The 144179-nt window shown below is 42.1% G+C and overlaps 4 protein-coding genes and 1 long non-coding RNA gene across 9 annotated transcripts; 2 read left to right on the forward strand and 3 right to left on the reverse strand.

The window, feature by feature from the left end:
• Positions 1–10357: 10357 nt before the first annotated feature.
• igf2bp1 (insulin-like growth factor 2 mRNA binding protein 1) lies at positions 10358–61660 on the forward strand. Its single transcript, XM_076080034.1, has 15 exons — positions 10358–10670; positions 11781–11841; positions 45249–45297; positions 49373–49424; positions 51435–51498; positions 52386–52676; positions 53623–53757; positions 57333–57455; positions 58210–58345; positions 58481–58603; positions 59184–59300; positions 59901–59975; positions 60101–60232; positions 60385–60498; positions 61154–61660. The coding sequence occupies exons 1-15, from the start codon at positions 10496–10498 to the stop codon at positions 61307–61309; spliced, it is 1803 nt and encodes a 600-aa protein (XP_075936149.1). The 5' UTR covers positions 10358–10495; the 3' UTR covers positions 61310–61660.
• A 9424-nt stretch (positions 61661–71084) lies between these two features.
• Positions 71085–73282, reverse strand: LOC142939537 (uncharacterized). The gene is made up of 2 exons (XR_012950110.1): positions 72935–73282; positions 71085–72689 (listed from the first exon to the last, which is right to left on the reverse strand). It is a non-coding gene; the product is annotated as an uncharacterized LOC142939537 (long non-coding RNA).
• LOC142939504 (NLR family CARD domain-containing protein 3-like) lies at positions 71341–83251 on the forward strand. Its single transcript, XM_076082650.1, has 11 exons — positions 71341–71400; positions 73363–73511; positions 73612–73728; positions 74755–74836; positions 76242–76470; positions 76747–78553; positions 78635–78808; positions 79341–79511; positions 79892–80065; positions 80154–80194; positions 80662–83251. The coding sequence occupies exons 2-11, from the start codon at positions 73423–73425 to the stop codon at positions 81231–81233; spliced, it is 3456 nt and encodes a 1151-aa protein (XP_075938765.1). The 5' UTR covers positions 71341–71400; positions 73363–73422; the 3' UTR covers positions 81234–83251.
• Positions 83252–84753: 1502 nt separating this feature from the next.
• hspb9 (heat shock protein, alpha-crystallin-related, 9) lies at positions 84754–87927 on the reverse strand. Its single transcript, XM_076082710.1, has 2 exons — positions 85921–87927; positions 84754–85398 (listed from the first exon to the last, which is right to left on the reverse strand). Exons 1-2 carry the CDS (start codon positions 86142–86144, stop codon positions 84954–84956), a joined length of 669 nt encoding a protein of 222 aa, XP_075938825.1. The 5' UTR covers positions 86145–87927; the 3' UTR covers positions 84754–84953.
• Positions 87928–88041: 114 nt separating this feature from the next.
• LOC142939510 (uncharacterized) lies at positions 88042–101636 on the reverse strand. Of its 5 annotated transcripts, XM_076082663.1 has the most exons (9): positions 101445–101632; positions 101191–101226; positions 100772–101086; positions 98307–98621; positions 95463–95765; positions 95032–95325; positions 94183–94506; positions 90428–90562; positions 88042–89999 (listed from the first exon to the last, which is right to left on the reverse strand). In XM_076082663.1, exons 1-9 carry the CDS (start codon positions 101485–101487, stop codon positions 89740–89742), a joined length of 2025 nt encoding a protein of 674 aa, XP_075938778.1. In that variant the 5' UTR covers positions 101488–101632; the 3' UTR covers positions 88042–89739. The 5 variants fall into 5 exon arrangements, with proteins under 5 accessions (XP_075938778.1, XP_075938809.1, XP_075938798.1 ...); XM_076082694.1 differs by lacking the exon at positions 95032–95325 and having other exon boundaries at positions 101445–101636; XM_076082683.1 differs by lacking the exon at positions 90428–90562 and having other exon boundaries at positions 101445–101636.
• Between the last annotated feature and the right edge of the window lie 42543 nt (positions 101637–144179).

Raw genomic sequence — 144179 nt, forward strand, 5'->3', positions numbered from 1 at the left:
CAAGAGCGCAAACCGTTAGACGCATTCATTAAACTCGAAAAAAAGTTCTGCCAGTTTGTCTGAAGCCTCCTCGTGACTCGTTAATATGCTGATGTGAAATATATTATCAAACATTATTTTAAGGTTGACTGATCTGAGTGAGATCCACAACCGGGTGATATCGACTACAAACTCCTGGGTTCTATAAAGTGGAACTTTAGTCTCGTCACGTGTTATTTCATGTGATCCACACTTCATGTTTTCAGTTATTTTTATTTATATATATATTTTTCAATACAGTCCATCGAAGTGCTTGCACGTGGCGGGAACGCGCATCATAATTGAGCTCTTAAAGAAATGAACGAGCCGAAACCGCGTGCCCTTTATCGGATCGATTGAAGGTTCCGAAGTGTTCCGCTGCGCGAGACTCGGGCGTGGATCGCGGTAAATTAATATCCGCTTGCCGGCGCACGCGGCGTTTGTTCGGCGACGACGCCGGTTATCGATTAAAAATCATTTGCCTTTTCGATGGCCGGGGCTCGTCTCGGGGCCTCTGCGGATCCGGACCCGGTGCTTCTAAACCTGGCGGCTTGTTGCGCTAACGCGCCGCAAACCGGCACGCGGAACGGGACTTGTGACGGATCATAATCGATATGCCTACCGCGTGCATTAATTAGTAACAGCTGTGTCGGTGTGCTTGTTGGTCAAAACAAGAACACGCCTTTCTTCACACGAGCAGCACCGAAAGGAGTTTATGGAAGGAAGTTATTTTAGAGGGAAAATGTATGTTTATTTTAATCATATTCATTTTTGATAACATGTAGATAATGAAAAGGGAGAAATTAAAGCCGAGGGTGATTAAGTTACAATTAAGTTTATATCAATTATTGTCATAAGAATTACAAATTAATAAACTGGGTAGGTCTAAATAAAAATAACGTCGGAACACTTTTGCTTCAAACTAAAAAAACTCTTTGTATTTTTTATATTTTATCACGGTTAATTATTCTTGTTGCGCCTCAGCAGGCCTCGTCCCAGCTGAAGGCCCCGGCCTCGTCTCCCCCCCCCCCCCCCCCCACACACACACACACACACACACACACACACGGGGCTGCAGTGGCTCGTCTCGGCCGGTTGGTGGCGGTCGTGGCTCGGACTGGAGGGGACGAGGAGCCCTCAGGCTGGATCATCTCCTCCACATCCTCTCGCCGCAGCCAGAGGAAGCGGCTCGTGTCATTTTAGGAATCATCAACAAAACGTTTTTTTAAAGAAAAGTTGAACACTAAGTGAACGAACAAAAGATATCTCATAGTATTTATGGAAACTTAAACGTTGTTAAATAAGATTTGTAGCCAATTTGTTTCAAATGTAATTGAATCCAATATGTTTTAATGTGTAGTGTGACATATTCGCCTGTCATTTTTTTCTTCTCCACAGCAGAGGACATCCCCCCCTCTCTCCATGTTGTGTGCTTTGTGAGAGCAACACTAGTCTTCTCTCCTTCCGCCACATGGGGGATATCGGACTATTTGTTTTATTCCAGCTCGCGCTCGGTGAGTCCGATTCACAAATGGTTAAACTCCCTGAACTGGTGTGTGTGTGTGTGTGGGGGGGGGGGGGGGTTAATGAAAACATGCGGTGTGATTGGGATCCAGTGACTGCGGGGGTCCTGCTTCAAAATGTGGAAACGAACATTAAGAAACAAAAAGGAGAAATACACACGAGGTGTCTCCTCCCTCGTTATAGAACACATTCGATATTCGACTGATTCGAACTCTCCGTCGACAGCTGACGGTTAATTCATTGTTATCTCGTCAGGTTGGAGCTTCAGTTTCCCTTTCACTTAGCTGGTATTGTGTCTCGCGAGTGTGTTTAATAATTATAATACACGTGTAGCTTTTGTTTCATATGTACTTCTACCTTTACAAGAGTATTTACTTCCACTCCAACAGAAGTCAGAGGCAAACATTGTACTTTTTACTGCACTGTTTATTTTAAGTATATTTAGTTAAATTTTAGTTACTAGTTAGTTAATGGATCCAGATAAATAAAACAAAATACAATCAATAAATAAGGTTTTTTTTTATCTCATGGGAAAATTCACAGGATAAAAATAAAAATGACTCGTCTTTACCAACTGCAACATTGAAGCGATGAACACATAAATGCATCAATAATTGTAATCCGATGACATTATTCTAAATGTCAGCATCTTTATTTCCTTTTTTAATGCTGCTACTTTTGTTTTGAATGCATGACTTTTACTTGTAACCGAGTATTTCTGCGCTCTAGAGCTGCTACTTCTAATCAAGTAAGAGACAGAAGTACTAATTGTGGATACAAAGCTGGAACCTTTAGTTTTTGCTGCTAGTTTCTTCTTCTCCTCCTCTGGAGAAATGGTGCCTCTCTCAGGATCACAGTGCTTCCACTAAAACAAAACATCATTCACAGCAACAGATGTGCAACAGAAAAAAAGAAACCTCTTCAGTGCTCTGAAGTAAATATTTCCATGTACTGTTACTATGAAAGTGATCGCGGTGGAAAGTACCTAGTACATTTACTCCAAAGTTTGTGGTACTTGTACTTTAGTATTTCCATTATATACCACTTTATAGTCCTTCTATTCCACTATAGTTGGGAGAGGAATATTGTAATTATTACAGTCTGACCAGTAGTTACTTTGCACATTAAAATATATGAAGAACTTATGAAATATGACATATTGTTTCAGATTAAACACTGAACCAAATAGTCGGCTAATTAAAATCAAGACACTCGGCTCAACTTTAACCGACGACAGTAAAATACTGTAGACGCAAGTCATCCAGTAATGTGGTAGATGCAGAGCTCACAGGGGCCAATCCTCTGCACTGAGTACTTTGAAGTACATTTATTCAGATAATACTACGGTACTTTTCCTTTCCAATGTAGGACTGATGTATTTTATTTTTACTTAATAGATCAGAATACTTTAGTTTCAGAAAATGCATTCATACACATTCTCTCCTCTGTGGTGGTTTGTGGTCTTTTTCTCTAAACAGATTTCATCCATGAAAGCCTCCTTTCTGCAGGTCTACGCACACACTCACTATCTCGAGTTTTTTTTTATTCCACTTAGTCAAGTTTGTCTCCGGAATATTCTACGGGTCTTTAAAAGCATTTCGTGCACATTCTTTCCCGTCAGTTCAGCCAGACATGTGTATTGTTTTTTGAAAAAACGTGAGATCTTTTAGCAGCATCAAGAAGAAGACAGTGTGATGTGGTTGAAAGCTCGGGGGGGGGGGGGGGGGGAAGCTACCTTAGGGTTGTTTACTGTTTTTTTTAATGTCAGTTTTAGGGGTTTATGTTACTTTAGTATAATTTGTACATCAGCTAAAACGTCCATTACAAAGAAACAGATCATATTTATTCATTTTGGAAAATGACAGCGAACATGAATAAACAATTGTGTCCTTCAGACACAAAGCGTCCAGGTTCCCAGTGGGGAGGGCGTCTCAGTCGGCTGAAGTGACTGTACTGTGATATTTATGTATACAAACACTATCTCTTACAAAGTTTCATTCCCATACAACTAACATTAGAAGGGAGACCTGTGTTCAGCCGGACTACGGTTGTAGTTTTAGTCAGTTTGAAACGCACGGTTAACGTCGATTGAAACAAAACAAAAGAATCGGGACAGAACTTTAGGCATCCAAACTATTTAGTATGATTTAGTAAATGACATCATGGTTTGGTTAAAGCTACTACAAATAGCTGTTTTTAATAGTAAAACAGAAATAACTTTTTTAGTAGAAGTATCAATTTAACAGAAAACTGCTATTTATTTTCAAATAAGCAGTGTGAAAATACATTTTGCTCATGAATCCAGGCTTCAAGTAGCGTCAGCTGTGTGTATCCATGGAAACAGTCCCACAATATAGGAAATGACATGCTTGATTACAGAAAATGGTCCATTTATGATCCAAAAGCACTGCTCTACTGTTTTAGCATAAATAACAGGACGAGGGAGAGACTGAGGCCTCGAATGTTTTTACATGTAAAGCAAATAGCGGTGAGTTCGGGTGAACTTTAACATGCTGCCATAACTCTTAATATTTTTCATACATTTATTTGTCTTTCAACACACATTATTAAAATTCTACAGAAACGTTATTCTTTAGAACACAGGCTGGTGGTTCAGTTGTTATACTTTGTTCTTTCCGATGTTAGACATTTAAAATGATTTATCGAGACACATTCTTTTTGAGCAGTAAAGAGAGAAAAAACACACATTTTTAATTTGTACCTCAAGATCTATTTAGTAGCTTTCCCGGAGCTGTCTGTCACATCACATGATCTTCATCAGCGTATGCCCATTTGTCATTGAAGTGTAGATGTTTGGGTTCCCGTGAAATCGTAATGGTTGTCTCCGTCTCCTGATGAAGATCATGTGAAATGATCAAAAGCTCCAGATCTTGAGGTCGGATTACTATGTTTACAACGTGGAGAGTAGGCTTCCAAATTCTTCATTCTTCATTCAGCCACTTGTTACCAGCCGCCTTTTTCTAAGACGATGAAACGCTTTAAAGTGTTGTATTAACTGACGTATTTAATATCGTAGAACAAAACGTTGGAATCTCTTCAGCTTGCGTTAACCACAGACTTTATTTCACCCTCAAAACGCCTTTCAAAACACCTCATGACTCCGAGATGAGGGAACCGGACGGAGAATATGCTGACTCATTTACGGCTTTTAGGATTAATTCCTGCAGCAGTCTACAGTTTGAGGTCATATTAAAGGGAGAAAAAAGAGGACCGGAACTAACAGTCTGGCTTGTGTATCTCATTGGTCCATTCTGTTCCTCTTCTTCTTCCAGCTAAATACTCGTGGAAAGCTATGTTTTGTGATGTGCTTGATTCACGTCACACGTCATTGACAGAATTATAACGGATGTAGTCTATGAATATAGAGGGTGACACGCATGTCTGAAATCACACAATATCATTTTAAATAGGCTTATGAAATGATGATGGAGAGCTGTGGGCCTGGGACTACAAAATATAATAAAATAAATGTACAAAAATGGAAATTTACAGTCAAATTTGTACACTTATGGAACTTATGGAAAAAAAAACGCTGATCTCATTCATTTGGTTTTGAACAGGCCGTCTAGTGAGGACTGATTCTCACGGACTCTGTAGGAAGGAGGTTTTCTATCCAGAATGCAACAGAGGGGAAATCTGAACACTTTGGACACCATCAGCTCAAGATAATTCTCCACCAACTGACAGACTGCTGTGACTTCTGCCTCATATTGCTCATTTGTCAGGGACTTTAAAATGAAAAGGATAAGGTTGGTGTTACTCTGGATTTTTTCCTTTTTGTTAACAAATCTCATGAAATCTCATGTGTTAGTCCGTATATCCCGATACTCTCTGACTTCCTGTCTGTGGCTCTCAGCTCATTGGCTCACACTGAAGATGTAAATCTTTTACAAGTTTATAGTTCCATTATTTGAAAAGGCTTTGTTATTTCTAACCAGTGGTCGCTGTGGGGGGGGGGGGGGGGGGGGGGGGTGGTGCATTTATTGGGGACTATTTTCAGCGGCGGATTTATCCACATTTGGTGCTCCCGTGAGTATTTGTTCATTTGTGATTGAGTCAAAATAAACTCCAGTTTGTGTTGGTGGTAATAAAGGAATATGTGCAACACGTGAGGCTCACTGATGTGTTCCTAATGGAGCTGTATGGCCCGGAGGACGAAGAGGTATCAGGCTCTGAGGTCAGCTGATAATAAGGAAAACGCAGATTTACACTCTCAAGCGCAGTCTTTATGTAAATGTTTAAATGACGACATGCACTACATTTCCTCTCTCAGAAATGAACGTGTGAATTGATGGTGTTGCTCAGCTGGCGGCTGACTTCCACGCTGTCCCGGCCCCTCTGGCAGGTAAACAGACAGGATTCTGGAGTGGGATTCCATCTTAAAGATCTCGCTGGGTTTACAAAATAGTGGCCAGTGCTTATTGTCTCTGTGACAGAGAGGCTGTCCACTGAGCTGGAAGCGCTGTGAACGCTCTCATATGGTAACAGTGGAAACTAGTTTTTTGTTGTTGTTGGGGCAGTTCCGTTGGTTTGTAGCCCCACAGAATAGAGGAGGGGCTCACCGACAACTTTAATTCTCAATTCAATTTATTTTCTATAGCCCAAAATCACAAATTTGCCTCGGAAGGCTTTACAATCTGTATGCGACATCCTCTGCCGCATACAGACCCTCACATCAAGTTTTAGGCAACCGCTTTTGATTGCTGAAACTGAAAATATGGTTACCATTTTTCTTCTAACCTTTAGTAATTAAGATACTATGCAGGCTTACGTCAGCTTAATAATGAAAAATATGTACAAGTTGCACACGCTTTGTGGTATAGTTTTCCGTCTGTTGTGGTCGAATACTTCGCCTCCCGAGACTTTGTCCCCCAAAGAAAGATGCGTGTGTAGCGTTGTCTAGTTACAGTTTTTAAATACCACTAATGCAACAACATTTTTTACAGTATTTATTCTGGGGTGCATGTTTTGCTGCAACAATTTTTTTATTTTTTTACACGTTGCCAATTTCTCAAAATGGTTGCCGATGGCAACCTGTAAAACCCTAGCTGTCGAGCGCTGGAGGGTGATCATATTTCTCAGAAACAGTCGAGAGAAAAGCATTATTACCTCATCATACGACATTTCACAGAGACAACAAAGTCATATTCAAGTATCTTGAACTACCGCAGCGTATATTATAATGTACAGTACTCCATCCCATGCAGTAATCTCAAGAGGAGGACGAGAGAAGACAGAGTAGAAGAAGAGATGGACCATCAACAGGCCATTTGCATTACCCCAGGAGGGTTCGTCTCCTCCTTCTGCATTCCCGCCCGATTCACCACCCGGTTTCTCCGCAGCCCTTTGACCTATCCACCCCTCCCCCGAAACACACACACACACACGGAGGAAGACTGTTGACAGGCTCTTACATTCTTCCTCTACACACCTTTTTGTACGCTTCCTAAACACCGCCATCGAGCTATGTTTTCATGCTACCTTCTACTTCCACTACATCTCTGAGGGAAATATTGAACTTTTCATTCCAATACATTTCATAACTTACTTTACAGATGGATGTTTTCCAGAAAGGTGTGATGCACTGTTCTAAATCAACCTATAGCTGAGCTGCAGTGATTAGTTGACGGAGTCCTTTTTACATCGACGATCATCAGAACACATTTCATTCTAACTCAACAAAAACTAAATAAAACTCATCAGAACCGTCTCGGTTAGCTCCTTCTGCCGTTCCAACAATCTGCAACTCCGCTTTGGTCAACATACAGCCTTCATTCACTGAGTCGGATATGAAAAAGAAACATCCGTGGTATGATTTACCTGAAGCTACCAGTCTCCACTGACAAAATCAGCGATTTGACCTTGCTTATCACACTGGACAGAAAGTAAATAAAACTCTGTTCCATCGAACGTGACACACCAGAAAGGTCAGTGCAACAACCCGGTGTCCTCACGATGTCAAAGGAGTCCATCACCGGATTTTACAGGTTTTCTCGTGTTTCAAAAACATGCTATACGTGCCGAGTTTGGTGGAAAAAGAGAATCATGAGACTCCATCATACTCAGCCAGGAAAACTTTACATTTGGAACTTAAACTTTCCTTCATTCGTCATTTACAAACAGGTAATCTGCCTTTTTTACATGAAAAGATTCCTGAACGTCTGACAGAAACAGTGTTCTCTGGTCTGAATTCAAGAACACTTTCAAACTTCTTATATTCCCATTCACCCATTATTTGCACCATTTATAGCCTACAAACAATTTCCTGGTTTTAGTTTCCGATCTTAATCCCAGTTTAGCTCGGAAACTGAGAAAAGATCACTCACTGTGCTCTAAGTAATGTTGCATCCTATGTGGATATTTGACCTTTGGAGACCCCTAACCTGTGACCTCACCAGTGTGTGTGTGTGTTTGGAGAAAGAAAGAAAGGGGGGGGGTATGATGGTTCACACCATCTCAGAACAAGGGAAAATAAATTAGTCTGCAGCAGCTTTAAAGCACGGCTGCACTGAATAATTGCTTTTATTGACAGTATAGGCTAATAACAAGAATGTATTCATCCTTTTCCATGAAGGCTGTACAGATCCACCCTGATGACGTGATAATCACAGTGTGCTCCTCTTCTTCTACCCGACAGGCTACTCCGTCTAATAAAGATGTCGCTTACGATGTGTCATGCTTGTGGTATTAACGCTGGATATGATAATGACATTCATTTATGGTTAATTGTATGTTGTAATAGTTTAATCCATTTGTTGATTTTAATCCACTGTGTCCCAAGAATAAATTCATATGCTTTCAGGACAAATAGGCCTGTATGGGCTAATGAAGTTCATTAATCATACATGGAAACTATTATGAGGGAAAAAAACACTAAACCAAGGGGCACTTTACTTGTTGAGCCAAATTAATTTAATTAGATGTTTTTGAATTTGTTTATATATCTATACACACACACAGGATTCTATAATAACATTTCCTCGTTTTTAAAATGTTATTCCTGGTGAGGCTAAGGTTACTGTACAAGCAGTTTGAGGGGTTTGAATCCATTTTGTGCACAGGAGCCATTTTCTAACCAGGCCAGCGCACGAAGAGTGCCACGTTGCCTTCAACGGGCGGGTGCACTTTGGCTACAAAGTCTACACGGCCTCTCGCACAGACGAAGATAAACCTTCGCAAAAGCCAACTCCAGCCTTGTCGCAATGTATAGCCTACCGTGCGTGAGATAGGCGCACGCTGCACGCACAGAGCGCCAAAAGTGAACCACAGCCCAACTCTGCATGCGTGCGTGTGTGTGCGTGTGTGTGTGTGTGTGTGGGGGGGGGGGGGGCAGGCCTGTGAATCAGTAACTGCCTCCATTTTGAAAAAAAGAAGCCTCCATCCACGCAGAGTGGCGCGTGGTGTTGAGTGTGTGGTGCTGTAGCCCAGCAACTGCGCCATACTGCTCGGCGCCCCACACAAGAGAAATATGAAAAAACCCGTCTGAAACCGAAGCTAACGAGCCTGTTTTTTGGGGGGTGGCGCACACTGCTGCGCTTTTTGGGGGGGGGGGGTGCCGCCTGTTGGAAGCCATGGCCTCACTGACGAATAGAACACCACGACCATTTTATTTAAGTGTCTGTAAAAGCCGAGGGGCCGTTATACGGAGATAACCCGCCCGCCTCGCGACAACAGCCTGGTCTCTACAGCCGCCATATCTGATACATTGTTTCAGTTAATGGGGCTCGAGTAACAATGTAGCAGAGTGAGGAGAGGAGTGTTCCGCAGGTTCTAGTAGCGGAGCCCTCGCGGACCCTGAGGCAGAATGGGGCCCTGGACCTTTTGTTCCCCCTCGAGCCCGAGGTTCACCATAGGTCACTTATGTAACATCATGACGGCTAACTTCTTCACCACGCATCATATGCAGAGGGTGGGAGCGTCACGGAGGTGGGGGGCGCTCGGCTATAGAATTAGCAGGCGGTGCATTGTTATTTAAATGTGGACGGCTGTCCCACCCAGGCCCTCAGATATTCAAGTCAGGTCGGAGTGAGTCAAGGCACCGTAACCAGCTTGTAGTTTACACCGCTGTGCCCCGCCCCTCCGTGTAGCCTAATCTTTGCCGCACGCGGCCACGTCGCGTTGCATTAAAATGCGCCCCACACCCAGCACAGCACACAACCTTCACCGCGCGCACGAGTACAGTACGGAATTAAGCGGGGGGGGGGGGGGGGAGGTCTCGGTTTGCGTGCACGTCCGCGCGATACCCCCTAGGATGAGAAGGAGGGGGCCCCCTCCCCTACCTCCTCTCCCTAACCTACTCCAAATAGACCACGTGGTTTCCCCTTTGCAAACAAAAAAAACGCGAATCGAGTCGGCGGAGGGGCGGCATCACCCCTCTGTCGGTAGCAAGCGGATCGCTGAAAGAGGGGAAGGCTAGGAAACGTGAGAGAGAGAGAGAGAGAGAGAGAGAGAGAGAGAGAAGAGAGAGAGAGAGAGAGAGAGAGAGAAATAGAGAGAGAGAGGAAACATTTTTTCCCGACCTGATCCCGCCATAGTTTTTCCCCCACTCATCCACCCATCACCAAATCCACTCAGTACAACCCACCTCCTCCACCGCGCGACAGAGAGGCTGTAGGCTGCTGCTGTATTCGTCTGCTGGGGCCAGCTGCAAGTCTTCTCCTGCTCCACTTCTTCAACTGGATTTACGGCTAAATTCAACGTTATCATCTGTTTTAACACTTTTTTTCTCCTTGTTTGCTGCGGAGAATTAACACTTTTTTTTAGACATCCTTTCCCATCTAGTGCGATTTCCACTCTCAGTTAGTGTGGCAATTTCTTGTTGCGCTTTTAGCAAATTCAGGAGAGAAACTTTTTTTTTTTTGCTGGCTTCAATTTCAGTTATTCCGGGCTTTTGTTTTTTTTCGTTTTTGGACTTGGAAAAACAATTACCACCATGCACAAGCTGTATATTGGGAATCTAGGCGACAGCGTGACTGCTGAAGACTTGGGGAAAACCTTTGACGAACACAAGATCCAGTACTCCGGACAGTTTCTCATGAAAACTGGCTATGCTTTTGTGGATTGTCCGGACGACCAGTGGGCCATGAAGGCTATCGAGACGTTTTCCGGTGAGTAAATGTGGACTACTGACCGCCTTCCACCTTTTCAATTGCATTCATTCTAAAAGGGAGCGGTGCACGCTTCTGCGTACCCACCTTCGGCGGTGCGCTCCGCATTTCACTCTCCGTCCAATACGGAGGCTTCAGTTTGGACACACCGGTTAAAAATAAATACCGTTATTTTATTGACTCTAGCTTAATGGCGTCTGGTGAGCCATAAGCACAGGGGAGCCATTCAACTTTTATGGGGGAGGGAGGGGGGGCACACGTAACGTTAATAAACGTAGCCTAAAGCTAAAGCCTGAACCAACGTAAAGCACTAGCCTACTTCACAATATTGCTATTGTAAAAAAATACGGATAATTCTGTGATGATTGGGGCTCGTGCGTTTCAGACTTGTGTGTGTATGTGAGTGGCATTTTAATGTCTTGCACGCGTAGCATTGGACTGAGTGGCGGAGGGGCTACTCCTGTGATATAGTATGAAGCCTCCCCTCCCCCTTTGCGCCGGCAGTCCACTATGACAAAGATAGAAAAAAAAATATCTTCCCCCGTGCAGGTTCCTCTCTAAAACGGACCCCACACCACCACGAATACAAAGTGGTCGACAAGTGGCACCGTTATTGTGAAAGCCTCAGCATTGAAATCGTGAGATTTACACAGAATGTAACGTGAGGAGGCAAGGTCGCCATGTCAGCTCCTCTACTTCTTTTAGTCTACACGAAAACACTCGAACTCCTCAAGAGAGCACGTTGATACAGCGTGTTGACTTTAAATGAGACAAAGACACAGAATGATTCATATTCGTATGGTTGTCATGCTGCATCTCTCAGGGGTCCAAGTAGCTCATTGTGGGACACGACTGACGTGCCTACACAATTCACTTGTTCCATGACTTTTTTAAGTCGGCCCTTTTGAACCTCTCACCCATTCTTTGTAGCTCTTTGAAAAGCCGCGGTTTTGAAAAAATCAAAGTTAGCTGTTAGCTGCCCCCCTCACAGACTTTAGCTATGTACCCTGAGTGCAGCACATCTTCACAATGGGCCTCCAAGTAGCTGTTAACAGTTAGCATGTCGCCACAGTGTGATTTTGAACTCTCATTTTTTAAATGTTTTTTCAGGTAAAGTGGAACTTCAAGGGAAACGTATTGAGGTCGAGCACTCCGTCCCCAAGAAGCAAAGGTAAACAACATTTAGCATTACCCCCCACAGACAGTGGCCACTGTCATGGGTTGCATCACTTTTGCCCAACTCTTTCTTTCATTAAGTCATAAAGTACAACGTGTGGTACTTTGAAACATTACCATGTCTGCCTGTATTGACAGCCTTTTGGAGGTTGGGTTCGGAGCAATAGTCGGTCTAGCTTCGCTTGTTTGGCTGTGTATTTATTTTTTGTTGGTGTCGTTACTGTGGAGCCTCAACTTTGTCGGCCATTGCTGTGAAACTGAACTGTGACAGCTTTAGCTGCCGTGCTGGGTTGGCTAGCTGGGTTGTGTTGAGTAATGAGTGAAGCCATAGAAGGCCTAGATAGTATTCTTCGTAAAGTCATTACATAAAGCTTTAAGTGCCCCCTTAAAGGCTCAGCCTTTCCTCCAGCTCCACTTTTATTTAACAGGGTTTTAAAATACACAGGGCAATTTAGCCTGCATTTAGGAAATATGTGTCGTGTAGTTTTGTCCAGCAGCATGGAACATATTTTCCATTTAATTGTGCACACATATTGTTTTGTTGCATGTAGTGTTTTTTGGGCCAAATTGGCGAATAATTAGAAAAACGGATGTGAAGTGAACGCAATCTGATAATTACGTTAGTTTTTTGGGGGGGGGGGGGCGCTTTGTCAAATATATCCAGCCCAAATGTAAATAGGTTTTATGCGACTTAACAGAGTCCTAATTGTTTCAATAATGTTGAATAAATAGTGCATACATGTTCTGCTGAATCTCATTCGTTTCTTGCAAAACCGCAGCTGTGTATTTATAATTGTAATATTGTTCAATATTATTTTGAGCTGTTTTTTTGCTTTTGTAGCCAGCTGTGAAGTTAAAACAGGTCAGGGGTGCTGATTTTTGTTCATAAAAAAGCCACTTGATTTCAGTCGTGATTGCAAAGCAAACGGACCTGTAAGCTCAGACCTTCCTCGGTCCGAAGGATAAACTGGGCTCCATTGTGGGTCAGCTGCTCTGTGCTAAGAGCCAGACTTGACCTGCTTTAAACAGTATTATGGAATTCGCCTATAGACCGTCGTCCATGCCGGTAACCTTTGGCACAGATACGAGGTGAGCAGCGAGCACAGTTGTCCATGTTCCGCCATTTGGCCTCACGGGCGCGCGCGCCCGCTTTTGTGTGTGCGTGTATGTCTCATGACAAAAAAAGGCCAGTGAATGTAGATTTAAAATCGTTTTGGTTGATTGTTGTCTCTGAATATATTTTTGGAACAATATATGAATTTGAGCTGGTTATGTATAAAAAATACATTAGCAATAAATGTGGCGACATGGTTGTTGCTCGGTTTTCTTTTGTAACAGTGTGGTCTTTTTCTGTGGACGTGAGGCTGAAATGTCAGTTCTGGTCACAGGCCACTCGCCATGTTTGTGAAACCAACATGGCAGCGGGGCTGTGTTCTCTAATCTCCAGCGGGTGGGTAAATAATTCTGTTTGTGTCCCACATCCTCCTCGGTGGTAACCCTGAAGAGCCATGGTGATAAAGGTGATTTTGTTTTTAGTGTGTGAGAAAAAGGGGGGGGGGGGGGGGGGGCGCCGTGGGCGAACACGTGGTGCATCCACGCAGAGGGGAGTCACTCCACGTCAGGCAGAGAGGGCAAAATGGCGAAGCTCTGAATGAAGCAGACCTGTTGTTTGTAGTTCATCCGGCTGGCCCTGTCCTAACACAGCTGGCCTGGCTCGCGCTCTATAAGTTGTCTCAGTATTTAACCGAATGCGGCACGAGCGGATTGTTAACGTTATAAAGCCTTCTTTTAAAATGGCCGCTCATACGCTCAGCTAGCGAGAGCCAAATTTATGTTTTTTTTTTTTTTAAATGATCGTGTTAAAATGTTTCTGTCAAACTAACTGCTGAGCTTCTTCAGAGTTTGTGTGATGTTTGAGGTGACAAGAAATGTGTAAAATAATTTAGTGAACGTTTTTAGAAGGTCCCAATTGTTAAACAACAGTAGTGGCGCATTAATTAAGGACAGCTTTTTGTTTTAGACGCCATGTTGTTTCTCTTTTATAAAAAATATAGCCCAAGTAACCTAGGTGATGAATGGGGAATTTTTATTTATTTATATATTTCCCCATAAAACTATTACAACATAGCAATCTCTTACATATGTGAATTATTTCCCTTGAATCAAATTCTGATACTCTGCTCTGGTGTGTGTGTGTGTGTGTGTGTGGCCCTCATGAAGTCAGTGCTTTCATGACATCTGTTTAAATGACACCATGATGTAATATCCAGTGTTACCAGATTGCCAGTTGTGTTATCCACCAAAAATATAACCTCTCCAAATCATAACCTTGCCATACACCTGTGTAAAACCCGTCATAAGCACAACAAAGCTTCATATCTGCATCAAATAATTAATATAAAATGTTGGAGAAATAGGTGCAACCATATGATATCATTCCCGTGTCAATAATGACGTCAACATGGCAGCCCCCCTCCTCTCGACGATTGAATTCAACTGGTGTCAAGAAAATATTTCTCAAATTAAATGCGTAGACTCAACTGAATTTAACTGTATTTAACATCAGTGTTCTCGACCATAAAATGACGGCCTGTGTGGTAATATTGTCTGCACAATATTGTCTAAACCTCCTAAATTTCCCCTACCAGCCCCACGTCATCAAAAGCTGGCGGAAACCAGTCGGGCAACTCTGCTGATATCTTAAACGCTATAAAGTTGCTCTGGTGCAGCTTTTCTGACATGGAACCTCCAATGGAGGTGTGTGTGTGTCTGTTTGAGGGAGGAAGAGAGGGAGGAAGGGAAGGGGGCGGGTATTCAGAGGGAACAAACCCTTAATGGGAGGGGGGAGGTGTCAGTCCTGTAACGGGAAGTTGGAGGGTTCAATTCCCTCTTTCCATTCTATAAGTGTTTGTGCTGAACCCCCCCCCCCCCCCCACCCCCCCCCCCACCCCCCCCCCCCCCCCCCCCCCCATAGCCCTATAGGCTGCAAGGGGAGGACGCCCATGCCCCCCCCCCCCCCCCCCCCCCCCCACCCTCAGTGTCGTACACACGCACTATGCATGCATGTCTGCCTGAATCAAAAAATACATAAGATGGAGATGGAGGGGGTTTATTTTTCATTGTAATATTCCTCATGAAGTAGATTGAGATTTTGTGTCAGGCTGAGGTCAGCGAGAGGAGGAGAAAGGAAGAGAGAGAGTGTGTGTGTGGGGGGGGGGGATTGTATATGAGTGTGTGTGTGTGTGTGCGGGGGGGATTGTATGAGTGTGTGTTGGGGGTGGGGGTTGCTCAGAGGGAATGAGCCCTCCTCTCTAGAGGGAACACGTATAGAAAGGCTGTAGAGGAAACCTGCCACGGCAGTAATGCCCACCGACTTCACTGAAACTTGTGATGGATGAGAACGACAGACAGAGCTGCCTGCAAACGGTCCGTTTGAAGCGTGTCTTCAATTTTTTATTTAATAAAAAAAAAATCCCTATGCAGACTGCAAAAACACATACCGTTGCTGCAAAAAGGCACATAACAGCACCATGTATTTATATTTATGTAAGGGTTGGCTATAGTGGGCCAGAAATCACATATTGTTACTGTAAATGCAAACTCTCAGGAATATTACTTATTAGTTTTTGTATTAGAATTATTTATTCATTCATTATTCATATTTTTGCATCAGATTTGATTAAGTTATTATTATTTCTTATTTGAACTGCATAGTATTTTTTATTTACACTACCCGTCCTGAAGACCTTGTGCTGTTTCCAGAGTTGATAGTATGTAAGGAGGGCTTCATGGTGAGCAGGGTGTTTAGGTTTACTGTGGCAAAGTTTGATCTTTGAAGTCAAGTCCACTTATTATCTTACCGTTGCTTCGTGCTAAAATTGGCATATTTGCCCAAATATGGGTTTGGACATCCACGTTCTGTGCAGGACTCCAGAGAGTTGATAAGACGGCTTGTTGTCCATGTTAAATGGGCTCCGTGTTAGAAGGCCGTCCCCTGAGTCCACTCCCTGTTTGCGCTCGTATCTACCAAAGACTGTTGTGTTGACACTGAAGGCTGCAGCTCCACTTTCACTAACAATGCTCTACAACGACACGCTAAGCTTAAAATCAACTTCATAAGCGAGCCTACCTATGCCTGTGCACCCTTTTTAAGGTAAATGGGTCTTTGCCGTAAGGCCGGATTCACAATGGCTCTACCTATGTGCACTCACATGAGCTGAGACGTGTGCTGTTTATCTGGTGCTCACACAGAAATTCACTCTGAAACACAGAGTGATTTGATTTGTATTCTGGTATAGTATTTGAGGTCTAACTAACCCCAAATACAAGTAACCTCCCCAACAAAACCCATGTGAGGGTTCATAAATAGCACATAGATTATAGAAAACATTTCTCAAAATAATTGTTAAAACAAAGAAACTCTAATCATTTATAGAAAAACATTTGTTGGTTATATTATCATTTTTATTTACTTACTTACTACTTATTTATATGTTGACATGCGGCTATGGGGTCTATGCTAAGAATTTTCCTGTTTGATTTCATATTTTCTCATCTCAAAACTGTAGCATCTTAAGCGGCCTTATGCAAACACTTCTCTCGTATTGCTCTTCATGTGTCGTACTTGTAACTGTTTGTAGAATCGGACAAACACACTTAATTTCATAAATCAAAAGTGAATCTAGGGTGCCAGAGAGTCCGAACCTTTCCCTCTCATTCTTTCGATGCTCATTTTTCTTTCCATAAACCCTTTTACTGTACAGATGAAAAGACAGTTATTTTTCTGCCAAGCCCCTCCCACTCCTCCAATCCATCCGCCAATCAAAGTGTACGGCCTCGAGGCAGCCTGGCGTCAGCCCTGCACCTGCACTTCAGCCCTGCACCTGCACATCAGCCCTGCACCTGCACATCAGCCCTGCACCTGCACATCAGCCCTGCACCTGCACTTCAGCCATGCACCTGCACATCAGCCATGCACCTGCACATCAGCCATGCACCTGCACATCAGCCCTGCACCTGCACATCAGCCCTGCACCTACACATCAGACCTGCACCTGCACTTCAGCCCTGCACCTGCACATCAGCCATGCACCTGCACATCAGCCCTGCACCTGCACATCAGACCTGCACCTGCACTTCAGCCCTGCACCTGCACATCAGACCTGCACCTGCACTTCAGCCCTGCACCTGCACATCAGCCATGCACCTGCACATCAGCCATGCACCTGCACATCAGCCCTGCACCTGCACATCAGCCCTGCACCTACACATCAGCCATGCACCTGCACATCAGCCCTGGGAAAAGTGTTCCTTTCATGGCAAGGACAAGTCACGTACTTCCTGTCTGTCGTCACTTTCGCGGTGTGTGTTTTGCACACGTCACAAAAACCACTGCGTTGCCTTTTTCACACCTCGTCTAACTGGTGACCTCACTCACCTGCAGCCTCTGACATAACTGACTGTCATCCCATCATGCAAAAAAAAAAAAGATGATGAAAAGCTGCTGGACAATCAGTGTGTTGCTCAAGGACACTTGAGGACATCCGTACCAAAGCTTGTGAGTCAAACCTCCACGGCCCTTTTGTGGGTCGAAAACCAACAAGCGCGTCCGCCGTTATTGAGATAGAAAACACAAAATAAACGCCCGGGCGACGTCCGCCATCGCCCGACGCCGCCATCTGCGTGGTTTCGTAAACATCATTGTGTCGTATTGTTAACTACTCGGTTGACAAAGAGCTGTTTATTGTCTTTAGGAACAGAGAAAAAAAATCTGATGCATCAGTCAGCAGATCCAAAAATATGTGCGTGTTTTTTTGTTTTTTTTCCTCATACCGTTTGTAATTCCTGTTTCCAGTTTCTGTCCTCTAAATCTCAAAGTCTCATAAATCATTTACTGTGCAGATGTTAGAAATATATTTCCTCCATATTTGTGGCCTTTTTTTTCTCTGCAGCTTCTTTCCCCTTTCTGCGCATTATATGCTAAGTGTGCTGCAACTTTAAATGCATTCCAAATGTATCGTGTGTTTGTGTGTGTGTGTGTGTGTGTGTGTGTGTGAGTGAGTAGCTGGGGCTTACACACACACACACACACACACAACCCTACACACACACTCAGAGAGCAGCAGCAGCACGCCATGGTCTGTCTTACCTCCCCTCTCATGGCCGGCAAGGAGGAGGGGACAGTGGGCGGAGCGAGCTAGGGGGGTGCGACCAATCGCCGGGCGGCAGCACCTGCGAGGGAGGCGGTCGCTCCACGGAGAGGAGCAATGGGTCCTCCCCTTCCTCCCTCTCCCTCTCTCCCTCCCTCCCTCGCTTCTGCGCTCACACAGACACGCTTGCTGTGCTTCAATCTCTCTCTCGCTCTCTCGCTCTCTCTCTCTGGTACAGTACGTCCAGCCCTCTCTGTTGTCGGCGTATTGTCTGCACTGCCCAGCCGAGAACGAGTGACAGCAACACAGAAAGGCAGATGAAGTGATGGAAACATTTGCACGTGTTTCTTAAATTTCTACGCCTCCAGCGTTTGGGCCGATAGCTGAGTTTGTAACGTGATTAGACGGCCTGCTCTACATGTTTGTCCAGCGGCGGCTCCGTGGCCAGCTGAACGTATTCCGCGGTTTCGGTTCGCGTCCCCACTATTTGCATTTAACCATCAGTTAGTTTCCAGAAAAGAGAAGTGGCTGCAGTTGTGAGAATGAATGAATGAATGAATGGAAAAAGAAGATCTTTGTTTGTGGCGTTAACACAGAACTGTAGAGCTGTGGGCCACTGGGCTCTTTGCCTCGAACACAACACAAACACTGTGCAGCGGCCACTGTGGAGCTTTAGGGAAGTCCAGTGGGGTCCTTCGTCCTGTGAGGAGGTTTATATCGGGGATTCTCGACTTGCCTTTTCTCGGGGGGGGGGGGGGGGCTTGATTTGGCTGACTCAGACTTCATCGACCAATCAATTCATTCTGTTATCATTCACAGAGGTTACTTTACGAATAGAAATGCTCATTCAAAACACATTTAATTGATTTTAATGCATTGTAAAAGATGAACACGGTATAAAGTACTGTGTTAATGCAATCATAATAACAATAATAATAATAATGGGTACTATGTGCAGAACCTTTACTGGTATTTCAGATTGTAGTTTTGCTTCGTTTAATTAAGTAAATAATCCGTTTTTTTCTTCTGATTTTGACTGAACTTTAAACTGTCTACACTGAGACTACATCTATTTCTTCCAATATCTCTTCTGATTGATAACCACTTAAGGGGCATGTTGGAGAAGTTGCATTATGGGAAAAATGTAGGCTCCAGTTGTTTTGAAGCTTGACCCATACTAGGCACTAGTGGTCCTGGATATCTCTGCTGCTACATGTCGACTTTTGTTAGTTTTTTTTCTGTCTCTTTTGTGAGTTTCTCAGCTTTAATCAGCGATGGATAGACGGCAATGAAGATGAATTCAGATGCATTGAGTGCAATCTAGTAAGATGTTTCCATTTCTGTTTTTTGAATAACTTAAAATTAACATCAGCATATGCAGTGATGGCCACAAACAAAGAAAGAAAGAAAGAAAGAAAGAAAGAAGCAGATAATCCAACTTAATCAAAGCCAAAGTTGAAGGAAGTTGAAGGAATAACGTAAGGACAAAGGCTCTTTATCCCAGAGCCAAAAAGAAGACAAAGAGAGGGGAGGGAAGAAACTACAACACAGAGGAGAATGTGAAGGAGAGAGGAGACGCACGGAGGCCTCTATGTAGGTGAAGGGGTAAGGGAGTCCTGTCTCTTTAAGAAGCCCCCCCCTCCTCCGCCCCATCTCTGATTGTTTCTTCTCTCTGTTTCAAACCATCTGTCCTCTCTCTATCTCTTACTCTCTCTCTCTCTCTCTCTCTCTCTCTCTCTCTCTCTCAAATTCAAATTCAATTTGCTTTATTGGCATGAACGTTTAGAAACGGTATTGCCAAAGCATCAAAAAATTAAACGTACAATAATATCAATAATATCTTTCTCTTTCTCTCTCTTACTCTCTCTCTCTCTCCATCTCTTACTCTCTCTCTCTCTCTGTGTCTCCTGCTTTCTTTTTTCTGTCCTCCACTCTGGTCGTCTTTTGCTCACTAAAAATAAGATTTGCACAAACACACACATCTGGATACATGGTACCGGGAAACACACACACACACACACACACACACACACACACACACACACACACACACACACACACACACACATACAGAACGATGAGTGGCGAGGGGGGGAAAAGGAAAGAGCCAGAAATGAGGAGGGGAAAGACAGAAAGAGGAGGGGGGTTGTTGTTGGGGCCCAGGGGTCGGGTTTGCGCGGTGGAAGGGGCCCCCCTGTGTGTGTGTGTGTGTGTGTGTGTGTGTGTGTGTGTGTGTGTGTGTGTGTGTTAGGAGAGAGGATGTGTGCATGTACATGGGAGAGAGAGGAAAAGTGTTATTTAGTATTCATCTCCGATCATTTAAAGGGACAGTTCACGCCCGAATCCAAAAATGCATATTTGTTTTCCTCTTTCCTGTAGTGCTGTTGATTGATCTAGAGTTTTGGTGTGAGTAGAGATGATAATGGGACTGTATGGTACAGACAGCAACGTGTCTGTCTAAATCATGAGCCCGTTACTCCACAGACCTGGTTGTGAGCGGTTTCGTGAAGGAGCTATTTTCCTCCATGAAACTGCTCACAACAAGACCTGTGGATACAAACTGTCTGTGTTTTTAAATCAAATATCATTGAGTTTCTGTAGCTATTGAAACCTTTTTATTAAAAAAACAAATATTAACTCCTTGGAGGTAATATTTTAACTTTTTCAGTCCACATCTTTAGTATTCAGAGTTGTACAATTTTGTCTCGAAATGACTAAAAACACAAAAGTTCCTTTTTACCAGTATCATTCTGAAATAATAATTATAGTTACTTTGTCCTTCGTTTCTATTGTTATTGTATATGTGGATATCTGATAATTGCCTAAAAGTCATTGGTCAAATCCTGAAAACAGGATTATGATTTTCATCAATGACAGGAGATGAATTTTTTCTTTGTTGTAATTTGTGTCAGCATTCCTTGTGTCATGCTTGATGGCTTCACCAGTTGCTCAGCAGCTGCCTGATCTCTCCCGACATTTAAACTGAACTGTACAGAAGCCTGACACAGTGAGCTGAAACCAAAAAGAATCTGATCTAAACTTAATCCCCAAGCTCTTTAAGACAATAGTTCAGAACATTTATGCTTTATGAAAATTGTATCTTCACTTTTCATACGATGGGATAAGAAAATGAGCTTTTAGTGCTGTGATGTTGCTTGGGATACTGTTAATAAAAAGGTAAAAAATCTGTTAAAAAGTCCATTTTGTAAAATATATCAATCGCATAAAAACTAACCAGCATCAAAAGTATCTGGTTGTTGCACGTTCGGTCGTCAGGAATCAATATTCCACTCGGATGGGATCAACGACCGCTTCAGAGCAACGGGTGTTTCCGTCTATCGGGTGACCGTGTTAACTGGTGACTTCCAGCCAAATGCGTCCGTGGCTGCTCGCGGTAACTCTCGTGCCTGGTTGGCGTAGATAATGAACACGGATGAGTACGAATTTGAAATCTGTTGAAGGCTTTTACGAGGTGTCACCAGTTAACCCGAAACATGGGCGCTTCCAGTTGAAAATCTCTGAAATTTCCAGAAAGGCCAGAGACCGGCCAGCACTTTTCTATAGAGACGCCCAGTCTTACTGTGCACAAGGGATATTATTGTAAACCAGAACTACAATGAAAATAGGCAGTGACAAAGATTGTCGTGAACTGAAACTTCAATAAAAACTTCAATAAAACTGATATTCTTTAAGAAAAACAAACTAATCTGGACGAATATTGCCTATTTTATAACGTTTGTTTTATAATAAATTAATTTCAGCCTTAATGTATAGCAAACGCACTCTGAGAACTAACTAAAGGAAAAGTGAAATTAATTAAAAAAGCTCAAAGCGATTATGCTCTTAATGTGCATCGTCCGTCAGAAAGGAGCAGGGAGGAATCAGTCAGAAGTGTGAACCAATAGGATATCGGTCAGGAAGAGGAAGCCGTGTGATTGGAGGGGGCGGGATTGTTGTGAAACCAGTGACTGTTTCATTGGCCGGGAGTTTTCATTTCAATCTACAGGAACAGATGCTTTTTAAAACGATGAAGGGATGAGATTTAAATGGAAGTAGCTGTGTTTGAGTCCTTACTTGTCTGTTTGAACGCGTCCTGAATAAGGACGGACTTTAGTCCAGCAGCTAGAGCATGCACATAGCTCACTGAGTGGAAACATGCAAACTAAAAGATACATTTTTTTAGAGAGACAAAGCCGGCTTGTTCGAGAGCCAGATTGTAGAGGAATGAAGAGTGAATGTAACTTTACTCATGTGACTCATGAGTAAAGCAGGACTACACACACAAAGCTCAGCCAGAAGCTTTTATTATGAAGTTTAATCTGCAGTTCATTGGCTAACAAAGTGCAGTTTCATAACATCTAAATATCAACAATCAACGCTATCGAAGATGGAACTGTGTTGGTCAAAGTAGATTTTTGAATTTCTATTAATAAACAGTGGAAACATATTCCTTTGATCCTGCCTCAACATTTAGATTCTTTTTTTTTTTCATTTCTATGAGTTTCATATTTCAGTTTTTTCAGGTAAAACAATAGAATTACTCTTCTTTCCAAATAATCAACACAAGGGAATACACTGCTACGTTTTCCACTTAATGAGAGAATTCCATATTCGTGTTTTCTGCTCTCCATCTTCTGACTTGAACCTTTTTGCTTTTTATTTAAAACTCGGTTTCTTGTATTTCTCTGAAATCCAGAAATGTTTCTGTTGATTGCACAATTTAACACTTCCCCAGTTGATTACTTACACTAATACAATATTGTTTTTGTATTACAAACTTTCTGAAATGTTTAAATATGCAAATGAGCGTGATACAATACAAATATGTTGGTTAGTAGAAAATATAAATGCATAAATGTTATGGAAGCCAACTCTCTGTGGACTGAAGTTTATTCAAACTAGAGAAACGTAGACTGCAGTGGTCCTGATTCCTACTGGTCTCTAAGAATTCAAATTGACAGAAGGCCCCAGACTTTTTATTTTTTTTAAACCACCGTCCCAGATAAATAATTTCCTGAACCGACCTGAAGACAGTGTTTTTACTTTGTTATTGTCAACTATTGTGCTTATTTGTATGAAAACACACAATTCAAAATGAGGAAATAAATGATTATATATTTGTTTCTCTAATAGATTAATAAAAGCATTATTAGTCTTAAGGATGTATTATAAGCTGCTAGAGCTCGTGTGAAGAAGTTAAACAGCTCATATTTCATCTCTAATATCTATTTTATGTTGCTGTGAAAACATCTTCAAACTACTGGATATATTTAAGTTTCTTACCAGAAACACAAGATTACATTCTAACACATCATGATAGTGATTTACCTTCGCCCAATACTCTAGTACTATTTTAAGTGAGTAGAGCTTGAACGCATCGTAATGCAAGTCAATGCGACCTCCGTTAACGTTAGCAGTTAGCTCCGTTATGAGAAACTCTGATGTCAGAACTGTCCCAGTGCATTTAATGTGGGTCCTCCATGGCTTCCTGTCTTCTCTCGCTCTGAACAAGAGATGTCGAGTTGTGTGTGTGTGACGCGTTACTGTCTGTGCTGTTGTGTGCGCTGGTGGAAATGTGACCGTAGGGGGAAACGTGAAATTTATCGGCCAGTTTCAATCTGCAGCATCTCTAATTTAAAGATTTTATGAGGAGTTGTTGCCGATGTAAAGCTCACGATAGCTGCTTAAAACCCCACTCTGCAATAATTATGTTAAATGGAAATTGTTTAAAATTACTGATAATTAAAACGTATTGGTTTAGTTGCTGAAAGATGAGATTTTTTGTAATCAGAATTAAAATGTTGATTTTTGAAGTTGCCCGCTGTGTGTCCTTCTCCTCTTCACCGGTTTCCTTCCTTTCCTTCTTTCTCTTTGTTTTTAATGGCCGTTCACCCTTAACCTTCCCTCTGTCTCAGCACCACAACATGCCCCACACGGGCCGTGTGTGTGTGTGTGTGTGTGTGTGTGTGTGTGAGTGAGAGAGTGTGTGTGTGTGTGAGGGCATTGCACCGTGGACCTAAATTCTTGACATTTTTTCGGCAGTAATGAGAAAGAAACGGGAGATTAAGGAGCCTATAGATAATCCATGCTTTTGATTGGCCGTGAGGCCTGCCACTCTGATTGGCTAGGAGGAGTTCTATAGCTATGTCGTTTAGCGTAGAACTTCCTGCCCTGTCCTTTTCCTGGTTCCTATGTGTGTGTGTGAGACAGAACCTCCCAGCAGTTTGTCTTTGTTTATTATTTGTAGTTTCTTGAGGAAATCAACCGGATAAAAAGACTTTCCTGGAGTTAAAAAAACAAAAAGTGCTTTGAATGCCTCTGAAAGGAACAAAGCTTGTTTTAGTTTGAACAAGCTGTCTTTTTAACTGGAGGTTGTGTAAATAGTAAAACCAGAGTGAAGGCTGAAGGTTTCTCCAGCACTGATACAGCAGAGATGTTGACCCGAGGCCAAGCAGAGGAACCATCAACCTAAAAGGTTGTACTCAGCATGAGGGTGGAGAGGGTCAGTGTTCATGCGTTTCTGTAAAAAACGAATAGCTGTTGGAGTATTAATATTAAGATGTTGGGTTGAATATTTATAGAATATCAGTCATTTGTAGATGGCTTTCTCATTCTGAATGCATTCGTTCAAGGTTGGTTTTAGAATCAGGGGAAGAATTCATTTTTGGGGTTCTTTAAATAAAATAAAACATAAATATATAATTTAATATATAAAATACATACATTACAATATAAATTAGATTATATTGTTCACATGTCAACCCATAACATATACTAATAAATAAAGCCTTAAGTTTCACAAGCCAAATTCTGTTCTTGCCTCTGTGAAGCTGATTGGTTAGAATAACATGATCTCTGTTACCTGTAAAATAAAAAGACATTTAGCTTTGTACTGTCATTATGTTGGGGGGTCTCAGAATATAATAACTGTCCAAATCAAAGCAGCCGAGACGGATACTTAATGACTTAAAGTCCCTAGTGTGGGTCAAGCTGCTAAAAAGCGTTGCCTCCTACAATTCCCATAATGCAACTCAACAGCGTCTTTCGTTAAACCTTCCTCGCCATGTGTACGCCCACGTCTTCCGAATTTCATGTGTTTGCAGAGTTTCTCTTCACGACCCAAAACAAGCTCCACCAATCAGGTGACGGCAGCCTCTATTTAACCCGAGGGGCCAAAAAAAGTCTCTTCATCAAGTGGCAATGTCAAAAACAAATGACGTCGTCTAATCTCACAAATGTGCATCTCAAAGTTGATAAGTGGTCAGATCAGCGACGATCTGAAGAGAAGCAGAAACGTGGGCGCTTGTTGTTGCATCACTTCGAGTGACTGATCACAGAGCTGCTGCGGGACATAAAGACGTCTATTCATCTCTGCCGTTCTCTGGATCACATGTTGTATCTCCTGCCTGGTGGCTGAAATCACTCTACTGGCCTCTTTGTTCAGATCGCACTGCAGGATTGTGTGTTTGAAATTACAGTTGAATAATTGTTTAATTTTATAAATATGCAAAGAATATTATCAATTTATAGAACTAACCCAAGTGGTTTGGTTTAATTGTGTTTTTCATGATGAACACATTTTGACTCCTGTGATCTGTTTGAAATGGTGCGTTCATTGTATAGTTCTTGAGTTAATAGTGTTTTTAATTTTTTTTATCTGAATCTCTGCTCCAAAATGACATTTAGAAAAACAAAGTGTCCAATCTTTGTTGGACTTTTCTTCAGGCTGGCAGCCTGTCTGTAAATAACGCCGTCACTTTATTTAAGGTGTTTAGTTCTATAACTTTGAGTGTCACCACTTCATTGAAGGTGTTTTGTTTAATAATTAAGGAAAATCTGTAAAAAAAAACAAAACATGGGAACAAAAAGTTTCTATGCAGAACTTTTAATGCCGTCACTTTATTGAAAGCGGACCGATCGTAATTAAGAAAATCTGTCAAATAACGTCCCGTCACTTTATTGAAGGTGCTGGGTTGTATAATTCAGGAAAGTATGTAAAAAAATAAAACTGTTTCTCTGCAAACCGTTTAATGCCGTCACTCTATTGAAAGAGGTTTGATCGGAATTATTAACAATAAACCTGTAAAATACAGAACTTTTAGTGCCGTCACTTTATTGAGGGCGCTTGACGTAACGATTTAGGGGAAATCTGTAAAATAACGTTATTTAATTGCAAAACCTTGAATGAACATTTCTGTAAATGGATTGTTTTTGACATATATTTGAATTAGGATATCTTATTTTAACTTCACACTTTATGTTTGGCAGCAGGTGCCAGTCATGTGACGTTTTTCTTTTTTCCCAGTGTGGGGTTGTTGGTTGGAGCTCTGCCTCCTCCTCGCCTCGGGTCAGAGTGTTTTTGAGCAAGGCACTGAGCCCCAAATGGCTCCCTAAATATGCACGTAGGAGAAGGAAATGAGAGTCTCTGGAATGTAGCTCTAGGTTAACTCTGACAGACTGGATGCTCTATATTTAGACACAGAAAGACGTGTTTTATTCCAAAATGAATTCGTAGCGTTTTTGGAGGCCAGTATTCTGAGATGACTCACCGACGGAGTCCGTCTGCTCCGACATGCTTTCACCGTGACTGTCTGTCCGTCTCCGGCACGTTTCCACCGCTGAGAGTCTGCGTGAGCACAAGGTTCAGATTTCCAAGAAGGAAGGAGGAGAGCAGAATGTGTTATCCACCAAGAGAAGAAAAAACATTTTATTCAGCAGGAAGTCCACCCTGAAAGTCTGTTCAGGAGTGAGTGTCTAACTCAAAGAGCCACATTTGGAAATGACCTACAGCAGCCAAAGAGCAGAGAGATCCGCTCTGCAGCTGCAGGTGCAGGAAGCAGTAACACGAGCATTGTACTGTGCATGTATGCAATATTTTGAGAAAGTAGAAGTGGACAAGGATTAGTGTTGCCGTGTAATTACAGCAGGGCTTTCAGGTGGGTTTGGTACAGGTCTCTGTAGACTACATCTCTTCTTTCTGCTCTGGTTGGCCAACATCTTGTCAGGAGTGTGACGGACAGGTCCTTTATTTGGGTCCCTCCTGCTCTTTGTATTACTGCATGTTTTTCTTATATACTTAGTTTTGTTTGTGTCTTTTGTCTGAAAAGGGAATGACTATGACCAGCGTATGGTGGCTAATGTTAACTAGTGTTGGCTAATGTGACGTTATGTGGTGGCTAATGTTAACTAGTGTTGGCTAATGTACGGTTATGGTGGCTAATGTCAGCTGATGTTAGCTTACGGTGGGTAATGTTAGCTAGCATTGGCTTATGTTCGATACATCACTGATGTGTATCTTCTCCACCTACAGTAGTTTAGCATTCAATCTGAGTGCTAAGCTACTGCGTAGCATTTAGCAGTGGCTGCTGAACTGCAGATGTTGCTTAAGCCCCTTTCCCTCTGGACTAACATCTGTCTTTTGTCTTCAGTGGGAAAGGTTTCTATCTGCAATCATTCCTGAGACAATTCTTGGACAATTATTTTCATTTGGACAATTATTATAATGTCTTAACATACAGAACATACAATTAATATGCTCTAATCAAAGCCACTGATTTTACCTCCCTAGTCATCGACACACACCGGGTTGAAACTCGACATGAAACAAAAGGAAACTCATCAAAACTTCTTTGCTAGTTTGTTCCAACAATCACTAACTCTGGTTTGACAGTTTGAAAGAGAGAATAAATAAATAAAAGTTACAAAACATAAAGTCCACGCTGTTCTACTGGCGATGGGTAAAGACTCTATCCCCTATTTCTAGCGGGTTTTCCCGCTTAATAAACCTGCACATATGCGCTGGTTTTGGTGGAAAAGGGGAGACGGTGTTACTTTAAGAGAGAGAGGCTTGAACCCAGCCCACTCTCACACCTCCGCACATCTGGCCAATGTCTGCGTAAAGCAGGGGCCACACACTGAGGCCCTTATTGTATAAAACGTGTTGCAATAGGTGGCATATTTGAGCAACCATGTTTCTATTTTCCCCGCAATCTCAATCGTTTTTGAAGATTTTTCCCTCCATGATGGGCAGTGAAACCCTTTTTAAAATTTCTCTCCACTTTTCCTCCCATGATCCTCTTCTCTCTCTCTCTCTCTCTCTCTCTCTCTCTCTCTCTCTCTCTCTCTCTCTCTCTACACTGGGACTATCAAAGAGTTAAAATGGAGGCGATGCCTGCTGGTCACATGTCGGACACACAGGCATGTGCTGCGGACATGCGCACATACATACACACACATACACACACGCAGACATACATGAGCTGCAGAGGGAGGGAGAGAAGAAGGAGAGAGCGAGAGAGAGGAGTCCCCTCCCCCAGCGCTGTGATGTGTTATACCTCCCTCCCTCCCTCCCTCCCTCCCCGCTCGCCGAAGTGGGTGTGTGCAAGCCGGGGGTGTGCCATATCACAGCCACTGCACTCGCTCACGTGGTCTGGAGGTGTGTGTGTTTGTGTGGAGGGAGGGAAGTGTACTTGTACATTGTGTGTGTGTGTGTTTGTGTGTGTGTAAGAGACAGTTTTGAGACGGAAAAAAATCAAAGGGCTAGTTCTAACAGCGGGATTCAGTGTTTTGGGAGGGAAAGAAACACAACGCCACCTACTCCCCGACAAGATGACTGACAGCTAAAAATGTATTTTTAGGGCCACCGAGTCCCCGACGGACAGAACGGCAGCGTGCTCACTGACTGCAGTCCTCCGTGTTTCAGCAGCATTCCAATAACAAAGCTTAAGAAATGAAACATCTTCAGCCTGCTGAGGGACTCTGAAGGCGACACAATGGCCCAACTTATAGGGGAAAGGTGAATGGTATTCTCAGCTTTAGATGCCCCCCCCCCCTCATCTGGCCTCAGACCCACTTGCTGCTGAAAATAGCACTTCCTGTCACCGGTTTTAAATATCATTGATGAGGTCACTTGTTAGAAACATTTTTTTCTTGTTTGAATTGAATGATGAGATGTTTTTATTTTTTTATCGCCTCTAAAAAAAGATTCATAGCATAGCGTAGCATATAGATGTGAAGTGTGCTCTCTATTCATTCAAATGAATGTATTGATTAATGAAGCAGGGATGTCTATTGATTTTTTCTTTATTTTAATTGTAATTTTTCTACGTATTTGCTCGTTTCAACGTTGACTTAAAACAACTTGTTCGCGTTCTCCTGCCGCTCAAGTTACAGCTGAGATTTTCTACATTAGTAAATGAATAATGTCTCATCATTTCATAACCTGTCAATTTAATGCAGAATGCGGTTTGTGCATCAAATGGGATACAAAGAAAACTATTGTAAATTGAATTTCAACTTTAATTTTGTTCAAGAAAGTGTGTTTTGCTTCTAACCTATTACTTGAATAATAGAGCAGAGAGTGTTCCCTCACATGTCAGATGAACAGCTGCAGGACCAGCTCCTGGTTTAAAGTGGTCGTGGTCCAGCATGCCACCTAAACCAGTATCATGTGAGAATTGACCTTTCCATGAAGACATCTCGTGTCTTATTGAAATGAAAAATATTTGTGTGAGTGAATTTCTTGAGGGATGGAGACGAAGTCTGTTATTTTAAGAATTTTAACTTTAAAATAAATAAAATAATCACACAAAACACTAAATTCTCTTCAAATACAATTTTTTTTATCTGACTTTAAAAAATGTCTGGATGGGATCTTGTATTTTATACATATTATTATTTATTAAATGATACTTGTACATGAAGGAATGCTTAAATAAATACAGGTTTACAGGTGGTAAACGAATGCCAAACCCAACCACAATGCTTTCCACAACTAGTAAGCAAAGTAACACTAGTTAAAAGGGTAAAAAGCTAGCAAGCAGACATTGAGAATAACGTATAATTTCCTTAAGAGACTGTTCTGTAGACGATCACATGACGTGTTTAGAGTGAATGCTGTACGGTCCATAAAGAGGTCCATAAACGCCTCTCCCTTCTGTATGACATCAGAAAACAGGGACTTAGTTCTAGTAACAGAATTCCTATGAAGTTGGAAAATGTTTCATTTTCACAGTCGAACAAGGTTGAATTTTATAACACTTTTTTGAAAAAATGCCTGATTGATTTTGAACATAGTCTGGAGTTTCATCTAATCAATCAGGCGTTAAAAGACGATCTCTTTTTTAATATTTAACATGGAACGATCCCACCAGACCGGAGCGACCACCACCCGAAACTCATGTGCATTCCTTCCATAACTGGCCTCTGAGGTCCATATCAGCAAAATAATCTTTTCCATTCATAACATATTGGTGTTAAAATATATTTTTCTCTCTCCTTTTTGTATTTTAGTAGCCCCCCCATCCTGTTTTCTTTTATCACACAATGTTCTTATTCTTTAAGACCATAAATAAATCCTTCTCAACTAGAACTTCACCAGAGACGTATTGCGGTGCGTTCACTGACACTCGTCTACCTGAACCCTGAAAGACAAATATAAATATGTTAACATCATAACTTCCAGGATAATCTGATCGTTTTGTTGTTTGAACAAATACAGATATTGATGTAATCACTACGATATGCAACTTTTAAATAAAAGAAACAATTTAAAGGCTGTCAGTTTGACACCATAGAAGTTCTTTTGAAGTGTTGATCTCTTACTCTGGAAATGAGACGGCACTGAGCAATACTGATCGAAACATGATATCAAAGTTAATATGAACAGCTGGTCAGATAAACAAAGTGACAGTATTCATCAATAATACGATAACGGCTTCCAGAGTGGAAGTTTTTGGTTAAGGAACCTTTTTAAGGTACTTGAATTTGACTCTTTCAAAGGCTGTAGGAACTCTTTAAACTGTTCTGTTGCTTTCTGTTAACTTAATATCACTGCAGTAGTAGTAGTAGTGTTGCAGTATTTTGCTGAATTTTTTGAAGCTATTTGTACCCTTTTTGAATCATTATTTTAGGTAAATGAACTGAAGAAGACTTTTCCTTAGGATGAGAATGTCAGTATTAACGTCAACATGTCCCCAGTAATATTGCGACGGTAAAGTCGGAGCAGCAGAGTGACTCAGTCGGCCCTCTGCTGTTCGGAGCAGCAAACCAGGGGATGAAACTCAAGGAGGGAGGCAGTGTGAGCGGAGACGGGCCCCTTTCCTTGCTGCTTCCTCATAGGCTGCTGTAGGTCCCACCCTGTTCCTGCCGATTTCAAAACAAATTTGAGGTTGACGTCACACACACACACACACACACACACACACACACACACACACACACACACACACACACACACACACACACTCTCTCTCTCTCAATTAGACAAAGCAGGAACTCCTCCCCTCCCCGTCGTCCTCCTTCTCCCCCATTTTGTTTAAAGAGGGGAGCTCGGAGGCCCTCTCCGGCGTCCGGTCCAGGAACTCAACCTCTGTATTTACTGTTGTGACACGAGCACAGATGACAGTGTTGTGCTGTCGAGGAGTGAATGACACCAGTGTGTGTGTTTCTACTTTCTAATAATCTACAAATCTTTGCCCCATTCTTTTTATTCAGGAACAGGAAGTCTGTAAAGAGTTACTTCAATAAATCCTCACACTGCCTCACTAAGTTATTGGACCGGGCTTAAATGAAGGGCCGTTGAAATGATGTAAAACATCATCAAATCAAACTTTTCTTTCTCTTTTCAAACGACAAAAAAAAAAAGCATACGTAAAAAATAATAACGAAGATGAATAGGGTTTGGATTTTTCCGAGACTCTCTTTAGCTTTTTACCAGATCCAATATGAGGTCTAGAACTCAAATATTTATTTCTAAAAAACGACTTGTATCCGTCAAAATGAGTGTGTTACATTAATATATCGAACGCATATGATTACTCTTGTTAAGTTATCAATGTTCACTTCATAAAAGGTCCCGTCTTTGTTTTCTTTTTATTCCCACAAATTTGTCTGAGAGCTTGTCAAAAAAATAAAATTAATCTTTAATGAAACTTAGTTAACTTGGGAAAAAAAGATGAATTTAATTTGGGGAATATTTGTGAATGATTCTATTTTCCGATGCTCCTCATGAATGCCTTAAAATGCCTTTAATATGACTTATGTGTCACCTAAAAATAATGATGATAAACATATCTCACAAATTATGTTAACTTCCTTTCATTACTTAAAACATGTGATCATTTTTTGTATTGAAAAAAAAATGGTTCATGATTACATTTGAATGGTGTTCTGATATTTGGGGTAATTCTGTTCAAACTGCACTCAGACTGACAGGAGCTGTAATTATACTTTTAGTTTTACTCCTTGAGCAAGGTTGCTCTTGGTGTTTCTTTATCAGTTGTCTTGCATCACATTTCCATCTTTTATTTTTATTTTTTTTAAATATATTTATTATTTACTTTGTTCTAAATACTGCATCACAGGGACATGTTCTTTATTTCCTCCACATCACACAGTAGAAGGCCAGACATACATAATGAGACTTTAAATATTTGGCATGTCATTCGCAAGAGACTATTATTATTTCATTTTATTTAAAAAATATGTCCAGCATGGGGTCATAGTCTTACTTTAGTATTTCATTGATATTTTCCATCATGATAGTAATAGTTCCAGCCTGTCTGAATGACTGCTCACCTTGTTGCTTTCATTTAGAAAGTAGTGAGGGTTTATTTTGTATGTTACTGCATCACTTTTAAACGAATCTTCCCCTCATAATGGACACCCAATGATAAGCTGCTCTGACGTTGTTTATTACGTTTATTACAAATGTAACATGGACGGCTGTTTCTCCTCCGCCGCCATGCTGCAGTCGTTTTCCGGTTGGGGTTTCATGTTCTCTTTGTCACTAGAACGTCTTTGGAAACATTTCAAAGACAAAAGAAATACACATAATTAGCCTCCACATTTGACCAGAGAACGTGGCACTATATTGTTTTAAACAGACACCCGTTTCATGTTTTTTCCTGCCGCATCACTGCCTGTAAATTGGAACCAAATGTATGCTACTCTAACGGAATCGGGTTTAATTCAACAGCCCGTCGTGTTCTGTTTAAATGTTCATATAGGAACCTCTTTTATCCGTTTTTATTCCACAACCTCAGTTTATCCTCGGCCTAGTGCGGGAGGCAGCGCGGGGATTTAAGCGGTGCTCCCGTCGCTAAAAGAACAGCCCGATTTACAACACTGAAACCGGGAGAGGAAACGCTACGTGCTTCGCTCCTCGCTGCCATAGTACAGCACCAAACCCCCATGCTGTATAACATGGCACACATTCTATAGTATAACGCCCCCCCTCCTCCTTCCCCCCTCCTCCTCCTCCTCCTCCTTCCCCCTCTCTCCCCTTGCGCAGAGCTGTGCGGCACGGCCAGCCCCTCCCATCCCTCGCGCTGCTGTAGTAACTGCCGAGTAGTCTTTACGCACTTTGTGAATGGAGCGCGTTCCCTCGCTCAGCTCTCCTCCATGCTACACGTGCACGCGCGGAGAGGGATTAGCAGGAGGTCTCCGTGTCCAGATGATTGAAGAGAAAATTGGATCGGTTGTAATACAAGAAGCGCTTGCGTCTCTCTTTTCCACATTGTTTCTACTTGGGAGTGTCTTAAATGACGCGCGTGCACATGTAGGGGGTGTGCCTGTTTTTGTACCGGCGTGCCTTTATTTGTGTTGGCGGACTTGATACATGGAGGAGAGAATACAGCTGCGATTTATATATTATATCGAGCAAGTGTGAAGCCCACATCAGTCCCTTTATCTATTTATCGACAGGCTATATCTCAGGTGTCCCTGCCAAACAGCTGGGAGATAAAACAGCTGGCTCGGATGAAGGCATTATTGTGCCGTTGCAAGACGCCCCCCTACCCAACACCCCTTTCTCTGTTCTGCTGGATCCTCCGCTGTCACGTGACTGCACACTCATAATGTAGTAAATGGGCGTTGGTCAAGATGGCCGCCCACTGGCTCTCACATGTATGAGTGCTTGGAGAGAAGGGGGAGAGGCACGTCGAACCAGATAATGTGGCTTCGCACGCGGTTGTGTCTATGCGGAGAACAGTGGTCACATATGGAGACTAACATATAGCCGAATAGGTCTTTCTTTGACCCCCGAAGTCAAACTTTCCGTCCACCGCATGGGCGCTTTGTCACTTTGTTACGACCACCATGAGAGAAAATCTCGATCACGAGGACATACAGACACGTAATGGACGGCCTCGGTAACTGGCTCGTGGCCTACTGAGGGGCAGTGGCGGCTGGTCAATAGAGGGCAATGGGGCCTGGCCCCACCTTAAGCCACACACAAAAAAATATATATATAATAATCATAAATTATACAAATTGTCAATATTTGTCTTTTTGAACTATGGAATGTACCCAGTAATATGTGTCAAATATGATATCTGCGCAAAATATATGCTTTTCCTGCTCGTCCTCTCCGCCTGCATACCTGCAAACTTGTCGCTTTTCGGCGAAATTCGCCGTTTTGAATCAAAATATATCATCCACGTGAATCGTGTAGATCCGTAGAGTTTTCGGGGGGGTCAACCGGCCAGCCAGCGTTTCTCAGATTGGAGTCATACGAGGAGAAAAGGTGATGTCGTGATCTTCGCAATAGAGCATCTTTGACGTGTCGAGTCTTGGCCAATCGGCGTTCAGATGTCTACAGCGTCTTAATTTCCCTCCGTTACAGTTTAAGTTACGTCATGTTCCGTTACCGTTCAGACTTGCTGGGTTAAGTTAACGTCCACTGCATGCGGAACTTTATCGACTGTTAACGTTCGTCATTATCACGATTTAGAAGTTAAAAACGTAACGTGATGAAACATGCAGCCCCCCCGTGTTCCGGTTCAGTTCACGCGGTCACTCGTTAACGTTAAACCCGAACACGGCGCATCTGGTGGCAGGTTTTTTTTTTTTTAACTCAAAGTAGAATGAGGCGATTTCGTGGTCAGAATAACTTTTATGACCACGATGATGAGGCCCAGATGCTGATGAGATGATGAGGTCAAAGAGCTTCAGGGAGAGGAGGCTGGTTGTGTAGCGCAGCTTGACGCAGGGCTGAGATGTGAGTGGAGCTGGGCCTGGATAAAGGTGGAGCTGGACCTGGATGAAGGTGGAGGTCTAAACAGACGTGAGTACAGCTTCCTGCTGTCACAGTATTTTAAATACATTGATAAGGCAGGGTATGCTGAATGCAGCCTCTGCTCCAAGGAGATGAACTACAGCAACAAGGGCTCACGTGCCCTCTCATCACACTGTTCACTGTAATGACCACAGCCTGTGTACTAACAGTCCCACGTTGCTCTCAAGAACCCTGAAGTAATGAGAGGGTTAAGGTGCCTGTACCTTCATTTCAGCAGGTTGCTAATGCAGAGGTGTGTATAGATCACAGCTATTATTTTACTCTTGATAAACTACTTTAGTCAGAGTAGATTATCATTTTCATTTAAATAATTTAACTGGATTGAATGCATATTAATTGCAAATAGAAGATAGGCCACAATTCTAACAGATTTACAGTAACAGTGGAAGTTAATATTAATATTAATATTATCAATGAAAACTAATCACTTTATTTGTACAGGCGATGGTTCTCGCTACTCTTGCTGTCTTTGTTTTTATTTGACCAAAACTTTTGAAAGTGAGACCTCGGTCTCAATGGATTGTGTCTAAATAAAGGTTAATAATAATAGAGCTGGAAATAGTGATTAATAACTGAATAGTAAATTTGTTTTAAAGTAAATGTCTTATCACTTAATTTTCTTCTCAGAGTACACCAGAATGCTACATTTTAAAGCTCATATTTAAAATACAATTCTTGGAGGCGAGCGATTTGGCTCCCCCCAGCTGCGCGTTCTCGTCAGGAGAAGTCTCTACAGGCGAGCGCCAGCGCGAGCACTACTCCTCCAAGACCTGTTTGAGAGGAGAACTTTGGCGGAGATTCTGCAGCCAAAGAGCTGATATCAGATCAGCCTGACCTCACAATCAGACAGCAGACTAGCGGGAAAGGGAAGCAGTACATGCGAAGCTTCTGTACTGTACACCAGACAGGTTTGGCTAGTTGGATGACGTCATGCTAATAACTTATTTCGCTTTTTTTAAACAACGGGGACAGATCCAGCACGGACAGTTAGGGAGTGAGGGATGAGGAGGTAAGGAAACATGAGAACACCAGGACACACATGGAGAACTCTGTCAAGCTACATATTAGGCAAAGTGAACATCTTTTCTTCTACATAGTTGTCCTCAGTCTCATCTGCTTAACTTGGTCATGGAGGCATCAACATGTAATAGAGATGGTAAATTAACAGTGAAAACTCATCATAGCTTAATTTAACATCAGTATTCATAATTACACTTCATGTTTACTTCTCCTGATCTTTACCTCTTATAACAAGGTCCATAGGGGCATCTCAATAAATAAACATGTTATATTATATTATATAATATAAGTGTTATTTACTGCTTTTTGTTCGTGTTGGAATAAATGTTAAATATTTAACTGCAAAGTAGTAATGCGTGTTTGATACTTTAATTTTTTTGCATTAAATCATTCTGGGATGTTTGCTGAAATTGATAGGATGGACCTACCTAGAAAATTTTCCACCAGCCGCCACTGCTGAGGGGATTCACTCTTCTATCACCCACTCCGCAACAATGTCGAGAGAGGCTCTACGTTATTGTTTTTGTCGTCGACGGGCACACCCGCAGCAGCGAAATCAAACGCGTTCGGCTGCAGCCTGTACGATGAAGGCCGAACGCAGTTCGACATTCACGTTAAAAGCAAATGTTTCACTCACAATGTCCTCTAAAGTACAAAAAAACCCAAAACAACATGAAGCATCTCAGTCATTGAGTTGTAAACACACGAACGTGACATTTAAGTGCAAGTTCCTTTCATGAATGTCAACCATGTAGAACAAGCACACCCCGCCCAGCAACGGGGGTCCCTCACGTGAAATGGCTATAGGCATCACAAAATGGCGAGTAGAGCTGGGAGGGGGAGGTGGCGCAACACAGCCGAGGAAAAGCTGGTGAAGACTCTGTGAACAGGCTCCAGTTGGTCGGGAGATTACGTAGCCTGTCCAGGAAATACAACTCATTTCATACTTTATTAAAAAGTGTCATGTAGGGTCCGGTATCAACACAGGCCTCTGAGCTGCCCCCCCCTCCGCTGAATAACATATGAATACTTCTCTTAATGTAACGTTACGCTATATCAGCGGGCGGGTCTTCTCGCGGTAATAACGTCACAAAACGGACAGTGAGGTGGAAGCCGAGTATGTTTAATTTATTTAAAAAAAATAAAAATAAAGGAAAAAAGTCCCCGTAGTTACATAACGGCCGAGGCTGACTCTCTTCCATCTCCTCAAAATGGAGATCTCGCCGCTGCAAAATGGAGGAATACCGCACAAGCTGCAGGCGCGGTCAGAGTAGAACAGAGCCTGAACTTTGACCCATACTGTTGCACCCCCCCTCCCCCTCTTTTACCATAAATTAATTCCAGACCTGAGGCCCCCCCCCCCTCCCTTGCTCTCTAACATGTCATGTTAAATCTTGAAAAAAAATCTCCCTTTCTTTCGTACAGCTTTAGGCTAAACGTACATCTTTTTCTATGATAACGTCTCATTAAAGAGGGACAAAACTTTCTATTCTGTATGCATGTCTGTCATATTCTACACATGCACAAGGTGTATGTTGCTGAAACAGTCTGTAAATCCACAAGCAGCATCCATCCATATCATCAGGTGTTTTTAAATTATTATTTTTTTAATTTTAAGAAACTGTAAATGAAAGAATCATGTAATGTAAAGCAGTAACAATAAGTTAGTGGAAGTACAGAAAATATAAGGGAAGGTTATTCATGGTTCCCACACACACACACACACACACACACACATATATATATATATAAATATTGCATAATTATGTGAGTGCCTTTGCACATAGCATCCAAGCTGTCAGGCCGCTCCGCAGTGCTCACGGTAGCATCGTTATTAAATTTTGATTGGACAAGATTCACCCTTAAGTAGGGTTTAGTGGACCAATGAGACCACAGCGAGTGAGGGAGACGACCTTTCCCCTATAAATCTGGGCCAATCAGGGAGTGCTGACAGCTATCATGGGAGCACCGCTCCCTCTCGCCTCTCTTACCTCTGCTCTGCTGTGCCACCGAAAAGGCTGCAACACAACACACACTTGTGTTGGGAGGTGTGGATTGTCTCTTGTTTTTAAGGAGAAGGTGCAGGAGCTGAATGAAATGGAAGCAACGTAGCGGGGCCCTGATTGGCTGATAGTGGCGTAAGGTAGTTACAACGGGCCCCAGTGCATGCTAGTTACAAGTTATGAAGCACGCGCACACACACACACACACACCCACACACACACACACACACACACACACACACACACATGTGTTACTCAGGCTTTTGGACCGGGAAAGTAAAGAGGTCAAAGAGAAAAGCTTTCTGGACTAGTTACCATATACTGTATTGTTTCGTCGCATGATCAAATAGAGACTTGACATTGGACAGCATCAACATGCATATTACCCAGCAGTCCTCATTGCTTATCTGTATAGGACACGAATACCAAAGAAAACATTCATTTAATTGAACAGTTAAAAAAAAAAAAAAGTTAACTATATTTTATTTGGAGAATAAGTATATCAGTTTTGTTGGAGACTTTACTTATTATTTTTAAAGTGAATGCAAGGAAATGTGTATTAAATTATCAACAACATGACAGGAAGTGGTCGGGTTTCACAGGGGAAAGAGACAGAGGGATGTATGGCTGGATGCGCTGTAACCTCGTCTTTTTACTCCACATCTACTGGCTGTGACATTGGCTGTCAGACGTCACTAATTCGCCACTTCCTCGCACTGTGCGATTGAAAAAAACACACTTGCCATTTTCCCTAAGAGTTGTTTGTCACACTCGTGCATTTCCACATATATTTTACAGCTGGCAGTACGCTCTCTCTCTCCGCCGCACAGGTCAGCCATCATGGAATCTGTCTCTGTCTCTTCACCACCACGGTCATGGCGGTGGTGATGGTTGGAAGGAGTCAGCGGGGGGAGCTGTGGAGGTATTTTAGCTGATGGGCAGGACCGGTAGCTGGGATTAGACGATAGGAGGATTTGGTGCGCTCGCTGGCTGAAGGTCCCCACTTGTTCCTTTCATGCTGGCTAGGTAGCTCTTATGAAATATTTAACCCCCCCTCCTGCACTTTTGTGCTCTTCCGGCGTGCAGCCAGCGTTGGCTCCGGGTTTGTAACGGCAGCAGGTGATGGCTATATTGTACACGTGTGTTTCATGTGCCTCGCTAAACAGTAGTTACAGATGTGGACAGAGCAGTAAAAAAATCCCCATCATTTACTTTTAACTGCCTCTTAAATGGACAGTTTTCCACCATGTCCGGTTTTAAAAAGGACGTTTCGGTGTTTTTGGGAAACATGCGTTCTTACCACGGTTGGACAAGATAAGAAGACTGATGACGTTGTAATCAGTAGGAACCGTTTGTATGCACTTGGTTCTGTTTTTGCTCGGTGTCAGAGGGTCAGGATTCTGACCTCCTTTAAATCACGGAGGAGTAAAGGGATTCTTAAACATTGTACAAATTCTCCGCTACTCAAGCTCATCTGCGTTTTCAAAGTATCTAACTATGTACGCACGTGTACTTGACTCAGCGCGGGAAAATAGCAGTTAATACCTGCCATCTGGGCTGCAAGCGCTCTGCTGGGAAAGGAGTCAGTCAAACATGCCTTTTTTTTATGGCATTGAAAATTCCCAGTGGGAGTAAAATACTGCCCACACACACACGTAATCCCTCAATCTGTCTCCGTCCTTAAAGCAGATTAACTAGTAACTGATAGAGATCGCCATGAAACTTCCCCAGTTGATTACTTGCATGAAGACAATTATCTTTTGTATTACAAGTTTTTTTCTGAAATGTTATTTTAAATATGCAAACTAGGCATAATCTTATTAGATATGTGCCAATTTACTTACATTGAGGTGAGGTTATGAATGATGAATGAACAAACACCTCTGTAAAAACCTTCAGAATATCGAGAGGAATGAAACTGTAAAGTTTGGTGTCTGTAAGAGCTGCTGAAGAGAGTTCTGGATAACAAGTGTTCTGAAAAGTTATGTTTGAATATGCAAATGATGCATTATCTAATGAGAAATTTTAGTGAATTTAGGAGAAATCCTCACACATGCCTGAAGTGTGGATGAATGGAGATGTTTATCGGAGAGTCAGTAAACGACAGCAGACGGTAGGGCTAGGCGGTATGACCAAAAATGCATATCACGGTATTTTGTAAGATTCCGGCGGTTTCACGGTATGTCACGGTATTTTTTTTTGCGCGTTAAAGCATTAATTAATTAACGCCGAAAAGAACCTGCCGGTCAACCGGCCAACGAGTGGTGAACAGCTGTTTGTGTGGAGTGTCTTCCGCTCCGTCACTTCCTGTTTCCTTCACCTACATTCCCCTGGGTCCTAAGTCCCTCCCCGTCCAGCTTCTTATCACCCTCTATGTACCAACGTACATTTATAACAAATACCACACATATTACGGTAATCAGCGTTGCATATGTGTCTGACCAAAATACCTTTTGTTGTTCAGTCTTTATTCATCCTGCATCGCTCTTTTCTGTTCTTTAATGTAACGTTACTGGCGCAATAGAGCCTCTCCCAGCTGGATTAGTCCCACAGTAGCACCCAGACTGGAAGTGTAATTAGCAATTAGCTCCACATCTCCGGTGTCGCTGTAGTAATGAGTGTGTGGTGTATCCCTCTGCTCATCATTAGGTAGAGGAGGAGTCTCTTTCATAGGGAACCTGTTGGTGTGACCCGACGGTGGCCGTGACTTAACCTAGAAGGACACGTATATTCTAGTTTTTGAAGTATGAAGAGCTGAACATTTTAGCTATGGAAGTGTAAAGTGAAACCCCCTCACACACACACAATGACATGCCTCGCTGTGTTCCCAGGGCTCCTTCTGTCTGGTCTGAAGAGCTCTAACCCGTGGCCTTTGACCCCTCCTCGAGGCAAAGCCTTTCTCTCCTCCTCCTCCTCCTCTGAAGACCTCACTCTTTTCATTCTCTTGGCTTCTTTTCTGTCTTCCCCTCATTCTCTCCACTCCCTTTGTTTGGCTGGAGGCCAGAGTGGAGCATGGATTTAATACCTTCACAGCTGAGGAAACATCAACAGCTCCAGCTTTTTTTTTTTTTTAAACGGTTGCCTTTTTAAACTGTTTTCAAGCTTCTCTGACGACTCGTTTCCATCTTTGCACACAATGAGTCGGGGATGAGGGGTCTAGATTCTTAGATAGATTTCAAATGGAACATGTTGACAATCAAACTCTCCCAATTGTACTCAGCTTTGTTGTCATGTTAGGATTATGTACAATTAATCCATGGAGTCCATTCAACGGTGCAATAATAAGTGTCTGTTTAACATTTAGCTCAGGGTGACAGATGGTGGGAGACCCAACGAGGCGGGTCGCCACCATGTTCAATGCCACCAAAGATGTTCAAAATGATAAAAAAAAAAAAAGACGACAGATGAGTGAAGGAGCACGTAAGCAAATGCGAAGCATGTTGTCCATCCGCCTGTCCATTCTTCATCTCCGCCCGCCCATTCCTGACCTGTTGCCATGGTTTCAGCCAATGGGAGGGGCCGTGGGGTGGCAGGCGGCGGCGGTAGGGGTCAAGCTAGTTCACTATTGGTTGCTTGATGGGGGTGGGGGGCACTAGAGAGGATAATGGGTGGTGGGTAAGGTGGGATGATGACTGTTTTCTTGTGTTGGGTAGAAGTTATCAGGTGTGGAAAACAAGTCTGTTTGGCAGGTTGGGTGGAGCTAGTGATGATAGAAAAGCATTGATCACTGATCAAAAGACATTTCTTTTGGGGGGGGGGGGGGGGTGTCAGGTATTTTGGACGCACAAAAGACTATTCATCTGTGTCGGAGCCTCCTGGGGGGTTTTGGGGGCAGGGTTTTAGCCTGGGAGGTGGAGATGGGGGGGGGGGGGTTGCTTGTTGTTTGGGTTTTGGGCCCATTGATGCTCAGCTGGGTGGGGTGCGGGGGTCGGATAAAGGGCAGTAAAGATGGAGTGCTGCACTGATGCGAGCAGCGTCGGGAAGAGGGCCACGGGTCAAAGGTGCAGCAGTGATGCAACAGATGGAGAAACAAAATAGTCCCTATGTAGGGATGGGTGTTAAGATCTGTTACACAGTCTGATTCTGGAGAATCCACTCGTTTCTAAGCATTTTATGTGAAAATAGTCATGCTTACATTTCACATGCACTACCTTCAGTCAGACAACTTAGTTTTGCCAAAGATTAAGGCCAACGATTATTGAAAAGGCAGAATCAATAATAAAACCACAAGTGATAAAAATCCCTTTGTCACCGAGCAATACCCAAGCATGAGAGTCCTCGTGGGGGAGGAGGGTCATCGCTGTGGACAAGGGCTTTAAGGAACAGTGAAGGACGAGATTTCTGTGGAATAACCAAACCAGCTCACACACGGAAACAAAAACCGATGCAAGCGATGATTCCTAGCAAAAGTACAGGATTAAGATTCCCTCGCACACATGCACGACCGCCCGCCTTCCACTCGGCGGGCTACCCTTCCCCCACCGAGTGCGTGGGTGGTTGCACAGGATGCTGTCCCGCTACTCGCTGTTGGTTCACTGGTTTTTCTCCAACAACTGGAGCTCAAGCCCCATAATGGCGGACTATAGCAGTTGGGGGCGGGTGAGGGGGCGTTGGTTGAAGTAGACGGGGAAACCCCGTTGGCCCCGCCACCCACTTACCTGCGACACGTTTAAGTTGTCACGTGAGAATTGGAATCCGTACAGGCAGCCAAGAACAGGATGTGTTCGAGTGGTTGATCTGGGATCAGAGAGATGGCGGTACAGATGGTGGAGGGATATCAGGATCCTCATGGGCGACGCGGCGGGGTGATACAAGAGGTGTGTGTATATATATATATATATATATATATATATATGTATGTATGTATGTATGTATGTATGTATGTATGTATGTATGTGTGTGTGTGTGTGTGTGTGTGTGTGTGTGTGTGTGTGTGTGTGTGTGTATGTGTATATATATATATATATAATTATTATTCTCAGTTTTCAAATTTAACTGGATGGATTATAAATAATACATAGAAATACATAAATAAATTTCAAGTACAATAAGGGCTGGATTAAAGAATAACTGACATAACAGAAAGCTTTTCAAAAATGTGCATCTTTAAAATAAAGTAATTCATTTTAGAAACATTTATTTCACTGAATTGTCCTGCAGCTTTAAATTCAGTTCATTCAGGTGTGAAGTGAAATATTTTTGTCATCTAAAAAGAGAAATCAGTGAGCATGGACTTGATGTGTGGTTATTAAACCACTTGTTTCAGCTCTATTCTCTCTATTAACATCATTGTTGAACAGTGAACTAATGTGTTAGGATTCTGATCATTTTGGGCTCTTAGGTTTATTTTCTGTGTCTTCATTTCAGATGTGAGTGGATACGTTTATTCAAAAGAGTTGTGCTTTGCCTCGTAGTGCGCTTCATTTGCCGCTTTTATCAATAGTTACGGTTATGAGACATGCTGGTTTTAACTGCCTGTGGGAAGAATTAACATATAAGATTCTGTTCATTTTTGCTTATAAATTATATTCTCTCTGAACACGTTTCTCTTTTTGGAGAACGTCATGTGAGATAACTTCTCTGATCGGCGCAATTTTCCTGCTCTTCATTCTATTTCCTTGTCTCAGCCCAGTGTGACATGGTGTGTGTAAATCTCACTCGAGTCAGGAAACGTGTCAGAATGCCCATATTTGATTGGCTGAGCTGCATCACATGATGTGATTTACAACGCATTGGTCGGTGTGTTTCCTGCACCGCTGAACAAGTGCTGTAACGGCTGAATAAGATGCGCCGGTTAAAGTATAAACTCGCTTTCAAGTATGTATATTTCCAAATGATCTATCGGTTTGAGATTCTGGGTCCGGATGCAACTGCGTTTGGGTCCGGATCCGGACTGCGGTCCGCCAGTTGGGGACCCCTGGTGTAGAGGAACAAACCAACAGTGATGTTTACATTCACAGTAATATTCCACTATTACTTCAATATATTCCGACGGAACCGCAGATTCCGCTTCGCTATTCCAATTCAGGCCCTATTCTGAATGGGGCGTTGTCTGATTAAGGAACATTTCTTCAGACTTGCATACAGCACATTCAGAACAGGCGTCTCGGTTGGTATTCTAACGGCAGTTCATGGTCAGCTCTTTGGGTTGTACTCAAACCAACTAGACGACAGTTTGCAGAGATGCATGGCCAAAAGGAAAGCACACATTTCTGATCAGGAAGGAGACACACACCTACGTCTAATGAAAGACTACCAACACGTTTTTGTAATGTGTCCCTTTTACAAGAAGGTGGTTGAAGGATTGAAAAAAAAAAAAGGCTATGGCTGCTCGGTTGAACAAGTCCGCCACGGCAGACGATATAATGTGAGTGTACACGGCTGCATGTCAACGTGAATATTGGTGGAATATGAGTTTCCATTAGCCATGTAAACGGCTCAGTAGGGATATCGTCTGCACCTTTACAAAATGGGGCCAGCAAACCCTGGCCGACCCTGACCGTGGATGTGTTGATGTGTAAGTTTATTAGCTGGAAACCCTGATCACTGAAGTGCTGCACTCCTTTTTAGTCACCATCGATGCCAGGATGCAGTGAGTACGACGTCCCGCTTCGCCCAAGGTGTCTGCCTCAAGACTGAGAATTGTGTTTTCTGATGTTTTGTGAGTTTACCGTGTGTACGTGGTGGTCAAAGGTCAAAGTCACTGTGGCCTCACGGCGTGCCGTCCTCATGATGTCTCGGGAACGCCTTGATCCTTGGACGTCCACTTGGATTCGGAAGGACTTGGATAAACTGATTTAGAATCTGGTCGTCAAAGGTCACTGTGACTTGACGAAACACTTTTTTTGGCAATGGTAATTCTAGTTGCTGGTGGAACTTTCTGCATCTTTGTACCAGAAATAAGTGTATAGTTTCAGTTGCTAAAGGAAAAGGCATAAGTGGATGTATCCCATCAGATTGAAACAGTACGTAACCAGGGATGGTCCAGTCTGGTGTGAAAATGCCGTACAATTGTTGCTTTTCTGGACCGCTAACATGTATCGCTTGTATCATTTTCCTAACAAACAAAGATAACCCCCCCCAAAAAAGACCCCAAAATTGGACTTGTGTTCAGTGCCCCTGTATCACTTTTAACTCCTTCTTCTCTCCACAGGACCAGGAAACTGCAGATCAGAAACATTCCACCTCACCTGCAGTGGGAGGTTAGTTCCTATTTCCTCTTTCTTTCCTTTTTTTTTTTTCTTGCTGTGGATCATCTAGTCTGTTACTGTGACTTCACACTGCCAGCAACCGCATCACGTTCCAGCCTGGGCTCGTTCCCAGGGCGCCTAGAATACAGAGGTTTTGTCCCGGATCCTCGGCATCCGATACCGACTCATAGGCCTCATACGCATCCAGGCCTTCAACTAACTCTAATGTGAACCTAATGTACTGTATTAGAGGCTCGGAGCCACGGATGTAGTACAAAGACGAGCGGGATGCATAACACAGGACTTTCATCCAGGAGACCGTCATTTGTGTTTCGTGTGAAACCAAAAATCAACGTTGGCGTAACCCTCTGAGCCCCATCTAATCTTCAGGTTTTCATCTTTCCGACGGTTATCGAACACATCACGTGTGACGAACGCTTCCGTCAGAAAATGCGACCGAAACTAAGCTTACAATTGTGAGATTTCATCAAAAAGATTTTATTCTACATGTCTCATTTACAATTCCGCCCCAAATAGACTGTTGACTCTAAACGGATCCTGTAAAAACAACATCACATTCTGAGCTGCTCAGTGCAACGAGGAAGCAATGGTTGACTCGGCTGAGACCAACAGTCACGTGACAACAATTCTGTGAAACTTTGACTGAACTGCAGTCAGAGCTCAGAGGGTTCATCTGAATCAGAGTGGAATTCAGACTTTTGGTTTGTTTTCTACTCAGTCTGGTTCAGTTTTACAATGCCCACATTTATAGTTGACCAAATTAAAACCAATCATGCGCTGAGTGAGCCTATTCATCTTTTTTTATCGTCCAGTTTCTCACTATTTTTGTGGACTTTTCTCAGAATATTCTGTATGTTTTCTTTAGGCCCAGAGCAACCCAAACCACCCTTTACTAACCTCAACCAAGTATATCTCGTTGCCTTAAACCCAAGTGCAACTGTGTACCTAGTGCGCTAACACCAAGAGGTCCTGACCCAACGTCCGTGTGACAAGTTGGGAATTCCTACCCAACAATTAGTGAAATGAGTTACGTTTGTGTACCAGCTCTAAAAAAAGAAACTAAAGAAAGTTTGAAAGCTGACCTCACTGTAAATATTTGCACCACTTGAGGCGTGTGTTTGTATGCATGCGGGTCATATTTGCCTCGACTGTGAATCTTTCATCACATTTGATGGCTCACACCAAATAAAACTAAAAATCGCAGCTCAGCATGGGAACGAAGCTGCAGGTCGATTGTAATAGAATCCCAGCGATTCAGAATTGAACGTGAACTAATAGTCATGTATTGATCGACTCGTGGCTAACCGTTTTAATCTCCGGCCTATTGATCTTTGAGTAATTGCTGCCGTTATGTTCTCTAGGTAATACCAACTATAGTCATATTTAACCAGGAAGCTGATCACCAAAGGGTTCACATTGCAGGACACAAAATCACATGAATCCAGTGTAAAGGGCCTTACATCAGGGGCTCTGAACCTGCACTTCTTCTGATTGTTAAAGAAAATATCCGAGGACCCCCTTCCCAAATAAATGAGTGAAAAAAAATGACATAACATGACCAAAAAAAAGGAGAGTAAATAACCTGGGCTGTGATTATTGACCAATAGCAAATATTACCCTCACCATCACTACCTGCCACCATGAGCCCAGATTAAATGTATTCAGGGTCGTATTTTATCACCGCACACATCAGAGCTTTTGACCACGCAGGTTGGTCTCCCACACCTTATTCATAAAGTGGGAAAAAGAATAAAAAGATCAACTTTCAGCTAACAGAGGCAAAACAGCTGATCATGAGATGACGTGTCGTGATATTCAATCGTAAATGGCCATTAAGATTATACTTTGTTTGAATTCATGTTTATTTATTTAAATTCTCGTGCACATTTAGATATAAAAATAACTAGCTTTGGAAAGTACCAAAAGAAATATTTTTTAGAGTTTAATCCAATCATTTGGCAGTCGGTGGCACACACACACACACACACACACACACACACACACACACACACACACACACACACACATACACACACACTAATAAAGCATTCCACTGAAAGGACAAGCTGAACGCCTGAGCTTGCAAACGTGCACAGCAGCTACAGCAGCATTATGCACAGCGCTGTAGATATGGAAGCAACGACGCATTTAAATGCTTCAATATTTGACGTTGAATAGCATCTCTCCCGGCTGATGTTCCAAACCAAAATTCATCTCATTTACCCGGAATAAAGCTGTGAGACACCCGGTGTTCAGAACAGCACGACTCCTCGTTGTTTCCCTCCCACTGTTAATCTGTTGACTCGTCAAACACGACTGAATGCAGAAGATGGGAATGTGGGCCGATCAATAAGCTCCATGTGTGTGTGTGTGTGTGTGTGTGTGTGTGTGTGTGTGTGTGTGTGTGTGTGTGTGTGTGTGTGTGTGTGTGTGTGTGTGTGTGTGTGTGTGTGTGTGTGTGCGTGTGCGCGTGCGCGTGCGTGTCTTATTGTTTTGTGAGGATGTCGCACGCGGCCTGCCTCCTCTGGCAAGCGAGTGTGTGTGTGTGTGTCAGACTGCCTCCCTCTCCTCCTCCGTCTCTCCGCTGCTCTGATCCCATCGCTAGTGTCCACACGAGGGCGACGTCTCTCCGCAAAGCTGACAGAAACATGTCACTTCCATGCTGCTGAACCTTTAATGAGGGCCAGAGGTCACAGCAGTGTGTGTATATATATATATATATATATATATATATATAGTTTTTTTAAAACTTTATTTCAAATTGTCAGCAAACATTGTATGAAAAGTAAGCATTAGATGATGCATTGCAAACTCCCCCAAAGAAAATCTACACAGAAGAGCAGTACCAAAGACGATACAAATGCAACGTAAAATAAAGTAGAAACTAACACGCGAGCGTACAACGTTCTTTCAAGATATCGCATACAGTCATTATTTTTATAGCTTTTTTTTGTTCCTTCATAAATACAAAGAATTTAAGCTTTTTTTTCTCACAGCAGAAAGGAGGGACACTAGAAACATTTTTACTTCAAAATAAAAGCATGGCCGATTTAAGTAGCGCAGGCAAAGGTTGAAATCTGATTCAGAATCAAATTTTAAAACACAAAAAAACAAAAAATAAAAGGTTAGTCTGTTGCTGGAGACATTTAGGATTCCACACAATGAAAATGATTATTATGTAAATTATGTAAATAATAATCACATGTACGTATCACTAAATAACAGACGCAGGTTAGTTCCACTGTCCCATCACCGTGACGAGAACGAACAACCTTCCCAGATATTACATGTGCTTCATTCTATCATTGGAATTTCTCATGACTTTTTCAATCAATCACTTTGTCCCTAATGACTTCAAATCCTTGTTTTGTGTTTTAATTGGTGCTTTTCAAAAATACCAAATGTATTGGGATCGTGTCAAAATATCCTGTGCAGTGTGAATAGATGAAACTATTTCTGGAGTTGTTTGCCATGGGTCCTAGTTCAAAGTATTGGGCAGACGTACACACTGGAAAACGTCAACCTTTTATTTTGACAGGGGCCCACACTGAGACCAAGGTCTCTGCTTTTGCATTGAAAGACAAATGAACTGGTTTGAATGAATGAGGGTTTAGAAATACAACGAATGACTGAACACTACATCAAAGGCTGGTAAATACGCTGTTGAGCACTAATGTGGATTGAATTTAGGATAAAATCTGCAACTTGTATCAAATGAAAAGTATTGATTGTAATGTTTCATAATCGGCAAATTAACGAACAATAATAATAATCAGTTTGTTTCTTTTTTCAGATGACATTAATTGAATAACGAATAATGTTTTTAGAGTAAATAAGCACAAATGTTTCTCTGAGGATACAGAAGTTGATTCAGTCGGTAGTCCTTCAGAAATAATAACATCAAGATCAACAGATCAAACTGGACCTCGTGTGTTGCAGGTGCTCCTTTCACATCAGACGATGAACTAAACTGTGGTTCCACCTTTATGTGTCCTTTGGGCTCAGGTGTGTTCTGACACTCCTGGTTTAATCTCTCTTCTTCTTCTTCTCTCTCTCTGTGTTCCAGGTGCTGGACGGTCTGTTGGCTCAGTGTGGAACCGTAGAGAACTGTGAACAAGGTGAGACTCCTGAGCTTTACTCGGGTCTGTGAACGCCTCAGACGGCTGACACACACACGTGGCCCATTTAGACCCGCACAAGCAAGGAAAGACCTTTTAATAAAGAGTTCCCACTCGCGTCACATCGTGGTTCTATATGCGCTGCTTTGCTGCCACCAAGTGGTTTTGTGTCCCAGTGAAGAGGGACTCTGTCCATGTCACAGCCTGCGTTTACTCCTGACTCAGCTGTTTCTCCGTCTCAACTGGTCTACAGCGTGTAAATATAATAACTAGTGCTGGGCAACGATTACAATTTTTAATTGCGATTAATCGCATGATTTTTTTGCGATTAATTGCATTGTTATGCGCAACATTCAATAATGAATTCAAAAGTAGTGTATTGCGCACTTGTATTTTAAAAGTACTGCTATATGAACAAACGTGCAATAACATTTGGTTTGCAAACACTGTAAACAATTAAGGTTATTTTTAACAGCAGTATTCCCTTTACACAGTAGCAGTTATAATACAGTTATAATGATTCTGATAATAGATATTCAGCCAGTGTTTACAACTTTATCTTCATGTGTGTAAGAGATGATATTTAAATATACACCTTGAAAACTGCAAACCTCATCATGTCATGTTTTTTTCTTCTTTTTGTTATGTTTGTTAAATTCTCAGTAGCGATAACTAAATGATATGCTTATTATACATATTCCAAAACAAAAATACTTTAAAAAGTCTTAAAAAATAATATAAATGAATCATTTCTTTTTTTGGTATTTTGGTCAGACACATATGCAACGCTGATTACCGTAATATGTGTGGTATTTGTTATAAATGTACGTTGGTACATAGAGCGTGATAAGAAGCTGTACATGGAGGGACTTAGGACCCAGGGGAATGTAGGTGAAGGAGACGGAAGAGACGCCACACAAACAGCTGTTCACCGCTTGCTGCCGGCTGGTTCTTGTGTTAAAAATGTCCGCTTAATTATAAAAAAAAAACGCGTTAACTTGCCCAGCACTAATAATAACACCAAACACCTGCTGCTCCAAAATGGAAGATCTACTTGAAAAAAAACATATTTTTAAAAATGAGTTTATTAAAACATTAGCACATATGTCGACCTGATTTTCCCTAAATGAGCCAAGATGAACTTGGAAGAGAAAAACAACTGTTTATTTTAGTCATCGATTAATTCGCTGAATGAATCGTTTGGTGCGTTAAATGTCAGAGTAAAGGGAAAAAGGCCCGTCACTGTTTTCTATAGCTCAAGCTGATGTCATCAAATGTTAAGACAAAGAAAAGCAGCAAGGGGTCCTAATTTAGAAGCTGGAACTGAAGAATGACTTAAACCATTAATTGATGGTCAAAATACTTGCAGAATATTTTTCTGTAGATTGACTAATCAATCAATCTGAGTCAGAATCCGATTCATAGGCAAGTAGGTTTTTTGTTTACATACAAGGACTTTACTTTGGTGTATTATTGCATTAAATACACAAAGACAGAGAAATTACAATTAAAAATATAAGCAAGTATTGCTGAAATCAAGAAAAATTAATATAGAATATTAGGAAAACACAATCTAAAAAAAAATACTATAACAATATGTTCAATGGCTTTTATTTTTATTTTATTTACTGGACTTACATTGCTTCGTCAGAAGACCAAGAAATGATTGCTCTTTCGTACAACGTCACACTCCTAATTGATTTTAACGGTTGTGTTTTCAAGCTTTATTTTTCGCAATTGCGTTTAAAGTCAGAATCAAAATGTGACGATTCAGGCTTTGAGTTTAGGTAGGTTTAGGTTGAAAGAGCTCTGATTTGAGTTGATGGATCAATACCTGTGCAGAGGTCAAGTATGGGGAAATCGGCCTCAGCGTTGATGTGAGGATGCAACCTTGTTTCTCCAGCAGTCCACTCTGTGCTTTTACTTTGAAACAACTCCTAATGTATGTACCGGAGCTAGAAGAAGTCCGAGCAACCATCAATGAACTAACTCATGCTGTCTGTCTCTCAGTGAACACAGACAGTGAGACTGCAGTGGTTAACGTCACGTATGCATCCAGGGAGCACGCCAGGCAGTAAGTTTCTCTCTTCCTCTTTAACATCCTCTTGAAAGGTTTTCCATCGGTTTTTTAAATTCTGCATGCACTTGGTGCCATTTTAAAAAATGTAAACAAACATTTTACAAAATACTGCGTTACAAAAAGAACTGTGTTCAGTTTAAATGTATTCATGAATGTTACATCATAGCCTTTTTTCTTTTTTCTGGTGCCAGTTTGACCCTACCTGAGATCTGTGCAGACACTCTAACTAAAGAACCACTTCTAAAATGTTCTAATCACAAAAATAACGTTCCAATCTAAAAATAAGAAAAAAAAGATGCCTCAAATTGTAATTTATTTATTTTAATTAAGTATAAGTCAATAAAACAGAATTGAGATGTTCAGCAAGTTGTATGTTCTACGCTCCACTTGTGACATCTAGTGGTCATTTGAAGGAACTACACCTTTATAATTCAGAAGCATTGCGATCTCTCTGTAGGTGTAGTATTACTACACTATGAAATGACATTCAAGTAACATTTAACATTCTACAAAAGTATTAACAGCAAGATAAAGTGAAGTTTGTATGTTCTGCAAAGTTCTAAGCACAAAATGTACCAAAAATACTGGCAATGAGGAATATCTTGCATAGACAATAATGAGAATAAATATGAAACGAACCTTAAATCATACCCTCTAAACTAGAAATAAATCTGGTTTGAATTTAAACACTATTTCTAAGCTTGTTTACAAGATATTAGGTGGAGTACAGTTCATCCTCCCCATTTCACTTCTATTCGATGCAGGCTCTAAATTTATTCTGTTATTATCATTGCTGCTACTGTTAGCTTGATGCTAATAATTACCAAACCTGTAAGCTATGCTTAGAAATCCATAATGCTCATGTTCTGTGTCCCTCTCAGAGCCATCCAGAAGCTGAACTTGTACCAGTTTGAAAACAACGCCCTGCGCGTCTGCTACATTCCCGACGAGAACTCCGAGCAGGAGGGGAGCCAGCGGGGGCCCGACAATGGCCGGCGTGGCTACGGGCCCCGGGGTGGGCCCCGCGGCGGCTCCCCGAACTCGGGCATGCCCCCAAAGCCGCCACACGCCGACATCCCCCTGCGGCTGCTGGTGCCCACGCAGTACGTCGGAGCCATCATCGGCAAGGAGGGCGCCACCATCCGCAACATCACCAAGCAGACGCAGAGCAAGTGAGTGAGCCCGTCTGTGAGGACCCGCGCGTGTTCAGCGGTGAAGCGTTGTTACAGAGGAAAATAGTGCGTCTGTGACTCAGCTGCATGCCGCAAAAACAACAACAAACTGAACCGCTTCTATCCTACGTTTGTAACCGACAAACCATGTATCCCTTTCTGCCCTTGTCTACCAGAACATCAAAATAACACGCAAACAGAAATAAATGGCTTTACTCAGTCAACCGAAAAACAAAGCCTGAATTCCATGATTGTTCACGGCTCAAACTCGCGCCATCGGCCCATCATCCAAAATACTAATCGAGTTAAATCTGTTCAGAACCAAATAACCAAATACATTGAAGGTGTATTTCTACTCTAAATGCGCCTATAAATCACGAGCAATGAAAAAACAGACAAAACCCACAATAATGATTCTTTACTGATAGCAAGAGGCTATTTAGCTTCCATACCACGTCTTCTGTCAGACTAGCGGAAAGAAAACATCAAAATACACATTTAGGTCTTTATTTTACTACTTTGTTTATTTGCATATTCGGGCTGGCCAGACAATTTCATGGTGATATCTTTTAGTTACATTTTTTTTTTTACCCTTTTCACCTGTGGTGTCCTCAAAATATCATTTTACAAAACATGTCTTTAAAATGAGAATTGTGAACTTGGCTTTATCCAATGTTCACATTTCTGTTCTGAAAATGTATGCAAATGAGCACATATTTAATAAGATAATGCCTAGTTAGGGTATTTAAACATAACATTTCAGAAAAACGTATGAAGTAATTGTCTTATTGTAAATAATCAACTGGGGAAGCTTCATGGCGATATGGATTGGGTCAAATGTTTTCCCTCTACACCTGTAGTGTCTTCCCCTAATAAGCACCTTTAACTGAACTCAGGAGGTACTGGACCCGGGGACTTAACAAAGTGGTTCTGGTCTTTCCCGCAGGATCGACGTGCACCGCAAGGAGAATGCAGGCGCTGCTGAGAAGCCGATCAGCATCCACTCAACACCCGAGGGCTGCTCCTCTGCCTGTCGCATGATCATGGACATCATGCAGCAGGAAGCCAAAGACACCAAGACGTATGTCCTCTCATGTCCTCACTCAGGAAAAAAGACTTCTTTTCCTTTGGGGCAATCACTTTTTTAACAGACCCCAGTGTCTTTTTAATTAACTTAATTTAATGAACTGTTGAGCCGTAGCTTCATGGTGAAAGTACAATATAAAGCCTGTATTGTTATGCTAGTATAATGCTAGTATACCAATATAAGTCAATTTGTTACTATGACATTAGTATTGTTACCAGTACGAACATTACTCCCAAGAATTTATTCTAGATATTTACAGTAAGCTTGAAAACATCTCAGAAACAATGAAAAATCATACTGATATATTTACAGTGCCTTGCATAAGTATTCACCCCCCTTGGATGTTTTCCCCTTTTGTTGCTTTTATACATGAAATCATGGTCAGTATAATTTGGCTTTTTTGTCAAGAATTTGCAAAAAAAGCTTCTTTCATGTCAAAGCAAAAACAGATTTTTACAAAATAATGTCAATTAATTAAAAATATATAGTGTAAAATAAGTGTTTGCATAAATATTCACCCCCTTTAAAGTGATTGACCTAATTCAACAGAAGTCCAGCTAGTTGATGCCAGCAGTGTCACAAGTAGTGAAATGGAAATCACCTGAGTGCAGTTGATGTGTGTCAAGTGATTATAGTATAAACACACCTGTGTCTGGGAGGTCCAGTCTCTGGTTCGTCAGTATTCCTGCTACAATTGCAACATGAAGACAAAATAACACTCCAAGCAACTCAGAGAAAAGATCATTGAAAAGTACAAGTCAGGAGATGGCTACAAAACGATTTCCAACTCACTGGACATCCCACAGAGTTCAGTTCAGTCCATCATTAAGAAATGGAAGGAGGATGGCACTTGTTTAAATCTCCTAGATGCTGGCCGTCCTCACAAACTGAGTGACCGGGCAAGAAGAGGACTGATGATGAGGGAGGCCACCAAGACACCTACGACCACTCTGAAGGAGTTCAAAGCTTCAGTGGCTCAGATGGGAGAGACTGTACATACAGCAACTGTTGCCCGGGTTCTTCACCAGTCGAAGCTGTATGGGAGAGTGGCAAAGAGAAAGACACTGTAGAAAGAATTCACCCAAAGGCATGTGGGAGACTCCAAGGTCAATTGGAAGAAGGTTCTTTGGTCTGATGAGACAAAAATGTAGCTTTTTGGCCATCAGACTAGACCAGGGGTGCCCAATACGTCGAGGAGGTAGTGCGGGTAGATCGTATGCCATTCACAAAAAATGAGATGTCCTCATGGCATTTGCCACATGATTTTGTAACACACGGGTCACCACGTATGCGCAGTCAACCGCGCGAGCTACTGCAAAACTCCGGCGAGCTAATTAGTTAGCCTTCCAATTTATTTCTACTAAAGAAGCTAAAGCTGTAGCGCCATGATTTGGGAAACTTCCAAAACCTCGCGTCAGACCTGGAGACTCAACGGAAGGCGTGTGCGTAACTTGACTGTGCGCGCTACACAGAGCAGATTGACAAGTGTCTGTCAGAGTTTGACAAACGCTTTCGAGACTTTGCTTTACTCGAGCCAGTCGCTACACTTATGTGCTGCACATTTGGGGAAGATATTGAGGTTGATTCACTCGCATCAAACATTGCAACGCTGTTTCACCTGAACCCGTCTGGAGTGGAGGATGAGATTTTGACACTGCAAGCTGACATTCAGCTGAAGTCCAGGGCTCATGGACAGTTTTCTCACAGAGGAAAAGTACCCAAACATGAGGACATGTGATCCCTTCTTGACTGCATTATTCGGCTCTACTCATTTATGTGAGTCAGCCTTTTCACACATGAAGAACATTAAGTCCATACACCGTTCCACCATGACTGATGATCATTTGAAGTCTGCTTGAGGCGGGCTACCAGCAGCTACTGTCCGGACTATGCAACTCTGGCCAATTCCATTCAGTGCAAGTCATCAGAGTAAGGTAATGACCAAACATGTACAGAATTGTATTGTGCCATAAGGGTTCATGCAGTTATGCAAGGTACGCCAACATATATTGTAAACATAAAGTATACTCAATATGTGTATATATATATATCTATATAGATATAGATATATCTATCTATATCTATCTATCTATCTAGATATAGATATTCAGCATTTTTAATGTAGGTATTTGGTCATTTTAAAAGTAGCTCGCAAGCCGAAAAAGTGTGGGCACCCCTGGACTAGATGCTATGTTTGGTGAACACCAAACACTGTACATCACCACAAACACACCATCTCCACCGTGAAGCATGGTGGTGGCAGCATCATGCTCTGGGGATGCTTCTCAGCAGCAGGCCCTGGAAGGCTTGTAAAGGTAGAGGGGAACATGAATGCAGAAAAATATTGCCAAATCCTGGAGGATGATCTGACTCAGTCTGCAAGAGAACTACGACTTGGGAGAAGATGTATTCTCCAGCAAAACAACGACCCCAAGCATACAGCAAAAGCTACAGAGAATGGTTCAAAGACCACAAGCTGAATGTTCTGGAGTGGCCAAGTCAAAGCCCAGACCTCAATCCAATCGAGAATTTGTGGCTGGACTTGAGAAGAGCTGTTCACGCCCGATCCCTGAGCAACCTGACAGAGCTTGAGCTGTTTTGAAGAAGAATAGAGAAACATCTTAGTGTCCAGATGTGCCAGCCTGAGTGAGACACATCCACACACACTCAGTGCTGTGATTGCAGCCAAAGGTGCATTTACTAAATACTGACCTGAAGGGGGTGAATACTTATGCAATCTTTACTTTACCTTATATATTTTTAATTAATTGACATTATTTTGTAGAAATCTGTTTTCACTTTGATATTAAAGAGGTTTTTTTGGCAAATTCTTGTCAAAAAAGCCAAATTATATTGACCATGATTTCATGTATAGAAGCAACAAAAGGATGAAACATCCAATGGGGTGAATACTTACGCAAGGCACTGTGTGTATATATATATATATATATATATATATAGTATCTTTATTTTCAGCAAATATATAATAGAATACCATTAAATAAATGATATTGACAGTGATTTAGTTATTTCATAGAAATGGACAGTTTAGCATCATAGCATCACGACCTTTGTCACTAAATGAGAATTCAACCGTTTGGTCGAGCATGTTTTTAGACAGTAAAAAAATCATACAAGAAACATCATAAAAAAACATTCAATGCATCATATAAACAAAAATGAAAGCTTAGATTTGTTTTTCAATTTCTTTGCAAATATTGCATTTTAATAATATTGTTGTCTTTACTACCTTTAACATGAAAATACAATCAAACCGTTTGGTAGAGCATGTTTTAAGAAAATTAATTAATAACTCGTCTGGAAGACTTAAATTACAGATTTTGATGACACATCTCCAGTCGAGCTATCGAATGTCAAATATAAGTGGCTGTCACTTATACTTTTTAGGGATCTAAAGATATCTTACATTTATTTTTGACCAGTATAATCAAAGTTGTAGATATTTAGAATTTCTACCTGTAAGTTTTAGTGAAGGCTCTCTATCTCGCACAGATGGGCACAGAGATGAAAATGTTCCTCCCACATGACCGCTGCTTTTCTGTTTGCAGTGCTGATGAGGTTCCTCTGAAGATTCTGGCTCACAACAACTTTGTCGGACGCCTGATCGGGAAGGAAGGACGCAACCTGAAAAAAGTCGAACAGGACACGGACACCAAGATCACCATCTCCCCGTAAGACTCACATGACACACACACACACACACGCTGGGTTTCATAGACCTTATTGACCCTTCACTAAGTCCCACCCTCTCGAACGCAGACTGGCCAATCGTAGCGTAGCGTAGCATCGGCCGGCTCCGACCGGGGTCCGACAACTATTATCAGAGAGGATGGAAGAAGATACGGGTTCCTAAAACGTTACGTTTCTGCGTAAAACCTGTGTAGCTAACATTAGCAGAGTACGTTAGCATATCATTAACTTGCCTTACCGCTTCTGTGCTACGCTAGCTACTAAAGGTATACTTAATGTATACACATGCTGCTTTTTGATGATTGTTACAGTGAATAAAGACCTGCCCGGCTTTAAAGGAACAGTGTTGTCCTTTAATTTCATTGTCTTCTGTCTGGATCTCCAGGTGATGTGGAGGTTCATGTTTACTCTGAATCAGTTTCAATCATGATCATCTCCTTCAAACTCATATTGTAGACCTTTCTGTCTGAAATCACTTTTTCGTTTTTACAAAAATTAGATATTCTTTCGTGGACTGCAGTTAGTGACAGTGTGGGCTCTGTGGTAGTGGCTGCGGGCAGGGCGGGGCTTAGCAAAAGATCACTTTCACCTAATTTTTTTGGGATAATAAGGTAATTTATTGGATGGAAAAATATATACAACACATACACGTTCATCAAGTTACTGAGAGACGCTTTACAGCAACTGGTCACTTTGAAATAAACTGATGCGCTCCCTCTTCTGTAATGTGTGCAGTCTTCAGGACCTGACGCTGTACAATCCAGAGAGGACCATCACAGTCAAAGGCTCTATCGAAGCCTGCGCCAACGCCGAGGGGGAGGTCATGAAGAAGGTCAGAGAGGCCTACGAGAACGACATCGCCGCCATGAATGTGAGTCTGCTCGCTCCATTATTACGTATTTATTCGTTTGATATTAAACACTTTCGGGCTCCATGCTATGTTTAGTGCACACACAGACTTGTAAAGCTTGAGATGAATTCTAACCTGCAGCCTCCTTCTCTTCAGCAACAGACCCACCTGATCCCTGGGCTCAACCTGGGTGCTCTGGGCCTCTTCCCTTCCTCCTCCAATATGCCTCCACCCCCGCCTGGAAACGCGTCCGGCAGCGCCCCCTACGGTTGCTTCGGTGTAAGAACTGCAAATTCATTCATGCATTTATTTACACAGTTCTGTTAAAGAAAAAAAAAAAACTTCATCGCAATAAAGTCATGAATCAGTATGGTCAGTATTTACATGCATTTCAAATTATTATTATTTTTTTTTTTAATGCTTTATACACGATGTGAGCAAACGAGAAAGAAAAGAGGAAAACGATACTTTGTATTCATCCATATATACACTTACAGATACACACATGTATGAACACAAATATTTATATGTGCATGTATACATCGATGCATGCATCCAGATATACACCATCCATAAATATACATTAACTAAAAAGGTTATAAGCTAAAGATAACCAGACAATCAAACTGGAGAGCGGAAAAAAAGTTTAAAAAACAAATCTCTCAAAGATCTTGATTGAGTACTGATTATTTTGTCCCTCAATGCTGGAGTCATCCCCCTCTAGTCACTTAGACACCAAAACGTGGGACAATAGGATCCAGGTTGAAAACACAGGAGTTCCCCGTGAAGTCCCAATAACAACATATCGCTTCTGTAACAGATTTATTTGTGATGACATTTCTGCTTTGTGTGTGTTCAGGCTCCGGAGCAGGAGACGGTCCACGTTTACATCCCAGCCCAGGCAGTGGGAGCCATCATCGGGAAGAAGGGACAGCACATCAAGCAGCTGAGCCGCTTCGCCGGGGCCTCCATCAAGGTCAGTGACGGGGCCCGACACGCTCCACCAAACACGCCGCAGTACCACGAGGGGTCTCGCTTAAGTTTCCGCTTATCCTCAAACTACTATAATCTAGGTTCATGAAATGCTTGTATGACGATTATGGTTTCCCTAAATCATTACTATGTGTTTTGTAATTTTTTTGTGAATGCCATTTTCTGAACACATAAAGACGACACTAGCCTTTTGTGCTGTTTTTGCCGGTTACACTGGTTGTCTTTTTGATTCCTCACAGTTCATTTTGTTGCGTTGTGGCATTTCGGAGAACAATGCAACGAACAGCGCGTCAAGCGTGAACGCCCCCGTTCACGCTTGGAGCTTGCACGCCACCTGCAGTGGCTCGTGTTACGGCGGCAAGCGCGACTACAAACTGGGCTTTAGACCACCGTTATTATGGAAGGCACATGTCAACCGACGTCGCAAGTGTTTTGTGAAAAGAGACCGCGTGCATGTAACAAGCAGAAATTGACACGCCGCCCCTGACACGTCCAGAACGGATGCTAGAGGGGTACCTAGAGCGTCATAGCTTGAAGTGTAGGGGGTGACAAAGTGTCTATAAGTGATGTGTTTCTCCTCCAGATCGCCCCAGCTGAAGCTCCAGACTCCAAAATGCGGATGGTGGTTGTGACAGGACCCCCAGAGGCTCAGTTTAAGGTAAGACATTCCCTGCTGATTAATATTCATCCCATTTATTTTGTGTCGATGTGGGCGTAGCAAACTGCTGTTATGATCCAGCGATATCAAAAAGGATCATTAACCTCTTCCTCTCCCTCTTGCAGGCTCAGGGCAGAATCTACGGCAAACTGAAGGAGGAGAACTTCTTCGGGCCGAAGGAGGAGGTCAAACTGGAGACCCACATCAAGATGGCCGCCGCTGCAGCAGGAAGGGTCATCGGCAAGGGGGGCAAGACGGTAAGCCACCCGAACCTCTCGCTTCAGCCCCCTCTCGCATATGGTTGCCACAACGAGAATCCTGCCCCACTGAAGTGTCTTCAACACTACAAGGTTCTGTCATCAGGTTGTTACTTCCTCTTAAAGTAAAAAACAACAACTTGTGTCTTCAGGTGAATGAGCTTCAGAACCTGACAGCGGCTGAGGTGGTGGTCCCCAGGGAACAGACACCTGATGAAAATGACCAGGTCATTGTGAAGATCAATGGACATTTCTACGCCAGCCAGGTACTCCCACTACTCCATCGCCTCCGTCATTAAGCTTTGACTCGTCACTTATTCATTCATTTGTAACAGAACAGCATACTGATATCCTGTGCATCAGACCGGCAACGCATCGGAATTCCAATGCAAACGTCAAATGCAGTGACATCTTTAGGATCTTTGCATTTCCATCCCTGAAAAAGGGTACAAGTATAATCTAGTAACAAACCTATGAATTCATGTTATTGTCAGATGACTCTTGCCACAGCTGTCGTTGACATATTAGCAAATTACATCATTGACAGCTAATTTAACTTAATGGTTAATCAGTAGCACGTTGCACAGTTAACACTGCAGCCAGTTGCTATAACATATTAAATACAACTCTGTAAAAGTAATGTAAAATACAGTTGAACAATCACCTTTAAAGTTGATTAGCAAATTGGTTTTGAGACCTGTTTCTTGCCACCTGACAAATACAAGTCCGGTTATCCGTCTCCCTGATGCTCTGGTTTGATCTTAACCACCTCCTGATGGAAATATCTGTCTCTTTAGCTGCTAAATGCTCCACTATGTTCACCAGCTAGTCGCCATCTTTGTATATTTATTCCCACAGATCCTTACCAAGTGTAGCTTTCAATTTGCCACAAACCATTCTCATCTGTCCTCTGTCCTCCAGTTGGCTCAGAGGAAGATCCGGGACATCCTGACCCAGGTCAAACAGCCACAGAAAGGCGGGATGGGCTCGGGCCCCAGCCCTAACCCCCAGGGCTTCACAGAGATGGGCAGCCCCACGCAGGGAGTGACTCAGGACCACCAGCCGCGCAGGAAGTGAGGATCCCCCTGCCATCCTCCTCACATGCCGTGGGGCCCCCCACCGCCTGACAGAGAGACAGACAGACAGACAGAAAGACAGACAGACAGACAGACAGACAGACGCACGGATTGACAGACGGATAGACGGATACAGGAGAGCGACACATGGACCCAGCGATAGACAGGGAGAGACATAAAGAGGGAGGGAGTACGCCCGATAGCCGGAGAGAAAGATGTTTAAAATCAGAAAATGAAATGAATAAAAAAAAAAATTAAGATTATTAAGATAAAATGTAACGCGAGAACAGAAACCAGATGCCAGGCCAGAAGAGAGACTGAGTGAGGATGGAGGGATGAAGGAAAGGAGGGATGGAGAGAGGGAGGGGGCGCCGTCCTCCTAGTGTGCCTCAGTAGGGCTGCAGCCAGCTCCTCACCCGCTGCAGCTTTCACAGATCCTGCATCGGACGGGTTTAACACTCGTCCGCCTGGGTCCACATGCACTGCGGAGACACACTAGCAGGGGCCCCGTTCGCTCCTCCGCTGTCCCCTACCGACCTCTCCCGCCATCTGCAGTCAGTCCTATATTTTAAGGGTGTTTTTTTTAAACATAGAGATATATATATAGAAATGTTTTATTCAGAGCTATTATCGATAGAATGCAGTGAGGCGGAAGAGGGAGCGGGGAAACCGACCGCAGCAGCACATTGGGGGGGGGGTCTGGCGCCAGCCCAACTCGCCCTCTAACCTCGCCAGCCAATGAAAGTCTAGAAGGGGGGCCGCAGATGTTAACACTGCTCTTTAAAAAAAAAAGACCTCTCCGAATAGCGGAGAGTTTAGAAGAAAATATGAGGTTGTAAATATATAATCTTCATGTAAATGTTAAGAAATGCTGCGTCTGGCCGCCTTGCCTTTTTAAAAAAAGAAAAAAGGGGTCTTCTGTACTTTTCCCAGTCCCTCGTCTATGATATGTAGCATAATATAGCCTACAACGGGGCTGTGGGCTGGGGAGGCACCGAGGGCCCCCTTTCCACAATTCGCCGTGTGGCGGAAGGCGCAGCAGGAGACAGTAAGGGGAGCGGCGGTCGCGGCTGGTCCTGCAGTTCTATTGCAGCGGCTCAGCTCACGCACACGTGAAACCGTTATACAACAGCTTCGGGAAAAGACACAGCCTTTTCCCTAGCTGGCTAGCGGCCCCGCACCTTAAACGGCATATTTTATATATATTATATATATATGATATGTGAGTTAGCCCGGCCCCTCGGGTGAATGTATCGAAGGCAGCGAGTCAGGTGTGAGGTTTCTCCGGACGAGGCGCGTCTTGAGACTTTCCGCTCATTGCCTTCTTCCGGCGCTGGACACTCGAGGCCGGTCTTGGACAGGATGGCGTACTCCTCAGAGGAGCTGGGGTCCTTGAGACAACCCTGCATTAAAGGTATCTTTGTTCATTCGGACAAACAAGGCCTCTAATGCTTGTATTATTATTATTATTATTATTATTATAAAAAGAATGATCGGCCTCGGTTCAGCGCGGAACCAAAAAGCGAAGTCATCCAAAGCTTTTTGCCTTGAGCTCAGAAAAAGTAAAATCAGACCGAAGTGTGTGTGTGTGTGGGGGGTGGGGCTTCCTCGTTCTCTCTCCCAATCTGCCAAAGGCCTGTGGGCGGAGCCTCCAGACCCTGCCCACGTATGATAATGAGGGGCGGGGTCTAAACCTGGGTGCTCTCGCCAAGATTAGAACAGATTAGAGAAAGAAATGAAAAGAAAGAAACCTACCTCAGGGTAAAGTTACCTCACTATTCCTAACTTTTTTTTTTTTTTTGCTTGCTGGTGTTTTATATGAGATGAAAAAAAGAAAGAGCTGAATAATCCTGAATATTGTTTATTTTTTTAAAAGAAAAGTATTTTTTTTTAGGTATTGTCTTGTTGCTTTGGTTATATTTTTTCTGTTTGTTTTTTTTGGCGTGTGTGAGATGATGGGTGAATGTGCTCAGGATGACGAGGAGGCTGCGTGTTTTTCTCCAAAGCAGAGATTGATAAACTGCTGGTCTACAGAGGAAATGGGTCGAGTGCCATTTTGCCTTTTTTTCTTTCTTTTTGTTTTTTTGTAAATCGAGGGAAACATGCTCTCTGTCTTCCTGAGGTGTGATTGGAGCAGCTGAAATATTGGCCAATGGGGAGCGGTGTTAACTCGAGAGGGGGGGTCCTGAAGTGCACACGGTGGCCTTTTTAAACAGAGCTCAAGTCCTCACAGAGGAGGTTACACTCTCTTCCTCGGGGTCGCGTCTTCCCGTGGCTACTGGCCGCCTGCCCCGAAAGGACCTCCCTCTCCCGCCTTATTGTGATGACATCATCACGAAGCGCCAAACATTACGAGAGGGCTCCAATTGATCAAGAGGTTAAGGTTTCTCACCCTCAAAGGAGACGTGTGAGAGGGAGCTTTAAAAGACAATTTCCTTCACCTCTCACCTGGTTTTGGAACTCGTCAGATCAGAGCAGTCCGCCTACAGCGTGACTGTACGCGGAGGTAGAAGAGGGCATTCTAGCTACACACACACACCCCTGAACTAGCTCTGACTTCTCTGAATGTGAATATTTATTACCTGTGCACTGACCGCGACACCTCAGATGCTCCCCGTTGGCTATGTGTGTGTGTGTGTGTGTGTGTGTGTGTGTGTGAAAGCGAATGCTGGTGTACGTGTTCACTGGTTTTAAATGTTCATTTCTGTCAGGGGATGTTGGTCAGGTGAAACTTTAGAAGAAGAAAAAGCAGAAAAAAGTAGGACGAGAACCTATGGGGCCCTCCGTCTGTGTTCCAACTGACCGAGGAGAGAGAGAACCTTTTGAAATAACTAAAAGTGGGAGCAGAAAAAAAAGGAAAAGCGAGAGTTTAAAACAACATGAACACAGCTGTGAAATTGATTCAAACCTGTACATAAGATTTTTAGGTGATCGCGATACTTTTGTATTTTTGGAGTAAAAAAATAAGAAATCGGAACGGGGAAAAGCCGTAGAGAGAGAAGGAAAGATTGCGCCAAGTCGCTGAAGGACACTGCCAGATAACTCACAATCTTTTCGACGTCCATCACGTCCGCTCGGCGACGTCCACCGCCAGCCTTCATCGGCTACACCCAACCGGCTCACCGTCAAAACAGGGAAAAGTCTATTCCATCGTGTCTATGCTTCCATTTTTGCCCGGAGGCGGTAAACTTCGCAGTTCGACACGGGTCGCCCTGCGTGAAGTTTCCGCCTCTTCCCACCTGAAACCATAGAGCTCTGTTCACAACCACCAAGACACGCTATTTAGGATTCATTATTCAGCCCGCAGCCATTTTGGATCGGTTAGGATTCTTCCTTTTTTTTTTCTTTTTTTTTCAACGATCTAGCAAGCTTTATTTTGGACATGACATCTGGGGGACGTACTGTTGCACTAATTGATGAAATATGTCGACAACATCACACTGCGGAAAAAATGACTGATAACCTCCCGTGACGCCTGATGCAATTCTTTTTAAAAGGTGGAGAGTGAAGGGAAGAGGAGAGGAAGGATGGGAGCAGGGGAGGAGGGAATGGGCTGAATTCCACAGTCTCCTTTCTCTTTGTTCCCCCCCTCTGTCCTTCCACAAAACAAAGTGAATTATTTCTCCTTAAATTTGTTGCCCTCTGAACTCCGGGAGAAGAGTGAGATGTTTTTATTTCCTTTTTATTTAGAAACAAAAAAAAATCATTTCATTTTTCGGAGCGGGCGCGATCGTCAGGGTCCCTCGCCCTCTCTTGCGCTGGTCTCCATCGTGTTCGTTATGCCTCACTTCTGTTTAAGACCTTTCATTTCAAACTTTTTTTTTTATTTCATTTTTTTAGATTAACCACCTTTTTTTTTAACTATTGAAGTTCTGACTCTTTTTTTGGGGGGGGGGGATGAAAAATGTATCTTTTATTGTTTTTCTTTTGAATTTCACAAATCTAACAAAACGGCTACTAAATACGACAAACTACTAACACTTCGCTCAGTACATGACAGTAACTGTGCCAAACACACAGGAAGGGGATCAGTTCAAAATGCAGCGTGGAGCCATTTTGAGCAAATAACCTGAAATACAGAACTCAGAGAAAAGGTCTGAAGATAACTTCCGTAGTGTTTCAGATTGCTGCATTCAAATGGCGATATCTCGTCTTAGAACTGACCTCTTCTCATCCGGTTTTTGTATGTACAGTAGAGACAATACATTTTTGGGTCGCTGTGTCTCCGCTACACAACAAAAAAAAGAGAGTGAGACACACCGTGCTATGTACCGCTTCTACGGCTCACACGAATATTAAGCCTGCGTCCTGACCGGGACATGAAATGTTAGACCGAGGAAATCTGCATCATTTCTGGGCCCAAATGTCAACCCTCTGTCCTTTTATGTTTATGCAAGTTGAGTGATATATTGATAAGTTGTATCAGCTGGAACAGAGTTTGGCAGTGTGAGGTGCCACAAACTGGGGGGAAAAAGTAAAGAGTTGCCCCACAATAAAATTCAAGCATGAAACTTCAATTATTTTGTTGTGTATTCCAAGACTGTTAAAAGGACCATACCAGGTCATGTTTTATCCCATTTACTATAAACTGCTATGTAATATTACTGTCGACCATTTAAAAAAATATACATTTTTACCCAAACGCACCATATTTAGGATTTGTGAATCCAATAATTTTACTATAATAAGAAGACAAGCTTTGACAGGACATGTTGGATCAACACGTTTCAACATGGCCAGATTAACCCGTTAGGAGGCCCTGGGCATGAATTTGCTGTAAGGAACCCCACCGGGCCCCCACTCTCCGTAAAAACCTGCTGTGGGTTTAGTGTACATTACGTAACATATTATCACATTGGAAGTTGCTTGATATGACAAACTTGTTTGTAAACCGTTGCCTTTATACGCATCGATTAGATACAGAGCGACATTAGCATTCATTTGGAGTCGTGTTTTGGAGTTTTTCTAAACTATTTGGCTAATAGCAGCTAAATGCCCCGCCAAGTTCCCCAGCAGGCGGTGTACAGTGGGCTTTTGTAGCTGTTTCACCGAAAACGGCTGCCCTCTGTAGCTGAAAGTGACGATATGAGCTAATGAACACCAAAACCAATTGGCTAAAAGACGCAAAAATGCTCTGTCGAGTTTAGGGGGAATAATTCTCTGTGGGTTCCCCACATGGGTGACCCCTTCCCACACAAACATTGCTTAGCCCATGAATCTAAAATGTTACGCTATGCTTTAGAAAATGGTCCGCACTAATGCAGTAAATGGGTTAAAAACAACTGGCGTTGTCTTTTTAAGTTAAAGATCGGAAGCTTGGAAACGCGTAGTTGTGGGTGAAACCATCTCACCCAGCTTCTGGTTTGTGGCAGCAGTACACCGCTTTGCTTTAGACCTTCCAGCATGTAGCTCAACCCTGAAGGACGATAGAGGGCAGACAGACAGACGCTAAGCTGGTGATCAAGCAGTACAAACGTCTTTGTCGTGTCCCCCCCCCCCCCGTCCCTCAGTAGAGACGGGCGCCGAGTCTCCACAAATGAAAACGGAGACCCGGCGGAGGGACACGCCGCCGAGACGAAACAAACAAACCTCTTGACACATAACTAGAAACGCTACCTCAAAACATAAGCAAACTCAGCTAGAAGATTGTTTCTTTTTATTTTATTTTCATTTTTTTAAAATTGGAAACAGACAAGAGCAAACAGACATGCAGACAGAAAGCACCGACAGTCTGTTAGTTTTGTTATTTTTCTTCACTCTTCGACTTTAATTTATATTTTGGGTCTTTTGAAATTGTCCTTCTCCAGCTTAGAGGTGGGACTGTAAAAAATAAATTACTAAATAAGAAAAAAAAAGACAAAAAAACACCCAATAAGGACACATTTTGGGACGGTGTGGTGTGGGCAGCCGGGACGGACTTGTTGTTTTGTTCTTCACGCGTGTAGAATGTTCAGTAACCTGTTTGGCCAAATCATAACGAATTGAACGGCTTCTGTTTTACAACGTGAAAGCTGATTCAGTCACCTCACTTTGAATCACAACTTCAACAACACCGTTTTTTTCTTTTGTTTCTTTTTGACCGTATTCGGACCGCTAACATTACCCACAATCCTCCTTCAGCTCCGCCCTGCTGCTCCACTCCCCCCTCCCTGTGATCTCACCTCCTGAATCAAGGGGCACGACACCTGTAACCATGTAATTGTTTTGTTGATCTACCTCTTGGGAAAAAAAATAGGTAAATGGTAATTCTTTTTTTCTTTTTTGAAAAATGACACAAAAATGATAAAACAAAAAAAAAGTTGCTCGAAAGAAATATAGGTAAATGAATAATGGGTAGCGGCATCTCCATATACTGTAGTGGATAGTCTATTAAAGGAAAACAAAACTTTTACTTCTTCCAAAGATAATTTTCTTTTCTTTCTCCATTCTCAGTTGTTTATCAAAGGATTATGAATTCATAATCTGAAAGGGGAAGACAAAAACTTGCCACCTGTTTTTTTTTTTTCTCTTTAAAAAAACCCAACATAAATGAGATTATTTCTCTTCCCAATTTGCATTTTCTTTTGTTCATTTCGTTAAACTTACACTTTTTAACTTCAAAATATTTTTGGTTGATTTATAATTATTTTTTTTATTTTTTATGACAGCAGATTGTATCTCTTGTGTTTGGGTGCATTTAGTATTTTCTTTCTCTCTGTGAAAAAGCCTACATGAGTTAGAGCGCCCTGTGAGGACCTTCTCCACTGATCGATGATCGATTTTCTCTTCTCATGAGTCGTTTGAAAAAGCAAAAGGACCTGTTGTTTTAGCTGACCGGGTAGCTGCAGGTGGAGGGAGGGAGGCCGCGTACCATTTCTGTCCTTCTCGTGCTGCTCTGTGCTCCGCCCCCATGTACTTGGATACGTGCGGTCGCAACAAGACGCAGCGTGAGGCGGAGCGAGTCTTCCTCCTTCTGCCAGACAGCGACTCTGGTCTTTACAGTATATGGACTTTCACCCTCTGCCTGCCTGATTCCTTTAGTCCTCATCAACACTTGTTTTAAACTCCTTGTAAACAAAACAGAGCATAGATATGAATGTGTTATTAAAAGATGAGAAAACGGATCCTGTCGCCTCCTTGTGGTCTTTGTGTGTGTGTGTGTGTGTGTGTGTGTGTGTGTGTGTGTGTCTTTGTATAGAATTCACAATAGATCAAAAATATATAAATATAAAAATAAAGTGCTTTTAACAGATAAAGATGAAAACAAGATGGATCTACCTATAGATTGATCTAGATAGTGTGGTAGGAAAATGTATGTGTGTATTGAATGTAACCATGAATTCACACCAATAATCTGATATGTTTTTACTGTACGAATGGTTTATCCCAGTGGTTCCCAAAGTGGGGGTCGCGACCCCTAGGGGGGGCGCGGTGGTACTACAGGGGGGTCGCGGCTTCATCACCAACCCACACACACAGACGCACACATACACCGGTAAAACAATATAAAATAACCGACGTGACATGCACTGTGTTCCAACCACGCCACCAGAGCGGCTCATGTCACAGACCGACTGTGGCAAAACCAGCGAGAGCGAGAGAGCGAGCGAGAGAGCGAGCGCGCGCCCGAGCGAGAGAGCGCGAACGAGCGAGGGAGAGAGAGAGTGAGGGAGCGCGAACGAGAGAGAGACACACAGCGACACAGAGCGAGAAAGATACGGAGCGACAGAGAAAGATAAAGATAAGAGAAGGAAGTATGTACAAAGATGGACAGATTTGTGACTGGTCTAAAGCGCAAATCCGATGGAACTTCTGTTACAGCCGCAACAGGCGACGCGACCACCTCGACAACGCCTCAAACTAAGGTACCTCAGTACCACAGAGGAAGAGCAGTACATTGACATGACATCTGACTCAACAAGGAGACTACAGTTCACATCCAATTCACTGGCTGTGTTTTGGATTGGAGTGGAGAAAGACTACCCACTACTAGGCCAAAGAGCTATGGGCATACTGTTGCCTTTTGCCACATCCTATTTATGTGAAACAGGGTTTTCTGCAGTTGCTGCAATGAAGACCAAATACAGATCAAAGTTGAACATTGAGAATGAACTGAGAGTAGCTATCTCCAACCAGCAACCCCGCTTTGACAAAATCTGTAAAGCAAAGCAAGCCCACACCAGTCACTGATTGATATATATGAATAGGAATATACATAGGAATATGATCACAAAATAATATGGTCCATGTAGACCTGCACACCTTGTTCATAATTGTGTTATTTTATTGTTTGAGAAAACCTGCTGTTCAATGTGAGGAAATACAGTATATGTTGTTTGCACTTTGTTTGAAATTAAGTTAATTGTATTTACAAATTATTTTATATATTTTTTATTTTATATATATTTTATTATTGCTATTTTTTTTCCCAGTTAAACAAACTGAAGAATAAACTGTGAAGTGATATGTACTTATTTTAGAAAGAAATAAAAATATTTTATACAGTTCATGCATTATAATGCAATTCATTAAAAACCAAGAAAAATTTGGGGTCGGGTTGCGGGGGGGGGGGGGGGGGGGGGCGTCCAATGTTCCTATATCATCAAAGGGGGTCTTGACAGAAAAAGTTTGGGAACCACTGGTTTATCCAATCACCTATTCTAAGTATATGCACACTTATGAATCATTGTATCCTTTAAATCACAGGTATAGAAAAGTTCGCTCTTTGTAGAGACATCAGCTTGATTGTGAGCATAGAGTGAGCTTGGGATGCCGGGCCAGGTGATGAGGAAGAGGGAGCTGTCAGATGACTATAGTGGAGTCCACTCATGACGTCTTTAGAGTGGACGAGGAAATATAGCACAAAGGAAGGTTTGATGGACGCACAAAAATGGATCATTTAGAAGACGGGAACCCGAGGTTCGTAGCCTGCTCTCATGTACAACTCATCCCAAAATATTACCAAAGAATGCCAGTAATGTGATTTTCTCGCTGTCCCAGTCGTTTGGCTGTGATCGTGGCATAAGGCTGGTCAGCAGAGGTGCACAGTGACCCGGGTCATAGCAGCGGGAGGATACTCAAGGGAATAGAGGGCCAGGAGCAGATGTGTGTGAGTGTAGGGTTGCTAACGGGTGTCATCAGAGAGGCCTCTTCCTCCATGCTCACCACCAAGTCCTGCTCTTCTCCAAACTCAATGAAGTCCATCAACAATCACTGCAGTAATCAGATCATTTGAGTCTACAAGAATGACCTTAAAACAGATTCCTTAATCTGTGGGATTTGACACTTTTCTCATTTTAATTATTTGTAGTGCAGTTTGCCAGCAGCTATTTGTTTTTATTAGTTTAAATGAGGAGTGCTAACAGGGATCAAGTAGCTGATGGACATGTTTAAACTCTAATATAATGTGCAGAGATCAAATTAAAGAAGCATCCATTTGAAAATAAACACAAAAGAAAACCTTGCTGTGTGTCATCTAACAGATATAAACATGCTATTATCTCCATTCCCACCTATGACTGCTGCATTTTGTGCTTCATGAAGTCAATACAAAGAGTTTAGTCCCTTTCAGCATACGGCCACCACTCCATTGACTCATGACAGCTGTTGCCATTGCGACACCCAAACACAACTTCCTTCTCTCAAAGCTTTTGCTGATGAAGCTCAATGTGATTTTGTGGTGTTGAGGACGTGTGATGCTCGATGATCTAATCCAGCATGGTTCCGTTATTTGACACAAGAGAAAATGGCTGCCACTAATGGCTGAACGCTTTAGAAAAGAGAGAAAGTAAAAAGAATGAATGTTAAATGGACTTTTACTGCATGATGAATCCTTTTACAATTGAACACATGCTGCTGATAATACTTATTTCTGCTTTTATTTTCAAACCCTGGTAATCGAGTACTTTTGCGTTCGGGAATATAATAAAACGTCTGTTTATGGTGTTAAATTGGAATATTTAATTTCGCCCCTGCATGTCTTTGTGGCCAGTTTTGCTGACGTAGAGGAAATGAAACTGGCAGCACTTGTTGACACTTCTTTAATTTTTTCATGAGGGAAGTTCCTGTCAGACACCAGATGAGAAGAAACTCAGAGAAACTCAGGCTGACGACGTAAGTCTCATGTGGATTTGATGCTTTCCTCTTATATTAACTCTGTTTTAACTTCTTATTTCATTTAACTTTCTGGTTTTGCCAATGTTGAATTTATTTAGTTTCTTTTATCCATTTAACCTGTCATATGTCATGTTTGTAGTGTTGTCTCCTCTTTTTGCTTACTTTTATTTACTTTATGTATCTAACACTTTGTTGCTGTAACTGTTGGTACGCCCCATGTCTATAATGCATTACAAACATACTTATAACAATATAGATATTGTGCTTATAGCACTGTGTAATTATAGTTATAAGAACTCATGTATATGACTTATAAGGTCAAGTATCATAATACTTCATAATTGCTTGTCTCTGACTCACTTTTCAAGGATCATAGTGTGTTATAATTCTCTAGTCGTCATACATTATGATCATTTCATAATGCATTATGATGTGGTTGTGTTTACTCTTGGGTGAAGAAATGAGGTATCGGCGGACATGATGCATTACAAGCTGCTTATAAGTCACTATGGACGTTGTTTCATATCAATAAATCTATACGAGAACGACACACAAAACGTTGTAAAACTAATGATGCTGTATGTAGTAAAACAATTATGAAGTATTATGACCTTATAAGTCATTAAAGTGCTTTATAATTTTTTGTGATTATTGCATTAAGAGTTATGAATATTTATGACTCATGACTATCATTATACAGAGCAATTAGCAGATAATAACACACTACTAGTATGTTTATAATGCATTATTGACGTGGGTGTCATTAACAGTGTTAACCAACTGAAAAAATAAAGGTCCTCTAGTGGATGAAAATATGGATATGCTCACATATTTGTTGGTGTTTATGGGCTCAGTTTAGTTAACAGTTATGCTCCAATTCTGAATTTGAGAGCAATACAAATTGCTCCGCCTCTATGCAGTACATTTCTCTGTGTTGGGGGCCGTGGCTGAGTTCACTGTAAGTCAATGCGCACCACCTAGCAGACACTTGGTAGAACCCACAGACTGGCCAATCACCCGACGACACGCTGCTTTAAGCGTCACTCAGGTAAAATATATGAATGAACCCAACAATAAGCAGAGTATGCACATTTTTACTTCTCTCACAACAGATGTGTAGTAACTCTGTCATGTTGTTCATTCTGTACACATGACATCTATTGTCACGTCTGTCCATCCTGATAGAGGATCCCTCCTCTGTTGCTCTCTCCAAGGTTCCTTCCTCTTGCTTCTCCCCGTTAGAGGGTTTCTTTTGGGGGAGTTTTTCCTGAACCGATGTGAGGGTCCTGGGAAGGAAGGTGTTGTATGTGAGCAGGTTTACTTCTATGAGAGAGAAATTTACAGTACTTTATATTCCAAGACAAAACCTTGGGACAGTTGGAACCAGTTTCCTTAAACAAAAGTAATGAAGACAGATCTCACCAAAGCAGCAGAAAGCACCATGATTAAAGGACCAGTGTGTAGCATTTCGGGGGGAACTATTAGCAGACATGTAATATCATATTTTCATTAGTTTATAATCTGCACTCACCGGCTCACGTTACCGCAGTCTTGGAAAGGGAGGGGTGAACTGAGGGGTGTTCAGTTGGTTGCAATCTGCAACTGCACCGCTAGAAGCCACCAAATCCTACGCACTGTCCCTTTAACTCAGTTGCCGATACAGTAGGTGGTTTCTGAGCTGGTAACCTAATGAACCATGCGTATAGGCCTAGTTTTGTACTGAACTGAACGGAACAGCTCGAACTACAAAGAGACTGAACTGAACTGAAGACAGTTGTAAGCAGCACCTACATACTGCTATTGCTTATTGATGTAGTGCATTTGAATGCTTATTTAAACTAGAATTACCGCCTTGCAGTTGTATGCGTCCACCAACAAAGTCATGTTGCAGTTTACAAAATGTCATATCCTGTACGCTGCAACTCACAATGCAGACTGTGTTTTGCATTTCACTCACAGGAAATCCCCTTCCTGTACTGAATCAGGCCAGTGTGCTGCTGTGAAAAGGGTACACCCAATATGAATCTGTGTGAGGAGGGAGAGGAGGATGTCCCGCCTTCTAAAGTCTCTCTCTCTGTGGAAAATGTCAGCCAGACCAAAGCTAAGAGGTAAGATGAGGCTGTTATGCATTTCAAGAGCTGAGATGTGAAAGCATTTAAACCTCACCATCAATCAGAATAACAAGAAAATCTGTGTTTTCAACTGAAGGCCAGTTCAGCAGGAGAGACCAGACTCCCCTGAGCCCAGCGGTGTGTCGATGACGAGCGAGCGCTCCATTACTGAACCCTTAGCCTTCAGAGATGGAAGTCACTCTACAGAGCAGAGGTGAAAATGTCTTCAATTTAAAAAACACTTGGTGAGCCCAATGAGAACAACGCAACAATGGCGACGCTTTCTGTATTTCTATTAGAGTCCAGCAGGAGACACCAGATGTGTCTTTTAAAAGTGATCACTCATTCCAGTGATTAAGAGTAGTGACCTCATCAAAGGAAATGAATCGGGTTTTTTAATTGTTTTTAGAAGGATCTTTACACATCCGTCCGTACACCTAGCACTGAAGAAGTGGAGCCATGTTTCTAGCGAGCAGAAAGGAGATATTGATGCTCTGAAAACAGAAGAAGAGATTCGACAACGTCTGACACTGACGCATGTAGTATGAAGAGCGAATGAGTCCACACAGCACAGGCCAAAACTGGCAAAGTCACCTGGTCTGGATGACTTCCTCAATGAATATTATAAGAAATATATTGATATCCTGGCTCCCATTTTACATGGTCTGTATTTGGAGCGATTTGAAACAAGCTCTCTAATTGATACATTTAATGATGCTTTAATTTCTCTTATCCCTAAAAAGGAGCGAGATACTGCAGACTCATCTAATTCCAGACTCATTCTGACTCAGACAAAGACACCGGCGTCACGTTTAGAGAAAGTACTACCAGACATCATAGATGGTGATCAAGTTTAATTATAGTTTAAACAGGTCTTCACTTGATAACATGCTCTGGCTTATACATCTTACATCTATAGGATCGCTCTAGTCCGATAGCGGTGGAGGCCTTCTTGCTTGATTTTGGATTATTTAGTTTTAAATAAATAAAAAACTTTAAAAACAGAACAGTGAGCGCTCTATGAAGCCACCTCTCCTTCAAACACAGGCACCGCTCTACCGTACAAAGGTAAGACTTTACACTAGAGGAGTTTGTTTAATTTGGCAGCTAACTCTTACGAAACCTCAAATTCAAATCTCATTTGAACTTGACTAGAACTGCATACAGTTTTATTAGGTAAATGATAGGAGTGTGTGTGTTGATATCTGTGGATCATTTACAATTGATGTTTTCTCCACAGAGTCCACCAGGAGAGGTCCGAGGTTACCATCACTCACTCTGACAGTGAACACAATGAGGCAGATCTGGCCTCCATATTCATGGTGTGTACATTGTCTAACTACTAGACAAATAATCATTGTATTTTCAGTTCATTACAGACTGACATTAAGTCTTATTTCACACTGGTTTAACCACTTCTCTGCTCTGAAGATCTGACTCATGGCCAATGAGTCAGATCTTTACAAATGAAGCACACTCAAATGGCAAATTACTCCAATATTACAACATATGACAACATAATATTGACAAATCACAGTTAAATCCCAAATCACCCTTAAACCATTGTGTAGACTGCAAAAGGCCCAAAGAAAAATGGCTACCCAAAATATGTGGGGCCCAAATGCAAGTACCGTTGTGGTTCAATAATGATGATAATGGAGTATTCTACAGTATTCTACCCTGGCATGTAACATTGTGGGGACATTGACTAAATGTAAGTTTTAATCATTTAATTCTTCTTGTTTTGGGGCCAAAACTATTTCAAATGTCAATGCTATTTTTGGTGTCTGAATTATTGTCTTTTTGTCTCTGGTAAAATAGTATTTTGAAGGAAAGAAGAAAAACACCAATAAAACAGGTGACCGCGGACTTTTGAGCGGCAGAGTATAATGAATTTATAGGAAGGTATCTTTTTTTATCACCTTTCCAAAACCAAAGCTCAGGAAATGACTCAGAGCTCCACAACAAGCTATAAATTATACATGTGATACATACGTCAGAAATATTATGGCGTTTTAAAGTTAGTATGACTGATGTGTCATCAAACTCATGTATACACATCCAGCTGACTCAGACCGACCTCAGCATTAATTCATTAGTGTTTCTGGCAGCCTGACAAATATGAGTCTCTTCCAGATGAATTGCTCTTAATTAGAAAATGACCCTACTTCCTACTACCTCAGTAAACATCATAAACATGAGTTTATTATCTCAATCACTACTTTCAAGTCTTCTTCCGCACAGCATGATCATTGAGTAAATTATGGTCCCATTTAGAATAAATAGACCAGCAGGGTGTGTTCAGTTTGTGAAAGTTAATTGTAACCTTTTTGGTCACCTAAAAAAGGCCTTGTTTAGCTTTTGGTTGTACTTAGCTCCACCCTCTCCTGTGGTGACGACCAAAAGCTAAGATGGCGATGGCCAAACTCCAGGCTTCAAAACAGCAGTCCACAAACCAATGAGTGACATCTCTGTCATCATCTTCTTATATACCATCAATGGTCCCTTCTTGCTCTGCAAACACCTGGGTTTTTAATTCGCTATATGTTCCATATGTTCACCAGTTAAAAGCCAATGGGATACAGTCAGGCGGTGGCTATGACCATAGGCTTTTCACCCAGCCTTTGAAAACTGCCTCAGAATAAGCACCTTGCTACATTGCTTGTTTGAACCTTGATCTGTCCCATTAATTCCACATGAAAGATCATATTTTACATATTATTACAGCTTCTGGAGGAGAATGTCATCACTTTTGTGAAGACTGAGCTGAAGAAGTTCCAGGGAGTTCTTGGTCCAGATTACCCAGAGTGCTTAGAGAGGCAGAAGAAGGATGAGGAGGTGGTGGATGGTGAAGAGGAAGAACAGAGGAAAAGCAGCAGAGGGGCACTTTTAAAGATCGCACTGCACTTCTTGAGGACAATGAAGCAGGAGGAGCTGGCTGACTCTCTACACAGCAGTAAGTGTTTCTACAGAAAGAATGGGGAAATGGTTGAAAATGCTGGCGATTCCCACAAATTTGGTCATGGTCTTTTTTAAATATTTAAATAATAAGTAATGAGCACAATCTCAATGGATAATTTGGAACATGGAAAATGTTTGAGCACAATGGTTTGCATTAAGAGTGAAGAAAACAGCCCCTCTTGCTTATGCAACCACTACAGGTGAGCAGAGTCCCAGAGTCAATGAATGCTGTATTTGCCTCTAAATAACTGTATTGCTCTTTTTTGTGTAGGAACTCTTGCTGCAGAGCCCCAAAATAAACTCAAAATAAACCTGAAACAGAAGTTCCAGTGTATGTTTGAGGGAATTGCTAAAGCAGGAAACCCCACACTCCTGAATGACATCTACACAGAGCTCTACATCACAGAGGGAGGAAGTGGAGAGGTCAATGATGGACATGAGATCTGGCAGATTGAAACAGCAGCCAGGAAATCATCAAGGCCGGAAATTCTGATTGCATGTGAAGACATCTTCCAACCATTACCCGGCAGGGATCATCAACCAATCAGAACAGTGCTGACAAAGGGAGTGGCTGGCATTGGGAAAACAGTTCTAACACACAAGTTCGCTCTGGACTGGGCTGAAGGTAAAGCCAACCACAACATTCAGTTCACGTTCCCATTCACTTTCAGAGAGCTGAATGTGCTGAAAGAGAAACAGTACAGCCTGGTGGAGCTTGTACATCACTTCTTTACTGAAATCAAAGAAGCAGGGCTCTGCAGGTTTGAAGAGTTCCTGGTTCTGTTCATCTTTGACGGTCTGGATGAGTGTCGACTTCCTCTCGACTTCCGCAACAATGAGATCCTGACTGATGTTACAGAGTCCACCTCAGTGGATGTGCTACTGACAAACCTCATCCAGGGGAAACTGCTTCCCTCTGCTCGCCTCTGGATAACCACACGACCTGCAGCAGCCAATCAGATTCCTCCTGAGTGTGTAGGCATGGTGACAGAGGTGAGAGGGTTCAATGACCCACAGAAGGAGGAGTACTTCAGGAAGAGATTCAGAGATGAGGAGCAGGCCAGCAGAATCATCTCCCACATCAAAACGTCACAAAGCCTCCACATCATGTGTCACATCCCAATGTTCTGCTGGATCACTGCTTCAGTTCTAGAACATGTGTTGAGAGCAGATGAGAATAGGGAGTTACCCAAGACCCTGACTGAGATGTACATCCACTTCCTGGTAGTTCAGTCCAAAGTAGGGCACGTCAAGTATTGTGGAGGAGCTGAGACAGATCCACTCTGGAATTCCAAGACCAGCAAGATCATCATGTCTCTGGGAAAACTGGCCTTTGAGCAGCTGCAGAAAGGCAACTTGATCTTCTATGAGTCAGATTTAACAGAGTGTGGCATTGATATCAAAGCAGCCTCAGTGTACTCAGGGGTGTTCACACAGATCTTTAAAGAAGAGAGAGGGTTGTACCAGGACAAGGTGTTCTGTTTTGTCCATTTGAGTATTCAGGAGTTTCTGGCTGCTCTTTATGTCTTTGTGACATTCATCAAAGCTGGTGTCAACCTGCTGTCAGAACCACAATCAAGTTCCTGCTGGCCCCAGCTGTCATGGGAGAAATCAAAGATAATTCCGCTGTACAAAAGTGCTGTAGACAAGATCGTGCAGAGTCTAAATGGACATCTGGACTTGTTTCTTCGCTTCGTACTGGGGTTTTCACTGCAGACCAATCAGACCCTTTTGCAAGAACTGCTGACACCATCAGGAGGCAGCTTCCAGAACTATCAGGAAACGGTCAAATACATCAAGAGGATGATCAGGAGGAATCCGTCTCCAGAGAGGTGCATCAACCTGTTCCACTGTCTGAACGAGCTCAATGATCATTCTCTGGTGGAGGAGATCCAACATTACTTGAGTTCAGGAAGCCTCTCCACAGACAAACTTTCTCCTGCTCAGTGGTCAGCTCTGGTCTTCATCTTACTGTCATCAGAAAAAGACATGAATGTGTTTGATTTGAGGAAATACTCTGCTTCAGAGGAAGGTCTCCTGAGGCTGCTGCCAGTGGTTAAATCTTCGAGAATATCCTGGTAGGTACACTGACAAATGGGCAGACATTCTACATTGAATGCAATCTTTTTTCTTGTGATAAAAGTTTTTTTTGCCCTTAGCCTGAGAGACTGTAAGCTGTCAGAGAGAAGCTGTGAAGCTCTGGCCTGTGTTCTTGTATCCAAGTCCTCCAATCTCAGAGAGCTGGACCTGAGTAACAATGACCTGCAGGATTCAGGAGTAAAGCTGCTGTTTGCTGGACTGCAGAGTCCTCTCTGCAGACTACAAACTCTACAGTCAGTAGTCTTGAATGAATTCAATACATGATTAGTAAATCAGATTTTATTTTAGGCATTCATTGTTTTGGAACAGAGGTGTTTGACTCAGCCCAGTATCACTATGAATTAAAATCTGTCAGGGATCAGATTTCTATATTTCATCCCAGATTTTATTTATTTTTAACCGGTGGCCATGATCTTTCCCTAACCAAGTATTTTATTTGCCTAACCTTCACCATACCATAAACTTAGTTTATTTACCATAACAATAATCTTTCTCGAAACATAACCACACCGTGCTTTCCATGCGTAGATATTATAGAAAAAAATAGTTCATAAAATGTAGTTTTGCAGAATGGTTCAATGTTAACATTCTTGTTGGTTGATGCTGGTTGGTTGGTTTGTCTTCATAAAAAAAAAATCATTTTTAGAGAGAATCTTTTTTCTTTTTGCTCAAGTTGATAAATCAAAGTTTGTTTTTTTGTTTCTGCAAGAGACTTTAAAGAGACAATGTATACTTCCTGTGTCTGATTTGTATTTTTCTCGTCAGGTTGAGTGGCTGTAACTTGTCAGAGAAAAACTCTGAAGCTCTGGCCTCAATCGGCTCCCAGCCCTCCAGTCTGAGAGAGCTGGACCTCAGTAACAATGACCTGCAGGATGCAGGAGTGAAGCTGCTTTCTACTGGACTGGCTAAACCACACTGTAGACTGGAAATTCTACGGTCAGTAGTCATAACCCAATTCAATACATGATCAATAAAGCAGATCTTTGGGTCAACTGTATAGGTATCCACAGTTTTGCCTGTTCATAGTTATTTGGTATCATAAGGAATTCAATTCATTCTGGACAATTGCGCAGGTCGCAATTTACATTCTGTGCAATACAGAATGTATTGTGACATGTAGTGATTGGTAAAGCAATGGAGTGGTGGTTTGGGTGGTGGGCATGTAATGACATCCGACTTTGGACGGCATTTGCATTTATGGCAGGAATGCATGGCAGGCATTTATGGCAGGAATACTAATTGAAGATATAGGCAACCAGTTAGAAAGTCTGTTCTGTAACTTAATGTGTTCATGTCTATTACTCATATATGTATAGGTTGTCAGGCTGTCAGGTCACAGAGGAAGGCTGTGCTTCTCTGGCCTCAGCTCTGAGCTCCAACCCCTCCCATCTGAGAGAGCTGGACCTGAGCTACAACCATCCAGGAGACTTGGGGGTCGAGCTGCTCTCTTCTTTACTGGAGGATCCGCATTGGAGACTGGACACTCTCAGGTAAGTGACGTCAGTGTACGGTTTCAGCTTAATTACAAATGTCTGTCTGTGTTTTTTCCCATTATTTCTTGTTTCACTTCTGCTTCAGTGTCGACCATGGTGGACGACATCGCTTGAAACCGTTCATGTGTAAGTTAACATTACTGACGCATTCCTAAAGTCATCAACAACTAATATAGATGTACAACAGCTGCCAAGAGTTCTATAAAGACCATGCTTACCACCCATTATACAAATGCTATACCAAAGTTAGTGAGGTTGGATGACATTTATTAAAGAAGTGATGAAAAAGAAAACTTCAAAAAGATTTTAAAAAATGGATACGGTCAAGATTAAGGTAAAAATGGATCACCTCCATGTCTCACAGCTTTTAAAAACTAAACATTATAAATGGCCACGTAGAAATGTTCAATCTGGATAAGCATCAAAAACTAAACATAGCTTAACTTTCCATCAGATTTGAGTGAAATCAGATAGCATTTTTCTAGATATCTTGCTAAGACGTTGACGTCTTCAACTAATTGAAACGAATCACGAATGAAGCAGAACATGTCGAGCTAAAATCTGTCTGAGTTGTGTCTTATTGTCCCCATCAGATGTCTGTGAACTCACGCTGGACCCAAACACAGCGAACACTCAGCTCTCTCTGTCCGATGACAACAAAAAGGTGACAGAGGTGAAAGAGGAGCAGCCGTACCCCGATCACCCGGAGCGATTCCACCACTGGAAGCAGGTTCTGTGTCGAGATGGTTTGACCGGGTGCTGCTATTGGGAGGCGGAGTGGAGAGGATGGGTCAACATTGGAGTGACGTACAAAGGAATCAAAAGGACAGGGGAGTGTGAAGAGGGTTGTCTTGGTGAGAACAACAAGTCCTGGGGCCTCTTCTGTTCTGCTAATGGTTACTCTGCCTGTCACGATAAGAGGACGACAGACATACGAGGTACCCGCGCCTCCGTCAGCGCTGGCAGAGTAGCAGTGTATCTGGACTGGCCCGCCGGCGTTCTGTCCTTCTACAGAGTCTCCGCCGACACACTGATCCACCTCCACACCTTCCACTGCACATTCACTGAACCCCTCTATCCCGTGCTCAGGTTTCAGTTAAGGTCCTCGTCTGGTTCTTCCGTGTCTCTGTGTAAGATTGAAGGGGAGCAATCAGCTCCAGTGTAGAGAAAGACCCACAGTGCTTCTGAAGCTGAATGCTAAATATCAAGAGGTCAAGGTTATTTAGATGCATTGATGTAGTAGTTACGGATGTTTGAAATCAAATGTGTTTTGCTGATCCTGAGAGATTATAGTTCAATATCCTTTAAGTATGAAATTGGTTTCACTGTGGTTCAAGTCAGGGCCAGAGTTTTGCTTTCAAAGGTGGGGGAGGGACACAGTTATTAGTTCAGGCACAAATCCTCTTTGACATGCAAAGTGTGGTGGAATATTTCTAGGTTAATCGGGAGGAGAGAGTTTATGTTCTCAAATCAATAATGAAGTCATCAGAAGATTCAAAGTTGTCTTTTTCTGTTTATTCTCTTGCAAGAGGGAAGAAAGCACAGCAACTACGTATTCAGTAGACTGCGTGAAACCTTCTTTGACGAAATGCAATATTCAACATCATTTATGCATACAAAGGTTCACGCCTTTACAACTTCAGATAATGCGTCAAAAGGGGAGTAAAAGTATTTCAGACAAAGGATGTCTGTTAGTCAAGGTCTCTCTGTGTCTCCGTCTTACCAACAAAGAAACAGTGTCTCTTCACTTCTCACCCTTGTGGGAAAAGATAACAAGACACTTGGATACAAAACTTAATTAAAATCATCTGCAGAAACTGCTGTTCTGTGTCTGTCTGTGTTGCACACTTTCAGTTGTACATTCTCTAACATTTCACATGATACTATAACATAACCTAACTTATATACGTGGTCAAGATATCTGTATTACGATCTATACTATAACATAATTTCCCATTACAAAAGTTGTCATAGACACATTTCACACAGACACTTACTGTTACTTAAGGTCATTTATGACGGTATGTCGGCACAGTTCAGGCAATCCTATTGATCAAGACATTGTTAGGTGGCACAAGCAAAAGCAAAATGTGAGGAGTAAAATGCTTCATACTAATATGAAACAAAGTATGCAGAAATAAATTGTTCTTATTGCTTGTTTACTTTTGGAGGAATGTCAAAAATATAATTTGAACTAGGAATGGTGTTTCCTTGATTTCATGTCCATGTCATGTTCCTCTGTTCCAGGGCAGAAGTCCAGTTTGCAGCTGTCGTTGGCTAAAACTAAACTATCAAAAAATGTAACTTATCCTCTGAAAAACAATCTGCATTATTCCTTACGCCTGGACTGATACATGTTTCCTACCTGTAGACAAGCAAGTGACAAATTATGCTTCATCACTAATGAGAGACAAAACTCACTACAGCGGCCGGAATTGGTCCAAAATGAATCCAAGAGTGAACTGAATCAAATGGAGCTTGGTTCCTACGATCCTCTGCACTGTTTTAACTACCCGGGCCAGGTCTCTCCGGTTCTCTGCAGTGCAGCTGCTGTACCACACGGTGGCGCAGTGGCAGAGAATTGTCTCTATGGTGCTCCTGTAGAAGTTGACTCGGAGCTGAGAGGGGAGTTTAGCTTTTTTGAGTTTCCTCAAGAAGAAGAGCCTCTGTTGGGCTGTCTTCACCAGGTGGGAGGTGTTAAGGGCCCATGTCAGATCCTTTGTGATGTGGATTCCCAGGAATTTGATTTCACCTACACTCTCCACCTCCTCACCGTTTATGTGGAGAGGGGGAGGTGTGGTCTTCCTGGTTCTCCTGAAATCCATGATGAGCTCTTTGGTTTTTATAGTGTTTAGGACCAGGTTATTGTCAGTACACCACTCAACCAGATGTTGTACCTCCTCTCTGTAATGCGCCTCCTCGTTGTTTGATATCAGTCCTACTATAGTGGTGTCATCAGCGAACTTCACTATAGTGTTAGAGTGGATGTTTAGCATTTGAAAGCAAACATGTCTGATCTTCTGTACTGAGAGTTGTATGTTCATGTGTTGAAAATGTCCTCAGTGTTAAACCTGATTTTTAAGTCTGTAAACATATCACATCAACTGAATATTTTTCTTTCATTTCATGTTGTAACATTCCTGCTGTGATCCAGCGTTGATTTCATAAAGTTATTCAAATCAATAGGATGTTTTTGTGCCTTCTTTTGTATTATATTGTACGAATGATATGTTTGGAGAGAAAATCAGGACAATAGTATATATTGAAGAACTATTAAAATATGTGATTTTTTGGCACAATTGTGAAGCCAACTTACTCTCGAAAGTGTCTCCAAACTCCAAACTTTTGAGGATTTAACTTCTTTCCTCAAGCAAATTTTGAAGAATTCTAATTACACGACGTTCATTTAGCTGCTGGTTGTGGCTTCCACTAAGTGCATTCATGTGAACAAAGGAGAACTTCATCTGGGGAGAAGAGAAGAGAAGGACAACATATCAACATCTGTGCCATCATTGACACATTTATATTACTTTTGATGCAACATCTGTGGCAACTACTACAAGTACGACAACAACTGCTGCTAAAACAGCTACTATCAACTAGTACAATGGGCGTTGTCAAAGTTTTGATGACAGAAAAGTCTACTTCATGACATACTTATGAATATTTTTATGAAATACAATGTATGGTATGGTATTTTGTTCATGTTTCTCTTTTATGATTATTTTTATGGCATACTATACCATTTTCCGACATTTTTATGACGTACTATATTTTTTTTATGCGTACTATACTATGACACTTTTTTTGACATACTATCCTATTTCATGGCATACTATACTGTGACTTTTTAATGACATTTTCAAATTACTATACAATGAAACATTTCAATTTAATTCAATTCATTTTGTATAGCCCAACATCACAAATCAAAAATTTGCCTCAGAGGACTTTACAATCTGTACACATGTCCCGGGAACCTCACATCGCTGCTTTGTCTTTTTCAAAATAGTATACCATTATGTCTTTAATACTTTTCTATAATTATTTTCTGACTTTTTTTACAAACTGTAACATTACTTTTTATGACTTTTTTTTAAACCATTTTTTTTAAATAAAAAAAATATTCTGTGACTTTTCATGATTATTTATGGATTTTATGACATACTATACTACCTTATACTACTACTGTATCTTGAAATGCAGATACATTTGGGTTTATCGACATAGGTGTTTAGATGCCTGTCTTGGAGATTTACGCAATGCAATGAAGGTTGATGGAATTTAGTTTACTCACAACATTAAAAATGTTATAATAAAATAGAAGGCAGCATGGTATTCAAAAAAACTGTGTTGCTTTTATAGTGGATAATTCACACAGAATACTGTAAACAGTTTTCAGAAGGGCGACTTCCATGAAGCAATATATCCAAATTAAAACTGTTAACAGCATGTTTTGTACCAATCCATAGAAACAAGGACACAGATGCTGCTGTTTTTCGTGTGTTGAGCATCACAAACTCATTCCTCCAGTGCCCTCCATATTCCCTTCATTGAGGATACCAGCATAAAACTATCCGCATGGCTAGATACCACTAGAGATAAGTACATAATGAACTTAAGATCAGCTTTTCCTCTGCTGGCATCTCCCCCTCTTTCACACCACTCTACTAATAAAATATCAGTTTTTGAAAATCAACACTTTATTTTATTTCAGCAGTTTATACAAATTGTAAATAATTATAAAATACATATTCTCTTCAATTTGTAATGGTAAACTTAACTCATTATAGACAGTCTTGTAGTGGAAGTGTGTATGTGTGTGTGCATAACATTTAGGTTTTTTTTAAGTTTGTCATGAGTGCATTAGTCTCTCTGTTCCTCTTCAGTCCATTTCCTCGTCCTTGGAAATGGGAAATTCCAGCGATGTCCTGAACCGAACGGGAACCTCTTGCTCCTCACTGATTGGCCGCTTGGCCACAGGGGCGTGGATACGCAGTTGCCCATCATCCATCAGGGAACAGGAGAGACGCGACAGATCCAGGTGAGGGGGAAGGTCGATCTTCTGGACAAATCCCGTCTGAGACGAGGCCGAGGAGCAGAAGGAGGCTCTGGAGGAAGAAGAGGCGCAGGACTCGCTCTCTTCTGCTCCGGCCTGCTTCATGGCCACCACCGCCAGGCTACGCCCCTCCAGTTTGACAGTGATGTCATTGGGGGCGTAACCACGAGCGTCTAGGGTCACCAGGAGGTCATTGTTGTTTGCTGTGGCCAGCTGGGCTTCCTTGTGCAGCTCCGTGCTGGGAGTCTCCCTCTCTTTAGCATCACTCAACCTGTAAAATAAGCAGACTCTAGATCAGAATCAGCTCCATGACTCCACTAGTGTCTGAGGGTGCTTTCAAACCTTTAGCCCGGTTGAATCAGACTGGTTCGACAGTACGTTTCGTTTGCAGACCAAAACAACCACATCAAGACCTTCTAGAGTAATTGTTCCTGGACCGGTCATTAATTCATTCTAGAGCAATTCGTTTGTGGTGGGAATGTGATCTGACCTCGATCTGACCCGACTACAAGGCAAACTGTGCAAGTTTGAGCCAAAAGGCTCCTGTTGCCAGGTGTGCTTTGCATACTGTGAATGCAGAAGCCTGAAATCAACAGCTGCTGGAAGCTGGCCGAAGAGGGAATCAGAGCTTTTTGTGACTAATTCACTTGAAGAAACAAACCATGGGGAAAATGCATCATCTTCCCCAACTCATCCACTGATTCCGACTTGAACCAACCATAGGTTTGAAAACGCCCTTTAACAAAGCCAATCAGGTGGAACCACTACTGAGTAACATATTCATTGTACCTACCTCATCAAAGTAGAGGAAATAAGGGGAAACTGGTTAAATTTAAGCTGGTGGGGCCGATCGTGAATTCCCCTCAGAAGGCTGTCGGCCACTTTGGTTCTCTGGTTGAAGAAGTCTTGCTGCAGCGATGAGAGGGCCTTGTGACGCAGCGGCCACAGCAGCTGCTCCTGGCTGAAGAAAGGGTCCTCGCCGAACAAGCCGGTCAAGGCTGCATGCTGGGACATCATATCAGCGATATATAGACAGAAGCTCGACTTGCAACCTGCAAAGTGTCAGTTATCTGGTCAGACTCCCTCTCTCAGACTTGATGTCTTTAGTCTCCGGTGAAGTGTGAGAACTGAGAGCTTCCAGAGTTTCTTCTCCTTGTTAGTCTTCTATCGGGTAGTTTGGAACATTGCACAGGACTACCCTCCTTTATAAACCCCAGCTGTCCCGCTCCGTCCCTCCAACCGTGCTATTTACACCCCATGAGCTCACTGCTGTTTGTTAGTGTGTGCCAGCGAGGTCAGGAATGCCCTGCAACTCATCAAAAGGCTAAAGACAGCTCATGGTCATATCCTGTTTGTGTTATGTTCACACTGAATCGGAGTTTCACTTCCTATTATATGCTGCAGATACAGATTAGCTCATTACACATTTTTCATGTAGCAGTATCAGAATATGTGGGTTAATAGTCATTGTTACTTTATTCAACAAATGTCTTTTCATTTAACACAAACTTTGCTGTTGGAAGTAAACAAAAAGTGAGAAGAAAAACTGGGCAAATCAGTCCCCTGAGGCAGTTCAGTGTATGGACATGAACTACTCATTGGATTGAGTGTTAAATATATTCTGCCTAGTAACGACGTTGTTTTTGTATCATTAAACATTTTTTTAGACAGTGAATTAGTTTTAACGTTATATTAATAAGTTAATATTCAAGTTGTTAAAGTTATTTATTCATATAAATAAATAAATAAACTTACTTTGTTGAAGTTGTTACGTTATCATAACCCCCCCTATTTACAGTCTTTATGCTAAGATAAGCAAACCAGCTGCTTGATATTCAACGTACAGGCAGGAGTGTGGTAACTCTCTTCTCATCTAACTGTAGGAAAGAGAATGAATAAGCGTTTCTCCCAAAACTTGAATTTGTCAAACTGCCAGGACGTCTCCCACAGCTAGAATTACATTGGACAATGAAACAAAATAGCTGACAATTCACTTCATTCCTACTGGAAAACTGACATATTGTAACTCAAATGTGTCGAAATGTGGTTATCAGTGGTTAGTGTGGTATCAGAACAGATGGGTAATCTTTTGCTATCGTTCTGGCTCACATGTCTATGTGCCAAATTGTAAACATCCATTTTTTTCCTTCCAACAGATAAACTGACAACCAAGAATCCGACTTTAGCAGCAGTTCAGAACTCAGCATGTCGACCAGCAGTGTGAACAAAGCCTGTTTTGTCTCAGGTTACGAGGCTTCTTCACTGCCTCTTCCATAGATGAGCTCAGAGTGCTATTATTTCCCAGAGTATGTCTGCATGTGTGTGAAGCAAGTGTGCTAACGTTACAAGGAACGGGTGTCATATCTATTCGTGGCTGTCTCGGCGTAAGCTCTGTAAAACTGCCTTCACGCCATTGGCTCAATTGGTGAACTGGCTCGCATGTGATTGGCTTATAACAGCTGCATCATTATGGTGTTTTCTATTATATTGATATTGTGATATGTGGTGAACAGTATTAGTCTTAATCTCCAAGCATCTAAAAAGGGTGTTAACGTGTGTTCCGTCCAGGAATAGGTGTTCATGCTGATTTGGATACACACAATTGGATTGAAGTTGGATGAATTAAGACATAATCAGACTTAAAAAAAGAAAGATAGCAACCTTTAAATCATCAGGAGGACCACAGCAGAAATAAACAAGTGTGTCAATGAACCAAGGGATGCCAGGGACGTAAATAGAAAGGGAGATTCAAGATGGCTGCCGCTTCCTCAGCTCTAAATTACTGGACTATTTTTATACCACCCAGCCTAGTCTGGTCAATATTTATGGTTGTATGAGATCATCCAGCTGAAGACGCACACATGGTTATGGGTTAAGGGTTATGTCCAAAAAGATAAGCAAGAATACTTACAAGAATCATTAAGACATTTATTTCAATACAATATAACAATTTAAGAGTAAAGATATATTCATGATAAAAAACTCATATTTAAAATGTGCCTATCAAACAACATTAAAACATTTATAAACTATGTATTTATATAAGTGTGGTCAATACCACTGAGAGGAATAGTTTTAGGAAATACGCTTATTCAGAGTAATATGAGAGGATCGATACCACCATGTCTGCATGGTTAATATGTAGCTATGTAGCACAATGACCCTGGGAGCTGTGTTGTTGGGGCAATAGCTCCTTGTAGGGTCTCCCAAGGCAAAGTGGTCCCGGGACAAGGGCCAGACCAAGAGTGATTCACTGACCCTTTACCAATTGGCCAGAAAACTGTTACAGCACCTTGCCCGGAAGAGGGATAACACACACATGGTGCTCAACCGGGCACAGCCTTTAAATCTACATGGAGCAGCCACCCTGTGGGTCCACCGGGATATGCCTTGGGGTTGGGTGCATTGTGAGCCGGTGCGGCAGGAACCTGGGTGTGGTTACCACACTGCTCAGGGGGGGCAATGCAAATTCTGTTTTGGCCGTTGGCCAGTTCTTTACCCTGGCAGGTCTGTTGGAGGGGTCCTGAGAGTTTCCCATCCAGTCTACATGTGTTCTGTTGACTTGGAGAAAGCTTACGACTATGTCCCCCTTGGAGTCCTGTGGGGTGTACTGCAGGAATATGGGGTACTGGGGTTGTTGGTACAACCCATTCAGTCCTTGTTTAAACAAAGTGAATTCTGTGTCCGTATAATCAGCAGAAAGAAAAACTTGCATCCAGAGGGTGTTGGCCTCCACCAGTGTTGTCCCTTGACACCAATCGTTTATGATTTTCAAGGACGGCATCTCTAGGGGGAGGAGAGTGTACACTTTGGGGACTTCAGAATTGCGTCCCTGCTCTTTGCAGATGATGTGGTTCAATTTGCTCTATCAGACTGTGACCTCCAGCACGAACTGTGGCTGTTTTTACAGCCGCGTGTGAAGCGAGAGTCAGTACCTTAAGTCTCAGGCCATGGTTCTCTACCAGGAAACGGTGGATTGCTGAGCTGTGCTGGAGGGCAAAGCTCTAAATTTACCCGTCCCTCTACCTTCCGACCCTCACCTATGGTCATGAGCTTTGGGTCGTGACGGAAACAATGAGATCGCAGATAAAGGCGGCCGAAATGATCTTCCTTCATAAGGTGGCTGGGCTCAGTCTTATAGATAGGATGAGGAGCTCAGCTATCCAGAGGGAGCTTGGAGTAGAGCTGCTGATCCTTCTCGTCTAAAGGGGCCAGCTGAGGTGGTTTGGGCATTAGATCAGGAAGCCTCCTGGACGCCCCCTTTAGAGGTTTTCGGGGCACGTCCAACGTATTAAGAGGAAAGGCAGAGAACACACTGGAGAGACTATGTATCTTGTCTAGCCTGAGGATGCTTCTGGATCCCCCAGGAAGAGCTGGAAGACGTTGCAGGAGGGACTGGAATTAATCTTAAATTGTACTACAAATGTAATGTATATATATATATATATGTAATTTCCCCCAAGATGCTACAGGGCCACAAGACTAGCTAAAAATGATATTTGTTTTATTGGTGAAAATTCCTTTGTTCAAATAGGCCAACCCTACAAGAATTTGGTTACAAACTATAGGAAGAGATCAAGCTACAATTTCTCAAAAGTTTGGATAAATATCCTCACGTTCTCCATAAATGTGCAGTTAGTTCATCCAATGGCTCGGATGCATTTTCATAGTCGGCTTCATCATCACTGGTTTCTTCTTCTTCCTCATGACCTTCGTTACTCTCTGGCTCCTCATAATCATCACTCTCCTCTTCTTCCACTCTCCCAGCTTCCTCTTTGAGTTTCTTCTTGGTGTCCGCTGGATTAATGTTCTGGTAGACATCATCCTCGTCCTCATACTTATTTTCATAATCGTTGCTGACTCTGACAGCCACTGCAACACAAGCACAAACACAAGCATCAGGACAAAATGTCTCATGAATATCAGAGGGAATTCTTTACAAGCATTCAAACACAAACAATGGATCAATTGATGCTGATGACTGCATTTTGGGTGCAAATTCAGGAGGCTCATCTCTCTACAGAGCACGGAGACCCATTGACACAGGCCAAGGAGCAAGATGTCTGTGAATATTACATACACTTTAATATGACTTTATAATATAATATTCTTCTTATTAAATATGAATATAGACATCATATTTGGGGGATGATGTAAGATACAGACTTTGCTTATCCAGTGCCAATGCGATGCATAAAACAAAGATGAAATCTCATGCTGTCCCCTGATAATACTAGTCCCATGTGAATAAGGCTTTATTCCTTTCATGTAATGTGCTGTGTGTCCTGGTGAGGACAGACATTGAGTTTGGACGAGGGTAACTGGCTGCTCGGCTCGTCTCTTTCTCTTGCAGACCAGACAGACCGCCACCAAGACCAGCAGGAGCAGCAGCGGAGCCATGACAGCTACTGAGGAAACCAGCGGCAACAGAGACACTAGGAGAGAAAGACCTTTGACAGTTAATGGCATTAATAAATCGTCTCTATCCACACACCAACTGCTATCTTGTCAGAGAAGACATGTTTGAGCTTCCTGTGCTAGTTATTCGGAGGGGAGGTACCTGGTCAAGAACAGGCTTTAACTTTACAAATGTGGAATCGAGCAGAATAACAGCAAGTTGAGATGTTTTGTGGTCAGTGTGATTTTCACATGGGTTAAAGCAGTGGTTCTCAAACTGTGGGGCGGTATTGCAGGTGGGGCGCAGGGGGAAATGCAGAATGTTTTTATTTCAAGAACTTTATTCATACCTGAAAACTTGTCGCTTTTCGGCGAAATTCGCCGTTTTGAATCAAAATGTATCATCCACGTGAATCGTGTAGATCCGTAGAGGGTTTTATTTTGTTGGGGGGGGGGGGGGGGGGGGGGGTCAACTGGCTGCCAGCCAGTGTTTCTCAGATTGGAGTGAGACGAGGAGAAAAGGTGATGTCGTGATCTTCACAATAGAACATCTTTGATGTGTCGAGTCTTGGCCAATCAGCGTTCAGATGTCTACAGCGTCTTCATTTCCCTCCGTTAAAGTTTGAGTTACGTCATGTTCCGTTACCGTGCAGACTTGCTGGGTTAAGTTAACGTCCACTACATGCGGAACTTTGTCGACTGTTAACGTTCGTCATTATCACGATTTAGGAGGAAAAAACGTAACGTGATGAAACATGCAGCCCCCCCGTGTTCCGGTTCAGTTCACGCGGTCACTCATTAACGTTAACCGCATCTGGTGGCAGGTTGTTTGTTTTAACTCAAAGTAGAATGAGGATGATTTCGTGGTCAAAATAACTTTTATGACCACGAAACATGAGGCCCAGATGCTGATGAGATGATGAGGTCAAAGAGCTTCAGGGAGAGGAGGCTGGTTGTGTAGCGCAGCTTGAAACAGGGCTGAGATGTGAGTGGAGGTGGGCCTGGATAAAGGTGGAGCTGGGCCTGGATAAAGGTGGAGCTGGGCCTGGATAAAGGTGGAGGTGGGCCTGGATAAAGGTGGAGCTGGGCCTGGATAAAGGTGGAGGTGGGCCTGGATAAAGGTGGAGGTGGGCCTGGATAAAGGTGGAGCTGGGCCTGGATAAAGGTGGAGGTCTAAACAGACGTGAGTACAACTTCCTGCTGTCACAGTATTTTAAATACATTGATAATAAGGCAGGGTATGCTAAATGCTATTATTATTATCACAGCTATTATTTGACTTTTAGAATGCTACATTTTAAAGCTCATATTTAAAATAAAATGCTCCAGAGATGTGTGAGCATATGGCTCACACATCTCTGCACTCATTTTGTTTTGTTTTGCACAGGTTTCACGTTATTGTTGTTTTGAAAATATATGCAGTGTAAAACTCTTTATTGCCAAAATATTTGAACTTGTTTTGTTTAGTTTTTCACAGGTTGCAGTTTATTGTTATTATCTTAGAAATATATTCAGTGCAAAACAGGTGAATTGCAGCCACAATAAGCTATCTTTTGCCAAATATTAGTTATTTTTTGCACAGATTGAACTTTATTTGCATTGTTCTAACAAAGTGAGTGGACATTGTATTTGTTTTTGTCTGATGGAGCAAACTGGTTTACTTGAAAGTAATTGCAATTTTCTTTATTCTATTATTTGAAAAAGCACAGATGGAGGAGTCAAAATGTTGTTATTTCAATAAAAGTTCAACATGGACCATTTTGTTACAATTTTGTTGGGGTGGTTGGGCATGAACATTTTTCTTCCTCCAAAGTGGGGCGTGACAGAAAAAGTTTGAGAACCACTGGGTTAAAGAGTGTGGGAAATGTGAGACAGCATTGTGTGAAAATGTAGAATTGGGTGTAACTTCCTACTTCTACTAATAACAGAAGTTGCTGGACAGAAAACCACGGTTCATATGTGCAACATAGCGGAAGGTGCTGAACTACAAACTGAAGTGACCAACGCTAAAAAAAGATTCTTAAAGAATCACTGCTAGATCTATCTCTCTGTGTGTGTCTCTGAACTTGAAGAGAGTTTATTTTTCATGGTATAAAGTCATAATAAAATGTTTGCCGTAGCTTTGTGTATGTTAAATGTACGTATTATAGCCTGAACAATACATACAAAGCCCGATCACATAGAGCTTAGATTCCTTTCAAACTGATATTGCTATTTGGAAGTGTAATATAACAATATAGCGGATGAGCCAATGAGAATTGTTTGTAAAATGATATAACACAACATAAATCAGCTTGGTCTCAGGACATTTGAGAATTAAAAAAATCCACTTGTTGATGCTCTCAAATGAGCTCTAACTGCCGACATATACAAACCATATATCTACCATAATCTACTATTGTCCAACATATATCAGCCTGGTTGATTTATCATGTATAGATTTATAATATGGTTTGATATCCAATTTAAAACAATATGAAACAGAGAAAAGCACTTAGAGTGGGTATATAATAAAGTGGAGCTCAATGACTTAAAATGTATATATTGGTTAAAATATTTTAGTTGTTTTAAGTACATTGTTACTAATTGTGATGGTGGTGATGATTGCAATGATAACATTACAGCTCCTCATATTATCATTATTATATGGTCTTCTCTCTCCATGTCCCTTCTCAGCCCACATTTCCTTGTTCTCCTACTTGTCTGTCAGGCCTTCACTGCTCACTGATGTGTCTCCTCCCACTTCCCTTATCTGTCCCCATCACACCAACTCTTCTTGAAAGGACAAGGAACATCACTAAATAAATTAACCTAAAGTTGCATCGTCACTCCATGCATGCTGCAAATGTACCAGATCTTCCAACGATCTTTCACATCCACAGGCCCACAGAGCAAGTGCACTAGCTATTTTTTAAACCCCGCCTCCAAGCTATTGGTCCAGCCTCGTTCTCAGGCTCATTCACATAAACGGAGGAAGGAAAATTACTCTGGATTCAGCTGAAAGTTCATTTTACAACTTCTATGACCCGGGAATCGAACCCACGCAGTGAGGCAAGAGTGTTAGCCATTACACCACCAGGCAGGCCTAATGGGCCTGCATTGATTTACTTTTTTTTTTTTTGTATCCACCGAGTTACATACGTGTCTTTTCTAATTTAAGTCTATAGGAAGAAGTCTTTTTGAGCCCTATGGCATCACGTGATGGACCCGGAAATTGTAATTCCACAGTTTGGCCACTATGACAAATAGTTTTCTTCAAAGCCCGGCGCTCTTCCTGGGTGCTTGGATAAAAACAGTAATGGACACATCACTCTGTCTTTTTTTGCACCAATTTTCTTTTGGGGGGATGAATAGAGGGCAATAGTCCAATGGTCACCACTGCTGCAGCACTACTGCATGCTTAACGATATGTGACTTGTTTTATCTGGAGGCCAATCTTAATTGACATGAAATGTCATTATGTTATATGGTTGGTACATGCACAAGCCATGCAGCTCATTGTTTCTCTATCTGCTGCGGTTTTATTGGAAAGTTTTACTGAAACCGTTAATAAATGGTTGTGCTGCTGATTCACCTACACATAGTAAATAGTGGCCACCATCACTCAGCTATTGTCCCTGAACTATAGCAGCGCTTAGTTTAAATACACTCTACTTACTTTTGATGATGACAGTAATCGTGGCTGTCATGGTGGAATTGAATCTCTGTGCAGACAGTGTGACTTCATACACACAGCTGTAGCTCCCCAGGTGCTCATACTCTGCCACAGGGAAGTCAAAGGAGGCCGAGCGGTTGACTGCTGGCTTGGTGTTGGTGAGGCCGGAGCCAGAGGAGATGAGAGAGAAAACACCTCCGGGATAATGGGAGGAATTGGAGCAGGTGAAGACAAAGCTGTAACCCCTGGTGACCTCGGCACCCTCGGGGCCCCAGACCAGCCCTCCGTTAGGAGACGTCAGGGAGATGCTGGGCTGCTGCAGCGGCACTGAGTACAAAAGGGACAAACATGAAAATATATAATTCCCTCGATTTGTAAATCAGCAAATGTCAGATCAAGATGGCTTCCGCACACACAGCAAATATGGTGTGGCGTGATGACCCGTTATTATACAAAGATGTTTTTTACTCATTACTTAAATGTGCCCTAAATGTCAACAAACAAATGTTATGTTGACATTTAGGGTTTCATCACCCTAAACAAATGTAATAAATCCTCAAACAAAATCCTCAGTTTGAATGAAGTGATCCATCTGATGAAATGACATGTTTCTTTCGTGAATATAACTCGTCAGAAGGGTGGACGAGAAAATGGAAGGTAGATTATTACATGCAATTTCTGCAAGTTATTAATAACTTACTCGCCCGAACCCGCAATTCTATTGTAAACTTAATTGAAAATGAAATATTACTGTTTCAAGAAACTTACCTTGTTAAATGGGTCTGTAATTGTAATTGTTTTTCTGTTATTTGTTGTGCTGTATTATTCTATTTATTCTTAAATTTGTCTTACCAGTAACAGAGAGTCTGACAGAGTCACTTAAGGGGGAGCTGAAGTCTCGATGAGAAACCGTTATCTGATACAGACACTTGTATGATCCTTCGTTTCCAAAGTTAACTTTTAAGATGTTGAAGGTAGCAGAGTTGGTACTTGATGTTTGGGTCTTTCTGAATGAGCCTGAGGTCTGCTTCAGAATGAATGTTCCCCCTAAATGCCGAGTTGAGATAAAACAAGTGATGCCGGCGTCCTGACCCCAGGTAACCTCACCAACAGGAGTCATGGAGATGCTGGGCTTTGGGAGGCTCACTGAAAAAAAACCCACAATCTTAGAGTGATAAATCGATTGACTTTAAGCTAAGGTATACCTTTCTACGTTTTTTTTGGTTGGCTACATTTCATGTCAAAACTAAGATCAAGTTTAGGGAATGGATTAATTTCCTTACCAGTAACAGAGAGTCTGACAGAGTCACTTAAGGGGGAGATGACGTTTAGTCTTGAAACCGTGGTGGTGTACTGACACTGGTACGATCCTTCATTGTTAAAGTTGACTTCAGTCATGCGGAAGGTAGCAGAGTTGGTTCTTGACATTTGGGTCTTTTCGAATGAACTTGAAGCCTTTTTCAAAATAAATGTTGCACTTGAAAGCTGTTGAGTGGGAGTTGAGATGGAACAAGTAAAGACGACATTCTGACCCCAGGTAACGTCACCGATAGGATTCATGGAGATTCTGGACTTTGGGAGGATTGCTGAAAGAAAGCACAACAATATCATATTAAATGTGTTGTATCTTTGATCTTGGCTGGACTATCATTTTCTCCATATGCAATTCAGAGCATATCTATTGCCTCCCCACGGCTCTCAACGTGGTGATGGCTGATCCCCAGCCATAGACCGTACATAAGAAGTGGACGTAGTCGTCCTGACATCACCCATTGGTTTGTGGATAGCAGCTTTGTAGCCTCGAGTTCGGCATTTTGGCCGTCGACATCTTGGTTTTTTGCAAGTGACCATATTTGTACGGCGGCGGAGGGATGTAGAGACACCATATACGGCTCTATCAATCACACGCCATGCCTTAAAGCATACCCCCTATCAGAGTCTATATGGACTCTAAATGGACCTTAATTTACTAAATGAACATCATGCTGTATTGAAGAAGACTTGAAACTAGAGATTGAGACCATAAACTCATGTTTACAATGTTTACTGAGGTAATAAATCAAGTGAAAAGTAGAGTAATTTTCTCATAGACTTCTATACAACCAGACTTCCATTTGCAACCAGAGGAGTCGCCCCCTCATGGCCAGTAGAGAGAATGTAATTTTAAGACACTTCAGTATTGGCTTCACTTTTCAGAACCGGAGGTTGCCGCTCGCTCGCAGTTAGCGGTGCCAACAGCACCAACAGTGCAAACAGTGCTGATGGAGCTAACAGTGTTTACCTGAGGGGGGATCAGAAGGTGGGCCCGACACTTCCGCAACAGTGCCGTTGGTCTGGAGGGCGTTACCACAAACTGATCTCACAGAAATACGTGAATTAACCTCAATCTCTAAACAGCGCATTTGGTGGAGGTGCCAAGTAATGAGTCAAAATTACGCATTGGCACAATGGAAACAATGCCAATGGAAAGTCAATTGGGATCTTTACTCGTGGTGGACACAAATAAAACACATCCACATGAATATTCAACACTCTGTGGTTGGGTGGAGGGGATGTGGATGGGTCAAACAACTTTGTCCCAAAGTGTTGTTGAGTTACTCTGAGGTTCTGTTCCAAAGTGTTTTTGTTGAAACATCAAAATGCTCATAGTATTTATCATTTTATGTTGCTATTTCCTTAACATTCTCACCCAGTTAGGCAAACATCTCATAATCTTAAATTGTATTTTTTTAAATAGAGGCTAACTTCATATTTGCAAGCTTGACTATAATCGCTACCAGTTTCCATCTTTAGCACACACACACACACACACACACAGCAATAAAAGTGTGTGTATTTGTTTCTTTTCTCTCTAAACTTGTTGAAATTTTAAAAATGGTTTTATAGATGTCACAAAGCCTCCAACATTTGTGAGGAAGTGGAAACTGCAGCATAATAAAACTACACACAGAGTTGCTACAGATGTTGATATTCCCTTTCAGACACTAACGAGATACTGCGCCAAAATGACCCCTGAACAAACTGAGGGTACTGGGCACCAACTGTTCTCAATTCAGATGGAAAGGGAACTGGTTGAAAGTCAGAGGATATTTACTATGGCCTGTCTCCGGCAGATGTAAGAAAGCTGGCAAACCAGATTTCCCCCGCAAACAGTATTGAAGTACTGAAGTCCCTGGAGCCCCGACTGGTTCACTGCATTTATTGAAGAGGCACCCGTCCCTGTCTGTCCACAAGCCAGTGCAACGAATGTTTCAATCAAGAAAAGATTGGTTGTCTTTTTAAAAACATTGTTGTCATGCAGTAGCACAAATTTCAAACCTGTGACATCTGGAATATGGACAAAGTGCGGGTGACTAAAGTCCATTGATTAAATAGAGTTGTAGCCAGGTGGGGTTTCAAACTCATTGGGTCCCTCACCGATGTGCTCAGCGGGACACTCATGACCGTTCCAGTTTCTGCAACAGGGAACAGCTTTCCACCTTATTTCATAATCCCTGAAGGGGAAGGGGGAACTTCAGGGACTATTCATACAGCATGCAATGGGTGGATGCTGACATGAAAAACCATGTCCATCTATGCTGTGCCTGGGATTTATTATACAGCATATCTAGCAGCTGCAACTCTGGCAAACATCCAGGGCAACAGGGTGTCCCACTCTACAGAACAGGCAAACCCAACCCCTGCGCTGCATGCTCACATGGAAAATGCCGCGACACAGTTCCAAACCAACCTGGACAAGGAAAAGCTTAGGAAAGTGGGAGGTGCTGTCAGGTGGAAAAGGAAAACGACCATTCTGTCAGACACACCCATGAATACAAATCTGGAGGACGGGAAAGAGAATGCAAAAAGAGTCTCTTCAAAAATATGCATTGTGTTTTTGGGAGCTCTTTTAACTTTTTTTTCAGTCATGTTTTGCACCACTCACACAGACAGTATATCAACCACTCAAAAATAATCGTCTTCATTTGCATTAATTAATTCATGGGGTGTTAAGCAACATTTCACAGTTGTTATTCTGCTCTTCAATTCTAACAGCATGCTGCAGGGTGTGGTTACCAGCACTTTACCCAGTGCTGCATCCAAAAGGCTCATCAGAAATTGTCACATTTATCCAAAGGTTTTCTCACCTGAACAGATGACACCAGCGTCCTCACTGTGTTTACAGTTGTGTGTCGCAAATCCACTGTGGTGACACTCAGTTAGAGACCTTTCAGTTCCTGAACAGCCAACATCATCAAGCCAGATGTTGCCGGTTCCTTGACCAAAGTGGGCCGACTGAGGAGCACTCAGTGCCGTACCACAGTCCAACTGTCTGCACACTACCTCAGCGTCCTGTAGGTGCCACTCGTCATCACATACTGTTCCCCAGGTACTGTTGTAATAGATTTCAACTCTTCCAGAGCAACGAGTAGACCCAGACCCAACTAATCTCATCTGAGCATCTGTCAGAAACACAAGACACAACAAATAACTGTTAAGTTATTTACAAAGAACGTCAACTGAAAACTGTAAAGATTTTATGCATCACACCGTAGAACTGATTGACCTGCAGCAGGTGAAGTTGAGGTCAAGAGAAAAGAGACTATAGAGAGAAGAGAACAAATAGTATGGCTCATTACATTCAGCAAGCTGAAAAGTGCAGAAATAGAAGTTTGCCTTGTTGTGTTTTGGATTCTCTTGATAATTAAAATAAAATGAAGGAGCTTTAAACTGAAAAATTAATCTTATGAGACTCCATGTTTATACCATACAATAATACTGCTGTAGGCTACCATACAAAACAAAGCAACTTTTGGAATAAGGCTTACCAATGGCGAAGTGGCAAAGGTTTCTCTGTTGTATGATCCCCATGGCTGACACTAAAGGCTGCTCTGTACCATTTATCAGTGACAGAACAGACCACAGAAAACTGAAGTTAAAACCGCGATGCACAAAAAAGCTCCACACTGCTCAGTCCTTCCTGGAAAGCTTCCTCTTTATTTTCCGCCATTTCTTTCAGCTAAGGCCAGAGTACTAAAACAGATGGAAACCATATAATGCAAAGTAGCCTATAAGTACCAAAGCAACACATCTATACCCTATTCTGCCTCTTACAATGTAAGTCCTTGTTTGGAGGACCTGGATTCTGCTTAGTTTTGATTGTTTATTTAGTTAGGTTTAGTTAGTGGTACTTTCAATAAATATCTATTTATTACTTTTATACTGGTCTTGTCTCCCTAATGTTGCGGCCTTTTGAGCCGGGTCGTGACATATGGGGGCTCGTCCAAACTTGATGAACCAGGTAACACAAGATTTGTGGAGAGAAGTTTGCTCTGCTGGCTAATTGGCTTGATGAGCTGATTTCTGATTTCTGGGCGAGTGGTGGCCTGGTGGGCAGGTGCACCTCGTTTAAGTGAGTGAGATGTGCAATCTGGTTGTTTTGAGAGACATGGACGAGTTTGGTGAGTAGGCTGTTTCCTAATAGGCCATCACTCATTTTTGTTTCCACATTTATAATTAAAACCTCAATTTGCTCAGTATGCATGATTATCATGCAATTGACAGACAATGTTGATATTGGCATTGGTATCAGCTGACAAGGTATGTTTATAAATGGCAGTGGCACAGCCACTCACTGTACTCAAGGTACTCACTGTACCTATTTTTTCTAATTTCATGGTCCTGGTAGTGTGCCAGGTTGCAACCGTTTGTTTTGGTCTTTTGACCGATCTGATTCAAGTCTGCCCTAACATTATCATGGGGGTTGACAACATTGTTGTCATGCAGTAGCATCAATTTCAAACCTGTGACATCTGAAATATGGACAAAGTGCGGGTGACTAAAGTCCATTGATTAAATAGAGTTGTAGCCAGGTGGGGTTTCAAACTCATTGGGTCCCTCACCGATGTGCTCAGCGGGACACTCATGACCGTTCCAGTTTCTGCAACAGGGAACAGCTTTCCACCTTATTTCATAATCCCTGAAGGGGAAGGGGGAACTTCAGGGACTATTCATACAGCATGCAATGGGTGGATGCTGACATGAAAAACCATGTCCATCTATGCTGTGCCTGGGATTTATTATACAGCATATCTAGCAGCTGCAACTCTGGCAAACATCCAGGGCAACAGGGTGTCCCACTCTACAGAACAGGCAAACCCAACCCCTGCGCTGCATGCTCACATGGAAAATGCCGCGACACAGTTCCAAACCAACCTGGACAAGGAAAAGCTTAGGAAAGTGGGAGGTGCTGTCAGGTGGAAAAGGAAAACGACCATTCTGTCAGACACACCCATGAATACAAATCTGGAGGACGGGAAAGAGAATGCAAAAAGAGTCTCTTCAAAAATATGCATTGTGTTTTTGGGAGCTCTTTTAACTTTTTTTTCAGTCATGTTTTGCACCACTCACACAGACAGTATATCAACCACTCAAAAATAATCGTCTTCATTTGCATTAATTAATTCATGGGGTGTTAAGCAACATTTCACAGTTGTTATTCTGCTCTTCAATTCTAACAGCATGCTGCAGGGTGTGGTTACCAGCACTTTACCCAGTGCTGCATCCAAAAGGCTCATCAGAAATTGTCACATTTATCCAAAGGCTTTCTCACCTGAACAGATGACACCAGCGTCCTCACTGTGTCCACAGTTGTGTGTCGCAAATCCTCTGTGCTGACACTCAGTTAGAGACCTTTCAGTTCCTGAACAGCCAACATCATCAAGCCAGATGTTGCCGGTTCCTTGACCAAAGTGGGCCGACTGAGGAGCACTCAGTGCCGTACCACAGTCCAACTGTCTGCACACTACATTAGCATCCTGTAAGTCCCACTCGTCATCACATACTGTTCCCCAGGCACTGTTGTAATAGATTTCAACTCTTCCAGAGCAACGAGTAGACCCAGACCCAACTAATCTGATCTGAGCATCTATCAGAAACACAAGACACAACAAATAACTGTTAAGTTATTTACAAAGAACGTCAACTGAAAACTGTAAAGATTTTATGCATCACACCGTAGAACTGACTGACCTGCAGCAGGTGAAGTTGAGGTCAAGAGAAAAGAGACTATAGAGAGAAGAGAACAAATAGTATGGCTCATTACATTCAGCAAGCTGAAAAGTGCAGAAATAGAAGTTTGCCTTGTGTTTTGGATTCTCTTGATAATTCAAATAAAGTGAAGGAGCTTTAAACTGAAAGTGAAACATGTTCATACCATACAATAAAACTGCTGTACCATACACAAAAAAGCAACTTTCCAGATATAATTTGGGAATATGTCTTACCAATGGCCAAATAACGAAGGTTTCTCTGCTGTATGATCCCCATGGCTGAAACATTTATCAGTGACAGAACAGACGACAGAAAACTGAAGTTCAAACCGCGATACACAAAAAAAAACAACAACTCCACACTGCTCAGTCCTTCCTGGAAAGCTTCCTCTTTATTTGTCAGCTAAGACTAGAGTGCTAAAATTGGTTCCGAGCGTTGTCACACACATACCACATATAAAAAAACAAGCTACCCTTTGTGTCAGTTCTGGTTCATTTAAGGCCCGTATATTTGTTATGACCCGGCTCTTAGACCACAAAAAACAGGACACACACCATGACAAAGTTTTACCAAAAGTTTACTAAACCAAATTATACCACAATTAAGCAAATTAAGCTGCCAACTAAGGATTATTAATCAGTGGTGTAAGTGTGCATGAGGGATGGATGTGTGTGTGTTTGTGTGTTGGAGGGGTATATAATTGTATATCATACCATTAAATGTACATTTGGTATTACTAATTTGAATCTGCAAAGTAAGTACTAACTAAAGTAAGCACATACATGTAATAGAGGTTCAATATTTTCATTTTGAATGTAGTAGAAGTACTGAAAATACTCAAGTACAGTACCTCAAAATTGTACTGAAGTATAGTACTAAAATGTACTTTCTTTTACAAAGCTATATTACAAATAGCCATCAAGTGCACATCTGTAAACTGCTTTGTACAAAGTGAGAATGGGAATCTTGACAGGCTTAGTGACAGTAACTAAGGGGGTCGGGGCTCAGCAAATGGTTGATTGCCTACATCACTGTTTAATTAATTATGTGTTAGTTCACCAACTCTTAAAGTTTCTGGCCTTTTCTTTTGTATGTTGTTTGTTCTCATCTGAGATTCAATTGAAGGCTGTTTTGTTTACGGCAAAAGGCATAAATATTTTAAACAGTGATCAATGTTCAGAACTTGAATATCTGAGCAGTAAAGCATGCTGGACACGTGTACACGCTTTTCACATACAATTTTTGTTCAGACCTGCACAAACTGCTACTCACAAGTTAATATCTTTAGTAAATTCTAGCTATGGCAGCCATATGGAATAGTGTGAAGGGCTGTATGTGATGATGTTAAACACTATGTTCCCTGCTCTCTCACACATCTTAAGAGTAATTCATGAGTTATCATTTTACAACCTCAGCATTTTTAACAGTTGAAGCTCGACCACTTGTTCCTTCTCTCCTACAGCTGGGGTAATGTCAGATTGAAACCAACACTGGTTCCTGTTCAAGTATCACAACCTCATCAATAACACAAACCTCGGCTATGCCAGCAGGAATATCACTTCTTCAAAAATTCTCTTTTCCAACAATTGAAGACTCTTGACTTTATGTGGCACTTGAAATTGTTTTGGGGGAAATTTGCAGACAAGATGTCACGTCTGCACAAGGCAGCTGGCAGGACAACAGAGTAGGGCCCAAACAATGCGCGCACACACACACACACACACACACACACACGGGAAGCAAACAAAACTTACACAGGAGATGAGGCCCTTTGAGTCCAAAGGTAATCAGAAGAACCACAAGTAAAACAATGAAACAAAAACAAAACAAAAAAGCTGGCAAAATGCTGAAGTGAGTAACAGAACATCCAACATCCAGAAATGAGCCAAATTACAAATCCAACGGGATCAGGTACACCGGGATTTCAATCAGGAGAGACAAGTCAGATAAAGAAAAGATAGTTTATTAACAGATATGTGATGATGAAGTCTTGACAGAGTCTTTGACACTTGGACTCTACAGGGAGATTTGTAATCGAGGGCCGTCTGCCCTGAGCAACAGCAAGATAAATCCCCCCGTGTAGTCCAGGTGGTGGTGGTGGCTGATGAGTTAATGACACTGATGACTGAAGTTTGGGTGGGGAGGTGGAGGAGCACGTAACAGCAGCACGAACGTACTGAAGGTAGAGACACAATCAAATTTAAAAGAGACAGCTGACAGGCTGATGATGTAATTGTTTCGTTGTCCTGTCGGATAGAGGAGACCAGCTGATCTAAACAGCTGATATCATGACTGACAGCCCCGAACAATGACAGCAATGAAATTATGTGTGAGGAGTGAAAAAAAAAGTGTGTTGTGTTCATTCAATTCCAGTTTCATTTATTAAGGTTTGACCCACACAACAAACTTCTTTTTGTTGCACAGACCGGGTCTTAGTACCTGAGATTTCAGACACCAGTTCCCCACCAATCTTAGTACCACTTCCACCATAAGGATTAGAACGAGCATCAGAACCCCTCATGTGTGTGCTTTTCTTCTGTTCAGCTGTGTGTTTGTGAACCATTTTTATTTACCTTTATTTATTTCGTATCAGATGTAAAGGATAAGGTCGTGTGCAACTACGCCTTCAAAGAGGTCATGGCCTATGCACGGTGGGAGCCCTGGCTGGCATACAGAAAAATACTCGAGAGTTGAACACAGAGTCAAACTTGAGTCCCTTTAGCCTCCTTGTAGTAAGTAAATCCACCAATGCAGTGGAAGCCCAAATTGCCCAACAGTACATGGACTGTTGCCTGCACCACCTGGCCGGATGAAGTGACCAGCTCCTTTCTCTTAAGTTCTCTCATACTGACAGCATCCTTGCTAACAGCTTGTCATGTGCAAAGCACTTGAAGTCTCTCAGGGCACAGAAGCAGAAGTTGCCAACACGATGGAGCGACTCAAAGTTGGCAAGTGTGAAGTTAACACCCACTATTTTGTGCTTTCTCAGTGGTGGTCAAAGAGGGTTCACTTCCTCAAATGCATCCTGGTACAAGATCAGCTTTAAGCTTATACCCAACCAACACAAACATCAGTGAACACATTAGTAGAGGCGGCATTACTTTGTGACTTCACACTCACTCGCCACACAACAGGGTCTTTTTATCATGGCTTTGAAAGTATCTTGAAGGGGGGGGGGGGGGATATACTGTGCGTAGAATTGGAAATACTCCTCTTGCTTGTTATTCGTGATGATACAGATGAGGTGTACTGCCTAGTTAAGTAACCGATACCCGCTCCCAGTGTGGGTAAGGCACTGGAAGACGGCTTGTTCTGTAACCGTTGATAGGTAACGAATGTACCCCCCACAATCTACACGCAAGACCACCTCAGCCTGCTTAGGGGGGTGAAGTCTGCATCATTTAAAACACTAGCTGCTGTTGTGTCGCTTTTTTCAGGCTAAGAAGTCGGCCTCTCCAACAGCTGGAAATCAACGGATTGTGTGTGCAATAGGTGGTGGAGGTCTGGAAGGACTCCAGGATGGCACTGTTTAAAAGGGCCACCACTGGAGGAGGAACCCCGTGTGGTTGGGAAGCTCGCTCAGTTATGAAGAGCAGCTTTAGGACCCTGTCCCTAACATCCTCAATTTAGATGCCAATCTGACCCCTATTGCTTCACTAAACCACAACAGGTAATATTTAAGCCCTGTTGTCACATGCAACACCGAGCATGATAAACCAGCAGAGCATCAAAACAATCTGAGCCAACCAAGTAAGTAAATCACGTAAGATTGAATTACACCATTTTAACCCTAACTTGTAGCAGGTCTGCTATTCAAATTCAACCTTCAACCTTTCCCAGGAGAAGAGCTCCCTTACCTTTAGGAGACTACAAAGGCACCCTCAGAGACAAGCAAGACTGGATTTATTTAGAATCAGAATCAGCTTTATTGGCCATGTATGCGTACGGTTTCCACTTCGCTGTCGATGTACATACACAAATTTACAATAAACAAGAAAAAAATAAATATAAAAAATAATATTTAGTGTTAGGGGGCTCCTCCTGAAGTCCACTGATCTCCACAGTGTTGAGCCTGTTAAGCTCCAGGTTGTTCTGACCACACCAGAGGACCAGCTGTTCAGCCTCCCGCCTGTACGCGGAGTTTAACAGACGGGTCCTCTGAGGTGCAGTCGCTGGTGTAGACTTTGGTTGGAATATACAAAATACAAACTAATTTTATTTGTTTTTAAAAATAAAGTTACAGAAATGGAAATGCAAAAAGTAAATAAAACAAAAGACAAAATTCAAAAAATAAATTCACTAAATAAGCTTCTCTTTACCACCTGTAGGTATGAAGGTCCTCCGCCTGGTCTTTTTGTCTTTTTTCTTCAATAAATATGTTAGAATGTCCTTTTTGAAAATTATTTTGCTCTTTTTTTCAGGAGAAATGTAACTTTCAAAACCAGGCAAGTATTTGTCATTATATTTTATAAATGCTTAAAACAAGTGTGTAATAACAAAAAGTAAATGAACGGATTAGAATTGTCATCAGTTTCTCTTTATAAACAATTGTAAATGTACATGACCTTAACTTTTGAGATTACAAAAATGAAATTCAACCTATTTTACATATTCTCAAACAGTTTTGTTTGCCTAGAGCTTTCAGTGTCCATGCTACAGGCATATTATATTCGTCCATGTCTAGGCAATTTTTAGCAGCAGGGGTAGTCCCTGTGTCCTCTCCAGCTGAAGACAGAGCCCAACCTTGCACTCCTCACACATCCAGGTGCTTTTATGGCAGAGAGTGCAGTTTCCTCTTGGATATATACACTAGATATTGAAAAACATTATTGTAATAAAGCTGGGAATAAATATCCAGAGTATACAAACTGAAATACTTACTGTGGTTGAGATGGGGACATTCCTCCTGTCTCCTAGTGTTCATCGTCCTCCAAACGTCTCGAGGGGACTCTCCTTCCTCTGCCTCGTGGACTCCTCGACATGGTGGCGAAAAAAGCCGTCAAAAAAAACCCTCAAAAACTCTCAGAAACAACACTAATACTATTATTTACAACACTACAATATAATTTATGAAGAAAACACCACTAAAACACCTCTGAAACATCGCAAAAAACACTTCAACAATAGTCAAAAGCTGTACTCACTCTACTCACTCGGCGCTGCTGTCCTCCCTCCTCTGTTTACCACAAACATTCCCACAGCCTCTTCGCACCCTCTGGTTTCTCCATTACCGTAATGGAGTTACGGTAATTTGAATTCTGACGTCACTTTCTGTCGGCGCCGACAGGCTTCGTGTGCAAAGAGTTGTTAATAAAGACTCCAAGCTAGGAGCACCCAAAAAAGCTCAGATTCTTTGTTGTCTCCTCCCATTTTGACCTTTTGACTTCTTTAACCTCCTGGTCCATTCATGGTAGACAACTAAACATTACCAAATCATTGGATGAAGCTGTTTACGTAGTGTCACAATTTATGACAGACTTCTTTAAGTTATTTACACTTATACTGTACTATGACTGTAGAATCTTCACCATTCAGCACACTGTGGGTGTGCGGTCAGGCACAATGATACACCGAGAGAATCCACTTCAACTGTGATTTATTGTAGACAGGTGCATGGCAGATGAGGCTGGTACATGCTGATTTATATCTAAACAGAAATATATACAATGTATTATTACCATGCACACATTTAATAAAAAAAGCAATATCTGGTGAGTCTTCACCAGGATTGCATTAACACAATGTTCTTTAACTTGATAAATAAGGAAATGAACTGCAATCAATGTACATAGAGAAAAGAAACCCACATTTACTCAGACAGGGATTGAGTCCTGTAGAGAGCCCAGGATGCTGCTGCAGGTAAAGGCCGAAAAGGCTCACAGCTGAGCTGTCTGTCCTAAAAGGACCCTTTTAGGACTTTTGTGACATACTAACTACACTGACTTTTTTAATGACTTTTTTCAGCATTCAATACTAAGTAGTCTTTCATGACTTTTTTAAACGTATACACAATGACTGTTTTCAACAGACTATTGCATGACCTTTTCATGACTTACTTCGATATACTATACTATCCCTTTTTCTGTTGAAGAGAGACGCAGAGCACGACAGGTGACCTGCAAGTAAAAGTATTTCAAGCCAATAAAATAAGAGTATGCAAGAAATTCTTATTTACAGTCTATGATGCAAACACAAACCAGGGTAACATACGAAGAAAAATAAATATACCTTGGCCGATGGGAGTGTTAGCAACAGCACTTAAAATTTGTATAAAAGAATGATGGTACTCAGCTTATGCCATAAGTCACCATTAGTTTAACTAACAGAATTTAACAAAAGATTACTGTTACGTCCCTGTTCAGTTGGCCCAGGGACTAACACGAAACAACCCAAATGAAAAACAAATAGCCCGTGTAACATAAACAATATTTATTATGCTCACGTACAGTGATAGATGAGTGAGTCACAACACAAGATTGGGAGAGGATGGGACAGGTGTGGTCGTGCCAAACAATTGAAACCAATATAACAGAACTTGGCCTAACTAACCTCTGAAATCAAACAAACAAAATGGCTTCTCTAGCTTATCTAAATGTGCTCGACCAAAACCCAAATACAGATGAGGCACCGACCAATAAGCCTAGTGTATCTAGACACAGAAAATATCCTACGTGTGTGCCAATGTACAGGGTACCCCAGACTCGCCTACTGTCCGCAACCTCTCACCACAAACACTAACAAGATGACCTCTCAGCATTGACAGAAAAACAGTGTGAAGTGAAGTGGGCCCTGAACTCCGAGGCTTCCTGCTTTTTATCTGCGGCTCTCCCTCTGCCGATTGGCCAGCCTGCAGCTGGTGCCATCCACAGAGCAGCCCGACTGGCCCCCACAGGTGGAATCCAATCGCCTGATTGACCTGTTAGGAATATGTGCGAGAGTACTGAGAGAGAGAGAAAGAGAAGGGCAGGAGGGGAGAAAACACTACACGTAACAATTACATTTAGGACGCCACCCAATTTTGGAGAAATAGTGAACTTCAAATTTTTATAATCAATACATTTTAATCTCAGGGTTGCTACAGAGTTCTTGTCATGTTGTACAGGTACCTATTATTTCATATACACACAAATCAAATGAACAAGTTCTTTATAAATGAAATGTTTATTGGACTACCTACGTAACTAAACTACTACAACAGAAAATAAATGAATAAACGATAAAATAAACAAAATGAATGTAATGAACAAATAATATGATGAAGAGTACAATGAATAACAATGAATCAGAAATGAATTAAAAGGATTGCATGTGACCAGGTAGAATCAGTGACCAATACAATTGATTGATGTCTATCAATTAAATCCGTCAATTGACATTTTTACATTCAATTTAGTTCAAAAGATTTATGTACCGTTCAGCAGTTCGAGAGCACCAGAGACGATTGTGAAGCAATTTTATACAAGTTCTAATTTAACTTAATTTAGATCTTAAGGTATAAAGCTTATTGATCTGTTTTATAAATATTTCAATCTAAATTACTTTATTATCTGCAATCTATTTATTTGGCCAAGAGATATTAAACTCATTTACATCTGGAGATTGTTTTGTTTTCACCTGACATTTCTAACGGGCAGATGGGCGGTTAAGCTGTTTGGAGTAGCGGCTGTTCCTCTGTGGGCATCTCTGCATCTTGGATCTCGTTGGTTAATAATAGTTCGTTTGAATCGCATTCTTCCATCTCTCTCAGATCCCTCGTATCCCCCCTTCTTTTTTCTCTCAATAGTTGCTGGAATACATCTTCAGCAGGTTGGACTGCAGGAAATACACCAGAAGATTGGCCAGATTAGCCACATCTGTAGACTCGTCTACTTGCAGAGAGTAAAACTCACTCTTCTTCACACGACCGACTAGTGTAGCCAGGATGTCTTCGGACAAAGCATCGATGCGGCGCGACACAGTGTTGAACCCGGTCGGGATGTAGAAGGGGGTGAGTGGCCTAAAAAGTTTGGGAACCGCTGGTCTAAAGAATGATTTAGCAATGTGAGATATTGTATAAGAGAGCATCATTTTAAAGTTGTCAAATGATTGTTGTTCAGCGTTGTTGTACCCACACTTAATGCTGATTTGGAGTTTATAATTGACAATAAGAATTCCTTGCATGAAGACATTCTATTGCCGTGACTTTTATTTTGAAATACTCTTACTTCCTGGTATGCTTTGCGTCTCTCTTCAAAGGCAAAAACGAATCGGCTCGTTAGTTTGGTTCTCTCAATTTTTTCGGACAGAAAAACGGCTGTGCTTACTCTTTATTTGGAGGGGGGGGGGGGGGGGGGGGGGGGGGGGGTTAAAACCAAAAACGGAAAATGTTAAATTTTTTGGTTCAAACGATAAAACAAACGTTCAAATACGCCAACCCGACAATAATTTGGTAACAAACTACAGCAATATAGTCTGGCATATCAACATAATGACAATTGAATGACTAGTCAATTCTCCTGAGACAGGAAGAGATCAAGATACAATTTCTTCAGCATTATTCAACATTTCACCATCGGACACCTCAAAAGTTTGGATAAATATCCTCACGTTCTCCATAAATGTCCACAGTTAGTTCATCCAATGGCTCGGTTACATTTACATAGTCTGCTTCATCATCACTGGTTTCTTCTTCTTCCTCATGACCTTCGTTACTCTCTGGCTCCTCATAATCATCACTCTCCTCTTCTTCCACTCTCCCAGCTTCCTCTTTCTTCTTGGTGTCCGCTGGATTAATGTTCTGGTAGACATCATCCTCGTCCTCATACTTGTTATTTTCATTATCGTTGCTGAATCTGACAGCCACTGCAACACAAGCACAAACACAAGCATCAGGACAAAATGTCTCATGAATATCAGAGGGAATTCTTTACAAGCATTCAAACACAAACAATGGATCAATTGATGCTGTATTTTGCCAAACACACTTTTTGGGGGTTTTGTGCCTCTATTTCGCTCAAGAATTATTGAAAATTAAAGTTTTGACTGCATTTTTGGTGCAAATTCAGGAGGCTCATCTTGCTACACAGTGAGGAGAACCATTGACACAGGCACAGGAGCAAGATGTCTCTGTAAATATGACATGAACATAAATAGGTCTATATAATATACAATTCATATTATTAAATATAAATATAGACATCATATCTGGTGGATGATGTAAGATACAGACTTTGCTTATCCAGTGCCAAGGGGATGCATAAAACAAAGATGAAATCTCATGCTGTCCCCTGATAATACTAGTCCCATGTGAATAAGGCTTTATTCCTTTCATGTAATGTGCTGTGTGTCCTGGTGAGGACAGACATTGAGTTTGGACGAGGGTAACTGGCTGCTCGGCTCGTCTCTTTCTCTTGCAGACCAGACAGACCGCCACCAAGACCAGCAGGAGCAGCAGCGGAACCACGACAGCTACTGAGGAAACCAGCAGCAACAGAGACACTAGGAGAGAAAGACCTTTAACAGTTAATGGCATTAATAAATCGTCTCTATCCACACACCAACTGCTATCTTGTCAGAGAAGACATGTTTGAGCTTCCTGTGTTAGTTATTTAAGGAAAAACATGAAAAATTAATTTCTCACTTTACCCAAATTTATAGCGCATGCTCGATGTGGAATCGAGCAGAATAACAGCAAGTTGAGATGTTTTGCTGGACAGAAAACCACGGTTCATATGTGCAACATAGCAGAAAGTGCTGAACTACAAACTGAAGTGACCAACGCTAAAAAAAGATTCTGAAAGAATCACTGCTAGATCTATCTCTCTGTGTGTGTCTCTGAACTTGAAGAGAGTTTATTTTTTATGGTATAAAGTCATAATAAAATGTTTGCCGTAGCTTTGTGTATGTTAAATGTACGTATTATAGCCTGAACAATACATACAAAGCCCGATCACATAGAGCTTAGATTCCTTTCAAACTGATATTGCTATTTGGAAGTGTAATATAACAATATATAATATTATACCAAGCAATATTTTGCTTGGTATAGCTTTGTTTTTTTAACACTCAATGGCTGAAGGAGGAGGAGAAACGGATTCAGGAGTTACTGGCAACGCCTTTCTGGAGAAGGACATTTCCAGAAAAACTGGACATCGTAAGAAAGGGTCAGTCAACCCCACAGCTAGCAGCCCTGACCCCGCCAGGAAAAGGATTTGTACGAATGATATTCCTGGCTAACAGCGTCGGAGAAGCGTTGCACATTTTATCGCTGGAATGCGTTTTATTTGCGACTGAGCGTCTTGGTGTTTGGAGCTAATGCTGGATTTACTAACCAAGTCAGCAACAAGACACCGTAGCACGACCGGACACTTACAAGCTACGGTGCTTTTAAAACTTTTGTTGAGACCCGAGTGGATCTACAACTCAAGAACACGTTCGCAGGAGGACCTCTGGCTGGAACTGAACTGCACTGATGTTCTGTACAACCGCGTCATTAAACTCTTTGTAATCAAAGAAAGGAGGATGGACTTTAAGTGAACAGCAGCTTTGGTAAATGAACTGCTTTTGTGTTTTTACTGCAGTAGCGTTTCTACTGTGTTAATTTGTCTATGGTGTCGTTTTTATGATATGGTTAATATTGTTCCCTCTGATGTGAATCATATTTGAATCGCTCGTGTTCTTCAGTGTGCGGTGGAATACGTGTTTTAGCACCGCAGTTTTGCTGGATTTATTTGTTGCTTTGTTATCATATAAATATATGTGACTGGTTCTTGTGAGTTTGTTCTTGTCATTGTGTTAATTATGTTTATTTTGACTACATGCATTGTCTGTTAATTACGAAGCATCCCGTCATGCACGTATTCATGTATCTGTTTTCTTTTACAAAGCAATAATTGTGGTCTGGAGAAATGGGGATTGTGTGGCGATTGCTTTAGCCCTGTTTCAATCAGTAGGGAACAGCTAAACGCTGCGGGGAGAGTTTGTAGCGTTGTGCTGCTGTTGTTTTCCTGCTAAGCTAACCAGTTTATTATAGCCTCCCAGAACACACGTGCCTCGGCAGAGTACAATGTTTTTTTTCCATGGTGGGCGTGTCAGACAGCACGTTGTCTGTTACGTTGGGTGGGTTGCCAGGTTGAGTGCAGTGGCTCCACCAAAAGAACATTATATTTCGCACAATTTAAGCTTCTGCATTTTCCAAATGCAGTAGTATTATTCAAACGTATTGTTCAGTTCGTAAGCCTCGTACTGAACGGTCTAATACGAATATGTGTAGTTACACCCCTAGAAACAAATAATAACCGTAGCTGTGGCGTCACAATGAGGTTGTTAGGCACTGAAGGCCCAGGTATAAAATGCACGGCCCGCCACTGCATTTTGGGAAATACACATTTTGGGTGTTTCTTGTTGGATGTCAGTCTTCTCATCCACCACTCAACAAGAAGGAGAATATGTTTATTTCCAAACATGTTGAACAAGGAAAGATCAAGTTTAGGGAATGGATTAATTTCCTTACCAGTAACAGAGAGTCTGACAGAGTCACTTAAGGGGGAGATGACGTTTAGTCTTGAAACCGTGGTGGTGTACTGACACTGGTACGATCCTTCATTGTTAAAGTTGACTTCAGTCATGCGGAAGGTAGCAGAGTTGGTTCTTGACATTTGGGTCTTTTCGAATGAACTTGAAGCCTTTTTCAAAATAAATGTTGCACTTGAAAGCTGTTGAGTGGGAGTTGAGATGGAACAAGTAAAGACGACATTCTGACCCCAGGTAACGTCACCGACAGGATTCATGGAGATTCTGGACTTTGGGAGGATTGCTGAAAGAAAGCACAACAATATCATATTAAATGTGTTGTATCTTTGATCTTGGCTGGACTATCATTTTCTCCATATGCAATTCAGAGCATATCTATTGCCTCCCCACGGCTCTCAACGTGGTGATGGCTGATCCTGAGCCATAGAAGTGGACGTAGTCGTCCTGACATCACCCATTGGTTTGTGGATAGCAGCTTTGTAGCCTCGAGTTCGGCATTTTGGCCGTCGACATCTTGGATTTTGGCCGTCAACATCTTGGTTTTTTGCAAGTGACCATATTTGTACGGCGGCGGAGGGACGTAGAGACACCATATACGGCTCTATCAATCACGCGCCATGCCTTAAAGCATACCCCCTATCAGAGTCTATATGGACTCTAAATGGACCTTAATTTACTAAATGAACATCATGCTGTATTGAAGAAGACTTGAAACTAGAGATTGAGACCATAATCTCATGTTTACAATGTTTACTGAGGTAATAAATCAAGTGAAAACTAGAGCAATTTTCTCATAGACTTCTATACAACCAGACTTCCATTTGCAACCAGAGGAGTCGCCCCCTCATGGCCAGTAGAGAGAATGTAATTTTAAGACACTTCAGTATTGGCTTCACTTTTCAGAACTGGAGGTTGCCGCTCGCTCGCAGCGAGCGGTGCCAACAGCACCAACAGTGCAAACAGTGCTGATGGAGCTAACAGTGTTTACCTGAGGGGGGATCAGAAGGTGGGCCCGACACTTCCGCAACAGTGCCGTCGGTCTGGAGGGCGTTACCACAAACTGATCTCACAGAAATACGTGAATTAACCTCAATCTCTAAACAGCGCATTTGGTGGAGGTGCCAAGTAATGAGTCAAAATTACGCATTGGCACAATGGAAACAATGCCAATGGAAAGTCAATTGGGATCTTTACTCGTGGTGGACACACAAATAAAACACATCCACATGAATATTCAACACTCTGTGGTTGGGTGGAGGGGATGTGGATGGGTCAAACAACTTTGTCCCAAAGTGTTGTTGAGTTACTCTGAGGTTCTGTTCCAAAGTGTTTTTGTTGAAACATCAAAATGCTCATAGTATTTTCATCATTTTATGTTGCTATTTCCTTAACATTCTCACCCAGTTAGGCAAACATCTCATAATCTTAAATTGTATTTTTTTAAATAGAGGCTAACTTCATATTTGCAAGCTTGACTATAATCGCTACCAGTTTCCATCTTTAGCACACACACACACACACACACACACACACACACACACACACACACACACACACACACACACACACACACAGCAATAAAAGTGTGTGTATTTGTTTCTTTTCTCTCTAAACTTGTTGAAATTTTAAAAATGGTTTTATAGATGTCACAAAGCCTCCAACATTTGTGAGGAAGTGGAAACTGCAGCATAATAAAACTACACACAGAGTTGCTACAGATTTTGATATTCCCTTTCAGACACTAACGAGATACTGCGCCAAAATGACCCCTGAACAAACTGAGGGTACTGGGCACCAACTGTTCTCAATTCAGATGGAAAGGGAACTGGTTGAAAGTCAGAGGATATTTACTATGGCCTGTCTCCGGCAGATGTAAGAAAGCTGGCAAACCAGATTTCCCCCGCAAACAGTATTGAAGTACTGAAGTCCCTGGAGCCCCGACTGGTTCACTGCATTTATTGAAGAGGCACCCGTCCCTGTCTGTCCACAAGCCAGTGCAACGAGTGTTTCAATCAAGAAAAGATTGGTTGTCTTTTTAAAAACATTGTTGTCATGCAGTAGCACAAATTTCAAACCTGTGACATCTGGAATATGGACAAAGTGCGGGTGACTAAAGTCCATTGATTAAATAGAGTTGTAGCCAGGTGGGGTTTCAAACTAATTGGGTCCCTCACCGATGTGCTCAGCGGGACACTCGTGACCGTTCCAGTTTCTGCAACAGGGAACAGCTTTCCACCTTATTTCATAATCCCTGAAGGGGAAGGGGGAACTTCAGGGACTATTCATACAGCATGCAATGGGTGGATGCTGACATGAAAAACCATGTCCATCTATGCTGTGCCTGGGATTTATTATACAGCATATCTAGCAGCTGCAACTCTGGCAAACATCCAGGGCAACAGGCTATACAATACAATAAGTCTTACCAATGGCGAAGTGGCAAAGGTTTCTCTGTTGTATGATCCCCATGGCTGACACTAAAGGCTGCTCTGTACCATTTATCAGTGACAGAACAGACCACAGAAAACTGAAGTTAAAACCGCGATGCACAAAAAAGCTCCACACTGCTCAGTCCTTCCTGGAAAGCTTCCTCTTTATTTTCCGCCATTTCTTTCAGCTAAGGCCAGAGTACTAAAACAGATGGAAACCATATAATGCAAAGTAGCCTATAAGTACCAAAGCAACACATCTATACCCTATTCTGCCTCTTACAATGTTTGGTGATCAAAAGAACAACAGAGTTCAACAGAGGGGTGTACCACGAAGCCAGATAAGTGGGCTTGCAAGGTATGTTGAACCTAAAGTCAGAGTTTTGAATTACACGAAGGTGACTCTCTTTTACCTGGCTAGATCACCTTTGTAACTTGTGCTGCACACCTAACCTGCTAAGTCCTGTTCAAGGCTTCTGATTAAAGTCGGCTATAAAAAGCGCCTTTCCGACAGGAACCTCGACATACATACATGCACGCTGGCTCTAAAAGAAACCCTCTATAAAAATACAGGCAGCATACATTAATATAGTATTACATAGTAAAATAGTAGTAATAGTTCACTATATTATTAATCAGTCTGACGTTTGCGTTTGAGACACACTGGTATTGAACTATCTGTGGGAAAAATCATCATGTAAGAGTCTGTCCATTCTTGGTTAAAGGCTCGCTGCCACTTTTCTCTTTTCCGAGCACGTCCATAACTCACACACTGTTGGTTCTGCCTCCCCTGTGTATGAATATTGCACTTGAGTCGAGGGTGATATATGATATGATAGATGAATACACATATGTGATTTGCCGAGTAGCATCACGTGAAATGGTTTACAGCACATATAATTGGTTGGCGTGCTTCCTGGACTGCTGAACGAGTGCCGTAAAGGCTAGAAAAGCTGGCTGGTTAAAATAGAAGCACTCCGTGAAAATGTAATAATTCTCAATTATCTATCAGTTATAGGTCCAGGTCCAGAGACAACGGCGTCTGGGTCCGGATTCGGACCGCAGTCCACCTATTAGTGACCCCTGTAATGTAATAATAATGATGTTGGAGCATTGATGTGTTAATCACTTTATTGTTTCAGCTGGTAAAGGTGGAGCTAATTGTTATTGCTGGGCTTGTGGATCAATTAAGTCCTATCTTATCAACCTATGATAATACCTTCAATTCATTTGAATCTGCAAAGTAACTACTAACTAAGTTAAACACATAAATGTAATTGAGTAAAAAAGTGCAATAATTCCATCTTCAATAGAGTGGAGTATAAGCACAATATAAAGTACCTCAAAATTGTACTTAAGTACGCCACTAAAATGTACTTGCTACCTGCAAGATATAATACAAATAGCCATCAAGTGCACATTTAAGATCCCTTTAAAGAACCTTTCAACCAACAACTAAGCATTACTTTATAATCCACCTGGCTACAGCTGACTCATTTCAATTCAGCCAACAAAGTCGATGGTCGCCAGCTAGAAATAAGAAGCCTGCCTTCGTCTACTTCTGTCTCAAATCAATAACTCGCAGTTTTGAAAGTGTGACGACCCCTCCCTTCCACCAGGGGTCTGTGTCTGTTTCCTCTCAGGTTGTTTTGCAGGATGTTGATCGGCAGCTAACGAGCCCCACCTGAGCCTGCTGGAAGTGGCCAGCTATAAAGAAGCACCCTCTTCTTTGGCTGGGTGGCCTCTCCTCCTTGTTTGGAGGACCTGGATTCTGCTTAGTTTTGATTGTTTATTTAGTTAGGTTTAGTTAGTGGTACTTTCAATAAATATCTATTTATTACTTTTATACTGGTCTTGTCTCCCTAATGTTGCGGCTTTTTGAGCCGGGTCATGACATATGGGGGCTCGTCCAAACTTGATGAACCAGGTAACACAAGATTTGTGGAGAGAAGTTTGCTCTGCTGGCTAATTGGCTTGATGAGCTGATTGACTGATTTCTGGGCGAGTGGTGGCCTGGTGGGCAGGTGCACCTCGTTTAAGTGAGTGAGATGTGCAATCTGGTTGTTTTGAGAGACATGGACGAGTTTGGTGAGTAGGCTGTTTCCTAATAGGCCATCACTCATTTTCGTTTCCACATTTATAATTAAAATATCAATTTCAACAGCTTGTATGCATGATTATCATGCAATTGACAGACAATGTTGATATTGGCATTGGTATCAGCTGACAAGGTATGTTTATAAATGGCAGTGGCACAGCCACTCACTGTACTCAAGGTACTCACTGTACCTTGCACATGTTTAAAATAAAAACATTAATATATGAACCTGTGCATTATTTGAAAAGCTTAGTATTGAATGCACAATAACAAGGTATGTTACATGGCACTAAGCCCAGTTTAATATAAAACACAATTGTATACAATAAATCTATCTATCTATCTCTCTCTCTCTCTCTCTCTCTCTCTATATCTATCTATCTATCTATCTATCTATCTATCTATCTATCTATCTATCTATCTATCTATCTATCTATCTATCTATCTATCTATCTATCTATCTATCTATCTATCTATATATCTATATCTATATCTATATATATAGATATATCTATATATCTATAGATATATATATCTATGTCTCTATCTCTCTATATATATATCTCTATCTCTCTATCTCTATCTCTATCTCTATATATATATATATCTCTATCTCTATATGTATATATATCTATCTCTATCTCTATATATATATATATATCTCTATCTCTCTCTATATATATCTCTATCTCTCTCTATATATATCTCTATCTCTATATATATATATATATATACATATATATATATATATATATATCTCTATATAGATAGATATATCTATCTCTATCTCTATCTCTCTATCTATCTATAGATAGATATCTCTATCTATAGATAGAGATATCTATCTCTATCTATAGATAGATAGAGAGATAGAGATATCTATCTCTATCTCTCTATCTATAGATAGATAGAGATAGAGATATCTATCTATAGATGGATAGATGGATATCTATCTATAGATGGATATCTATCTATGGATAGATGGATATCTATCTATAGATGGATGGATATCTATCGATCGATATATCGATCTAGAGGAAATGATCCTTCCGCAGGTTCTCCTACGGAAACCTTGTTACGACTTTTACTTCCTCTAGATATAGGTGTCTATATATATATATATATATATATAGTTGGGTGTCCCTGCTCCATCTCTCTATCAGTTTGGGGGTCCTTGGCCTGAAAAATGTTGAAGACCCCTGTTCTAATGGTTAAAGGGTGAGGCACTCAACCATTTACATTTATTTATACACTGGATGATGTCATATGGTCAGACCAAGTATGGGGGGGGGGGGGGGGGAGTAGAGTATGTACAGGTAGATTTGTAGGTTAGAGTGATCTGTTTTACATTGTTGTGAGTGTATAGCAAATTGTATAAAATTGTTGGCTACCTAAAGGGGTGCTGTAAGGTATAGCTTTTGTCTGTTAACTATTGGAGTGAGTAATGGGTGTCACCTGCACTCATGGTAGGAACTAGATCCTGCTGATAGAAGGCTCTATATAAGGAGATGACTTTGACTGAACAGGGGGAATGAAGATCAGTGTGTAGCTGTGTGCACGTGATTATGTTACTTTATGATGAGTTGAGTTTTATTCAGTTCAGCTAAGTTAACCGTTTGTTTGTATATACGTTTGGTTACACGTGTAGCAGGGCACTTTTGTAAATAACACACATTTTTGTTATCTGGACAAAGTCTCTCGCGTCTGCCTCCTACCACTTCAGAAGCCACTCCGGTCAAGCTTCACCGCACCCAGGTAAAGACATGTTTTGGTCTGACCTCATACTATGGTCGCTTCATCCCAAACTTCTCTGGTGTAGCATCTCCCCTCACAGACTGGACCAGAGCCTCACAGCCACTCGGGGTTAAGTGGACAGAAGAAGCTGAACAGGCCTTTCAGGCCCTAAAGAGGGCCCTCAGTTCACAGCCAGTATTGTTGACCCCAGACTTCAGCCGGGAGATGATTGTTCAGACGGATGCATCAAAGGTGGGCATAGGGGCAGTACTCTCCCAGGAAGTTCAGAGTGAGGAGCATCCCATTATCTATATCAGCCCAATACAAGGGTACAAGGATATGCCACTGTGGAAAAGAAAGCTCTCGCCATAAAATGGGCACTAGAGCGCCTTCGTTATTACCTCTGGGGACGCCACTTCACTCTGGTGACCGACCATGCTCCCCTGGTCTGGATGGCCAATAAAAGACGCCAATGCAAAGGTAGGGAGATGGTTCCTAGAGTTTAACTTCTCTATCGTTCACAGATCGGGGGCAGGGGAACATGCGACGAGAGGAGAAGAGTGGCGTCTCCTCTTGATGAAGAAGATTTAGCCCGGTAAGTCGGCTAGCGGCCCGGCTGATATAGTTTAGTTTGTGTAGTTAATTGATAGAGCTCTGGACTGAGCTACGGTTTCTGTTTTGTGTTTGTTGAAGTTTGTTTAATTAAAAACCTGCAGAACTGACTCTGCCTGTGATTGCTGGCCTGCCACTAATTTCTGTGTTCTCCGTACCATCCTGTTACAACATGTACATGCTTTTCACATACAATTTTTTTTATTTTTTTATTTTTATTTTTTAAAGACCTGTACAAACTGCTACTCACAAGTTAATAACTTTAGTAAATTCTAGCTATGACAGCCATATGGAATAGTGTGAAGTGCTGTATGTGATGATGTTAAACACTATGGAATTTGTTTTTCTTGTAGGGTTGCCTCTTTTGCTCTGACCAACTGGTACTTATTCTACATGTACGTTTGGTTTTTAAATGTATTTTCATAACAGCTTAAGGGTATTTGGAGGCTTGGTATAGAGACAGAGAGGTAGTGCTGCTGTGTGGTTTGCTGCTCTCTCACACAGCTTGTGAGTATACCATACATAGAACAACATTAAGAGGAATTCATGGGTTGGCATTTCACAGAACTGCTGCATTTTTAAGTTACACCGAGACCACTTGTTCCTTCTCTCCTACAGCTGGTTTAATGTCAGCTTGAAATTCTCTTTTTGAACAATTAAAGGCTCTTGACTTTATGTGGTTTTTTTTGGGCAAAAAGCCAAGAGCGTGAGTTTCGGTATTTGACGTTACAAAACAGACAAAGGCAATCAGAGAACCACAAGTAAAAGGGTGAAACAAAAAGTCCATAAGCTGCCAAAATCCCAAAATGAGTAACAAAGTCTAGAAATGAGCAATATGACAGGATGGGGTACACAGGAAGAAGTAGGACAGTGGCAAGAGGGATACAGCTACGAAACATTGCAGACAACCAACAGGCTAAAGACAGGACCAAAATTACCAAGTAACTAATCAGACAAGACCCAAGTGGACAGACACGAGGGCAGGGTGGAAGAAACAAACGCCAACAGAGCAAGGCTGACTAGACTTATACAACACAGGTGATCCACAGCAACAAAGGAATGAAATCACAGAGAATGTCAAACAAACACAGGACACGATGGGCTGGGATCTCCAATATGAAACAGCCAACGAAACGAAAACCAAGAGCATAACACGGGAGTCAGTGTGTTGCCAGAAAAGTGAAAGCTTGATTATTTCACAGTAATTTACTGCTTCTTGTTGAGGGAAAAGGCAGAAATTGGCAGCGAGCCTGTAAGTAGTGAAGTTGTCCGTTTCATAACTTTATATTGATGTAATAAACATACAAAAGTCAAAACGATGGTAAGCCGCATAGTAAATATATAATACAAAATTCTATTAAAATAATCATCTGCTTATCGAGATCAATTTGACCCAGACAGACGTGATCGCTATAAACAGTTGCAGCTATAATTCTTGAGTAACAATAAAGCAACTTGTCGCTGTGGAAAATGCAGAAAATAGCATTGAACCTCCGGTTCTGATAAGAGAAGCCAATGTGGGAGTGTCTTAAACATCCATTCTCTCTAATGGCCACAAGCGGGCAACACTCACTTGATTCATTATCTCAGTAAACTTTGTAAACATGAGTTTATGGTCTCAATCTCTAGTTTCAAGTATTCTTCAATACAGCATGATGTTCATTTAGTAAATTATGCTCCATTTAGAGTCAAAAAGCAGGGTATGCTTTACATGGCGCTACCGCTATCAGAGCCGTATACAGCTCTCTCTCCTCCGCTCACTGGTTGCAAGGAAACCAAGATGGTGACGGTGAAGATGTTGAATCAAAACCTCAGTCCACAAACCAATTGGCGACCCCACAACGACTTTCTTCCAACTTGTGTTGAACATGATGGCCATGTCGGGGTCCTACACAGATGAGTACATCCGTCAGGTCTTCTTGACCGTGCTTGAGGAATGGAACATTGACAGACAGCGTGTCCCCCTTGTATTAAGGGACAGTGGCGCACTGTCTGCCTGACCTGAGCTGCAGTCATTCAAAAGATCATTAACGATGTCCTCAACTCCCAAAGAGTGGTGGCGGAAGAACACCCACACTCCTTCACCACTCAGCTGTGGAAGGACAACAGCAGCCGATGCGAGAGAGTATCAGGACAGGCCAGGAAAATACCTGCCGGTGCCTCCCGTCCACCCTCCTCCGCATCAAGCGAGAAGGTGTTCAGGACTATTGGCAAACATTTATTTATTTAGAAATGCGGAGCTCTATTCAATACAATGCAGAAAAGCTTCCTGGATTGGAGGTTTTAAGAGCTGTAGGACTGAGGGGAGCTTTGAAGCGACGCTATAACGTCAGACATATCACAAACTAGTTTTGACATTGCAATCAGGGGTCGGTCGGGGCTTTCTGTCAAACAAGGTGTGCTCCTGCTGGTTTCAGTGGCTCTTGTGTCCCCCACTCCTCTTGTTTTCTGTGTCCTTGCCTTGTCTCTGTGTGTAATTACAGATGCGTATGTCTGTGTGTCTCTTCCCGCCCTGCCGTCAGCTTTGTCCCAGTCTACCGACACACCTGCCATCAATCAGCTCATCACCTCGGCCTGCTCTGCACACACCTGTCAGCAATCTACTCATCAACTCCAGAGTGTATCAGAACTTTGTCTCAGCTACAGTTCATGCTTCAGGCCTCGGTGGTTTCCAGGTTTTCTGTGAGTTCAATTTTGTGTTGTTTTTTAAGCCTGTGATTAACTGCTGTTTCCGCCACAGTTTTGATTTCTACTGCAACACAACCCGACACGAGGACACCCCCAGTGTCTGCTTCGCGTCAGTCCGTGTTAAACACAAGGCGGGATATTCATCTCAAGGGATATAGATGTTAAGGTCACAAGCCTGACTACGTGAACATGCACCTCTGAATATTAACCTTCACACAGTTATTTCATGGACATGGCTTGCATACAAGCAGCAAGTAACCGACACAGGTTTGTGCACATTTCCAGCGTAGCCTCATTGCCTCACAGTTCCTATGATATCTAACAAAGTGTGTTTTTACATTTCTATTACATGCTGTCTTTATAAACTAAACTTTTAGGAAAAGATCTTAAAATACTTCGTTAGGTTTAGGCAAGAAAACTTTTAGTTAAGATTAGAAAAAGATAGTTAAAATAACTATGGAAGTGTCATTACTGAAGTACGCAAGTTACGACCAATAAATTGGCTCTTTCGCCGTCTCCTGGCTGAAAGATCATTTTTTGTTGGACCCATCCACCTCCACTCCTGCCCACCCTGTCTGTGCTTCTGCGGTTTTCATACTTCCTCGTTCATGGTTACGTGGATAACATACAAAATGACTTTGTGGGATACCTACAAATTACAGCGCATTATTTTCCGTAAGTAGCTACGAATGCTGGATGAGAACACCAGTTCCAACAACTCGACTAATGAGTCAATACAATTCTTTGTTCAGCTCCCACACTCCCACAGATGCACTGTATGCTGGGAACACTTTTTAAAAATGTGTCTTAATATGTTAGCATCTGATTGAAGCCCCACAGCATGTCTAATGTGGAGTCTATTTTGACTTCTAAAAGCCTGATCCAGTTGACAGTTTACTTCTCTCCGATCTGCATATCTGCTGCAGTATCCAGCACCAGCCACTAGAGGCCCTCACAGCACACGTTTTTTTAGTGAAAGAGCAAGTCCACTCTACCACACCTCCAATAACAGGATGTTTTTCTTAAGGTACAGTGCATGAACCCCATCTTTTATATAATGTCATGTATTCTTTCTTGGATTTCTTGTATTCCAGTTTAATTCCTGTCTGTTTCAAACAAGCTGGCAATGTAAAAAGATGTATACTCTTGCAAAAAGGGGACAAAATGAAACGTGAAAGGTTTCCTAATATAACCGAGGCTTTCATACAGAGACTCGTATGCGCCCACAGAGCGATGCTGACAGTTCAGTGAGCCGCGTAGCGTGAGAAGGCTGAGGAAGTGACTGGTGTGAGAACGCTGCCACCGCAGCCCCGTGGCAGCTCAGCCTGAAGCCTGCGGTAGTCTCGATCCGACCTGCCGCCCTCTGAAACCCTCCTCAACCTGCTTTCAGCTTCCACTGCTCTGTCACCATGCCGAGACATTCACTGAGCCCTCAGCTTCTCCATTTCTACAGAAATTATGCAATGTGTGCACAAATGGCAGAAAGACTTTTCTCTCTCTCTCTTTTTTTTCTTTTTTTTGTTCTATCCTTCAAATAAATGAATCCTGCAATTTATTATCCCTCAAGAATCAAGCAGAACTTTTTTTGTTGTTTTCTTTATGTAACATTTCTACACATTTCTGGTTTTGTCAAATAAGAACAAAACTACCATGACCCCAATCATATTTTTGCTGTTTTGATAAGAATAAATAAGTTTAAAGATGAATATAGCAGCAAACAACTATTAGCTATGTAAAGATATAGTGGAGTGTCTACCTGAGCAGAGAATGAGGTCACTTTCAGCTTTTCCATTCTTTGTCGACATAGCCACATGCTTTTAGTGCATGTTGATGCATGTGAGCGTGCCCTACTGCCTAGCTCACTCTGCGCTGCTCTCATACACCGGTTACAGCTGATAACGCAAACGGCAGCGTCACTAGCTCCCACTCTTCGGTTTACACCCAGGTAAACACTTTTAGCTCTGTCAGCCTTTTTGCTGCTGTTTGCACTGTTAGCACTGTTAGCTGCGAGCCGCGGGCCCCTCCCTCACCCAGAGACAATCGAAATGCTCTGTCTCGTTTAAAAACCTTCAGGGTTAAATGAGCTTTTTTGCCGTTGTTATGCTTAATTCAACATGTAGAAAAACATGATCTGGTTGAGTCCTGTTGGTCTACAAATGTTGAAGAAAAATTCCACGAACGTCCATGTTTGTTCAAATAAATACAAATTTCCCAAGAGAACAGGCTGCTCACTCAATATGAACATCAACACAGTGATACCAGGATATACATCATGAATATGCAGCTCTTTGTCAGCTGTTTCTGTGTTCACCATTATTATTCTTGGTTGTTTGAAAAGGGTGGCGGACCGTGTATTTTTTGGCACTGGGAGATTCATCCTGGAGAGCATCCCGCCTGAACTGTAAATGCACTAGTGGTGTGTAAGGGAGCGTAATGCTCATTGACCGATATCCTCGTCCGCTGCTGGAGCTCTAAAACACACGGTCACACAAACGCGCTCTCGTACTGCAAGTTCGGGGATGCGATGTAAAAATATATGTTATGTGGAGTTTTTGGCCACGTTGTCCTACATTTGAAATAAAAAAAAAAAAGTTTCTCCCCCCCCTCATGCTTTCCTGATCTCTTTCTCAACGAGTGCACACATGCGCGCACACACACACACGCACACACACACACACAGAAGCAGAAGGCTGCCCATAGAGGTTACAAGAGGTCATGTCTGAGCAGCAGGAACTGAAAAACAGGAAGAAATGTGAGGTGTAAGAACGGCAACGAAGTGTGTCTAGAGTGTGTGTGTGTGTGTGTGTGTGTGTGTGTGTTTAGCTGGGTGACAGCACAAACGTGCATCTTGTGCAATGTGTAGAACCCATGAGAAAGAAATGGGAGGTATGTGTGTATGTTTTGGAGGCGATTAAAAGGCAGCAATGACAGACAAGGAAAAAGACAGAGATTCCTTCATTTTGTTTTACAACACCGAGGCTGTGTTCCGAGACACACACACACAGACCCCCCCCCCCCCCCACACACACACACACACACACTCACTCACTCACACACACACACAGAATACCCAACAACTGAACAACTGAATGTAATTCGGACCGACAGCTAGCCTTCACGCTCCGACGCACCTCGCCTCCCAAAATGGACACAGAAGGACTGTTTTACACACTCACTCACACACACATAGTGTCTAAATGGGCTTTCTGTCCAGAGCAGCTAAAAACCCAAATCATTAAGTGGAGTTGGGGATAATAGTTGAGTTGGGGGGGGATCAGGAGGATGGATGATCAGGGTGAGTTCGGACAGACGGAGAGCAAATGCATACCACAAAAGTGGTGAGACGTAATCATGAATGCTACACATGTTAGACAAATGTTAGATAAAGCTTCTAGAAGCGTCGTAGTTCTCGAGATAAGTCTTGACTGATCTCAAGACCACTTGTTGAAGATATTGTCTTGTCTCGCAATCAACCGCAACTTTACTTGGTCTTGGCTCGGTCTCGGACAAAGAGGACTCTGGATTTTATTTGAAGACCGGTCTAGACTGCGAGGACATCACTAAATTGCCTGTGCATCAATGCGATTGCTCATAGAAAACCTTTGTTTTCTTTGAGCAATCGCATAGAAGTTTCACCTCTGCAATGCCTTTTTGGTTATTTTATCAACAAATTACTCATGGTACACTTATGCTTACATAGATCATAATTTGAGGAGTGCCTATGAAAGTTCTATTACTGGTGGAAAAACCTATTTTTTCTAATCTTATGGTCCTGGTAGTGTGCCAGGTTGCAACCGTTTGTTTTGGTCTTTTGACCGATCTGATTCAAGTCTGCCCTAACATTATCATGGGGGTTGTTTTATGCTATTACTTCCACTAAGCTATTCCCTAAAGAAATATAAGAGTTGAGTTAATGTTTGAGTATTGTAGACCACATCTACTTGGCAGTGTTTTTTTTCTTTTTGATTTGCAAATTTAGAGCAGCCCCAGTTATTATGGCATGGATTCAAATATAGCAGATTTCTCAGTAAAACATTCACTCTGTGAATTCTACAACAGCATAGTTTTACAAAAAACGATTTCAAGATTAATAATGCTGTTTACGCCAGATTCATATCCTACTTTTATTATGTTATGTAACTTCAAATTAGTAACACCAGACAAGTTTCTTTTCACCTTTCAGGTAGCAGGAGTGAAAATAAGTCATCCTCAAAATTTGTTGTGTTGTGGTTTCGGAAAGAACGATTTGATACGAAACAGGATTGAGACTCTACAAGATGATTTGTTTCCTTGGCAATTTTCATGTTCTTCCTCAAATGACATGTTCTTCCCACACATTTTAAGTATTCTATTATCAAATGGCTAGTAAAAATAATGCATATAGCTGGCGTAAATGGGATTAAAAAATCAGGAGGATGATCCCGAACCCCCTAAAACCCCATTGCACTTCCATAAAGTTAAGCGACTTGTTTAAAAAGCCAATAGCTGATGGAATAAAAGACCTCATGCATTTATCTATGTCACCTCTAGGGAGACTAAACCTGCGCCTTGATGGAAGCAAATTATATTCACAAAAAATTGTGCTGGGTGTCCAATAAGATGGCCTGAGCTCTCTGTGTGACTCTCTTGACACCAGTTTGTTTATGGCACATTTACAGATTTACCACTTTTTGTTTCTCACACCGAGATTTCCAAATCAACAGATCACATCAATTGTTAGAACTGACTCAATAAAAGAAGTCGTTTTTAAGCAGAGACTTGTCAACGTTAAAACTTCCGAGCTTCCCTTCAGAAAAAAAATCTTTGGCTGCCTTTTTTCTAAATAAAATCGATTTTGGCGTCAACATTCTCCCAAGATAGTTCCCAAGTATTTGTAATACTGGACTGCAGTTACAGGCTCCCCTTTAATAGTGGAAGGAGCGAGAGAAGTGGGTGCCCCCTGACAGTCAATCTCTTGAACACATTCAGCTGTAGGAAAGACGCCAACTGCCAAATTCTCCTACCACTATGTTCCCAATTGTACACAAGGCTTTTGAAAAAGACCCTGTTTTGCAAGGATGTGGGGCTCTCTACAATAAAAAGTCTAATACTGTGTTCACACGACACAAATGGCGTGACGCGAATAACGCAAAAACGCGAAATTCGCCCCACAATTTGCGTAACGCTGTTAAAAGTTACTTGCTTGTCGTCTTGCGGAGAGAACTAACAAAACATGAATTCAGACTTTTTACAAATCGGCATCATTACGTAGTTATTTCGGTTTATTGCAATTAAATTAGAGCAAAATCTGTTTATTTTGTGTTCATACAGCTGTAGTAAACCAGTCGACGTGTGTCTTGCTAGACACAGTGAATACAGCTCGATAAAATACAATAAGTGATTAATGAAATCCACCGATCGCCTTCGGATGATGTTATGAACCCAGAAAAGACGACGTTTAGTTTCCAGGGATATCTGGGACTTCCACAACAAGTACTAAGCAGAAATAAGCCACTCCTCCACTCAGGCGCGTCTAGCGCGAATGACCTGAATAACCACAAATGGTCCCACGAAAAACTCCCGCGAGTAACGTTTGGTGTGGGTGCACCTTAAGAGTAATCAATGAAGAGCAGTGTTGCATTTAAGAACTCTGGTGATATGACTTGAACCACAGTAGTTTTCCTTCCAAAGTCTGGGTACCTTCTGCTGTTCCAAAGAATACTGAACCGTATCTAACGATGAAGCAAGGACTCTGAGTGTGTATGTGTGTGTGTGTGTCCCTCGCATATCTCGAAAACCGTTCATCCAATCTACTTCACACTTGGCGGGGTATTGGCGGGGGCCCAAGGACGTGCAGTATCAAATTTGGCACTTTTATTACCTCTCGGTTAGACTATTGTAATTCTTTGTATTAGTTTGAGGACCCGTAGTCTCGGCGTCATCTGCAGGTATTCCAAATGCCGCTGCTGGTCCTCTAACAGGGAAAAGAAAGCGTGATCGCTTATCAGTATTGGCCTCCCTCCTCCCTGTCCTTTCAGAATTGCTTTGAAGATTTTCCTGCTTGTTTTTACAGTTTTAAATGGGCTGGCGCCAATTTATCTTGCAGAACTTTTGCATCATCATCTTCCACTTATATATAAGTAACACTAAATAACAAATAGCCTCAACAGAACAACTAGCTAGTTAGCTAAGAGCTGAAGACATTTATGCACGTTATTTTTTTGCATTTAGACGGATGATGATGGATTTCTGCTTACCTTTTCCATGTGCAAGCCAACGGTTTATCTTCTCAACAATCTTCTTCTGACGAAGGCTGCCTTCGCCTTGATTTTCGTGGTCGTGCCTAGATACTTGATTGTCTCAGTTTATCGCAACATGAATGGATCTAATAAATGTTACGTTTTTGAAGTTCATGCAAATCCTACATGACTGAATCACGTTCACATTGGAAACATGAATGAATATCGTTCGAAATACATGTTACACTATAGTAAATGTAACAGCCAGCCAATATCCTTTTTTTGAGTGTAGCACTGAGGTCGACTTCGCCGGCATGCTTTGCGATGGCTGCCCCCAGTCTCTGGAACATTTTACCAATCCATGTAAGAGCAGCTCAAAACCAAGACACTTTTAAGTTGCTGCAAAATACACACCTCTTCTCATGGCCTTTGATTCGAGTTGAGCTGGACTTCTGTATTGTGCTGCAATTCTTTTATCATTATGTCGAGGAGCACGTAGAGGCAGCGGCTGGAAGCTCCCATGAACTTTTCTACTTTTTTGTTTGAATTTGTTGTCTTTTTGTGTTTCGTGAGACCGTAGGTCTCAGATTAATTGCAGCGGACCTTGAGACAGTCACCGCCCACAGCATCTTCCAATCACCCAGCAAGACCAGCAAGACCTTTTGGTGACCAAAGTCCACCAAAAGCAGAGCAGACTGCTCCAGGAGAAGAGGGAGGAGACTCTGCATTGATCACAGGACACTGAACCCCAACATAGCGAAGGATTCACACACCTTACCTTGCGTTGTATAGGATTTGAACTTAAAACAGGCCCTAGTTTTCCTGGATATCTCGGCTCGAGTAAAGGTTGATGCAGGTGCTCAACTGGAAGTGCAAATTCTTCTAGATCACTGTGTAGTATCTAGGCCACAGTGTGCCTAAAAAGATCATTGAAACAGATCCTGAGACGATAGCAGCACTAAAAACCTGACCAAAACCAAACAGACCTAAGGGAGCTGAGAACCTTCCTGGGATTCGGCGGCTATTACCACAAATTCATTAAAAATTATTCAAAGATGGGCTCAACGAACCCATTGCTGGGAAAACACACACAACATCAGCACAGTGCGATATAGTGACACAAGTGCTTCATTATTTTCTCCGCTACGTGAGACGTCAGACAAGTTTCCTTGCAAATTTTGTGAGAATTGTAACAAAATGTCCACAAAATCAGCAACAGCTAAAGTTAATTAACGTGCTTTTCCATCCACTTATGCTATGTGAATATATGCGTTATTGACATGAACAGTTCTCCAGTTGGGTGTGATCAAACCTCTGTAGAAGAAGAGGGCGCAAGAAGCGGTGTGTAATTGAAAGCTTTCCAGTAAAACCTCTAACAAACACAACCCATGCAATAAACATGATGGAAATATGATATTTCTGTTCTAATTCATGTTTTAATGAGGATATTTGGCAAGTTTAAGTTTAACTTCATATGGACAGCTTGCATGTGTTGGCAGAGACGGAACAACGCCTTCTGATTAAATCATCCTAAGCCATGTGAAAGTCATGTGCTAAGTCATGTGTTTACCACTGTGTTAGCACATGTGGCATCTTGTCCCAGAAGCCATCAATTCACAAACTTTTTTATGAGAACTCTGCCCATTCAGCAACGACAACAACAAAAAAACAGACGGAGGGAATGGAAAGGTTTCAATCCTGTCCAGGACTATGAGGACTTTATACAAGGGTGAGCTTCATTTCCATTGTGAAGTGAGTCAGACTCATGACGGCTGAGTTAGAAGCTTTAAATCTGATCAACTTGCTGCAGAACCCTATCTGACTTTACGAGACTACCTATCTGTCTGTCTCGTCGTCCATCCGTCCTCTTTCTGGTAATCTTTACTTCACTACCTGTATGTGACAACTTTAGTTACTGGTTACGTTCAGATTACAATTTTATTATACCCTTGATGTCCAGTTTTGAATCTGAATGTTTGTGATAAACTGAAGGATTAAGTGTTGTTTCATGTTTTGACTATTTAAAAAGCCTCTTGGATCAGCTGGAAAGTGCATCATCACAAAGCTGAAAAGGTGAAATTTTTGAGATGTGTTATTCCCAATTCAATTCAATTTATTTGTACAGCCCACAAATCACAAATTTGCCTCAGAGGGCTTTATGTATAGCATAAGACGTCCTCTGTCCTTGGACCCTCACATCCGAAGGAGAAAACTCCCCAAAAAAACCTTTAACAGTGCAAAAACAGGATGAATCCTCAGGAGCACAACAGAGGAGGGATCCCTCTCCCAGGATGGACAGAAGTGCAATACAAGCCATGTGTACAGAATGAACAACATAATAGAATAACACAAGACAGCAGCGCTACAATAATGATCTTCTCTAAAAAAATAAGCAGTGAATTGCAACATACATATTAATGCAGCAGTACAATGAATCCAGAACCAATATTAATAATAGTAAAACAGAGACAGGGAACATCTTACTATACTATGACTACCTTTACTTTTCATACTTGAAGTACATTTTGCTGATACTACTTCAGCTTTTACTGGTAGAGTATTTTCAGTGTGGTATTGGTACTTAGTAATTAAAGGATCTGATTATTTTGTCCACTGGTATCTAATAACCAATGAATAGCTTCTATATAATCAAGTCCATATTAAAAACCCAAAGATATGCTTGAAAAAAATGATAACAGCAACACAATGAACACAAATGTGAAACCAAGAAGGTGTTTAGACATGACAGGATAATAGAAAGGAACACAGATTCATGATGATGCGTTTGCGTGTCACTTGAAGACGCCGCCATTTAAATGCCTCCAATCTTCAGCTCTCACGACAAAGCATCTTTTAATTCTTGTCAAACGCGCTTTATCAACCTGCCTTGAGAAGAAAGAGAGGGAAAAAAAGTTAGAAAAGTGTTTGCGGTACACAAGAAAGAAAAAGTGAAGCAGAGGAGAAAAAGAGCGCAGAGGGGGAAGGTGATTTAGAGAGCGGTTGAGGTACGTAATAGAGACAGTGAGGTGTGATTTAGGGCTGAGGGGAAAATGGAGGAGTGGAGGCGCCTTCTTGGCAAAGATTGAGTGTCATTTAATGCGGGTGTGAGTGGAGAAATTATTGCACGGCTGCTACACTAGCTGACTATAGATGTGACACATCGCTCATGCGGGCCGCTATCCCAGCTGAATGGGAATTACCCCATTAACGCAGGCTGAATGCTAACTGCTACGGCACATATTGAGCTGGCAGCAAAGAGCTGAGCTGGCTAATGACTGTATGTCACCGTAATGGCGTGTCTCTATCAAGTGCCTCTGCCTCTGCGGGACGCTTAGCTCTTCATCGCTCCGCCCGGCCTCGACTCTTCTTCGTCCTGCCAGCCGGATGACCTTCCAACTGCGGTTTGAGATGACAAAGTCATCGCTGCGAGAGGCTCCCTCACGTCGCACATTCTTCAATGCACCACATTTTCATGAATCTTCGGCTTTTAAGCCACCTCGCTTGTGGACAGATGGGTTTTTCTTCTTTTTTTTTAACTACACTAACAATCTCATCTATGTAAAGAAAGATTCTGATTGCCCCTTTCGCACGACTTGGGAACGATTTGCTCTAATGATCCAGGTGCTTCCCATATAGAAGGCAATTCTCCCCGGGCATCTGTCACTGGAATGTCTTGAGAGCTGTCACCGCGTAGAAATGTAGATGTGTTTACATTTTGCGTTCCCCCCATCCTTGTGATGCTCCGGACGTGAAGTTTTTTACACTGTGTGCAGCAGAATTTGATCCGTCCCTCAGCCCTGATCTTGATTGGGGTCATTTTTGCAGGTCAACATACCCAGGAGGAAACTAGCTATGTGTGGAAAAGGGATATCAAATTCAGAATAAAAAAATAAAATGCCTTCTGATTGTTGGATCAGGAGTGTAGGGCTTCAACATGCAAGGATCATTTAGAATGACTTTCATTCCAGGCATTGGTTTCCATCACTATGAACAGTCAGAATGTGGATATGACAATTCTTTATTCAATTTATGATGGATTTATTTACTTGTACAACTCATGGGCATGGCAACTGTGGGATAGTTATGTCTAGGGAAAGCTTATAGTCATGGTTAAAAGAACTAGAATTACTGCCTCGCGGATGCCCGCCAACCAGTCATGTTGCAGTTTACATCTCTGTCTGCACAAATGCATAGCCTCAAGCTCTGCATCTGGATGATGCAGTCTGACTGGATCAGATATTAACATGTTTGCCTCTAGACTTGCATTTTTTAATTCATTAACTACAATTAATCCACAAGTGCTTCAACCACAGCCTGTATATAACGTCACCCATTGGTTTATGGACTGCGGTTTCAATGTCTCGAGATTGACGTTTTGGCCATTGTCATCTTGGATTTTGGCCGTCGCCATCTTGTTTTTTTGCAACCAGTGAACGGTAGCGACCATATTTTGGTGTAACGATGTGGTAGAGACGCCGCGTCTGGTAGTTGTAGCGATCTGTCAATCACAAGGTAGTCCCCCCCCCCCCAAAGAATACTCTGCTTTATGATCTATTTTACTCTAAATGCACCATCATTTACGAAATGAACATCATGCTGTATTGAAAAAGACTTGAAACTAGCGACCATATTGAGACCATAAGCTCATGTTTATAATGTTTACTGAGGTAATAAACCAAGTGAGAAGTAGAGTCATTTTCTCATAGACTTCCATACAATCGGACATTGTTTTGCAACCAGAGGAGTCGCCCCTGGCTAGCTTTTAGAAAGAATGTAAGTCAATGGCACTTCCGAATTGGCTTCACATTTCAGAGCCGGAGATCGCCGCCTTACTTCAACAAAGCTTTGATTACTGTGAAAACGTCCCATGTGCTGTGGCTGGTTGGTCGCTGTGCTAATTTCTTCGGTACCCTCAGTTTAAGTGAGGGATTTTTATCTGGCTCTCGGCTGTACATTTTACCCACCTGCATCACCTTCATCTTTATATCTAATCACAATAAAGATGGCTCCTCTGGGTATTATTGCTATATTCAGGGGGACTGGACTTCCTAGTTGCTCCCCTGGGACCATCTATCTATTCTTGATACAGCGCGTGATTCTGAAAGCACTGGGCTATCTGTCATTCATGCTATTAGTTCATGGTTATCATCAGCGGTGGCCAAGGCCATTAGCCCAAAGACATTAGCAGCAGCCATCAGCAAAGCCATTAACTCCTCTCTCTGCTAAAAGGCTACTGTCCCTCACAAAAGACTCATTAAGGAGAGGTGGGGGGAGAGATGGGCATGGAGGGAGACAGAGAGATGGAGGGAAGAGGAAGGAAGAAAGAGGAGGGCATTTATTTATAAAAATAAATATAGAAAGACTGAAGGGGAGCAAGCGCAATAAGGCCGGGAAGGAAAGACTTAGATCATTTTAATAGTTCACCGTCTCATTTCCCTCCATCTCCTGATCTGCAGTGGGTGTAGGATGTCCATACGTTTTACATTGTCCTGGAGAGGGCTCGGCATGTTTGGAGAAGGTAACTGAAGGCTGAGGTTTTTTTTCTCTAAGGATCTACCCATTTAAGTGTTTCTTTGTAGAAAAAGAGAGATTTTCAATCTCGATATCATTACTTCAACATTTTTTAATAAATTTGATGATTTCAAGAGTTGTATATCTGAAATACTGATCAGTGAACAGAGGAGAACATCATTTTTCTTCTCTTCAGGGGCTTTGTCTTATCCTCATATACATCCTTGTGATATCTTACAAAAAGTCTCTCCTCGTTTTTGGTGCATTTTCCTACGAAAGCCAGCAGCACGTGTCAATTCATGCTCACGGTCTTCTCAAAATAAACTTCAATCATCACAGGAAACAACTCAGTTCTGTTAAGGCAACAAAACTACTTTGTTTGGTTTAGAAAGAGATTGTGAAATACTTAGTTAGGTTTAGGAAAATACATTACAGTCATTTAGCAGACACTTTTATCCAAAGCGACTTACAATTCAGATTCTATAACATCCATACACCGTAGGCACAGCTACGGGAGCAATTTTGGGGTTAAGTGCTCAAGGACACATCGACATGCGAGTAGCGGAGCCGGGGATCGAACCGCCAACCCTCTGATTGAAGGATGGCCCTGCTCTCCACCTAGCCACAGTCAGCCCTTAACTAAATACTTAGTTAGGAAAAGATCGTGAAATACTTAGTTAGGTTTCGGAAAATATATCGTCTTTTGGGTTAAAATTCCCGGTGCAAATACATCAACGTCGACTTCTAGTTTCACAACGGGAAGGAACAGCGCTCTCCTGGCTGAAAGATCGCTGTTTGTTGGACCCATCCACCTCCTCGTCATCCAAAATTATTTCATGGGTTATACCTGCACGTTAGTTTTTGTTGGCTCTACCGGCGCTGGGTAAGGGTACTTTTAAAAGTAACTTAATGCCATTAAAAAGTAGTTACGTTAGACCGTGACCTACTGAGGAAAGTAACTCGGTGGAGTACTTTTGCTTTACCAAACATGCAAACCCCTTTGCCAGTCCTAGAACATGTTGGTTCCATTGTCCAGAGACTTTTGAATGTATTGACTCTGTCGTCGTTGCTCGTCTACGGCAGTTCTAACTTACAGGCAACAATGACGGACACAAGTAACTCGGTAAATTACGGCAGCGTTGACTTTGGAATTTAAAGGCACCTTTGATGAAGCTGTGCAGCGAAACGAAATTTATGTAAAAGAGAGCTGAAAAAGGAAAGAAAAGAAAAATGGGAGAGCACTGAAAGAGCGAAAAGCGAGGGGAGGTGAGTTTACCCTTTGACCCAACGTCCCATTCCATTCCCGAATACTTCGGGGGGCCCCCTGACATACGCTTAATACCTTACACGGATGCACATGAATGTACATTAGCTTGCGCGCGCACACACGCTGACACACACACACACAATCCTGCAGCTGATCTCTGATGTGCTTACAGGGGCGGTTTGATTTCATTAGCAGAAAGATCAGGGCGCTAAAACATTAGCTCCCGTCTCTGACTCTTTGTACTTTTCTTCTTCTTGTCCTCTATTACTCTTTCTCATACTCGTGTGCACGCTGACTTAAGGGGATGACATGTGAACGCACCCATACACACACACACACACACACACACACACACACACACACACACACACACACACACACACACACACAAGGCGCTTGATGTCAATAGGTTTGTTTTGGAGCCAGGATCAGGTGGTTCACTATGTAGGTCAGAGGGAGAATAAAAGGAGAGAGAAGCCACGTGTCGGTTTCCTCAATAATTAATCAAACCCTTTGCTTGCTCTGACGCTCTCAGACGTGAGGATAAGGGCAGGGCAGAGGACGAGACAGACAGTCAACCGCACATCAAGCTGCAGAGTTTATTTGTCCTCGGGGAGCCCGATCACCTCAGTGGGCTTTTAGTAAGCCGCTGTCTCCGCCGGTGTCTCAAAAAAATTTTTTTGCGAGGACAATTCTCATGAGCCGGCACCCACGCGGTTGCTTTTGAGGGGATACGTTGCGTCCTGATACTTTTGATCTGCGGTTTCCTCATGTGATTTAAAAAAAAAAAAAAAAAAGGAAGAACCCACAAGAGAACGGGTGGTGCTGCAGAATGACTGACACCCGTAGCGCACACTTCGATGGCCTCACACACGCGTGCAGGCTGGTGACACAGGATATCCTGCCGTGGGCGTCGGCCCGGGTGAAGAAGAGGAAGTGTAGTATGCAGAGGCAGAGGGAGAGAAGCTTCAGTCGTATATCCTTGCTAGAAGACGGATATATGAGTATGGAAACGGCACAAACACAACAATAAGGACAGAGGCAGAGTTAGCGATAATGGACCTGCCGGGCTAGCTGTCTCAATGCTAAGCTAAGCTAGCCAGCTGCTGTCTTCCTATTTATGCAGGCATGAGAGCGGGATCCATCTTCTCTTCTAACTATCTGCAAGATGATATTGAACTGTTCCGTTTACAGTTATTAATTACACCTGTGCTCTGTTTCTAAATGTCCGCCGGGAAAATGGTCTATAGTCCTAACTGCTACCACGAGGACCTTTCAGTATTGCTGATTTCGGCGGCACCTGAGGACAGAAGCGATGGTGTTTCCGAGCACCCGAATCCGAATTTAGAAAAACCTCTCATAATACTTCAGCAGGGTCTGGCAGCCCTGGTTGTGGTTCTCCCATGCCTCCCTTCTCACCGCAATCTCACTTCAGATGGGTCAAATACCAACACTTGGTTCCGTGCTTTCTACTCACTCCAATGTAAACCCACACATGTCATTATTAGATGGAAAATGCGAGACCCAGAGAGTGGATGGGTCAGACAAACACAGAACTTTAGTCCAGGAGGCCCTTGTTCGTGTCCCATCGTAACCAAAAGTAAGCGTTAACTTTTTGTCACGTCAGCCATTAGTCATGTGACCCAACCGAATCAAATAATCGTCAAAAAGTGGGGTTAAGGTTTAACAACGAAGCGCAGGTATTTGAGGAGTTAGGAGTGAGGACATGCTGTGTCATATGTCACTGCAATATGTCACTACATTAAGATTAAGATTACGACATTATCCAAAGAGACAATCTTCTCCCTAATGGTCTCGTTTACTCGTTTACGTTTATGTACGTCATATAGCGGTATTAAACTGAGACTGTTTCATAACCAGTTAAAAGTTCCTCAGAGCAACTGCAATATATATATAATACATTATTATAAGATGTTTATAAAAACGTACTGCAGCAATAATTTCGTTTTTGGCCGCTTAGGGTCAGCTGAACAAGCTGCAAACACTGATCGCTACTCTCCTGAAGAGGGTCTTGAAGAAACAGAAGATAGGAAACGAGGGAGGAGGCACGGGAAGTGAAGGGAGCGAGCGTGGAAGAGAGGGGAAGCTCCACGCCTCGATGCAGATGGGGGAATGAAACAATGGGGGGGATCTGTGACACGACGGGATTCCCCTACATTCCCCTGATTTTGCCCGAGACGGAGAGGGCCCAGCAGTGACAGCGGCGTGTTCACATACACACACACACACACACACACTCACACACACACAGCCCGCCTGTCATGTGCAATAATTAAGAACCAAGGGGGCGAGACATGTTTGCGTCTGTAAAACAAGAGGGTTTATTATGACTGGACGTCTATGAATCAGTGATATGAAATGAAATCTCCTGCGAAAAAAGATATGAGCAGCGTGGCCTTTTTTTTTTTTTCACTGTATTAAAGACGCAGAGGAGCCGATGTGACGAGCGACTAGAGCTAGGAGCACGTTGTGTAACTAGTTGCGCAGTGCAGAGCTGCCCGACCTTACACAACAGACCTTAATATTTCCACACACACACACATTCAGGCATGTTTTCGGCCACAGTCCTCCCACTGTAGTAATGAGGTCACAGAGAGCTCTGCCGCTCTCTTTTGTCCGTTTGCCTTCAGGCTCGATGGTCTCTCTTTCTTTTTGCGTAGCCTCAGGTGTCTCTGTCAGCCTGCATAACTGGCTACAGGACCAGTTTATTCAGCTGGGATGGTGGAAAATATAGGTGGGAACTAACTAACTTGTTTTCTGTGAAGACATGTTTTTATTTGACTGTACGCATGTAACGAGTGAAAAATGTACATGTGTTGCTGAGCTATTGTAAGAAAACATTCCAAAATGAGTAACTTTTGGTAATGACATTATCCTTATACATAGCATTGTATAAGGATAGGTTGTCTACAGTGACATATGAACAGAGACGGTGAAACACAGACTGCTCAAACGGCCTAAAAACAACCCCCGTCTCCTAGAAACCACGCTATGCTAGTTTGCAAGTGAGTAAGTAAGCATGTACGGCCTACATGTAGTTAGTTACAGGCCTCCTGCTGTATAACCTCAGCAGACATAAGAGAAACCCATAATGTTCCATACAGTGAGCTGTGCTGTCCCCTGCTGTGCTCCTTCAGTCCATCAGTCCCTCTCACACACACATACACACACACACACACACACACACACACACACACACAGTGAAATTACAGACGAGTCAAGGAATCCTGCAGCATTGGAGAAAATTCACTTTGTGTGTGTGTGTGCGTGTGTGCATAGGCGTGCACACTCATATCCTCGTCATGTTAAATTACTAAATTCAACTTGATCTGTTATTCTACCCTCCTCACGCGAAGGGCACACACACACACACACACACACACACAAACACACACACACACACACACACACACACTGCTGTTAAATAAAGAGCAGAAGCTTGTTTCTAGGATTACTCTTAAGATCATATGCGTGTGTGTGTGCATGTGTGTGTGTACAAAGAAAATTCTATACGTGTGTGTCAGGCTGTCCATCCATCCATCATCTGTAGCTGTTATCCTGTGCGGGGTTGCCGTGTCCTTCTGTTGACTCCTTGCATGACTCCATCCACTTCGTCGTTGCTAAAAATGCTCAGCTCTCTGGGCCAATTACGTTGCGTGTTAGCCAACCGCAGGAGCATTCTCATGCATTTCTCTATTAAAACGTCAATACGTGCATACATACACGGAGCAGACTCAGAAACAGACTCATCCCCTTTACCTATGTAAAGATAGAGTGGAGTAATGTCCACCCGAGAAGAGAATGAAGTCGTTTTCCCTTTGTGTGTGTTGTTTTCAGAGCTACTACATGTCGCCATGTTGAGAGCTGCGAGGAGGTGACAGAAAGGCTCCCAGTCTCGTATTTAACACCTTTGATGTAGGCTATAATTTGTTTCGCAGTACAAATAGAGACCACGGGTCACATGTTATTTTACTCTATTACCAAAAGAAGAAAAAAACTGTCCCACAAGTGGTCACACTTAAATGTCTGGTTCAATACTAAAATGAATGTCACCTTTTACATAATAAAATGCCCACATACATCACCAAATACCTTGCGGTACAAATCAAAAACATTTCTGCACTATGTCGCCAGATGCTATCCTTTACTTCTCTATTCATGTCAACGACACGCTAAAGTTCAGTTATGGCCCGGTGTCGTACGCTGCACTTTTTTTGTATCTGGGGATTTGCTTCTCACTGACCCGGAATTAATGACAACAAAGGGATACCCACCAGCAGGGCAGAACACTCTCCCTCACACACACACACTCACACACACACACTTACACACACTCGCACACCAGAGGAGCATCATCATGTGCTATAAATAAGGCACAGCCTCATGCAAACAAATACGCACCACCCCGCCGGCCATGCCATGCACATGACACGCAATGCTATATATATACATATATATACATATATATATATGTATATATATATATATATATATATATGTATATATATATATATATATATGTATATGTATATATATGTATATTTGATGCTGCCAACACACAAGCACACAGATGGAGAGATACACACACGGACTTACTGGATGTGACATACATATGGCTGTGGCCCCCATGTCACACGCGATGCCATGAACTGTGTGACCTCCTGTTGTTTACAGCAGTACAGTCACAATAATGCTTCCTTTAGCATGAAGCAAACTCTGAAGAGACACATGCCTGCACACATGTGAAAGCTGGAAATATAACCAGATCGGAGACCGTCTTGCAATTGGATTGCACCGGTCGTGGGGCCAAAATCGGAACAGGAGCATAAAGTTGGGGGTACCCACTACTTCCTGCCTCTTGCTTAATGATGTTACCACTCCAGTAAAATTTGCCTAAAACGCTTGCGTATGCTAAACGTATGCCTTACCTATCCAAGGCATACCCAAAATAAATTGAAAGCTGTTCTTGAACCATTTGGAGTACATGCATGGCTTTGGTCTCTGACGTTTTTAGCCCAACAGTCAGAATCACCGTAAGTGCTACTGGCATTGAGTAATAGAAGTTTGAACACACTGAAGTAGAAGGTTTTTATTTCCGCCTGAATATTCTTTTGCAAACAGATGCCTGCAGATGACTATAGCTGGGACTTATTAGCTGGAAAACACAATGGGACCACAGCATGAAGCCTGACCTAGTCCAAGTTCAAATTTTATAACAATACTACAGAAAATTAATATTTTACACATGTTTTACTAAGGGTATGTCTCGGCATTTTCCAAAAAAGGCCATTTGGAGACCCATGGTAACCATGGTTACATACCTAGGCTGTGTAAAAATGTGTATTCATAATTCAAACTAAAGCTTATTTATGTCGATATACAGTAATCTATAAGTTATTTTGTCATTATGCCCTTTCCTAAAGTCTCCAAAACCACACTTTGCATTTTACGCAGGGACGCAGGGAGCAGACTCACGGTGACGCAGTTACTTCCGGGTTGTGGCTGTAAATCTAACCCCTGAAACTGTATATCGTTATTTTCGAAATTTCATTGGCTATACGAAGTGTCAGTCATCAGAACGATCGGTTGCAATTGGCTCGGTCTTTACACGAAAGAAGAGGGGCAGGCACTTTCCTTCAACGTGGACTCTCGTTGGCTATTGTAGGTTGTGGACAGGACATGGAAGCTCCTATTGGGTCAAACGAGGTGTCAATCGAAAGGTCAGAGTGCAGCCGCCATTTTGAGACCCAGAGACCGGCATATTTACGTGTGAACCGGAGTTACGTTGGAAAATACATAAATAGTTAGGCATATCTGCCGGCTAATTTGAAATGATGCAACAGCAGTCCGTGGGCATTTATTGATGTAATAATGTGTTTTGGACTAAATATTTTACTGGATTGGATTGTCTGGACCTTTGGCAATGTAACAAGACCGTTTTTGTCAGAATATTATCGATGGGTGGAATACTATGAAGCTTCATCAGTGAGTTGCCTCAATTTTGTAATTGTTTGTTAAAATAGGGCAAAACGGCTCTTTGGATAGTAAAGGTTGCCGACCCCTGAACTAGACTGTTGTAACAGTCTGTAAATCGTTTCCATTATTTCCCTTGACCCACACTGATGCAACAATTACATTTGCCAGTGATTATCTGAACTCCTTTTTCAGAAGTGAATAAATAAATCCATGTCGTAAACATTCTAAGTTTTAGGTCAAGTACTTAAGTACAATTGGGAATCAGGGAAATGGGTTAGGGTTCCATGACATGCATTGATTCAATTAATCGCTGTGTATATTGATCCAATATATTTTCTGATCATCTGACAAATTGAGTCTATTATCTTGTTACATTTGTTTGTTCTCAAGAGAAGATAATTGGATAAGGTATTGAAATATTAATCAGATAACTTTCTGATGTTTATTTTGGGTACATTAATTGTTGTATTAATCAAGAATTTAAAAGAATTAATTTGAGAATAATCCATACATTAATCGTTGGATTATTCAAGAAAAAAAAGGGTAAAGCCCTAATTGCATGGTTGTGACACTGGTGGTGTTGCTGGAGCTATGTTGGTACAACACCATTTTGTCATTGTTTTGAAATTGTTTACACATATGGAAAGTGATAGAAGAAGAAGAAAAAAAAGTCTCTTCCCCTTTCGCACCTCTGTACATCTGTCCAATCGTTGCATGAAGTTTTCTGAAGTGGGAGGAAGTGCTTGGTGACACTGTATTACCTGCTGCCCCTGATACTCCTCTCCTTGAATGTGAGGGTCTCCCTCATTTTTTGAAGAGCTGGACTGAAAAGACCTTTGGCTGGGTTAGATGCCGCATCCATAACCTCTGCCTTCTGAGCATCACTGAGGCCTGAGAGATTCAGCCACAGGGCCCTCTCACCTGAGGCTGCAAGGCCCATTACACGACACAGCCCTGCACTGCACCACGTGAGGAGCGTAGGATGAGATCGTTAACCACACAAATCTCATCCCATAGGGCCGGTTTAGGTGCCCTTGAGTCCAGCTGCCCGCCCATCTCCTCTAGGATTTCTGCCTGGTACGCAGATAGTAGAGTCATTGGATTTGGAGAGCACACGGACTGTGCTGCGTACTTATACAGTCTTTGGAAAATGGAGGCGGTGAGGCGTTCATTTGTACTAGGCAGAGTACAGGCAGGCACTGCTGTCAGAGGTTGTTTTGATGGCAGTTGTGCTGGTGGGAGCCTCTTACCAACATACAGGTCTCTCTCCCCCTCCGTAACGTCCTGGGCTGCCGGCCATTGTATCCCCAATTTGGACGCGGCCCGTTTGCATACCTTATATAAGTGGCTGTCCACTGGGGGAACACTGTCGGATGCACTAGGGCAGGGGTATTCAAGTACATTTCCAAAAGGTCCAGATTGAGAAAATCTCCTCGTGCAAAGGTCCGGAACATTGCAATAATATCTAACTTGCACTATTTAGTGCCATATATATATATATATATATATATATATATATATATATATATTCAAGAAGCCTAGTATTAGTAACAACATCTCTGTGTATTCAACAACTGTCAAATCAAATAAAGAAAGTATTTGATTTGACAGTTAATCAAATATAATTGATTTAAAATCAATTATATTTTAACAATTATTATTCTCATTTTTCAAATTTAACTGGATGGATTATAAATAATACATAGAAATACATAAATAAATGTTCTTCTCATTTCAAGTAAAATAAGGGCTGGATTAAAGAATAATTGACATAACAGAAAGCTTTTCAAAAATGTGCATCTTTAAAATAAAGTAATTCATTTTAGAAACATTTATTTCACTGAATTGTCCTGCAGCTTTAAATTCAGTTCATTCAGATGTGAAGTGATGTCAATAAAAAAGCCACAATATTATATTTCTTTCATCTTCTAATAAGATAAATCAGTGAGCATGGACTTTATGTGTGGTTATAAAACCACTTGTTTCAGCTCTATTCTCTTTGGTAACATCATTGTTGAACAGTGAATTCATGTGTTAGGATTCTGATCATATTGGGCTCTTAGGTTTGTTTTCTGTCTTCATTTCAGATGTGAGTTGATACATTTGCTCCATATGAGACATACTGTTTTTAAGCTGCCCATGGGAAGAATTCACCTATACGAGTCTGTCCAATCTTGGTTAAAGACTCTGGTCTCTCTGGCCATTTTTCTCTTTTTGGAGATCGTACTGTGATTTGACTTTTACAACTCAAATAATAATTGTCCTGCTCTGCTTTCTCTTTCCTCGTGTCTCCCCCGTGTGTCACGGTGTGCGTACATCTCACTCAAGTCAGGAAACTTGTCAGAATACCCATATTTGATTGGCTGAGCTGCATCACGTGATGATTTACAACGTATTGGTCGATGTGTTTCTTGCACCGCTGAACAAGTGCCGTAAATGCTGGAAAAGCTGCGCCGGTTAAAATAGAAACGCTCCGTCAAAATGTAACAATTCTCAATTATCTATCGGTTTTAGGTCCTGGGTCTGGATACAATGGCGTCTGGGTCCGTCTGGGTCCGGATCCGGTCCGCCAGTTAGTGACCCCTGCACTAGGGGGTCTGGGCTGTTGAACAAGAAAGGTGAAGTCATCCTCCTCATCCTACATTCCGTCCATGCCAAGGAGGTCAGAGTTGGCATCATCCTCTGTGTCCTCACAACCCGGCTCCAATTCCTCGAAAGTGGAGGAATTTCCGTGCATTCAGTATCCATTATATCGTGCCATCTCAATGAGGCTCGTGGCTGATGGGTGCTGGTTGTGGCTTTTGGGGTGGTTCCTGACAGCCAAGGGTCCTGACTTTTGGATACCGCCACTCTCAGCCTCCTTTCCAGGGTCTTTTCTGGCATTGACGCACAGTGTGAACACG

The sequence above is a fragment of the Anarhichas minor genome, unplaced genomic scaffold, assembly GCF_050575085.1.
Source record: "Anarhichas minor isolate MPS153535 unplaced genomic scaffold, ASM5057508v1 ptg000007l, whole genome shotgun sequence".
NCBI classification, from domain to species: domain Eukaryota; kingdom Metazoa; phylum Chordata; class Actinopteri; order Perciformes; family Anarhichadidae; genus Anarhichas; species Anarhichas minor.

Coding starts and splice junctions, on each gene's coding strand:
- LOC142939504 (XM_076082650.1), top strand. CDS start 73,423: ATGAATCTGTGTGAGGAGGGAGAGGAGGATGTCCCGCCTTCTAAAGTC. Junction 73,512..73,611: donor AGCCAGACCAAAGCTAAGAG/GTAAGATGAGGC, acceptor TTTCAACTGAAG/GCCAGTTCAGCAGGAGAGAC. Junction 78,809..79,340: donor TGCAGACTACAAACTCTACA/GTCAGTAGTCTT, acceptor TTTTCTCGTCAG/GTTGAGTGGCTGTAACTTGT.
- LOC142939510 (XM_076082663.1), bottom strand. CDS start 101,487: ATGGGGATCATACAGCAGAGAAACCTTCGTTATTTGGCCATTG. Junction 101,227..101,444: donor CCTTCGTTATTTGGCCATTG/GTAAGACATATT, acceptor TTCTCTCTATAG/TCTCTTTTCTCTTGACCTCA. Junction 95,326..95,462: donor TGTCAGACTCTCTGTTACTG/GTAAGGAAATTA, acceptor GTTTTTTTTCAG/TGAGCCTCCCAAAGCCCAGC.
- hspb9 (XM_076082710.1), bottom strand. CDS start 86,144: ATGATGTCCCAGCATGCAGCCTTGACCGGCTTGTTCGGCGAGGACCCT. Junction 85,399..85,920: donor ATTTCCTCTACTTTGATGAG/GTAGGTACAATG, acceptor CTTATTTTACAG/GTTGAGTGATGCTAAAGAGA.
- igf2bp1 (XM_076080034.1), top strand. CDS start 10,496: ATGCACAAGCTGTATATTGGGAATCTAGGCGACAGCGTGACTGCTGAA. Junction 57,456..58,209: donor ACCAAGATCACCATCTCCCC/GTAAGACTCACA, acceptor TAATGTGTGCAG/TCTTCAGGACCTGACGCTGT. Junction 59,976..60,100: donor CCCCAGAGGCTCAGTTTAAG/GTAAGACATTCC, acceptor TCCCTCTTGCAG/GCTCAGGGCAGAATCTACGG.